General features: G+C 46.0%; 2 protein-coding genes across 2 annotated transcripts; both read left to right on the forward strand.

Moving 5' to 3' along the window:
- The first annotated feature begins 27,982 nt into the window (after positions 1-27,982).
- Positions 27,983-43,683, forward strand: LOC142790268 (kelch-like protein 25). The gene is made up of 5 exons (XM_075885228.1): positions 27,983-28,454; positions 37,459-37,665; positions 41,600-41,802; positions 43,125-43,291; positions 43,610-43,683. Exons 1-5 carry the CDS (start codon positions 28,221-28,223, stop codon positions 43,681-43,683), a joined length of 885 nt encoding a protein of 294 aa, XP_075741343.1. The 5' UTR covers positions 27,983-28,220.
- Positions 43,684-63,932: 20,249 nt separating this feature from the next.
- LOC142790279 (kelch-like protein 7) lies at positions 63,933-96,207 on the forward strand. The gene is made up of 4 exons (XM_075885229.1): positions 63,933-64,017; positions 80,789-80,980; positions 92,567-92,726; positions 96,087-96,207. Exons 1-3 carry the CDS (start codon positions 63,933-63,935, stop codon positions 92,713-92,715), a joined length of 426 nt encoding a protein of 141 aa, XP_075741344.1. The 3' UTR covers positions 92,716-92,726; positions 96,087-96,207.
- The last annotated feature ends 47,972 nt before the right edge of the window (positions 96,208-144,179 follow it).

A 144,179-nucleotide genomic window follows, 5' to 3' on the forward strand; every position in this document is an offset into this window, starting at 1 on the left:
TGGGTACTCCCTACAGTCCATCCTTGAGCCTTATCACGCTTGTCGGTACCCAGTAGTGTTCATACTACATCCACACAAATATATGCATACTCACACTCTTCAGGAGCATAGCCATGCTTTTATAGATTTGGGGGTGGGTGTTCAACCACATTTTATGTTTGTGTTTGTAATAGTGCACACACATATGAACATTAAAATCGGAAATTTTCAAGGAGTTGAAGGTGCGGTCTGAACCATCGCTACAATAGTGTACTGTGGCACGTGTTAGTGCATTGAATTTGTACTACAAAGAGCTGAGCAGGCTGGTAAAAATTTATTCTAAAAGGCCGTACACCACAAAGCAACTCAGGCTACGAAAATTACCCTTGACGAGGTCTGTGGATAATTTTTACCACCTGGTACTCGTTAATGAGAACTGATGTAAAGCCCTGGAAAAACGTAAAGTAGGGCCAACGATATCCCTCCAACTGCATCTCCTCTACTAGTAGTTGCAACTGTACCTCTAGGGTATTCACAAGGAAACTAAGACCTTTCCGCACAGTGGTGAAATCAGCTCATTTGTGGCGTTGTGAAATTGAAAGGTTGTAAAGGCCTCGCTTATGTAAGCAACTTGTGCCCCTTCCTTCTTTCGTTTTTTTTTAATTCCTGCACGCGCTGCGCTTGCTGTTTTAACATTCTTTGACCATTACTTGTTTTGGGTGCACTTACAAAAAATGCTGTTTAGGCCATGTGAAAACTGTGCTGCTGCTCACTAGGTTTGCATGACATATACCCGAATTTCATGAGTAAAGATACAATTTTTTCTAATACTTTCGCTGGTGCATCTTGTGTACACAAAACGCCCGCCATTCTGCAAGACCACGATTTCGATATTGTATTCTCAAGCGCGATAAACTAAGCATGACAGGATTCATGAAAAGATATCTAACTTTGTTATAAGAAAGAAGAGGGTGTAGTCAGCTATATATATATACTTGATGTTCAAGCAGTGCAGTGACCAAGGTGATTTTGGCCGCAATAAAAGCCACAATTTCCCAACAAACTATTGTATTGTTTCAAATCTTTCTTCTAAAGTAAAAGATAAAATCCACAAAACTGAGGATCTAAATATAGAAGGGCACCACAACATTTCATTGTAACATTGTAGTATGTGCAATATAAGTTACAGAAACATACCACTTTGCTATCATGAGTTTTGACTTGAAGCATCACCCTGGCATTACTCCAATCCTGCAGCAGCCGCAGCTTTCAGTCGCTTTTTTACATTTTGTATGCGCGAGTGCAGGTGTCATGCGTGTGGCGTAATCATTGTTTGTGTGTTCCTGCCAAGCCGCACAATGCCGCAGAGACAACACCAACGACCTGCTCCAAGGAGCTTTCAACACCACGCAAAAGGATTGCTCAGAGGCTTACAGCGGGTACCCCACGATCCTCCCAACTGAGGCAGAACTTTTGACAGTGCACCTGAGAATCCCGTCGAATAAATATTAGTCTCTTGCACCTCAGGACCGCTTTATTAGTTTGTACTGCTACTTCCGAGATATTCAATGCCGTGCGTGACTACAGATTTCCCAATCAACATACTCAGCGTGAGACATATGATGTTAACAATGTCGAAAATAGGAACATTTTATATGGGTCATTTCGCGCCAACTATCCCACCTAGGGTGCTCACCAAAAAATTTATTTCAATCAAATTGGTTCCGAAAATTGCACACATATAGGCATTAGCTCTAAAGTATTTCCGCGAGATATTTTGAGTGACAAAAAATTGTTTGCGCCCGTGACCACCATTTGAAATTTTCGAAATGGTTGAAAACCAGGGAAAAAAGTCCTGATGATTTGACCATTTCACGAGTTCTTTCAATACTTGCTTTTCTTAGCAATGTGCTTTCATTATAAAACAGTTGCTCTTGAAACTTGAAAATTTTCACACTTTAGAGCGTAGACAAACTGAGTAAATTGTAGTGTTTTCGAGAATTTTTTTACAAAACAGAATCATTGATTGAATACTTGATGTACTTTTATCAAACTTTACATAAACATACCATTTACTAATATATTTGTTTTGCCGGAGTGTCGCACATAAGCTCTAAAAAATAAATACCTGAACTTTGCAAAAACGCCAGTTTGGTCAAAGTTGAGAGGTTTGTAGCACACTAAGGTAGTCTTAGAAAAGTCAGGAGAAAAGCGCATACGATTGAGAATCATAGCGACTTTGTTCACGGAAAGTTCAATCGAAGTCATTTTTTTTAGTGGAGAAAAGACTGTTTTGAAATCAAGTCCCACCATCGCATTATTTTGCTATCGGGCGAATACAAGCCAACTGAATTTGTTGCATAAAATAGAGTGGCAGTGCATTTACAAAACATTGTTAAGGCCCTCCCTGTTAGTACTCTCTTTTGTATGCTACATATAGAGGTGATAAACAGTGCTAAATATATAACAATGCCAATGAAATATATGCCACAATGCTTCCAATAATGAATCGCGTTACATTTTTTGCATGTGGCTTTGAGAAACTATATGTCAAAAACATGTCAGAATGTTACCGTAGGATGGAGGCGTGAGCGTGGTCATTTGAAGCTGATTCATACAAAGCTCATCTGTGTATTCCGCATGCGGAATACATACATGGAATACATACCTCCCTCATCACTCAAGGTTCAGCACTCGTGTTCGTGTTAGCGCCCGCTCACATGTACGAGTACTCACTTTTACACGTTTATAGTCGTGCTTACAATAAGCTATACTCAAACACACTCATACTCACGCGTGATCACGCTTCTCTAAGCTCCCTCACGTCTACTCATGGTCACATATAAAGTCGCACATATAAACGCACGCACAACGTATCGTTGAATCCTATCACCCTTCCCCCCTCGAAAAAAATTGCGGCTGCGCCACCGCGGTCTAACTTTAACTGCGGTGTGATATTGCGGCACAGATAAGGCACACAACTCGGAACGGCTGCGCAGGACGGGGAGGTACAGAACGACGCTGACAATCACACGAAAGAAGGGTACAGATTACGTGCCACACGTCGACACTGCAGCAAGGCGCAATCAGACTCCAATGGGAACAAAGAGCATATACCACTCGCCGCAACGCAGCCGAATACGATTCCGCGAAAAAATATTTCTTTCCATATTTATTTACTGACATTCAACGGCCAAACATTTAGGATTATCGTCACTGCAGCTTGGTTCCCGAGTGCAATATCGAATAGCCAAGGCGTTCCACTGTTCGCACGGAGGGTCTAGATCACGAAGTTTGTACTTACTGCAATCACCAACATCCCTGCAAATCCCCGCAGTGTGGGCACGGGCATGATGCCGACGGATGTATCTACGGTTCCTTTCTCCCACGTTGTCGTCATTGTCGAAATTCACCAAGAAAGGACTGTGTTCTGGTGCCGAGCTCGTGACAACGTTTGCTCTTGTGCATCACAGGAGATCGCTACCGAAGAGTACAAACTCGTTACTTCACATACCTGTTTGCCACTCACAGAAGGAAAACAGAAGACGCTATGAAACGTGCTCGCTACGCACAGCAACCGCCTGACTCCAGTCAGTTTAAGCATAAACGCGCACATGGCGAACCAACAAGCCCGCCATACCGCTCGGCGGATTGAAATACACCTGGAGTTAGCCAACTTTTCCCGTTTAGCGGAGCTCTCCAGGCTCGAGAAAAGACCGACACACCATCGTCAAAACATCTGGGATTTTGCCGACTGTCCCATCACCTGCTAGCATAAAAAATAAATAAAACATTTTTTGCAACGTAAAGGCTCGCAAAAACACTAAATATGGCAATTTCTTGTTTGATATTAATTTTCCCAGACGGTGCGTCAACTAGCAAGTTTCAACGATTGCTTCAGCAGTATTGGTTAGAACTTGTTACTTCTAAATTTTTTTCTCTGCCTGCCACGGGAGCCATGGAGGAAGCGCTGCCGCTGCCTCCGAGCATGCCTCCCCTGTCACACTCTCTACTCTCTCGCATAGAGTTACTATATACTTTCTCGATTTCACCCCCTGATGCCGCTTTGCGACGCTCTACATCGCCCGCGCGCCGGCCTGTCGCGCTTGCTCTGTCGTCTGCTAAAAAGAATCACGAACGTTGTTCGGAGCGGTTCGGAACGCATTAAAGAGGTAGTAGTAATGTATAAATAGCAACAAAGCGAAATGAAGTTGAAAAGTGAGTCTTACCAGATATTTTGTTCCCTCCCCAGTCAACTTGCCACCAATATTTTTAAACCGTCTTTTGGTCACAGTGGCAGTTCTACGGTTTTTTTTCTGTTTGCTTGAAGGGTGCTGCTCTCCTGGCTTTTCATCTGTCACTATTCACTGCTGTTGCGTTCCATTCTGTACCTCTGGCCAGCAAAATAAAGCTGCAGGGGTGTCATTTCACGAGATACCAGCAAACATGGCGCTTCGTGGACGATGACTATGATTGATCGCGCGGAAGAGCCGGTGCCGAATGCCACGTCACAAACTACTCGGAAGTGTGTAGCCGACATTTCGCGGAAGCTGACTTTCATGAAAATGCAAAGAGGCGCATATGCTTATCCCCTGATGCAGTGACGAGTGTCGAAAGAGTTCCCAGTTGATTCCCGGCTAATGCCAGTTTAAACCATTTGGATTCCCAATAGCACATTTTCACCGTGGGTGTTTCCACATTACATGGCGTACATGAAGACTGAGCCTCTTTAGGAGAGAAGCAGCAGCAGCATACAAAAGAGGAAACCAGATTTCTCGGCGGACGCGCTGGGATTAGTTTGCCAAGTCCGAAAATGGAGTCGCGTCCTGCATCGTGGGGCCAGACGTTCATACGAACAGGTTTGAAGAAGTCAGTGTGCTCAATGTAGCAGAAAACAAGAAACTGCTTTTTCAAACAATATTCAAGACTTGCCTTCTGTGAGAGCAGACAGTAAATATTTTCAGTCCATAGGCTTCTTTGAGACAACAAATGCACAGCCAGCTAAAGAGTGACCAGGTGCGCGTGCCTCGAGGTCAGCCGACCGCAGGAGCTTAGCATCAGCTTTATTGGAGAAAAATAAATGGCGCGAGAAAGAAAGAGCATGAAAGCTATAAAATGAAAGTAAAGGCTACAGGCAACAACCGATGTCGCTAAAATAGAGCTGCAACGATTAGAGGAGGAATGCAATGTGAGTAAATTTCTTTAAGTCGATAGTGACTCGAATCAGCGAAGAAATAAAGCTAGAGTCATTACGGAAAAGGTGCTAAACTACAAGGCGAAAAAAAACCATAGTGGTGCTAAATTACTATAGTTTTCGTTATTCTGCGCAACTTCGACAAATTAGTACCAATACATAAGGCAGAGCTCTTCACACTCCCGTGTACAACTACGCTTCAAAAGTAGTTGAAAACTACTGCCGGAGAAATAGGTTTCAGTGAACTAGTGAAGCAAAGGCTGAAGGCTGAAATAGACAGCCTCGGAATGGAGCAAGCCAAAATGTGCAGCCTCGTCATAGATGAAATGACAACAACCAAAGAGATGTCCTCCTGGGAGGACACCTACACATGGGCGCTCTAAAGAAAGCCTTGTCCTACTTAGAAAGAATCGAACTATAGAACTGCCTTTGTGCTTCTAGATCTGTGGCCTTAAGACTAGGGGTGGAATTCCAATGAAATGCTTCTTCACCAGAGCATGCACTGGTGGACTGCTTGCTGAAACTACTAAAGACATCATCAGAACAGTTGGGATTCCACATAGCACGACTTGTGACTGATAATCATAAACTAAACGTCGCTGCAATAGACATATTGGCAGATGGGCAACCAAAAAACCAGGTATTTCACCCCATCGACACAAGCCGCAGTTCGTTTCTGGCATTCGATCACAGTCACCTTTAAAAAAATCATATCGCAGTTTCTAGCACCAGAATAGGGAAAAACAGGTGAAATTTTAGCAACTTACATAACGGACCTCTACGGGATGCAGCGGTGCTCGACTCTCAGGCCGGTACGTTTTCTTAACGTCTACACGTCTAACATCAATATATTGTCACGACGCAGACACAGCAGAAGTCGGATATAGGAGAGCTCACTTTAATTACACGCAAGGCACTCGTAAAAAGAATGGGGCAAGAACTTCGTCTTCCCTTCTTACAGCGCGAGCTCTTCTCTATCTATCTATCTATCTATCTATCTATCTATCTATCTATCTATCTATCTATCTATCTATCTATCTATCTATCTATCTATCTATCTATCTATCTATCTATCTATCTATCTATCTATCTATCTATCTATCTATCTATCTATCTATCTATCTATCTATCTATCTATCTATCTATCTATCTATCTATCTATCTATCTATCTGTCTGTCTGTCTGTCTGTCTGTCTGTCTGTCTGTCTGTCTGTCTGTCTGTCTGTCTGTCTGTCTGTCTGTCTGTCTGTCTGTCTATCTATCTATCTATCTATCTATCTATCTATCTATCTATCTATCTATCTATCTATCTATCTATCTATCTATCTATCTATCTATCTATCTATCTATCTATCTATCTATCTATCTATCTATCTATCTATCTATCTATCTATCTATCTATCTATCTATCTATCTATCTGAAATGCGTGTCATGAAATCATGAAATGCGTGTCATGTGAGAACATGACTACATGCCACATTCAAGGCACCAATACATTTGACGTTACGCGGTGCGCGTGCTCGCCGGCGTACATTTTGTTGCGTCACGCCGGCGTTGCGACGCCAGACGCCGGTACTGCCATATACTCGCAGGCGCGCACCACGCTGCGTTGCTTTGACGCATGCGTGTTTCAGCAAGTCAGGCGTCCATCCGTCGCGAAAAAAGGGAGACGCAGTGTTGTCTGGGTAATGCATCGGCACGAAGTGCAGCATGTCGCATTTCACGCCGGTTGCCGTCGGGGCGCACCGACGGACGCTGGTCCCGCCTGGCGTCAGACCATAGAGTGCTCGCGTTTTGCCAACGTAGCGTCGCTGAGCCCAGCATGCGCGCGGGTCAACGTTACATTGGAGTATACTGGTCCCTTCATGATGCGCTCGTGGCTGTTTTTCTAGCTCCACATTTCGTCATCCATTGACGTCGCGTAACACGTCGTCGTGTTGCGTAATGTCAATGGATGACAAAATATATGACTGGTGCAAAAATGATGATCCTGACACGCGTGTCATGTAAGAACATGACAACATACCACGCTCAAAGCGTGCTCGCGGCCGTTTCGCCAGCTCCAAATATACTAAATTTGGTATCACGTGACGTGAATATATGACGAAAGGGAATGACACATCCAAACATGATAATCATGACACGGAAGTAATGTACGGAATCACTTACCTCCACCTCGTAACGTTGTGCTGATTTCAAAGTGGCATATCGACCTTTCTCATTCGTGCTTCGCATATCATCGACTTCCACTGTACGTGGGATCTGCCAATTTATATACACGGCATTCTTTACCAAAGTGAGTGATCATTATGCCTCGATGCTCTCATGCCATGATCTTGGTATGGAACTTCCTGTCATCCCATCATGCCGTTATCGATTGCGCCCGCGAAGAACTTTTGCTCTCTCCATTGGGTGGCAACATTGAAGAGTATTTCTCAGTCGCTTCTAGTCGAGTGTTTGTGGTCACGGACACACCACCATTCCTCCTTTCTCATCCGCTTTTGTTTCCATCTTCTGCGCTCCGTTTTTCGAGAATACCGTTATTTTCACGCCGTCTAAGCTTGCTACTCGCCGTCACCACTTCCTTTTGCCCTGCTTACAATTCGACGGGGTGTCAGCGCACTTCATTTTTCCAACATGTTTCCGTGCCCAGTCAACCTGCACCACGATGAGTGCCTTGGTCATACTGACGACCTTGACCCAAGCTTTGTCTACCATAAGTCTGATGACTCCGCTCCTCTACAGGTTGACGCTGTGAACGTTGATGTTCTTCCTGCGCAGCCGTCACTTGACATACCATTTTTCTCGATGCATTGACCCCTACCTCCCACCCAACCAGCACACTCAGCTGCTCGTGTTCTTCGACCGCTTTCGTACGTAATTCGACCTTTCGAAACCATGAATAGCACCAATTCTCGCATGGCTACTGGCATAACAGGCACGCACGACCCATCCCGATAATTTCGGTGATAACAATTCTCTCTCGGACGACAAATGACGCAGGAAGACTTTGACGTCGACGCTTGGGTGTGCGTATTTCTCAAGATATTCGTCGGATTATATCAACGATTTCTGCGTCTTGTAGCTGTGTGGAGACTGGGGAGATGTCGCTGAAAGCTGTCAGATAGCGAGAAAGGTAGTCAGCTTCTTGACGGCGAGTGCCGATGCGATGGACAATAGAAAAGGGTTAATCTTGCAGTTTGAGAGCCCACCTGGCGAACTTATCATAGAGGCCTTTTTTTTTTGAAGGCAGCGAAGGGCGAAGCTGTCGGTAAAGACCGTGAAGCTTTTACCATAAACGTACGGACGAAGTTTTTCGACTGCCCAAACTACCGCCAAGCACTCAAGTTGAGAGGCGTGGTATCGGCTCTCTGGTTCACTCAGCCGGTGGCTAGCACAAGCGACCGGTCTCTCCTGCACGTCCACGTTAACTTGCAAGAGAACAGCTCCGAGGCCAAGACCACTGGCATCGGTGTGTAGAATCATCGAGACATTCTTGTCATAGTGTGCGAGCGTCGGTGGGGTTTGAAGGGCAGTCTTGAAGTCGCGGAAGGCAGCTTCTTGGTGAGGTTGCCATTTCCAGCGAACTTTCGTCAGTAACTTGTTGAGAAGTACCGCGCGAGAAGCGAAGTCAGAGACAGAGCGTCTGAAACACGAAGTGAAGCCCAAGAAACTTTTAAGCTCCTTAGCCGTGGGGGAGGTGAAATACAGACAATGGCTCGGAGCTTCGTGGGATCAGGGCTGATGCCTTTGGCGCTCACTATATATACGTGCCCCAAGTAACTAACTTCCGAAAAGCCGAAAAAGCACTGAGTAGGTTTAATGCAAAGACGAACGTCTTTAAGAGCACGCAAGACCATTTCCAAGCGCCTGTGGTGTTCGGGAAACGTGGAAGCAGAGATAATTATGTCGTCTCAATATACCAAAGCCATCGATCACTTGAGATGCCCAAGGACCTGGTCGAATCATTGCTAAAATGTTGCAGGAGTGTTGAAGAGACCAAATGGCAGGCGGTTAAATTGGTATAGGCCACCCGGAGTTATAAAGGTGGTTTTCTCAGCATCATTCGGGTGTAGTTCCACCTTCCAATAGCGAAAAAGAAGATCCAGCGTGGTAAAAAAAACGGGCACCATGCAGGTGGTCAGGGGTATCGTCAAGATGAGGGAGTGGATACACGTCAGGCTTGGTGACACTGTTAAACCGTCGATAGTCAACACAGAAACGGATCGTGCCGTCTTTCTTTCTCACAGTAACCACGGGAAACGACCACGGACTTGACGAGCGTGATATGATACCACGCTTAAGCATACCGTCCACTTGCTTAGTGATTTCTGCGCGTGCAGAGGCAGAGACTTGGCACGGGTGATGCTGAACAGGAACTTCGGAGCCGGTGTCGATTCTGTATTGCACCAAAGGAGTGTGGCCGAGCTTACTGGGTGACACCGCCACGCAGTCACGTGATCTCCGTTTGAAGTGCTCGAATCTCAGCTTTCTGTGACGGAGTCAAGTTGGGACTGAAGTTGAATTTGTTCAAATCTAAGGGCGATGCAGTTGGTGGCGAAGGTGCTACGGGCTGCTCCAATGCTACGACAGACGGTGCTTCAAGGTAGGTACAGGCACCGAGGACGATGCCTGACGACATGGACAGGATACTGTGACACAGGTTGAAGACAAGCACTGCAAAGGTTTTGCCGGAACAGCGATGGCGGGCCCATGGCATTGCGATTTCGCCTCCACGTGGGAACAAATGGTACTTTCTACAAGAATGCCCTTGTCAACAAAGGACTTGTAGGGGCTGTAAACAGAAACCTACGCAGCAGATAACAAGGGGATAGTAACTGAGGTAGCTGAATCTCATAATTGAAAAAAGGAATGGTTTTCCAATTTCAGGTTGTTCCCTTCTGTTTGGGCCCACGGCCATATTTGTGCCCGTTATTAGAATGCCGACTTTCGAAGAAAATTTATTAATCAGACTTTTCATCATGCGGTAGTTGTCAGTGAGCACGGAGCGCGCTTTGTCAACAGTTCTGTAAATAACACGTTTCAACGGGAAATATGACTGCCAAGAGCAATCTTTATTGGACGTTTCAACATTTGCTCGAATTGGTGTCGAAGCGGTATATGTCAGTTCAATGGTGCAATGAGTGTTGTTAAACTGCAAACTAATGCCAAACCCTGCGCACCATTCACAGCCTGAGATCACTGGCACACACAGGATTGAGACAACAAAGAACCACTGCCTCACTGTCTTCCCTAGCGCACACACAATCAACCGGACTTCGCTGAGGATAGGTAGAGTGGCTCCGTCTGCTAGGACGAGATGGGGTCGATCGACCTGCTCAGGGCTCACCAAAAATCTTCCAGACAAGAAACTCATCGCTAAAAAACTGAATGCAGCCCCTGTGTTCACTAGTGCTTCAACGTGCTGCGGCGGATCTCAAAGCTTCACCGGCAGAGTTGGCATCTTGGTGAAGGGGCCAAGTGAAAGAAGAGGGGCTTCAGCCATCAATTGGGATCCTGCCCTCGATGGCGCTCGGGCAACCCGACAAGGCTTTCCGGGACAAGCTGTCGACGTGAGCAGCGGGCTCTTGAATGTCGCAGTGACCTTGCCGGACGTGTTTGTTGCGTGAGGTAAAGCTGACATGATGACCGTCGCCAAATCTTGTTTCCAGCGCCGAGACCAGAGCTTCAGATTTCGAGCGGACGACTTGCGGGATGTACTCGAGGCATAGGTGTATCAGCAGGGGGGGGGGGCAAGGAGGGCGCAACCCCCCCCCCTGAGAAAAGTTGGGGGGGGGGCTGAGCTCCACCACTTTCGACAGTGGTCACTGTTGGCTACAAAATGGGGAAACCAACAACTAAAGCAAAATTTTCGTTAACCACTGTAATCACTCAATTGTATTGTTAGGAGAAAAAGAAAAATGTTACGAGGCAAAGGTGCAATGTAGTAATTATTTTCCAACATTTAAGAACAGGCAAATTCTTTGAAGGCTCTTTGCGACGCTTTCCGTCCTGTGCAATAGCACTGCAGAGAAGGCTAGCACTGGACAGGGGTCCTATACATTGTATCACTTGTTCATATTTTTATTCTGGTGTGACTTGCCGATGAAGTTCAAATGGGAACGAACAAACTTTTTATGAACTCGTCAAAGCACTTGCTGCTTCAGGAAAATCATTTTCTTTCATCAAAAAGGATTTCCATCACCGCTGCTCTGTCGAAGCTGCTGCAAGAGCAGATGACTGCGACTAATCTTTCTAAGTATTCCAGTTTTGCCGTACGGGAAGCGCCAAGAAAGGTTTCCGCTTTAATCTCAGATAATTCTGAACAGCCTTGGTTACGGCAACATGAATCGATGAAGCAGCTTGCAAAGAGGCGACGAATGAAGCAGTGGACTCGAGCTCAATGAGAAGCTGAAATAAGTCGATAGGAATTCTCAAAATATATTTGGTTCCTCAAGGAGTGCTTTACATTTAAAAACTGAAATTTTCGTGAGCTGTTTTTATCACTGAAGTTTCATTCAATGATCAAATATTTACCGTTGAGGAGGCTGCCATCCACATCATTGTATTTATGTGGCAAGTTGGGAGGTAACGCACAGCACATGTTGGTGCGTCAAAGAAATTCTCTCTCTCTCTCTCTCTCTCTCTCTCTCTCTATATATATATATATATATATATATATACCGGCTGACGAGTGTGGTAGCGTAGCCCCCCCCCCCCCCCACTCGCCAAAGAGTTGGTACGCCACTGAGAATGTCGAGGTATTTGACGGTGGCGCCACGCAGCTACACAACAAGCGTCAGAGCTTCATTTTAACTGTCCAGCCGTTTAGGGCAGCAACAGACTCAAACTGCACCAAAAATACTGCCCACGACGTGGTGCTATCGAAGGTAGGCAGTGGAAGTTGTGCTCCGAAAAACCGAGGCTGAGCTGACAGGGCAATATTTCGTTCGACCGCAGTAGAGACACGTTGCTGAAGGACAGACTTCTCCTCAATGACAGAGAGCCGCGCAGCTAGGTCGGCGATGACATCCACCGTCGGGGCATGTTGGGCGAGGGTGGCCTCAAGAAGTAGCAAGCGGGTAGCGAAGTGAGTTTTGAAATTTTGCATAAGGACTCGTCTGTCAGCCTCACCTTGTCAAACAAGGGCTTGCAGGCAGTCAGGTATAAGTTGACTGGTACTAGCGCTTGACTGTTGAGGGTGATTTGGCGTATCCTGGACCTCAAACTCCGACAGAAGAGGCTGATGGGGCACTGGTGGCGGAATGTGTGATGAGACTGGGGCTACCGCTGCTTGTGCCAACCTTTCCTGCGTAGTCAGGACAGGAGGTTCCAGGGCCGTCGACGACGTGTCGTTTTCTGTAGGGTGTATCTGTGAAGCACCGACAGTTGCTGTCATTGCGGCAGCCATACTCTTTGTAAACATGGGTTAATGTTGTCACCGCTGCCACCAAATGTAACGTACAAGGGCAACTTGCTCGAAGAAGTCAAGTAGATCCTTGACGATGTGGCGCATACACACACTGGGGGATCGGCCAAGAACCGATTGGTTTTCATAAATTTCTTCATTATTAGCAGGTTAAAATTGATCAATTTACGAGAAATAAAAGAAAGATGCAACAAGACAAATTTGATGGTTGAATTGTAAATAATCTGTAGTGTAATGTAATAAAGCATCGTATTTGATTTATTATGAATTTGGAAATTTCAGAATCTCTCGAACACTGATTTTAACACTTGAACGTCTTTGAACTTTTGACGAACTCCTGCAATGCGTCAACCCTCTTCCCGTTGCTGTGGCCTAGAGACAAAGCCCCGAAAGAAAACACATTTTGAGCATTTAAATCTATTCCGAAAAGGTGGCAAACGGCACCTAAAGTGTTTTTACGTAAGGCAGAGAATCTATTACAATAAATGAGGTAATGTTCAGTTGACTCATTTACTCCACAAACACGACAATGAGAGGAGGCTGCCAGACCAGCTCTGTGTAAGCATAAATTTAGCTGGGGAATTCGACAGCGCAGTGTAGTGATCGCGACTTTCGTTCCTCGCGTTTGACATATTTTATTATTCCAACGGTATAATAAGTGCTTGAATTTTGGTATGTCTGTTAGTGAAGGTGTATAAAATTCCTTTAACAGCATATTTCTTCTTAATCTAGCGCCTATCAAGAATTTCGATGCCGGTAATACTTCAATAACAGGCACGTTTAAAGATGACTTGGCCGGCGCATCTGCCATTTCATTCATACAAATGCCCTTATGTGTCCTGGAACCCAGACCAATTTGATCAGATTGAGATGCGAGGAAACTTATGCTTTGAAAGCCCTCTGAGCATGCAAGTTCTCATCTGCAGTAAGGGAGGCACATACTGATAGTGAATCCGTTAAAATTATTGTGGACCTTACTGAAGCAGTTATTTTACGGAGAGCTGAAATTTTCGCAAAAAATTTTGCTTCAAATATGGGCACAAAATCTGGAAGGCGAACTGAAGTGGGCCAATCTAGGGCTGGAGAAAAAAATATTAATTCCACATTTTTCTTCTCTTTGTGACGCATCAGCTGCTATGACTGCTTGTATTGGCGTATGTGCAAGGTAATCACTTAATATAGCTTCTAAACAACTGAGCTGCATCAATTCTGAATTTTTTGGAAATATATCATCAAACTGTAATTTAATAGCATTGTTAATGGTACTTATGAAGGGAACAACAATAATTTGAACGTTTAAATAGTCTAGAAAGCGCTGTATAACCAGAATTTGGAGTATACAAAATCTTGACCAGTATTTTCCAAAAAACAAGTCAGGACGCTCATTAAAACCTGTTTCTAAGCGCCTTACCGGCGGTTCATACAACCTGAGAAATGCCTGTGTAGCTACCAATTCCAAGCGGGTCACAAGTGAGGGAAGTCGAGCTTCCAGATACAAGATTTTTATTGAAACAAACTTAGGGAGACCTAAGCATAGTCTCAAGGCTTGTCTCTCTATGACTACCAGGGGATGTATCTTGTAGGCGGGTGCCCCTGCGTATAACAGACACCCGAACTCAAGCACCGGGCGAATATACATACACTGAGATAAGAGTACTTCTCCGCATACCAAACTGACTATTAGTGATTTTGCTTCATATTCCCACCGTATGACCTTCCTTTGCTGCAATGTACTCAATGCGTGTCTTCCAAGACATTGATTGGTCATAGATCACCCCCACATATTTCACATTCATTACTTTAGGGATAGGATAGTGAAAAGGGTCTTTGAGAGGAAATGTTAAAACAGAACATTTCTTGACATTTAAATACAGTTGTAAGCTGTCAAGCCACATTTCTACGGCAGATAGGTATCTCTGTAATATTTGAAATAGCTTATGAATGCCCTCTGCTGCTGAAAAAAAATGCGAAGTCGTGCGCATACACGTAAGTGTGGACGTCTAGTGCTGTGGTACAAAGCTAATGAGGATATTGAACAGCACCGGGAAAGGACGGCGCCTTGCGGTACACCTCTAGTTTGCACTTATTTGGAAGATGAGATGCCGATTTTGTAACAGTAAAACGTTTCATTGCGTAAAAGTTCTGCTATCCATGACTTTATATAGTTCGGGAAGTTGAGGTTGTGCAGCTGGTTGATTAACATTATATGCTCAACGCTGTCGTATGCTTATGCTATATCGAGAGTGACGAGCACAGCATATTTGCCTTCACGCTTAGCTAATTTTATGCGACTTTCAAGGTCTATATGGGCCTGCTATATGGAGCATCCGGATCAGAAGCCAATTTGGGATGGATTCAGAACTTCTCTCTCAATGATGAAATTTGTTATTCCTACTTTTAGGATTCTCTAAACTACTTTTTCAAAGTTTGAGGTTAACGCAATGGGCCTAATGTTATCCAAAACGTATCATTTACCCGGAACTTTCAGTATTGGTATTACCTTTGCGATTTTACACTCCAACGGGAGCCATGAATTACTTAAAGAATAGTTGATTATATCCAATAGGTATTGTTGGCACTCATTGCGCACCATTTTCAACATGAACGAGTTAACTCCGTCAGGGCCAGGAGCCGCTGGTGGCAAGTTAGCTAACACCTGCGACAATTCATACCTGGAAACTTCTGGGAAGTCCTCGTCCCTTAGCGCATGTGAAGGAAGTGGTGATAGTTAGCTGGACAAATGTTGCTCCAATCTCTTACCAATCTCTTTAATGAAGCTTTTATTTATTCAGCCGACAAAATGATAGAGTCTGCACTTATTGATTGCGGTATCATTTTCTTTTTACGTAGGAATCTAAATAGCGCTTTTTTTATTCTAGGATTTAGAAAGATAATCGAACTTCCGCCTTTCGTAATCTTCTTTTGACTTGGTAAGTGTACCTTTAAAAACACTTGCAGCGAACTGAAAGTCTTTCCAATTTTGCGGGCACTGAGTGTACAAAAGCTTTTTCCATGCTGCCTTCCTGCGCCTATAGTCTCTCGAGAAATCGTCATTCTACCAAGAAGAACTCGAGTTATGATTAGCTGACGACACCACGAATTCATATTTCTCACGGGAATTCTCTAATAAAGAGTACAAGCTTCGAGCCTTTGGCATCGTTCTATTATCTGACTAAGAAAACAGTAAAAAAAAGGAAGGAATCCTTAAATTTTGAGTAGTTCATATGCGTACCAGTAATAGAGATCGATGAAGCTGTCTGAATTTCTATTTCGAAAGTAATCGGTAAGTGGTCGCTGTTTGTTGGGCAATCGACGACTGAACAAGATGAAACGTTAAGGTTGGAGCTTGTAAAAGTTAAATCTAGCGCTTAAAGGGGTGGTGCTACCGAATTTCGAGGCTATTCGAAGCTTGTCGTGAATTTATTCTGTATACAAGGACTCTCCACACGAAAGGTTGGACCCTACAAACACGTACAATATATTTTTATTCACTTATAAAAGTGTAGCCGAATGCTCAATCTCGTGATCTAGGCCTATCGCTTGCTCAGCAGCACTGACGTGTCAGAATAGGAGAAGCAACGGCAGTTGTCGTGACATCACACCAGGTCTGTAGTGACGTGAGTGACCTCCCCCATCTCCTAAACGAGCGTACCCAACGTACCAGCAGTGCACCGGTTGCTGTATTACTCGCAGAATTTCGATCGCTTCTTGGCTAAGTGCTACGCGTCGAAACCTGCGAAGGTGTTCTGTTTTGCTGACGCTTGTGTGGCACCTGTGTGCGAGAGCAGACGAAATTCAGCACGATGCGCGTCACAGCCTTGAGTGATCACATGGCCAAGCCACCTATGTATCGACGTCACTGCCCAACTCCCCCGCAGGGGCGCCTGCGCAAGTAGGCGTTTGGTGTGTAGCGACACCACGGACCCGAGCTAACGGGGGAGTTTTGACTCCCTCCCATGCCTAGACGTGCGTCGCTTTGCCGTGTCCGGGGAAAAGGGGATCCTGGGGGTTGAGCCGACGCTGGGTGATTGGACCTTTAAGGCCCCCGGGCACAGGCAACACACCCCTTTGGCCCCGGCTTCACGCAGACGGCACCCCTGGGCTAACCCACCTAGAAAAAATCGGCAGTCACCTTTTCCTATCTCTCTCCCCAACAACTTCGTCTTTATCTCTCTCTTTTTTAGTCTGTCCTGTCTACTTCTCTCTTCTATTAACTTCCAATTTTCCTGGTGGCAAGGGTTAACCTTGTGTAATTACTCAACCTTGAGTAGTTATATTTGGCTACAGTGGCAATGTACGGCTGGCGTCTGCAGCCTTATGCTATTAAGTGCTTCAGCGTCCCCTGGTTGGACTCCATGGTGGGTGGTCGCCATTGCTGCTGAAAAAAAGTACACTACTATGGGAACACCTGCATTTCCCCGTCTCCTAGATCGTCTTCCGCTTAAGAGGGGACGCACCGATGAAATATCAATTTTCAGCCAACCCTGACAATGCTTTCCAAAATTCCATGTTGTGCACAGCGAAAATTCAACAAAACAACCCATAGCCATATCTCTATTTCTTGTTGCGAAATTTTTGACTGATGTCTTTGGCCCAGGATACAAGGTTACAAAGATGGCTAGCGGAGACCTTCTACTTGAGCTGCATGAAAAACATCACTCTGAAAAACTTGGCAGTCTCGTAGTATTTGGTGATATTTCAGTATTTGTTTCACCTCATAGATCAATGAACACCACACGCGCAGTTGTTTCAGGAGCAGACCTTCTTGAAATGTCTGAACAGGAACAGCTTGAAGGGTGGAAAGGGCAAAATGTCACGGATGTGAAACGAATCGTCATCAGACGCGGCAACAAAGAAATACCTACCAAACATTTATTACTCACTTTCACATATGCACACTGCCTTCATCTATAGACACAGGCTACATCAAACTCCCTGTCCGTCCCTACATTCCCAATCCAAGACGGTGTTATAAATGTCAACAATTTGGTCATGGCTCGCAGAACTGCCGGGGTCAGGAAACTTGTGCAAGATGTGGTAGCCACGGCCACCCATCTGATAACTGTGTTACTACGCCTCACTGCGTGAATTGTGACGGGGAACACGCCGCATATTCACGTTCGTGTCCTAACTGGAAAAAAGAAAAAGAAATTATCACTCTTAAAGTCAAAGAAAATATCACATTCAAAGAAGCAAGACGAAGAGTGTCGCCATTTTACGGCACAACATATGCTGATGCGGCGCGTCAGGGGGCAACGCCGCACCAGCCCTCGCCACCCCTTCGGCCAGCGCAGAGCGAGCCATCGGCTGCGGCGCCTGCCCCCAAGGCAGCAGTAGTTCATTCCACTCCGCTTCCAAGCAAATTGAGGCCGGCGACTCCAGGGTCCTCTGGTCTCAAGGCCTCACCTCACCAGGTGAGGCCTAAAATCCAAACCACCGGCTCGCATGTGCGGGCATCGAGTGCCTCTGAGAAGGCAATGGATACAACGGTACCCTTGGTAGCGAAAGAGCGGCGCGCCTCCTTGGAGCGCGCCAAGAAAAACAAAAAACCAATAACGGGGCCGGACAACCGTCCTGCATCCTGAAATAATGAGCTCACTCCAACACAGGATACTCTTTGTACACACAGCAGCATCTCTCTTGTTTAAATATGCAGACAGAAATATTACAGTGGAACAACCGAGGCCTTCTTCGAAACCTCGATGACTTACAAGAACTCCTCCATGAACACAATCCAAGAGTGCTGTGTGTATAAGAGACACACTTAAAACGAACAAACACAAACTTTTTACGTAACTACGTAATCTTCCGAAAGGATAGAGATGATGGCATGCCACCATCCGGTGGTGTAGCGGTTATAGTTAGTCAAGGTATAGCAGGCACACAATTACTCCTTAAATCTTCCCTCGAGGCGGTGGCTGTCCGAGCAGTTATTCTAAACAAACTTGTCACTGTCTGCTCTTTGTACATACCTCTGCACCACCGTCTTGAAAAATTTCAATTCTAGTCTTTAATAGACGAACTACCTGAACCTTATCTGGTCCTTGTGGACCTGAACGCACATAATAGTCTGTGGGGTGACTCTCGCTGTGATGCACGAGGTAGTCTCATTGAACAATTCCTCAATTCATCAGGTGCTTGTCTGTTGAATAGGAAAGACGCAACATACTATAACCTTGCCAACAAAACTTACTATTCCATAGACCTCAGTATCGCATCTCCTTCACTTGTACCATTACTTCAGTGGAAAGTCATAAGTAATCCATACGGAAGTGACCATTTCCCTTTAGTTTTGAGTACACCAATAATAAATGAATGTCCTCCACATGTTCCCAAATGGCTAGTAAACAAAGCCAACTGGGAACAATTTCAAAATCTTACTCACCTAAATTGGACTGACATATGCGGGTTAGGCATAGATAAAGCTGTGCAGTACTTCACGGCTTTTCTTACTGACGCAGCAACCAAGTGCATTCCACAAACATCTGGACTGCCCGGCAAACGACACGTTCCGTGGTGGAACACTGAGTGTCAGAATGCGCGAAAGGAACAGAACAGGGCATGGAGGTTGCTGCGGAACTCGCCGACAGCGGACAACCTTGAGAGCTTTAAGAAAATAAAATCTCGAGGCAGGAGAACGCGTCGGCAGGCCAGAAAAGAAAGCTGGCACAAGTTTTTATCAGGGATAAATTCATATACACAAGAGGCTAAAGTTTGGAACATGGTTTGTAGAGTAGCAGAAAGACAAGTACACTCACTCCCACTCGTAAACACACAGGGTGATAGCCTGGAAGATCAAGCAAACTTCCTCGGTGCACACTACGAGCAGGTGTCTAGCTCGTCACACTATACTGAAGCTTTCCAAAGATATAAAGCAAGGATACAAAAGCAGAAACTAGAATACAAGTGCACAAATCACGAGGCATACAACCAACCTTTCAACTTAGCTGAGCTACAAACATCACTAAACTGTTGCAGTAACTCTGCCCCAGGCTACGACCGTGTCACGTATGAAATGTTAAAAAACCTGCCGCTCAAAATGCGAAAAACTTTACTCTCTCTATACAATGCTATCTGGCTTTCGGGCACCATTCCTGCTTCCTGGAAAGAGGCTATTGTTATCCCTATTTTGAAACAGGGCAAGGAACCTTCCTCTCTTTCAAGTTATAGGCCCATTGCACTAACCAGCTGCCTTTGTAATTTTTTTGAAAAAATGATAAACCGCCGACTTTTATATTTCCTTGAAACACACAATCTGCTTCACCAATACCAATGTGGGTTTCGAGAGAGTAGATCCACCATCGACTATCTGGTGCGTATCGAGGCACAGATCCGAGACGCTTTCGTCTACAAACAATACTTCCTCTCTGTGTTTCTCGATATCGAGAAGGCCTACGACACAACATGGTGTTTTGGCATATTAAGAGACTTGTCTCACATGGGTGTGCGCGGTAGAATGCTTTCCATAATTGATAGTTACTTGTCCAATCGGAAATTCCGTGTCCGTGTGGGCAGTATTCTCTCCCAAACATTTGTGCAAGAAACGGGAGTACCCCAAGGTGGTGTACTTAGTTGTACACTTTTTATTATCAAAATGAATTCCTTGCACCTGTCCATCCCCCGCAACATGTTCTATTCCACATATGTCGATGACGTCTAGCTTGGCTTTAAGTCATGCAAGCTAGCAATGTGCGACCGGCAGGTTCAGTTAGGTTTGAACAAGGTCTCCAAATGGGCAGAGGAAAACGGATTCCGGCTGAACCCAGAAAAAACAGCACCTGTGTCTTGTTCTCCCGAAAGAGAGGCGTGCACTCAGAACCTGACATTGAACTGAACGATCAACGTCTGTCTGTCATGCGGAGCATAAATTTTTAGGCGTAATCTTGGACAACAAGGTGACCTTCGTACCGCACTTCAATTATTTAAAAACAAAATGTTTAAACGCCATGATTGTTATAAAAGTATTGTCACGTACTACGTGGTGTAGTGACAGGCAATGTCTGATGAACCTGTATAGAAGCCTCATTCGCACCCGCTTAGATTATGGGGCCATTGTTTATCAGTCTGCGACTAAAAGTGCTTTGAAGATGCTGGACTCCGTGCACCATTCGGGCATCCGCCTTTCTACGGGTGCTTTTCGCACCAGCCCCGTAGAAAGCCTTTACGTTGAGTCAAATGAGTGGTCGCTTTATCTGCAGAGAACTTACATGTCCTTCGTTCATTTTCTTAAAGTGAAAGCAGACAAGAAGCACCCCTCATACTCTACTAATATTGATTTGTCGAGCTCCATTCTGTTTGAAAACAGGCCTTCGATGAGGCAGCCCTTCTCAGTTCGCCTGAACGGTCTAGCTTAGAACACTGGAGTGTCACTTGAACACAGTTTAATGGCTCCTGTTGCATACCCGCCACCATGGCAGTGGCAGACTATAGATTGCGATGTGTCTTTCCTAGAAGGTACTAAACATGCCCATATTCGAACAGCGGAAGCTTACGCGATACTTGTGGCAGCTGAACACATCAAACAATTACAAATACAAAAAGCAGTAATTGATACAGACTCCCTCAGTGTGGTAACGCCTCTGCATAGTCTTAAAAAAAAACCCTGTCCTCGTCTCACTTTACTCCATTTTATTCATACTCTACACACTCAACTAACAAGTTGTAGTGTGCTGGGTGCCAGGGCACCGTGAGATTCAAGGCAACGTGATGGCCGATCAGCTTGCTGCATCCGTCCACGAAAGCACCACCACTACACCCTTATCAATTGCGCCCCTTGATCTTAAGCCGTCTCTCAAACAAAAGCTCAGGGACTACTGGCAGAGCAAGTGGTATAGACACACACAAAACAAGCTACACGTTATCAAGCCACACCTTGGCCAGTGGCCACCAGTATCAAAATCACATCTAACAGAGGTAACACTAACAAGACTCAGGATGGGACACACATACACGACACACACACATCTTTTGTCCGGTGGCGATCCACCATTGTGTGACAAATGTGGTGAGGCATTAACAGTTCTTCACATTTTAATCCAATGTAAACAACTAGAAACTCTAAGAAGACCACACTTTCCATTACCCTACCGACAACATATACCATTACACCCCGCAATGTTTGTCGGTAGGGAACCACTTTTCACCCACAAATCATTGCTAGCTTTTTTAGGAGATGTCAGTTTTTACCATGTAATATACCCAGGCATTGCGTAGCGTGACCTCTCAAGAGAGGTTGCTGCTGCAGGGACTAAATTTAAAAGCACTTGCCTCGCAGCCCTTGGACACAAGGGCGCTGATGAGGCACTTGTGCCAGTGCCAAATATTTTTACATGTTTTTATTATAAAAACCATTGTCACCCTTTTTACTATACATATCACGCCACTGTCATTATCTTAATACTTATGTTTTTACCCGCATTATCGTGAGGAATTTTAAGGCCCCTATACAGCCACGCAACATATCATTGTCCGCATCTCTACTCATCGAAATGGCGCTCTTTGGCCATCAATTGGCCCTTGCGCCACAAAGCGCCACGCATCATCATCATCACTGCCCAACTCTGCCCCGCGAAACCGAAACCGAAAATGGTCCACATAAGTAGAGTAATATTGAATCATATAGCGGAAGTACACGATTCTTGGTGCGTGCATCATGCTTCTTGGAGCTGACGGAAACGCTTACGGCAAAGAACACGCATGCCATAAATTTTGTGGCACCAACCCTTTAAGAATTATGACTGCATACGTATGTTGGTCTTCCTGAATTCTGACATGAAAATGATTATCTTGGACCCAATGCCACAACCGGCTGCCACACGTATCAGTTTTTGCTCCCGATGTAACAGAGTGGGAGTTGAAGTCACCTGCTAGTAAAATATTTCCTCCACACGTGGTTGTTAAGGTATCTAACGGCTGAATGTCATATACGCCTGAAGGAAAGTAAGCATTTACTTACTGATAAAACCGGCCCGGTCTGGAGAGTTAAGCCTACAACTAAAATTTCGCATGCCAGGGAAAGGAACTTCAACATCAGTTTGGCTTTGTGGCAATGTTTGTTCGAAATCATTGTCACTATTCCGCCACCTCTTGTTGGGCAGCCTAGTCTGAACAAACGGTAATTGTTAAAATGAATACTAGTATCAGGAGCAATCCAAGATTCTTGAAGTAAGGTTAAATGAGAATTTAGTTTATTACACAGGGAATGTAAATCAGTAAGAGCAGCAAATAGAGGACGAAAATTCTACTGAAGAACTCTCAGGGACGATATTTTGTGTAAGAATAGCTGCCGAGATAGCTTTCTCCAAATACTTTCTCCAAGTATTTCACTAGACGGAGTCTTTTTGGGATTTGACGGAAGGGAACTTGAAATGTCATGGTTCAACGGGGACCAGATGCGTTTTTATGCCCGATCATCAAGCTCGACGTCAGTAGACACATTTAGGTTTAACATTTGGTCTTGTTCAACGTTTGTGATGCACTCTGAGGAGTCCTGGATGTTATCCGCGTTATTCACCTCACCATTACATACGGCAGTAGCATCAATAGTAGTCGATATTTTAATGGGCTCAGGATTACCCAAAGCAGTTGGAATCAACAGCTCAGTAATTTGATTACTGAAATCTTGTGCTATGCATTGGGAGATGCTAGCTACCGATTTGTGCATAACTGTAGCCATAGCTGTTCCTACCGCAACCTCAACTGCCTGCACGATATTACTATCCTCACATCAATGACGTGCTGTAACGCCAGCATAGCCATGGCTCTCTTCTTAACAGCTGCAATGGCTTCTTTTCTAGAGCATTTCCTTTTGTCTAGGATTTCTAGAATTTGTACTTCTTCATGGCGCATCGGGCAATCTTCGAAAGCAGCTGCATGATGTCCACTGTACAAGCAACACAAGTAATCTTGCGCCTTTCAATCTTGATCTGAGTGGAGTTCACCACATCTACGACATCGTCCCACGGGTTTGCAGCGACGAGAGCTATGTCCAAACGTCCTGCAGTTCTGACATCGCAATGGGCGGGACGCTATTTGATCTACTCTAAATACCAATGCGACGCTTTAATTTCTGAAGGGCACGATGTACCTGCAAAAGTCGCAATCACTGACTGTGGGACGTCGTTGATTGTGAAGCAGTCGATTGCACCGGTAAACTGCGACCACACCTGCCACCGACAGCTTCTAGAGCATCTCCGCAGGGCTTAGTTGTGCGTCAACGCCACGCACAATGGCTTCAGTGCATGCGAGATGTTGCGGTATATACGCACTTACCGGGATAGAAGTAAAGGAAGAACACTTAGGAAGATCCTTTACACATTGCTGATCTGGTGTTCGGCATACAATGCCATCGTGACCAAACTGCCGCACGTCGATTATGCTCTGGGAGTTTGGGGTCATGGCATGGAGATGTTCTTGTGTCGCTTTATGGTTATTCAGGTTAATGAAATTTCCACCCAAAAGTACCAGAGTGTCGAAAATATTGCTCGCGCCACTGCTAAGAAACAAGTCAAGAGGTAAGTCATCATTGTGTAGCGAGGCCATTCACAGACAACGATCCTGACTTCACGATTCCTCGACGTCAGTGCAGCCTTAAGACCAGATCAAGAAAACAAAAATGATCCAGCATGAATTAATGAAAAACACGCCAAATACCAGGCAAAAATAAAAGCTATACAACACAACGCTCTCTTCATCGTTCTCTTTTGGTGGTCTACCCCTCGCTGTCTGTCTGTTCGTATGACGTCATCCTCGGGTGGGACTCCCTATCCCGCCATAATGCCATCATCAACTGCGCACGCGCGGAAGTTGAGTATTCACCCTTGTGTGACGTCCAATTACTTGACGCTTTTCACCAGCCGCCGAAATTGCTCATTCATGAAGGTACCGATATTCCACCTGGAAATTTCCGCTTGTTCCCGTTTCATGCAATGCGTACACTGGCGCTACAGTCTTTTTTTATGCATTGCAATATCTTCACGAGTCGTCGAGCTCTGCCGCTGCCTTTCGCAATGATTGACCTTGCCGCCGAAAGAAGCAATATGTTCGTACTAAATCCGCTTTCCGCACCAGTCGTTTTCCTTGCGGGGGAATGTCTCGGCCGCGAGCAGGATCTCGACCCTTCGTCTTCAGTTGATGCCTCGGATGACTACAGCGACCACCCAAAAACACTCTCGGCCCTCAAGGAGTCGTACAAGGATAGATTTTCCAGCGCCATCGCCGATACCCTCACTCCCACCAAACATGCCCACCTTCTTGATCTTCTACATGAGTTCCGGAATTATTTCGATATGTCGCAACCTCAACTGGGCCGAATGTCGCAAGTAAAACATCATGTTGACACCGGCCTACACTAGCCACTGCGTCAAAGATCATATCGTGTCTCCACTGAAGAGCACAGCGTACTCAACGATCAAGTCGAAGATATACATCTCTCACTGCAAAGAAGCACACACATGCAGAGCTGCTCATTTTGCTCCATTCCTCTTCCTTTCTTAGAAGTATAAGCTCAGAGAGATGTATACGCGAACAAACGACTAAACACTACTATGCTGCAACTGGAATTGTTTTATTAAACTCACAATCTCTCTCGCCAGCTGCTGCATGGAGCCGCTGCTTATGAGATTGACAGCAGGCCTACTTGAATTACATTTAAAAGGAGATGGCCTCAAGCCTGTTGACGTTATATAAAAAGCAGGCAATTTTGTGGCCCACAGAAAATCTGAAATGCCGAAAAACCAACGACAAAAAATATACCGTATTGATAATAGCTTATTCTCTAACTTCTACGTGATCGTGCAGAAGTGGCCATAACGTGATATGTCATTTTCGCGTCATTTGTTTTTTCGCGTAAAAAGCTGGTGCTGTATGCATGACAAAGACTCTTTACACAATATTCTCTAAAGGTTCCCCTCTAGCTGCTCAGTGGAGCTTTTTTGCCTGGTCTCCTCGCAACGCTGTTGTGTAATAAACTCAATTAAATCTAATATACAGCTAACGACAATTTAGAAAGGAAGTAATGAGGGATAGTTTAATGTTATAATCACCCACAATTTGTTCTTTCAAAGGAAAATTTCGTTTAGATCGTTTGCGTTGATGTATTTATGCAGGCACTTCGAGGAACGTTCAGAAACTTTCACGTTCACGTTCAGGCTTCCTTGTGCCCAGATGACCCACAAGCAACAAGTAGTTATTGCAGTTAACGACGTCTTGCGTCAGTCTATTTACTTGTTCCCCATGAATGATGATGACTTAGGGCTCTGCATAGGGGCTGAGTATTCCACCAACCTTTTGCCAGGTGCATCGCCATATGCACGTCAATCATGTAGATGTGGCAAAAAGGATCGCGATTTCATGAAGTGCCAATGTCAAGTATTTCATGCTCAAGACTCAGCCACCAAGACCGCACAGCTAAAAGAAGGACTGTACCAGACAGCAAGCCAGGACTTGAAAACAAAGAAACAACGGGACGCAAAGGCAAGTATCCACTCAGAGGCATAGGAACTTGTCAGTTCTCTGGGCGAGATTCGACAGCGTCTTAGCCATACGGTTGAGGCTCTCGGAGGTAAAATACCAGCAGAAAGTAAGCGCGAAAAGAACAAACAAGCCACCAAGCCAGCTGCTAAGCCATTCCAGAATAAGCGACACAAGCTGTGTCAAGAAACTCTAGCCACTGCGAGCAACATGAAAGGAGGAAGGGCATTACAGAGTGCAGCTGCCTTCTACCGTGACTGCTACGTCACCTATACTAAGCTTGAACTGACTGACCGTTCAACTAGTACAGATGCGCGGCCTAAGGTTCAGAAGGAGAAGGAGGTTGTTCGTAAACCGGAGATGAAGGCGGAAAAGGTGAAGCACCTTAAAGAATGTGAAATGTGCCGTGCTTTTAAAACGGGCTCAGGAGAAGCGAAAATGTCACTAGGCTTTGAACAAGGAACAACAGATCAAGGTCAGTGGTGACTATAATTTGAAGAAGGCACCACAGTTGTGCGAGAAGCGGCAGCAAAAGAGGTGGACGAAGTGGTATTCGAGCACTGAGAACGTCAAGCAACGTCAGATAGAGTGCCGCCAGACACGTGCACTGAGAACATCAAGCAATGTCAGATTGAGTGCCACCAGAAACGTCGGGACAACATCAAGGCACGCAAAACAGGCCAAGCTTTAGACCAAGATGAAGAGCCTCAAAAAGAAAAACGCCATTGTTCCGCAATTTGTGGATCATGTAGATGTTTTGGTGACTTCGAGACTATAAGACCAAAACACAAAAAACAGGGTGGAATTAGACGTAAAATATCAATCGAACATTTTACAAATAATGGCCCCGTATCTGCATGTTAATCTGCAAGTGTCGTCTAAAGACGATAGTATTGTGTGTGAAGAGAGTGAACAAAACACTTATTTGATGTTCTGCGCAAGAAAATCGGTGAATGGTTTTCTGGAAGCGCTGAGTTAGATTGCCTCGAGCGTGCAGCGGAGGCCAACGAACGCATCAAGTCACGTCACGCGTGAGACATGAGCGCCATCTGGCAGTTTTCTTGGAAAAGGAAGCGCGTGGCTCTGAGACGGGTGTGCACACCCGTCTCTGAGGTGATAAGGTGTAGAAAGTAAGGCGATGGTTAGGTGCCACCACCGTCTCGTCTTTGCAAAGCGTTGAAAACACTCGCCTTTTCGTGCAAGCGTTGCATGGTCAGCGCCGCATGATAAGCGCTACGGTCCTTAAAAGTACTTATGTATGACTTTTCTAGTAAAATATGCACATGCAGAATACGTACGTGTTGCTATGGTGCCCTAGACTTGCGCAATAATTGCTTTTTATTTGACAATTGCACAAGTATGAACGGTTAATCTTGAGCAACATTGGTGGACGCTGCGGATTGGGTCGACCGTTTCGAATAGCCGACGCCGTTTGGAGTGGACAAACAGACAAATGTACAGACAGACAGACAGACAGACAGACAGACAGACAGACAGACAGACAGACAGACAGACAGACAGACAGACCAAAATTTTTGAAAGAAGGGTCGGAAGTGAGCCCCGCCGTGGTGGTCTAGTGGCTAAAGTACTCAGCTGCCAACCAGCAGGTTGCGGGATCTAATCCCGGCTGTGGCGGCTGCATTTCCGACGGAGGCAGAAATGTAGAGCCGTGCGCTCGGATTTGGGCGCACGTTGAAAAACACCGGGTGGTCGAAATTTATGGAGCCCTCCACTACGGCATCTCTCAAAATCATATAGAGGTTTTGGGGCGTTAAACCCCACATATAACGCAATCAGATATGAGACTGCCCGTAATCTGGCAACCTTATGCTACAAGTGGATCTAGTCGGGACCCCGTTTTGTAGTTGTTCCGAGGCGCGCGCGTGCACCATGACTGTATGGATGCCATAGCTCACGTTTATTAATGTCGTTTTCGTCATATAATCGCCTTGTCTACGTCGCCGAGGCCTCACAATAATTAACTGGGGTGAGATAAACACAGTGAAAAAATCTTGTTCATGTCCACCTTCTCTTGTGGCTCATTGAAAACATCAAACTATCACTTTAATAATGCCATTCATGAAACAGCCTGCTTAGTGGCCTAATTCTTGCAGTGGATATTAGTCATTATTGCGGACAAGACAAAGATGTCTCGTCACCGTGGTAGCTCGATTCCGAAAGAAGTCGTGTCTACAGGTGACTGCGTAGTTCGCACGGCTGATGGCGGCGTCTTCACGGTGCACCGAGCGCTGCTCGCAGCGAGTAGTGCTTACTTCAAAGGCGCGTTGAGCGAGGATGCCCCTGTTCCCAGCGAGGTGCAGCTAGATAACGTCTCGGCAGCCGTGTTTGAAGAACTGCTTTGCTTCCTGTACACCGACAACGTGAGTGGCCACCCATGATGGCTAGGCCAGAATTTTGTGGCGGCGCCTTTTGTGCTGCTTCCGTAATCATTATCAACGCTGCGAGCTGGCCGTGGGATGTCGGTGATAACGCTAATTGTTGGGCGTATGTACGCAACGAGCCCACGTACGCATCATGGCATACGGATGAGAAGTGCCCATGCGCAGTACATAACGTATCTATTCCAGGAATGCCTGCGTACGATAAAATAAAAAAAGAAAAACGCTGCACGCAAACGTAACGACATGTAGCGCAAGCAACACGATACTCTCGCGATACCTCAAATAAAAAAGAGCCAGATTGCAAGATAGTGCAAATTGTAAAAAAAAGTTTGGTTTGACTTGTGTGCTAGTTGCCGTAACCACGGCTGCTACCACACCATGACGCAAAGAAGCACTCGAAAACTGTTTCATTAGACACTTTTAGTTGGGCGTACGTAACGAGCCCACGTACGCAGCACTGCCACGGGACAGAACTGTGCATGTGCAGTATATAACATATCGATTCCAGAGATAAGCGCGTATGCCCGAAACGAGGTGCTGTGTACGTAACGCAATGCTTACTACGTTACGTTCTCGCGAGACCTCGAAGAAACCGGAACGAGAGTATGATGTGGCAGCAGGGGCGTTCGACGCAGACCGCAACAGAGGACCAGATGCAAGGCATGTGTACTTTGCAATGAAAGACGACGTTGTCATACCAGGCAAGGCAAATTCAAGCGGCGCGTTAAACAATCCTAATGATTTAGAAGGCCTGGCGTCTCACGAAAATGCTCCAGAATCGTCTTCGATAGGTTGTGTGCGGAAACCTGTCTCTCTCTGCGGCCTCGACGAATGAACCCGTAAATAAAATGGCATTCAGTGCACCCAGCAACGATGCTAAAGATCTACACAGCGAACGTCACGGCCTGACTTGTACGTTCGTGGCCCCTCCCTGGCAGGAGGGTGTGTTTCGTGCACATCACATGTAGAGACCACGTTATTACTGGGACAGCGGTAGTAGGACCTATAGCATGTATACTTCTAACGTTGGTGGCGCTGATAAGCATCCTTGCATCTCGCGCACCATCTATCTATTTGAGTGAAACGCGTCAAGGTACGTTAAGCTAAAAGTGTTGTCGCACGATTCTCTTGCTGCGTATGCAATGTAATTTTCACAGTGCAGGCAGCTTCTCCGTACGCCCAACTAAAAGTGTCTTTTTTTTTATTCCTATTATACGTCCATAGATGAACGAGGTGCCTCCCGGTACGGAAGATACGGTAAACTGGAAGTGTTGTTGAATGCTTCGCTTGCAACATACGCAAGGTATCGTGCTGCGTACGTATTGTTGCATACGACCCACTACAAGTGCCCAATAGGAATATTTAGTTGTACGCACGCAACGGTATACGTACGCAGCACGATGCGTTGCGTAGGCTGTGAGCGAAGCACTCAATTGCACATTTAGTTCACCGTATTGGCCGTACCAAGATGCGCTTCGTTCAACTGGGCGTATCAAATTACAGCGTTAGAGTAGCGTCATCGCGTGGTAATTGCCACTCGCATACTCGCAAATGAATCATTTGACCCACCATTTTACAATCTGTGCCATCTTGTAATAGGGCTGCTATTTAATTCGAGATCTCTCGAGCATGTGAAGTAGCTAGCTCTACAACTCGGTCCATTTGCACGTGGTGTTTTTTTTCTTTTTTTTCGGGCATACGCAAGCACCCGTTCAATGCAGAGGCTGCGCATGCGCCTCACCCTCCCGTAACCAAGCCGCGTACGTAGGGTCTTTACGTACACGCAACTAAAAGAGTTTAGTACTAGCGTAACGCAACGTGAATCAAAGGGACACTAAGGAGAAGAACTATTTTTTACGTGTTAGGAAATTGTGATTTCATAATATACCGAGAACCCCCTTCCTCGTCTTATGGCGGCAGGATGCTGCGTGAGCTAAAAAACATTCAGGAATAAGTGTACCTACCATAAAAATGATTACGCCCGCCATATTTGACTTGCGCGATATTGGCACAGAACAGCATCGACACAGACATCGGAACAGAACAGTGCAGAATGGAATTATCATCTTGAGGCTATGAAACATTCAAGATGATCATTCAGCAGGTCTCCACTGGATGTTCCGACCCTTCTTTTTGCCAGAACCTCCTATGCAATGGCGTTGTGTATCGCTGAAGAATGATGCCTGGTGGTCTGGAATTTTCGCTAGTTATCGCATAGCGCCCGCGTGCTACCATTCTTCAAAACCTACGTGATGCTCCGACTGTGCGCCACCATGGGCGTTTCACGCACCTATGACTGTGTAAGGCAGCGGTTATTTTGGCCTGGACGACATCTGTAATGTCCCTTATCGAGTCCTCATGGCTCCTCCGAACCATCTAGACAAGGCCGTGCTACTCAAGCCTCACAAAATGAGCACTATGATGAGCGACACCGCGATGTCAACTATCATGCTGAATCTCTTCCCTACTCTGGACACCAAATCGCGAAGGCTCGTTCGAGAAGTTCTTCGATCGCTGTACAGCGCTTTAAAAAGTTATCCGCAAGGACACCTACGTGAACTACCTCCTCATTGCCGCACATCCTAACACGTCTTTGGCTACACAACCTACTGATGTCGTTCACGTGACACGCCTAAAATTCTGCCAGTCCAGAATTACAATGGAGGCACCATGACGGCGCTTTGTCTGCCTGTAATGGTGTCACGAGGCATGGTGATGTTACGAGGCATGATGAATGAGCCGCCGTCGCAGACAAAGTTACGAAAAAGCCAGTTCACCGCGCGAAATCCTGGCGGCTATTTGATACACAGTTGCTTGTAAATATTGTAAATACTGTTGATTGATGACTGATTGATTGATTGATTTGTGAGGTTTATAGCCCCAAAACCACCATATGATTATGAGAGACGCCGTTGTGAAGGGCTCCGAAAACTTCGACCACTTGGGGTTCTTTAACGTGCACCCAAATCTGAGCACACGGGCTCAAACATTTCCGCCTCCATCGGAAATGCAGCCGCCGCAGCCAGTATTCAATCCCGCGACCTGCGGGTCAGCAGCCGAATACCTTAGCCACTTGACCACCGCGGCGGGGCACTGTAAATACTGTTATGTGTCACCTATTGGAGGATGAAAAGGTGAAAGACTAGGTGGTTCCTGCTATTGTCATATTGATTGTTTCTACGCCGATGACTCTGACTGTGTAAATGCTGTAATTACAGTATTTTCCTGTCATCTCCCTATAACATATTTTGTGTAAAATCTGGGGTATATCCGAAGCACATCACGGAACTTCACATCGCAGTAAGCGTCTTCTTGGGCAGACCATCATGTCGACAATCAGCTTCATCGATCCATTCCCCAGTATTCCGAATACACCCATCCACGTTGTTCTGACCCACCTCCGAGAACCTGGCCCCTTCAGCGGGACTGATAAAGTGTACGTGGAAAAGAAGCTAACCAACTACGAGTGTGCCAGCAAAACCAACCGATGGAATCCAACTTTGATGCTCGCAAACGTCAGCTACTACCTCAGGGGTACGGCCAGAGTATGGTTGGACACGACCGAGGAGGATCTGACCAGTTGGGATGTATGTAGACAAAATGAAGGACCTTTTCAAAAATTCCACTGATCTCCAACTATAAGCCCAGAAGGAACTCGCGTGCTGTGTCCGAACCTCGACGGAGCCATACATGTTGCACATACAACATGTCTTACTTTTTGTCGACAATTTGACGGCCAAATATCTCAAGCTGACAAAGTCAGCCACATTCTTAAAGGAGCTTTTCATTTGCTGATGCCTTTTATTTGCGTGTGTACCGGACTGCTTCACCATTTATGACATCATCAGGTGCCGACGGTTTGAAGAAGCAAGGAGCCGACGTGTCATGCAGCAATTCGTTCGGCTCCCGAACACTGCCGCCCCATCAGTGTGCGAAGACGTTGCACTCTAGCCGCCGCCCAGTACCGAAGACTTTTTGCATTTTGTGCGACGAGAGATCGAGGCTGCAATCCCATCTGCTCTCGAGGCTCGTTCTCACGAGGAAGCCCACCCGACAGTGTCACTAATCTAGGCCGTCGTGCGCGAAGAACTGCCTAATGCAAAATTCCAGCCCATATGTGCCCGAAGTGGTTCCGCAGTCTGCCCTTTGTCATACTACCGCCCAACCGACTTACTCTAGGTACCGTGAACTGAACCACTGGCGCACAGGTGGTGACAGGCCGATATGTTTTAACTGCAACGGGGTAGGGTGCGTTCCTCGCTATTGTCTCTATCGTTGGCCATTGTCTCCTCGTGCACCTTACCGTTGAGACGACTTTCGACTCTCCCCTTTGCGCGCCCACGAGGACCCCCTGTACAATAAAATACCCTAACATCAACCCCACCTTATGACTATTCGCCATACCCACAGACCCAGCGGCGTTCTCGGTCACCTATCACCGTCGCTCCCCTTCACCTTTCCTCGATTGTCCCTCCTCGCAAAACTGACCAGTGCAGCTCCAGAAAGTGATGCTGCGTTTACCTATCGACCCGGAAATCTTCTGTTAATTCTTGAAACTCGACAAAACCTCTTAGACGTAGATGAAGATGGCGTGCCTGTTTCAGCGCTCATTGACAGAATTGCCGAATTACCGGTCATGAGCGCTCACCTTTTTCGGCGTCTCCGTAAAGTCCTTACGCCCGCTCATCACCTGTCGTTCGTGTAGCTGATGGCGGTACACCTACCGTCCTTGGAATGTGTGTACTGCGCGTGTGAGCTTCAATGAACACAAGACCTCATTCTCTTCGCTGTTCTCGACGAGTGTCCCCATTACCTCATCATCGGCCATGGCCTACGACTTTCTCAGCACGCATTCTGGCCTTATCAGCCATTATTCTGGTTTGTTATAGTTGGAGTTTCCTGCTATACCTTACCTCACTACCACGTAATGTCCACGTTTATGCGTCATTCAGTTAGTTCGCTTGCACCCAGGTATCGTTACTTCTTCTCATTTAACGCAGACCCACAGTATAAGCAGCTTGCACGAACGGCGGCGGCGCTATGCACTGTGGGTGGACAGCCTTTTTTTTGTCAGAGGCGGCTGGATAGTGCAGCAGCGCCGTCACGTTTGCGAACGTTGGCGTAGCTTGCAAGCGTGATCGAGTGCGAGTGCAACGCAAATCTAACTCTAAGGAGTGTCGTGCACGATGTCAGCGTCACTGGTGGACTGCAATGCTGTACCAAAAAACATTGAGCGTTGTGAAGAAGAGGCGAGAATTTGCTGAGTGGATCCATTCACGCTTCGTGCGGGCGACTGTGTAAGTGACGTGTACTTGCGGCCGTCCGCCGACAGCTCCGATGGTCGCGAATTTATTGTTCTGACAACGAGTTTTATTACGCGGGAGTAGTTCGTTGAGAAAGGCCTTCGAGGGCCGCAACTTGGTGGCGAGTGACTGGGTGTAGGAGCCATGGGTGAAGAAAGTTGCCGCCAACACCGTGATCGTCGTCACTCCAGTAAGACATGTTAAACTGAGGAGCGCTCTTCCAGCGCACGTGAGCCGTGCGCCACGTAGAATAACAGCACAGTGAGAGGCGATCAGATTTCGCCATTCCCTGCCATGCCTGTGCATTGCACGGCAATGAACTCGCCATCACTCTTGCCCATGACAAGACACCGAAGGGAGGCTTGTTAACGCACTGAGAGTGGTTAACATGGAAAGAAACAAACATTAGCACCTACGGCAAAAAACTAATTTGTACGTCTTGCTTGACGATGATCACGGTGTCGGCAGTGACTTTTTGCACCCAAGGCTCTCACACACAGCCACTCGTCACAAAGTTGTTGCCCTCAAGGGCGCTTTTCATGGTTTCAACTACTCCCGGGTAACCAAACTCGTCGTCGTAGCGAGAAATTCATGAATATCGGAGCTGTCGACGCGCGTCCACAAGTACACGCCGCTTACACGCGGGCGACTGTGTAGTCGCCCGTGCGAAGCGTGAATGGCTCCGCTCAGCAAATTCTCGTCTCTTCTTGGTACCGCTCAAGGTCTTCTCGGTACAGTGTTGAGGCCCAGTCTTCCAGTGACACTGACATTGTGACACTCCTCGGAATTAACTTTGCGTCACGCTCTCACTCGATTACACCTGCAAGCTACGCCAACACTCGCAAACATGACAGCAGTGCTGCACTTTTTGACCACCGCTGACAAAAGAATGGTTCCTTACCCAGAGTACATAGCGTCACCGCCGTTCGTGAAAGCTCCCTATATGATGGCGACTACCTTCGGACTGCTGGCAAATTGCTGTCGATAAAAATAATCGCGAGAGTACTGCCTTTATTACCCCGGATGGTCTATACTAGTCATGTCCTTTGGTCTATGCAACGTGCCAGTAACGTTTTAGCGCATGACAGATTCCTTCTTACGGGGTTTCAAGTGGTCCACATGCCTCTGCTACCTCGACGAGTTTGTACTTTTCTCACCCATGTTCACAAGTCACCTGGAACACTTTTCGGCTGTTTTGCAAGTCTTTTATTACCACTGGTATTCTTCAATTCTTCAAAATGCCACTTTGGCAGCCGAAAAATTACCGTACTCGGCCATCTTGTTTACGCTGTGGAATATACGACCTAATCCAGAAAAAAAGTGCCATTAATGATTTCTCTCTTCTTTCTCTCTTCAAAGGACGTTCGCTCGTTTTTTTTGGCCTGTACTCATATTTTCACCGCTTTGTTAAAGATTTTGTGGCGATTGCAGAGCTTCTCTCATTCCTGCTGAAGAAGGACGTCCCTTTCTTGTGGGGACCTGATCAAGCGCCGGCCTTTTCTCATCTCGTCAACCCATCACGTCACCGCATGTGTTGACCCATTTTGACGGCTCTGCACCTGCCGTAATACGTACCGGTGGCAGTGGTCGTGGTATTAGCACTGTTGTCGGCCAAAATGAACGTTGTCACGGCTGCGTCATTGCTTACCCAATCGCCTTTTCTCCGTAGCTTAGCGGGACTATTCTCCGGGCTGTCGGGAAATTTCGTCCATATCTTTACAGCCGACTCTTCACCGTTGTAAGGGACCACTACGCCCTATGCTGGTTGTCTGCTCTCAAGAATCCCGCTAGTCTATTTGGGCGTTGGGCCCTACGACTTCAAGAGTACCCGTTCACTGTCGTCTACAAGTCTCGCCGCTTGCATCAGGACGCTGACTGCCTCTCCCATCATCCAGCCGACCCGCAAGACTCTTCAGTGAACGATACCATCCCATAGCTCTCTATAACTGACTTATTTACCAGTTCTGCTCCGCAATGCCGTGACCCGGCTTTCCACAAGATCATTGACCACCTCAACTCACTGCCTCTTCATTCCTATCTTTAGCTCTTCGTGCCACGCTATGACACCTTGCTTCGTCATAATTTGATAGCTGATGGTCCTGACTTCTTACTAGTGATTACGGCGCACCCCCCTTTGACTTTTCTGGCACAGCAGCTTCACGACTTGCCGATGGCAGGACACTTCGGCGTTTCTTGCGCCTACGGTCACAAAGCCATTGGTTCTACTGGTGAGGAATGTATAGATAAGTACGCCGTTACGCGAGCTGCTGCGACGTTTTTCAGCAGCGGAAGAAGTCAACACTTCCGCCTGCTGGCCGTCTTCCATACCTCGATGTTTATTATGAGTCGTTTCATCGGGTCGGCCTCAACTTGCTTGGTCTGTTCCCTACGTCTGTCGCGGAAAATCGATGGATATCTGTTTTCACGGGCTATGCCACACGGTTTGCAATTATTCGCGCACTTCCCACCAGCTGCACAACCAACGTAGTGGTCTTTTCGCTTCATAACGTCATTCTTCAGCACCGAGCACTGTGACAGCTCTTAATATACTGTGACAGGCAGTGTCTTACTAGGGTTATATATGATATTTAATGTATCGCTCGACCAAGAATAGGCTCAATACGGCCCACCAGCTGCAGACGAATGGCTTGACGGAGTAGATAAACCGAACCATTACAGACATGATGGCAATGTACCTGTCCGCCGACCACCAGGATTGGGACGAAGCGTTGCCCTTTGTAACGCTCACCTATAACGGTCGGCTATTCGCTTCATTTTCTTTTGTTTTGCCAAAATCCAAGGTTGCCTATAGAAACGCTGGTGTCTTTTTTGTCGTACCCACCTAGTGAATACGCTAGTGAAGCCAACGCCGACCATGCACGTAAACTTGCGCGTGTTTGGCTAACTGACTCGCAAGCAGGACAGCAATCTCGTTACGACAGCCATCACCGAAACGCCCCGTTTCTCCCAAGATATCTTGTCCTCCTGTGGTCTTCCGCATGCCGTGTTGCGCTTTCTGAGAAGCTACTGTTCCCGCACACCGGACCGTACCCTGTGCGCTATAACGTAACCGACATCACGTATGAAATTGAACTACTGTCTTCGCCCTTCGTCTACTTAACCCCGCACCGACATCGTTCACGTGGTCCGTCTTATCGTACACCGGACTCCACCAACGCACGTGTATGGTGACCACTTCAACTACTGTCTATCTCTGACTGCACCACATCGGTACCTTCGCTGCTGGAGGGTAATGTTATGTGCCACTTCATAGAGGTCGGAATAGGGAAGGACGAGGTAGTTCCTGGTCTCGCCATCTTAGTTGTTTCTATCCCAATTACAGTGACTGGTAAATATCGTAATTACAACCTTGTTCTGTTTTCTCCCCGCAACAATTTACTCGCTTGTACATCTCTATAGCGTATTCCTGATTCCTGTCCTGTGACACTCTTACAGAAAAATAACTTGTTTCGCATTACTTCTTTTTTGCAAAACAATCGCCTTCACGGGAATTTATATGATGGGATCGGGGCTGGGTCTCTAGGAAACCCCTGTCTACGTGCCTGGTGGTAATAGCCCAGCTATTATGTTAATGAAATTCACAGCACATACTTGTCCGTGGCTTCCATTCAATAGGGTTTGTAAGGCGAGTGCACCTCATGTGAGCCTTTCCCCTGCAGATGTGCTTAGGCAGCGACAACGTGCTACAGGTGCTCGAGGCTGCTGACTACTTGATGATGGACGATGCGCGGGACAGGAGCCTGCGGTACCTGATCTGGGACATGCGCGTAGAGAACTGCCTCGGCTTCGCTGCGCTGTTGAAGCCCCACTACTCGCCTTTCTTTCAGGAGGCACTCTTTAGATTCATACGAGAGCACTTCGATGAGGTGAGCGGCAAGACAGCTTTTCTCCTGTAGCATTGGTTTAAAGTTAATCTCAGCTAGCGGGTCGCAATCGCGAAGTTTAGTCCATCTTCTTGTCCTTACATGATTAAAGCGTGCCGTGTCTTTTGTTATGGTTCATTGAAAGAGTAAGTTTTTCTATTTTATTTCTTAGTTCAATATTCGCAAAGAAGACGATTGATTTGAGCTTGCGCTTTTGAGAAATACAAAAACGTACGAGTCTTCTCAGTGTAGGAAAGACGTGCCAATTTGAGAGTCGTATTTGTTTGATGAAGAAAATATTGATGAGAACTAACAGGCAATGGGACATGGAACGTACGGGGGTTGTTATTAGAAGTAACTGTATTACAATTGTGAAGGAAAAGGTGTATGAAAAGATATCTTGCCACCAGCTGGCATCGAATCTGCGACCTTCGAATGACGCATCAGATACCCTATCTTCGACGCGTGCGGTGTCTTATTTTTGAGACGGTAACAGGAAATATGTGTGTGCTTCTACGTGATATCTGCAATGTTAAAAAACAGCATTGTAGAAGTTTGTGCTTTTTCCCGGGAAATATTGGGTGTAAGCTAAACAGGGTTCTCACATGTGCTAATTAGTGGCACTTACATAATTTCAACTAGTATGTTCAGCCTTCGCGCATTTCAATTTTAATAATAAACGAAAACATTCACAAGTGCCATTTTTGTACACTGATAAATGTTAAAACAAAATGCGTCTACCTTTTCTTTTACGCTGACGATTTTCTCCTCCTTTACCACGACAGTAAGTACCTTTGCAGAAAAATGCAATGCTCTAAAATAGCATATAATAATGAAAAGTTGATATCTAAATAAACTTAAAAAGACACATTCATATAAAAACACTAAACTTATTGTGAAACCAATCTTCAGCACCAGCACAAGCTGAGTCTACTATTGAAACACCCTGCGAATTTGCAGCCGTAGCTTTAATTCTCACTGCGGTATAGCCAAACCTTGAAGGTCACTTTCACTGTCTCACCCCTTGTTAAAAAGCGTTGATGCATATTCACCCTTAGATAGCCGCACGTTTTAGCGATAGACACTCCATAAATGTGCAATGTTTTATTGCTGAGTAAAATTTTCCAGGCTTTATATTTCAGAAAAAAAGGCGAACTTTTTGATGTGGCGGTATTTGATAAATATTATTTTTGTTGTTACATGAACATGATTTATTCAATTCCAACTGTACTTATCTCTCAAAAAAAGAAAAAGAGCTGTCACAAAACGTTATGGCAATGAGCAGCTTGACGTGTTTACAGCCTTTTTGAACTCGTAACCCCAAGCTAAAAAAACCACTAGTACGATTTCCCATAAAGAAAAATTATTCATTGTAATGAACAAGTATCAGAGCCATATATACAAAAATAAGCCCATCATGATTTTTTATCACTGAAAGGTTTTCGCGCACTCGAAATTTGGTGATAGCCACCTTTTATCCAGTCCTTTATCCACCTTTTATCCAGTCTCACCACGCACGCTTTCGCGATGTGGCTCCTCTATTATCTTCCGACTCTGAACTCGCAAGTGAATTCTCGCCTCACGAACAGACATTCAATGAATAATATTCTGATACGGCACTTGGGGAATAGTCTACATTAGAAGAATCGTCGCTCGACTCGCTAGCAGCAGAACAACGGGCTCGCCTTCGCGTAGCATAAGCGAACTGCGTGAGCGAGCACACGGCAAAAAACTGTATGGTTGCGCGCCCGTCCGGAAAGCGAAACGAGTGAAAGAGCAAAAACAATCCTTTGTCGTATCGCCAATGAGACGGGGTTTGTTTTTTAAGGTGTCCCCTCAACAGGAAACGCAGCCACTACGAAATCGTTTGTGTAATTCTGCGCCGCGAGGAAACAGGTGTAATCGCGCCCTGGGAAACAATAACCGAGAAAGGCGGTCACCTTTCGAAAAATTAAAAACCACATCATCATCAGCATTGCGGGTGCGAGAAGCAATAACCACCCGTTAGATCAACCCGAAACCAGCCGAACCGCGTGCACTCGTTCGGATGTGGAAGTGAGCGCCGGTGCGCCGCTTTGGAAAAACAAACAACAAAAAGCATCGGCGCAAAAATCCCGAAGTGTGCTAGCACAAGCATGCACTCGAGTGTACGCTCCTCCGCGCACACTCAAAGTGTTTCAGACTACATCAGCACAGTTTCCCCATGGATAAACATACTTACATAAAGAGCGGACACTGCCGTAGTGAACTGTGGCCCAGCTACTGCTCTGGTTTTAGCGCCACGAGTGGTTGATCAGACCCGATAATGTCTTTAGTATAAATGAAATAACAAAATTACTTTCTTTCCGACGCTGGGATTGAAGCCGTACATTCATGCTTCGAAAGGCCGTGTACTTAATATTAGACTACACACCCATGCTTCTTCATTGATTGATTTGTGGGGTTTACGTCCCAAAACCACCATATGAATATAAGAGACGCTGTAGTGGAGGGCTCCGGAAATTTCGACCACCTCGGGTTCTTTAACGTGCACCCAAACCTGAGTACACGGACCTACAACATTTCCGCCTCCATGGGAAATGCAGCCGCCACAGCCGAGATTCGATCCCGCGACCTGCGGGTCAGAAGCTGAGTACCTTAGCCACTAGACCACAGTGGCGGGGCAATTCTACAAAGGGAATACTTGTACAGCACATCTAAACCGCATGAATGTGCCTTTTTGTGTAAAACAATGCACAAAGACAACACTTTCTAGTCATAATTTACTGTTTTTTGTTGCATGGCATTATATGTCCCCAGCGGGACATGATGTAGAGCGGACATGGAAAATTGCACAAATCAATTATGTTTATTTCCAGAAAATGAATGCCAAACCTGGCTATTCATTGTCCTTGCGAGGAGGCCAGAAATGTCTTTAACAATGTGAAAACAAGGATGGGTCCGCCATCCAGTGGTTGGTCAGGCCCTTTCTTGCTATGCCGCGAAAAGGCTCCAGTGGCCACTCTTTATATAGTATATATCTCCTTGGTTTCCCCGTGAAGCGCTACAAGTTCTACCAAGCTATATTATTTTGGAGCAAAGTAATGCCTATTTATATACAGTGGGGAGCCAGGGGCCACCGCGCATGCGCAAACTCTGGCGTAATTTTTTTTCGGTGCCCTCCGCCGACGAGTGGCCACTGGTCCGGCGATCGAAATGGTTCTGTGGACACCTGTACATTAATGCAACTCGATACGGGCGCACTTTGATGCTAGCATGGTATTGCTAATGTTCTCGGTGTACAATTTGGTCACTCGTATTTCCTTGCAATATAGCGTAAGCCATAGAGTTCCGCTGCTCAGGTATAAAGTGACTGTTTTGAAAATTTGTGACAAACTATAGGCTAAAGCGTCAAACAAGAAAAAACGCACTTTTGTGAATGCTATAAACTTTTACCTTTATGCTACTTCGTGCACAGTTATTATTATTTCGCAACGTTGTTTCTTGAAATAGTGGCTGCAACGTATAGAAATAGCAAAGATTAGGAGAGTTAACTTTTGACGAATGGTGAGGGAGCAATTGAAAATTAGTGTCGATTAGACATTAAGCCACTACATTTTGGAAAAGGTGTTCTAGGTTCAAACACCACCGCTGAGAACAAAGCTCATTTAGTTGTTCATTTACTTCGTTGCGGCGTTGAATATTTTACTTCACAGAGAGCTGGACGGAGGGCTTTCGCGTTGAGGCGGCGCGGAAATACACATTGAAAAGCCTGAGAACCTTTCTTTCTGTATGAGGGATCAAAGGCGCCGGATTGTGGTTACAGCGATTACAGTTGGTTGGGGACAGTTATTCTTCGCAACAGGTTGTGACATTCGTCGAAAGATGTTTTGCGCGCAGGGCAAGCTTTTCAGTAGAAAGAGGAATGTAGCGATCAGTTGCTTCTGGTCTCGTGCAGGTTTGGCGCCACAGCGATGAATTCCCGCACGTGAGCACGGATCTTCTCATCGAGCTGCTCGAGTCGGACGAGCTGAACGTGTGGAATGAAGCCGACCTGCTGCGCGCGATCGACCGTTGGTATTCTTCAGCGAAGCACGAAGACGGGCCATCTGCGCTTCTACAGCTGCTCCGATGCGTTCGCATCGGTCACTGCAGTCAGTCGTGAGTTGCATAGCTCTGACAGTACTAACGGGAGTTGCGAAAGTATTTTCGCCGACGCTCAAAACACCATGCACATAAAATCTGCTTCGGAGCATAAAATGTACTAGTCGAAGAAGGTGGGCGCTGTGCGGACTCAACAAACTGAGTGTTTTCCGTCCCAACCTGATGGATCACACAGTAAATCAGGCTGGATGGCGAATCAACGAAGCTGAATATACGCAGTGCTCAAAATATACCAAATAGGTTGCTGATCGCAGAGTTGTATGCATGCAGCGTTCAGGAATTCACAATCTCTATTTTCGAAAATATATATTTTTTGTGTAGTTTTCCTGTGCTTCTGGAAATGCTCCAAAGTACACGAATTTTCAACTGAATTTTTGCGCCTTTATAGAACATACGAATAGGCACGATATGGCAACCTCGTTTTTATTTTTTATCTGCATGCGATGAACGTACTAATCACGAGTGTATATTAAGCGCCAAGCATGTCTGACCAATCCTCTACCACTCTAAATCTATCTATCTATCTATCTATCTATCTATCTATCTATCTATCTATCTATCTATCTATCTATCTATCTATCTATCTATCTATCTATCTATCTATCTATCTATCTATCTATCTATCTATCTATCTATCTATCTATCTATCTATCTATCTATCTATCTATCTATCTATCTATCTATCTATCTATCTATCTATCTATCTATCTATCTATCTATCTATCTATCTATCTATCTATCTACAATGGTTACCGCATTGTGATTTGGTTGATTGTGTATATTAATGAACAACACAGTCAGCACTCGGCATATATCAAAATTGGTATGGTGTGGTATACGAATATAAATGGCATGGTGAAATCATTATATGACTGTTGTATGGCATGATTTACATGACGCAGTATTACTGCATGAGTGGCTGTTTGATCAAACGGATTTAAGCTACCACTATTACGTCGTGGCATGCGTGTATGACGAAAACAAATGACACGTCATGCGCTGCATTAGCATACACGTAGATGTGCTGCACATAGGTTATTCCTTACTGATGATTTAGATTCGTTACAACAATTAAAGTGAAACAGTTGACAATGACGGAAGCAGCGTAGCATAGCGAGGTTTTTCGTGCGTCCTTTTTTTATTGATTCGTGAAAACCATTTGCTATACAGTGACCTTAGCGATTGCTGGGGGCAACCATCCATTCAAAAACGAAACTGCGTGTCTTTTTCTTATTACGGTCTTGCGATTTGATAGACTGTGACGCATGATGATCGGGGGCGACGATGAAGAACTCTACCATACAGCGGCCGTTACGCAGGAGCCTGGAGGAAATCCGACAGCGATGTCCCGACTTGGTCCGCACCGAGGCGTACGAAAGGGCTGTCGTCGTATCTCTGCGGCGGGGTCGCTGTCCTTGCAGGCGCCCTCGTCTGGCTCAGCCCGGTGCTCCTTCGTCTACGGGAGGACAGGCTGCTGGGCGAGTTGGTATGTTATCTTCAAACGATTGTTCAAGCAAAATGCAGAGCCTTTGTCCGTGCTTTTTTTTGTATGTGAACGTGCCTTTCACTCACCACAATACATCATCTAAAGAGAAGGTCATGACGTCAGGTAGGAAGTAATTGTTAACAAGGTTTATACTCCAAAATGCTGTTATTTCGCAGAAAAATGTTTTTCATAAGTAAGTTGCTACCGTGTCGGGACACTTCATAAATAGACCGTTGAAAGCAAAAAGTAACAGCTTTCATTATTGAGTGAATGTCCGTGAGTGAACCAAACAAGCAATGCTTCTTTGGTTCCAAACAGTTGTTGCAAACCCAGGCCCAACACGAAACAAACCCAACAAGCACCCGAACTTGAGCCCACGAAAGAAGCAATGACAACGATGGCGATATTATGTTTGAGGATGAAGTTTGCTTGCCGGGCACATATAGAGGCTTTGGGCATTGTCGAGAGAGCCTCCGGGCGGACTTAGTAAACCCGAAGGCTCGGGGAAGGTTGACACAACCTGACTGCACATGCAAAGCGTGTTGAGGAAAGGACGAGCCGCCGTGCCAATGGCGAAGCCCACCCGTCGACCTCTTTGGACGTCTGAAGAGCTTTTCACAGGGCTCAGTGCAAGGAGATTATCAATATGCTCGTTTGCAAGGAGATGCTGGAGTCAAAAGCAATCCATGAGGGTCTTGATTGCAAGTTCGTAATTTTTCTCCGCTGGACAAATGCCTTCGGCAGCTCGCTTCGCGCTCCCGGTCAAGTAGGCGAGGAGGTACTGAATTTTTTTGATGCACGGTAGCTCGGTATTGTTGTGGATGGTAGCGTAGAGATGGTCCCAAAAGGACTGTCATCCACAAAGTCTACCATCAAAAGTTGGTATCTGGAGCTTGGGCAGTTGAACCGCAAGCGGACAGTGCGCTCTCACCTGCCATGGTGCTTCGTCGGAGCTGGAAAGTTCTAGGTTGCTCGGCCCGGGTTCAGTGGGTCGCGTCTGCACTGTGGATTCCTTCTCACGTTCCTGCAGCCTGAACTTGACTTGTGACACGGCGTAAAAAATCTTTCCGTTGTACTCGTCTGCTGTTTTCACTTCAGGATCTAGGTTTTCTTCATTCGTTGACGCCAGAATCACCTCGTCGAGTCTTGATAGTCTCGCTTCTGTATCCTTCAGGAAGTCCATGTGGCCGGTAATCTGGAAGGCGTCTGGATTCGGTTGCTGCAGCAGGTCCGGTAACATTGCTAGGGCTCGAGTGACACCAGCTCTGATCAAGCCGCGCTTCTTCCGAAGATGGTCAGCGGTCGCCATGGTCGTGACGTTCAGAGCAGTCTCCGAAGGGGCGTATTCCCGGTTTTGTGCACCAAATGTTGAGGAAAGGACGAGCCAAGGTGCCCATGGCGAAGCCCACCCGTCGACCTCTTCTTTATTCCGAATGCCGGTCTTATCTCCTAATGATGATAGTGACCATCTTCATCGTTCACACAATATTTAACAAAGCGCATATAAAAAAGCTGCCGCGTAGGGTTGGGAGTGTGCAGGAACACCACTTTAAAGTCTTTTTAGGCTTCCAAGATGGCCCCGCCGCACTGGTATAGTGACTATGGTACTCGGCTGCTGACCCACAGGGGACGGCATCGAGTCCTGGCTGGGGCGGCGGTATTTTTGATGAAGGCCAAAATGTTGCGAGCCCATGTGCTCAGATTAGGGTGCACGGTAAAGAAGCGCAGAGGGTCAAAATTTCCGTAGCCCTCCACTACGGTGTCTCTCATATTCACATGGTGTTTTTCGGTCGTTAAATCGCACAGATCAAAGGCTTCTAACTTCATCCGCCAGTGCAATCTCAGCCTGCCTAGAACCTAGCATTGTTGTTTAGGGTCGCGAATGCCCGGTTATTGCAGTCGCGACAACATTCATCAGTCATATTTTCGTATAAGTTATCAAGCATGCTGTAATATTCTTTGGGCCTCATCTTGCAAATAATCAATATCGTGAGCCTGACTACACCCACTCTAGGGCAGACAGAGGACTATCCCGTGGGTAACTTGGCTGCGACCACGCTATTGCCGCAGCTTTCTTGATCTGATCCACGCACAAAATTTCTTCGCACATAAACATTCTCAAGATTGTCCACGTATCGGCGTCCAGGCCCACTTGCGGTTTCCGGGTTTATTCCATATGGCATTGGTGAAAGTTGTGGTCATGGTTGTTGATCCTCATCGGTCTTGTCCTGATGGGTACGCGTGAAATTTTGGGCGCGGTGCAGGTAAATAGCAACGGCAACGCTTTCTTCACTGGTGACGTCCTTAAGCATGGCGTTAAGCCAAAGGTCTCCTTTGGCTCACCACCTTGGACGGTGTCATGTGCGTTGCTTGTGGTCTGCCACGTTCTAGGTAAACGTTATCTATAGAAGCAGCACGTACGAATTTTTACGTTAAACATTAACGACCTTGGCCAAGTCAGCGATGTTTTCACTCAAGCACCTGGTCAGGCCGTTTTTCTGCATGTAGTAAACAGTTGTCTTGCGATGGTTTGACTTCGCCTCGATGTATCGCAGAATATCTTCAGTTAGCTATGCCGTCAGTGAACTTCCTCTCTCAGCCTAAGAGCGTGTGGAGCACCAAATATAATAATAATAATAATAATAATAATAATAATAATAATAATAATAATAATACTAATAATAATAATAATAATAATAGAAGAAGAAGCCGAAGTGTGCGAACGCTTCCACTAGGCTCCTGTCAACATTTTTGCGACGCCACTTTGGGATTTCAACGTTATATTAGTGCAACGACTTCCAGAAGACAAAAGGACTCTGCCGAAACAAGTTTGGCGCAGTGAGTGCTTGCTTCTTGCATTTTATTTTGCCTCCGCCATCGTCGCTCGCCCGCCGACAGCTAGCCCTGACGAGTGTCTTCTTTGCTCTAACGTGGCGCGTGCTTGCTCGCACGCCCCGTAGCCGCTCTGTCTCGCTGAGCGATGGAGTACCAAGTGACAGGGGAAGACATTGACCCTGAGGAAATCACGCCAGACCAAGGCTGGCAGACTGCCTCGTGTCGCCGAGCCCAAAATGAAGGATCCAAATGTGTGCCGTCATATAGCGCTGTGAAACGCAACGAGCAGAAGCCCCGCAACAAAGAAAATGTGAAGAACAAAATTGTTCGAGCAAGCCGAATGCCTCACCTACCAAAGAACGACATCCGCCTTATAATTAGGCCCAGAGGGGGTCTTAACATAGCTATGGTTGGCTTAACGACAATAGCTGAAGCCATTACAACTTCGGCAGGTATCAGACCATTGGAACAGCAAGCAGACACGCTCTGCCCCAACATTAAACAGAATATCTTAATAACAAGTATGCCGAAGAGAGAATATGCTAATCGCTACTTGCGCGTTAAAGAAATCCGCATCGCTGACAAGACCTATGAAGTTAGTGCCTACAAAGCGGCCACATTTTACATGCAAAGGCCTCATTCGAGGGATTCCTGTGCAAGACGGTTCGGCGGACATTGATGCGAAGATTGTCAACGACCGCAATCCACTAGCTTTGGCTGCCAAGCGCATCGGAAGTACCACCGCAGTGATCGTGGCCTTCGATGGACATCGTGTGCCCAATTTTGTGCGATACGGATCGGTGATACTTCAATGTACACTATACCGTTGTACACTATACCAATGTACACTATACACTATAACAGATAGATATTTGCTACGCCTGCGGTTGGCTCGACCATCGAGTAGACGTGTGCCCGAACCCTGGAGACGTTATCTGCAGAGGCTGCAGCCCGCCGAACCCCGAAAAAGAACACCGCTGCACATTAACATGCAAGCTTTGCGGCGGAGCCCACCTCACTGCCGACAGGGACTGCAAAAAACGCTACCACATTCCATACGTGGGGCGCCGACGACAATGGGAGCGAGCACACTCGACGCGACACAACAGTTACGAAGCAATGAACGAGTTAAACGCAACCACTGACGACGACCAGGCCTCGAAGCTTTCTACAGATGGTCGATCCGATGGCAGCCGATCCCGGTCCCGATACCGGAGTCGTCCCAGGAACCGTACCATGCGTGTATCGAGGTCCCGGAGCCACCCTCGGACCCATTCCCGCAGCGCGCGAAGTGGGATCCCAACCAGATCTATATCGCGAGCCTACTCCAGGTCCCGTTCTGGTTCACGTCATGGTTCCCGTTCAGGTTCCCGGCCCGGGTCACGCTCCGGCTCCCACTCTGGTTCCGGGCCTCATGCTGGTTCCAGGCCTCACCCCAGTCTCACCGGGGTCTCGCGTAAACGATTGCCTAGCCCATCGGCACCACCATCACCAAGCAACGCCAACAAGAATGAGCGGGGACCTCTCACTTGGGCGCACGCCGTCCGGGGAAAAGGAAACACTACATCACAGGTAGGGTCGGGTTCACTCCCAGAGCATGATACACACACCACATCTGAGATAGCGATCTTAAAGCACGAAAATGCGATGATGAAAGAAACAATACGCAAGCTCACAGTCACAATTGCCGAACTAAAAACTGACAGAAACGCACGCACTGCTACGCCCACAACCGACAACGACGACAATGCAGTCACCCCGTTGCAGCCGCAACCCGTAGGCGCCAGTAACGACGACGGCGAGAGCACACCCAAGAAACGCGCGGTCGCCCACGACCAGCCAGCTTTAAAGGCAGAGTTAGACGACATTAAGAGCACGCTATCGGTGATTATGAAAAGCCTTCGCTTTCTTGGCGAAAGCATGGCTCTCGTGCAGTCTACCCTCGCGGCACACGGTAATCAGTTGGGCCAAATGGAGCAATATCTCGTTCACGTCGTCGCCCCTGCTGTTGCTGCGGGTAAGCCGTTGTGGCAACGTACAGCCGTGCCCAGTCCACCACATCACGTGGCCCTTATGCACCCACCGGGTGCTCAGGCCGACTCCTAAATGCTTCAAGATGGCCAGGCCAATTGACGAGTTGCGAATCTGGCAGTGGAACTGCAGGAGCTTCACCCACAAGAAAGCCTTCCTGTAGCAATATCTCCGTAGCCAAGAAGCCAAACCTGACATCATGATATTACAAGAGACTTTAGTACCAACCGCCACGTTTTTCGGATACCAGTGGTTGCCCGGCCCCTCGGAAGGACGCGGTATCACCACCCTGGTCGCTAACAAGATTACCTGCACAGCGCACAGTCTCCATGTGCCCGAAATTGAACACGTTATGGTTGAAATTCTCCCTGGCAAGATATAACAACAAAGCGTGTACATGCTCAATGTATACAGTAGTCCCAGCCACCATAGACAAATGTTCACACGCTTGTTTCATAAAGCTGTCCGTCTCGCGGGGCCTAACCCGCTAGTGATTGCGGGCTTTGGATCTATGCTTCGTCAAGAATATCTTTCTTTCTTTCTTTCTTTCTTTATTTTACCCTCAGGGCTTTACAGCATTGTAGAGGGGAGGGGCAAAAAGCAAAACATACACTTAATAAGTCAGCCAACGCACAAAAAGTACAAAAGATTCAATAAGAAAACGAGCAAAAGCGAAACGGGCAAAAGCACAACAAACAAAAAAGAGGCAAAAGCGAAACGGGCAAAAAGCAAAACATACACGTAAGAAGCCAGCCAACGCACAAAAGGTGCAAAAGATTCAATAATAAGAAAACGACAAAAAAATGCGGTGTGAAATACAAGTTACGAATACAATGAGGTACTATCGCGTGCGCGACATGTAATGCATTTTACATGGAAGATGTCAAGGCCTGACGGAACGCGTCAGGTTCAGTAATACTGGCGGTTGATGTTGACAGAAGATTCCAGTCGCGACATGTGTTAGGAAGGAAAGACTGGGAAAAGGTGACGGTGTTACTTCGAGGGATATGCACTTTGTGGAGGTGATCTATGCGGGATGATATGAAAGATGCAGGCTGCAATAAGCGCGATTTTAGAACGCCGACGCCCGCTGGTCCAACCTCGCGGTAGATCTCGGTAGTGACAACTTCATATTGACCGTACACCTCCCCAGAGTAAGCAGGAAGACCAAGTCGTACACGTGGTTCGACTGGGACCTCCTTCGTAAGACCAACGCAGAACGACCTCCTCCCGATACGCCACCGAGCCTCGAGACGTGGATGGCCCAGCTCGAAGCTGATGTAAACAAGGCAACCAAAACTATCAGCACAGACCTTCCATCCGAAAAGATGGACAGTCGTCTCGCCCACCTACTTGAGGCCAAACAGTCTCTATTGGCCCGGTGGAAGGGCCAACGCCTTAATCGGAGGTTACGCAAACGCATATCTCAGCTGTTGAAGACCATGATGGATCACTGCCGCACCCTTTGAAAACAGCAGTATATATTTGTAACTCGATTGATGGTCAGGTTCGAAATGGTAAAATGTGGAACTTACTCAAACACCCCCTCAATGAAACCAACACCCGCACAAATCAGCGTCATTCGATAGTGAAGATACTTCATCAGTCTAAATGGACAGTGTCACCGGAAGATGTTGTCAAGAACCTCGTGGAAAAATATCTCCCGCTTCCCACGGGCCCTGTGACCCCTCACCCTGATTACTCTGGCCGCGACAACACCAACTTAGACGCCGACTTTTCTATTGAAGATGTGTGCTGAGCTCTCCATGAGCTCAATGGCCGCTCAGCCCCTGGCCCCGATGGCATCACCAATAAGCTCCTACGCAACCTGGACGATTTCTCCGTCGCTTACCTTACCGACACTATCAACAAAATATGAAAAAAAGGTGAGATACCCGATGCCTGGAAACTAGCTCACACAGTTCTAATACCCAAACCGAGAAAGGCACCGAGTCTAGATAACCTACGCCCCATATCTCTGACGTCGTGCGTGGGCAAAGTGGCTGAGCACGTCGTTTTCAACAGGGTTGGTTGATACCTCGAAGATAACGACTGCATCCCGCACCACATGATTGACTTCCGACCATGGTTACACACTCAAGACGCCATGTTACTCCTAAAGCATCAAGTTCTAGATGGCGGAAACACTCGGGACACCTGTGCGATACTCGGTCTCGATTTAAAAAAGGCCTTCGATACAATAACGCACTCGTCAATCTTAAAAGCGATCGCAGCCCTTGACCTATGTTTTCGATTTAGCCGCTCTTTTCTCACTCGACGCAGAGCCGTCCTCCGCGTAGGAGACCTAGTGTCGGAACAAGTGAAGCTCGGACAGCGGGGAACTCCTCAGGGATCCGTCCTCTCGCCCACGCTCTTAAACCTCGTGATGATCGGGCTTTCCGAACGACTTTCAAAAATCGACGGGCTAAATCACACTATCTAGGCTGATGATGTACCCATATGGTGCTCCACAGGGTCGAATGGCTTCATTCAGTCCGCTCTGAAAGAGGCTATCGACACCGCCGCGTCCTACATCGACCACACCAGTCTCAGGTGCTCACCCGCGAAGTCAGAGCTGTTGATATATTTGCCCAAACGCCGGGATGCCAAGCTCAAAGGGTGGAAACCTCCGGCGGAACGCAATGTCACCTTCCACACCAGAGATGGTCGTACTGTACCCAGGGTAAACACCATCAAGGTCCTCGGCATGATCATCGAGTCCCGCGAAATCAACACCCAAACAGTACACAAGCTCAGAACTAAGACTGAGAATGCCATACGACTCGTACGTAGAGTAGCCAACACGCACCATGACCTCAAAGAAGACAACCTGCTGCGTCTCGTACACGTGTTTGTTTTGTGCCATTTAGCTACGTTGCCGCTATACACAAATGGCTACGTGCTCAGCGCGATCAACTCAATGCTCTTATTCGCAAGGTGGTCAAACGACCCATTGGACTCCCTATGACTACTCCATCGTACGATTTCCTCAAGTTTGGCGTACATAACACGCTAGAAGAGATCGCCGAAGCTCAGGAACGCGTGCAATTGACCCAACTCACCACCACCAAGGTGGGCCACCATATTCTGCGTGAGCTCGGCTTCTTCTCCTCGAGGGCCAGGGACTCCCCAGAGTTGACTCTAATTCCCCGTGAAATCCGCGACCTTATCACGATCGCTCCCATTCCACGAAATGTACACCTCGAATACAACAGAGACAGGCGGCTTGCACAGGCGACCGCCATTCTCAAGCGCATAGACATGGAAGCGGACAACATCTCGTTCGTGGACGCCGCTGCCTATAACAACAACCAAGCCTTCGCCGCGGTACGCGGTATCATCCGCGCAGCCGACTTTCAACTCTGCCACAATCCTCACCCGAAACCCCGAAGTAGCGGAGCAAGTAGCTATAGCTATACTTATGCTCGACAGCAAAGGAATTGATCCACAGTGACTCCAGGCCGGCCATCAAAGCCTTCGAACGCGGAGTCATCTCCGACCAGCCGTTATGTATCCTGCGCAAAGCGGACCCGAGTGCCCTGAAGCACCACACTGTCATCTGGTTCTCCGCCCATCTCGGCCAGGTGCCGGGGGCCCTATCCAACCTCAACGAGATCGCCCATGATGCAGCTCGCGCACTTGCCGACCGCACTGCCACAGGGCAACTCCTTCTTGCTGGGTTAGATACCAATCGGGATGCACCAATTACGTACAATGAAATAACAAAGCACTTTTACTTGGAACTACGCATTTTTCCACCCCACATTCGAAGTTTATCCGACCGCAGGCATTAACCATACACCTATTACAGACACACACGTACCCAAACCTTGCCACGCTTCACGTTTTTATCCCTATGCATACCCTAGCGACACATGCCCATCATTTGGACACACAGCGTCACTCGCACACATGCACACACAGTCGGGAGGAGTGTAGAACAACTCCTCCCGACTCTACCTCAAACAAGTGGGAGAGGTCCCTCAGGAGCTCACTTCTCGCTGACGAGCAATGGGCCGTCCAGCAGGCCCACGAAGCGGCTGCCAGGTACTCTTTGTCGGTCCCTACATGGGAGACGCCCGCTACGCGCTAAACGCATCCTGCAGGACTGAATTGAAGTTTTTTCATTCCATTCAATAATAATAATAATAATAATAATAATAATAATAATAATAATAATAATAATAATAATAATAATAATAATAATAATATTAATATTAATAATATTAATAATACGAAGTGTTACTACCAGAAAAAACAATGGAAGCGCTGGTAGAGAAGGATAACGACTTGCTTTTAGTGTGATCGCCGACTCAGTGCCCATTAAAAACCCCTCTTAGGTTATCTTACCTCTCGTAACAATTCGGTGGCGGGTGCTGCGTAGGACGAACCCAAAGACGGGAGCTTCACTACAAGGACTTCGACGCAGCCGCCACCTCGCTGGACTTCCACCTTCGCCGATCGTAAGGGCACAAGAGCAGCCATCCAACGCTTCGCCATCCGATGGGTTCAGTGCCGTACTACAGAGTGCCATGAAACTTCGGCGGGATGTCAGGAGGAGACGTCCACGTGTGGCTCAAGAACTAGAAGCGGGTGACCAGGAGATATGGCTGGGACTGAAACGAACAGCTCAATCATGTTGTATTCTCGTTAACTAACACCGCCCTTATGTGGTACGAGAACAACGAGGACATGTTCACGACTTGGGAACGTTTTGTTGAAGAAGTGCAGAAGTGCTTCGGTGATTCTGACGCAAAGAAGAAACGCGCGGAGCAGACTTTGTCTCAGAGGGCACAGATTCTAGGAGACTCATGTACGACGTACATCGAAGAAATCTTGAAGCTGTGCAATATCTTGAACTCAAGGAAGTCTGAAGAAGACAAGGTTGGGCACGTTCTCAAGGGTATAGCCGAAGACGTGTACAATTTCCTAATTGGGAAACACTGCTTGAACTCCGTGACCGACGTGATAAAGCACTGCCGTACCTTTGAATCCCTCAAGATGCAATGAATATCTCCGAAATTTGGCCGCCTCTCCAACGTGCACTGTGGCTAGTGTTGAAACAGTGCCACCTAACAGCCTTGTTTTGACCATACGGCAGATCATCAGAGAAGAGCTGCTTCTATGTCAGCAGACCTATCATTGCCCCAGCGACTTTCAGGATGCGTACGAAAGCGAAACAGAACGTGTGCGCACTCCTGTTTCTCTTCCATCATGACAACCATCGATAAACGCAGCAGACACTTATGAATATCAAGGCACACGGCAGGCTGGATTCTCACGCCAACCACCTACGAACTACGAACGAAGTTTTCGCCCACCTGTTTACCCAACATCACCTGCCTACGGTGCCCCTGAAGGGCGGCACCACTATCCCATGCCTTGCGAGAGGAGTCGTTACTCTGAGCAGCTACGTGCCCCTCAACCAATTCCGGTGTGCACGTTTTTGTGCACCACTCATATCAGCGACAGTCTTGGTACATGTCTTAACAAGCTTTCAACCATCCGCTCTCCACGTCATGGAAACCACGCGCACCTACCGAGTCACGCTACCCCTCGCCGGCCTCTGATCGAAGTTTGACGCCACCACCAGCTCCATGGGCTCCACGATCGCAGCCGCCACGGCGACGTGCACGGACACCATCGCCGGAAAACTAGTCAGTGCGGCCAGTGGGGGTGAGGCCGCGATATCCCAGGCGCCATCTACAAGTATACCCCCGTCAGCGTTTATGTTGAAGAAAAAAGTTCATTTAGTTGTCGATGGAGTGGCTACTATGGCACTTGCGGATACAGGCGCGACAGTCTCAGTGATGAGTGTAAATTTTAAGAACCTGCTAGAACCTAAAGTGATGTTTTGCCTAAAACGCGGCAGGACATTCCGTGGGGTAAGTGGTGACGCGTTGTGTCCGGTGGGATATTGTATTGTGGACGTCTCGCTGTGTGGTAGAGTATTTGGCACAGAGTTTGCTGTTATTCAGTGGTCTACATATAACTTTATCTTAGGTATCGACTTCTTGTGTGTGTGGGGGGCAACTGTAGACTGCAGAAATGGGCACCTTTCCATGCACGGCACTTTCCCAATGGCGCTCTTGGAAAATTCTTGTCCGGATGAATGCATCTTTTTCGTCTCCGTGGACACAGTCGTTTCTGCATTTTCTGCTGTGTATGTTCCTGTGACTTGTTCCAGTAACAACTGTGGCACGTTTGACACCACGCTCTAACCGATTCCCTTAGCATGCCCGAAAAAGGACATCCTCATTCCCCGTTGTATAGTGTCAGTTGTTGATGGACGGAAAGGTGTGTGAACAATGAACAGTTTCATAGAGCCTGCAGTTTTTGCAGGCGGCATGAAACTTGCAGTATATAGACCCGAATCATCTGATTGCGCTTGCTGATGCTACTAGCCAAGATCAACATCTAGGCTCACAAGGTTCCCAGGATGCCCAATTGCTACAAATGGTCAGCAGGTCACTTGACCAAAGCGAACGTCATACACTGCTCGACGTTCTATCCGAGCACTCGAAAGTGTTCGATTTTTTTTCAAAAACAACTAAAGGCCCTTAATTACTGCGTCCCGGATACGTCATCAGATCCACACCAAGTCGGCGCATCGCATTAGGCAGAAACCTTACCGTGTGGCACCGTCGGAGCGCAAGATCATCGCCGAGCAAGTTCAAGAAATGCTGCAAAAAGGAATAATACAGGAATCGGCAAGTCCGTGGGCTGCTCCCGTCATTCTAGTCAGGAAGACGGATGATACGCGGAGATTTTGTGTTGACTACCACTGACTGAATTTTGTTACCAAAAAAGACGTCTATCCACTGCCGCGCATCGACGACGCTCTAGACAGGCTGCATTCCGCGTCCTACTTTTCATCTGTGGACCTGAGGTCAGATTAGAAGCAAATTCTGATGCAAGCAGCTGGCAAAGAAAAGACGGCATTCGGTATGACCGATGGACTCTACGAGTTCAACGTTATGCCATTCGGATTATGTATTGCTCCTGCAACATTCGAAATATTTATGGACTGTATATTTTGTTGTTTAAAATTGCATATATGCATGTGTACCCTTCACGATGTCTTAATTTTTGGACGTACGTTTGACGAGCACAACACTCTCCTAGACCTCGTGCTGAACTGCGCTGAAAAATCTGGCCTTGTATTGAATTAAAAAAAGTGCCACTTGGCGAGCGACAGACATTGGTATTGGGACATCTCGTTCCAAGACCAATGGCATTAGACCTGATTCACAGGTGGCATCCGATCCACAGATGGCATTAAGCCTGATCTACAAAAGACAGCGGCCGTTGAATCGTTCGAGCGTCCTAAATCTGTGAAAAAACTTCGTAGCTTCATCGGGCTCTGCTTGTATTTCCGCCGGTTCGTACCCAGGTTTACGGATGTCGTTTACACCCTGAAGAGCCTTCTACGCAAGAACAACCCGTTTCAATGGACCTCCGAGTGTGATGCCGCTTTTCACCAGCTCAGTGTTCGTTAACTTCACAGCCAATACTTCGGCACTTCAATCCTTCCTTGCCCACGGAAATTCACACAGACTCAAGTGGCATCGGTATCGGCGCCGTTCTCGTTCAGCGTTCTGGTAAAAAAGAACACGTCGTGGCGTACACAAGTCGTTCTTTAAGCAAGCCTGAACGCAACTACACAGTGACCAAACAGGAATGCCTAGCGGAAGTCTTAGCCGTGCAACGATTTCGCTCATACATCTATGGTCACCCGTTCACTATTGTCACAGATCACCATTCCCTGTGTTGGCTGGTCAACCTTCGTTACCCATCCGGCCGCCTTACATGATGGGCCATTCGTTTGCAACAATATGCCATAGCCATTTCATACAAGACTGGGCGTCTACATGCTGATGCGGCTTGCCTCTCCAGGATGCCGCTACCGACGACAGATTGTAAAGCCGATAACTTTGACCACCTTATAGCTTCTTAGGCGTCTGGTTTTCCTGATGTCGTGACTTTCGCTGCTGAGCAGCGTAATGACCCAAGCTTGAAAGCTCTCTTCCATGGAACAAGAAAGTCAATAAGCGAATACCTGTTCAGCGTCCGAAATGGTCTTCTTTGCCAGAGAAACTTGTCCACAACGGGCGCCTGCTTTCTGGTGATTGTTACTGCGTCCCTCCAAACGTCTGTTCTGCGTCCCACGCATGATGACCCCACCTCTGGTCATCTAAGAACCACACGATAACTTAGTCACACGAAAGAGCGGTTCTAATGGCCGAAAATGAGCAAGACAATTCAAAACTACGTGGCCAGCTGTACGCAGTGTAAGAGCCACAAGCGGCCCACTTCAGAACCAGCCGGTCACCTGCAACCCGTAAAGCCTCCCGGTTTCTCTTTTGAAAAGGTCGGCATTGATCTGGTGGGACCATTTCCACGCTCCTCAAAAGGTAATTGGTGGATAATTGTATGCACCGACTACCTGACGCGGTACTGCGAGACGGCTGCCCTATCCTCCGCCACGGCAGTCCAGAGTTCGGAGTTCCTGTTGCATTCAGTGACCCTCCGACACGGCCCACCTCGCGTGATAATAAGTGACCGTGGACGACAATTTACCGCTTATTTTGTGGAATTATTACTTCGCTTGTGTGCCTCCAAATTCCGACACTCAACTGCGTATCACCAACAAACTAACGGCCTAGATTGATAGATTTCTGGGTTTTAACGTCCCAAAACCACCATATCATTATGAGAGACGCCGTAGTGGAGGGCTCCGGAAATTTCGACCACCTGGGGTTCTTCAACGTGCACCCCAAGTTGAGCACACGGGCCTTCAACATTTCCGCCTCCATCGGAAATGCAGCCGCCGCAGCCGGGATTTTTTGAACCCGCGACCTGCGGGTCAGCAGCCGAGTACAAACTAATGGCCTCACCAAGCGCACAAACCAAACGTTCATCAACATGTTGTCAATGTACGTCACCTCCAAGCACAAAAACTGGGGTGAAGTATCACCATTCGTCACGTACGCCTTCAACACAGTGAAACACGAACTGACATGCGACAGCCCTTTCTATCTCCTCTACGCTCACGCACCTCGACCTACGCTGGCCGTTATCTTTCCTTTTGTCGTCCAAGTACGATTTAACAATTGTGGAAACTTTGTGTCGTGTGAAAGAGCCACGTCGACTTGCCTGCTTACGAACATTGGCAGCGCAAGAGTCTTCCAAAACTCGCTACGACAGCGAACACCGGCATGTAAACTATGCCCCCGGTAATATAGCGTGGGTGTGCACCCCAATACGCCGACGTGGCTTGAGCCAAAAGCTACTAGCACACAACACCGGTCCGTTCGTGATACTCTATCGTCTCAGCGAGGTCTATGAAATTGCACGTGTCACCACTAGTGCCGACGTTTATGCAAGACATCACAGTGTGACGACGCTTTCACAATGCTCCGTCGTTTGTTGACGTCGCCTCCCATACTCCACCACTACGACCCTACGGCCCCTACAGAGGTACACACGGATGCCAGTGGTGTCGGCCTTGGCGCTGTCCTTGCGCAGCGCAAACCAGGGTTCCCGGAATATGTCGTGGCGTATGCAAGCCGTACGCTTACTAATGCCGAGACTAATTAAACCGTCACCGAGAAGGAATGTTTGGCAATCGCCTGGGCCCTTACAAAGCTCCGACCTTATTAGTATGGTCGCCCATTTCATGTCGTCACCGACCATCATGAACTATGCTGTTGTCGTCATTGAAAGATCCCTCAGTCCGTCTCGCCTGGTGGGCACTTCGCCTGCAAGACTACGACATCCGCGTGCTGTACCGCAATGGAAGGCAACATGCTGACGCCGACGCCCTGTCAAGCTCTCCCTTGCCTGACGGCAATGCCCACAACTCAGCGTCTCACCTTGCCATTTCTTCCATTAGCGTTCATACCATTGCTCTGAACAGCGCAAGGATCAATGAATCGCCTCACTTGCTGGCTGATCCATTCACTCCATACACTCGCGCATTGCGCCTTCAAGCACACCATTTCGCCGTTCGCGACGACCTCCTCCACAGCCGCAATTACAACGGTGACGGCTGCCAGTGGCTACTAGTCATACCTCGCAGTATGCGCTCTGACATATGCGAGTTCTTTCATTCCGATCCGCAATGTGCGCACTACGGGGTATCGAAGACTTAACATCGCATTCGCCAACGGTACCTTTGGTGCGGCATGTACCGCTACGTGCAGAAATTCGTTCGCTCCTCCATAAATTGTCAGCGCCCAAAAGCTTCAACGCACCTGTCACCGGTAGGTCTGCAAATTCTACCTTGCCCTGCCAGGCCCTTTGGGCGCGTTGGCATCGATTTGTATGGGCCACTTCCACTGACGTCGGCATGTAACCGCTGGGCCATTTTTGCTGTGGACCACCTCACGCGATACGCCGAAACGGCCGCTCTCCCCGCGGCTACAGCGAGCGATGTGGCCTCCTTTCTACTCTAACTATTCATTTCGCGACACGGTCCATCCCAGGAACTGCTCAGTGACCGAGGCCGCGTCTTCCTGTCTGAAGTCATTGAAGCCATTCTTAAAGAGTGCAACGTTGTTCACCGCAAAACTGCTGCTTACCACCCGCAGACGAATGGCCTCACCGAACGCTTCAACCGTACGCTCGGCGATATGCTCTCCAAGTATGTCGCCGCCGATCACACAAATTGGGATTCCATTCTACTCTTCGTCACCTATGAATACCGCCCCTCAGAGCACCACTGGCTTTCCACCTTTCTTTTTATTATATGGAAGGCACCCGTCGCACACCATCGACACGATACTTTCGTACAAGGCAGATCCGTCTGAGTGGACGCCTATTTCTGCTACAGCCAAGCTTGCTGAAGAGTGACGAGAGCTTGCAAAGACGTTTACAGTGCACGATCAAGAGCGGCAAAAAAGCATTCGCGCTGACGCCAGCACTACTGCGCCCACGTTCCTCCCTGGAGCGCTCGTCTGGCTCTCGATCCTTACCACTGCAACTGGCCTATGTTCAAAACGATTGCCCGAATACGAAGGCTCCTACCGTGTCGTCAAACGCACTTTCCCTGTCAACTACTTGATTGAACCAATCGAACCATCTTCGTACATGCGCCATCGAGGACGCGACATTGTTAACGTGGAGTGCCTCAAGGCCTACCATGACCTGCTCATTGTAACCACCTGTTAGGTCGCCAGGCGGCTCCCTTTTCGTACTCGGGGTAGTTGTGGCAAAGCCTTCGAACAGTGGGTCGTCCACTCCAGTGCCTTTTAGTGGGTCGCCCTTCTGATAAGAAGAAGAGCAGCTCGTGCAGAGAGTCGGTTCCCGCATTGACTGTCGCTGTCGTGGATCATCAACGAGTGTCCAACAATAAACGTCTGAACAATATATATATATATATATATATATATATATATATATATATATATATATATATATATATATATATATTGGTTGGTATTTTCAATTAAGAAATTTACTAGCAGACGCTGCTTTCGTCGGCGTCGCAAGGTGAAAGAGAGAAAGATAAGTAGAAGAGGAGTCATTGCTGCGATTCCCTTATTTTTTTGGGGGGGGGCGGGGTATTTTCGATTGATATTTTGAAACACACTATAGTCTCCATGCTGTCTTAGTAACACGATAGTCAGTACATCCTATGTGAGCACTGCTGAAACCTACATGCGTCGATAGTGTACGTTATGACCACTCTATAAGCTGTAGATGACTGCTAGACGTAGCTGTATTGCTTTATATGAGTAGTGGGCATACAGTACAGTCAGATAATTTGAAAATAACACGAATTTAATAGTTGTTCTCGGTCGGGCCGTTATGTCTTCAATTTGTATCAATTAACTATGCGCGTTGACGGCTTAGCGGTTATGGTGTTGCGCTGCTATACTCAAAGGCGTTCGTTCAATTACACGCCACGGTTAACGCATTTCGCGGCCACGAAGTACAGGGAACAAATTGGTTTTCATATTTAAATATACGTTCAAACTCATAATGGTTGGAATCCCTTCGTCGTTTGCCTTAGCGGTCTGCTGCATATGCACATCGTGGTTCTGGCGCGCACAGCCATGAAATGGAATCTGATTTTTACGCTTGATCGAGAGCGTGCACGTTACAAGAGGCCCGATACAAAGTTTTAATTGCTGTGTTTACGTACCCTACTATTTCTTCACTGAATTATATGTGCAATATGTAAGGTGCGGAAGCCACTGGCTACACGACACGCATTCTTTCTTTTGAATCGTTTCTCTCCCTCCTAGATTCCTTGTTCTGCGTTCTGTGCGGTCGTTCACGTCAGGACCGCTGGCGGGCTCGTCTTCCCTACGAGATGCTCGTTGTCGTGGGAGGCTCTTTAGACGACGGGACACCGTGTTCCTCCGTCGAGGCGTACGACCCCAAGGCTGATCGCTGGATAGTGCACACCAACGATGCCGTCGTGCCCAGGCAAGCAACCGTGCCCGCATTTCACACAAACAATGTTGTCCTATAGATTGTTCCGTAAGTGAGAAAAAAATTTATGAAGTGGTGCCAAGCCTCAAGGAAGTGCAGAGTCGGGAAGCCTGCCCTGATTCTTTTTTTCCTCTCTTCCTGTTTTCAAGCACAGCCTTTATTCACTTTTCTGTGCGGCAAGTGGTGTTACAAAGAGCCCTCCTACCCACAGCTACACGCACCCACAAAATAATACGTAAAATCGGGCGCATTTTCTATCCTGGCCTGGGTATTAAGCTCGGGTCCTTGTGGTCTGCAAGCGAGTGCCTTGAACAGCAGGCTGCGCGCCCGTACTTGCCGAATGTCAAATAAACTTAAGCATAATAATACATTCCATCGACGATGAAAACATAACTGGTAAGCAATAGAATTGGTGTAGGCGCTTCGTTGCAATATTTTGTGATGATGTACTAAAAGTGAAATGCCAGACAACGCGTTCGGTCGATATCAGGAATGGCACATCTTAGGAACGTAGCTTTTTGCAGATATTTTAGTGTGGTATTTTTGAAGGGAGGAGTATTTCAAGCCTCTCACCTCATTTCACACGACTGAAGGTCAAGAAATGCAAGACCACAAAATATGTAACTAATGCGTTGTGCACGACCGCAGGGCATACCACGCTGTGGCGCTGATGGACACGCGGATCTATGTCGTGGGCGGCTGGCAGATGGACGATAAATTCCTGCGCTCACTGGACAGCTTCGACATTGTGACCGGAACCTGGGAGCACTGCACCCCCATGCACGTTACACGGGCGTTCGTCTGCGCTGCGGCTCTAGGCGGCCACTTGTACGCAATCGGTGGACACACCGGTACGCATAGGGCACGAGGCAGCACGTTTAGTGATTTTCACGGTTCCACCATCTCAGTGACCCACACCACGGGACGAAAGTCATAAATAAAAGTTTCGCCTGAAGGTGGTAAGGGTTTGTCCAAAACATGGGACACACTGTCTTTTTCAACTATTCTTTTGAATAGACGTTTATCCACCCTTCCCTCATACCTTGAAACATTCGAACCTTTATAGGGATGTGGAGCAGCTGACCGATAATGAAGTGTAACAGCTCATCTTACAGCCTATGCCTTTTGGCTGAGTGAGAAAACATTTCAGGTGCTGCGCTGAATCATTACACATAAATGTAATTGCTTATCATCCCCACGCACAACCTTTATTCTATTCGCATTGCACGCGTTGACTGTACACGCAATCGCCGCTTATAAGGGGTTTCAATTCTTCACGACTTCAAACAGCATTACCGGCAAGTGCTTTGGTGTAATTTGCTTCTGTTGGAAAGATGGTACTCAGCTAAAACTGTATTTTGCTTCCGCGAATGGTACGTGATTGCGTACTGTTTCACCTGAATCGTCTGGGCAGAAGCCGTGCCGTTCGGTTTAGCAGCCGAGCACTGTGACCGCTGTACAACCATTCCGGGGTGTACATTTCGCATTACCACTATGCAATTATGTCACGTGGCTACTCCACAACATAACAACTGTAGCCATAATATGCTCGTGTGTGCTCAAAATAATATATGCTGTGATACAGTTCACTTATGCTAACTTCGTACTTGTGCGTGCGTTAGTGGTTTTATGAGACTTGGAGACATTTTTGGAAAAGCAAGCGAAGTTAACAGTGCTAGAACTCTACGTGGGTTATCATCCTCTAGAAATATGCTGTCACTGTGCCATAATGATTGTAAAATCTTGCGTTGGAACGAACTTTTTCTAAACCGCAAATACGTGTGCTCACTCTCCAATAATTGTTTTTTAAAAGTATTTTTGAAGCTGCTACGCGTATATGCGTATGCTTCATACCATTTCCCAAATGAAACAGAAGAGAAGAAAAGGGCAAATGCGGTAACGGGGCTTGGGATAAGAAAGAAGGAGCTGTCAGCAGAAAAGAAGCGGGCCAAAAGTGTGAACGGAGTAACTAAAGTTTGAAATTATGAATGTCTGCTATTTTGAAGTTCGACTTTTGTAATTTTGAAGTTGAACACTAGCGGAACAAATTTAGCAATACAGTAGGTTAATGCATTGGCCAGTAGCCTTAGCAACTGACTTCTAAAAATATTGCCACGCACCTGGCGACGCAGGTCACATGCGGACATCCAGCGTGGAACGCTATTCACCGCAGCAAAACCAGTGGATTATGGTGTCACCTATGAGAAGAAGGCGAAGTGCGGCGGCTGCCTGTGTTTTTAGGGGCAAGTATGCCTTCTGTTGGTGGACTCACATACTACTCTTACAGCTGACATTGAAGCCGAGCAGATCTGAACAATCATCAACAGCTTGCGACCATAAATACGGAACTTGTAATTCGTCTGTTAAAATAGGTTGAAGGACGTCTAATTCATAATAATGTCTGTTGCGGTTTAGTGACCTAAAACCCGATTATAATTTCACACTTTCGTGGACTTGTCAGAATACTTTTAAACGCCTAAGTAAGGCAACCGTTTAATGCGCCGAACAGTGACGAGACAGCCATCAGTGGTTTTAGCAGCAGCACGAGCCACAGTCACAACAAACGTCTTCATCTTTCTTACAGCAATGACCGTATTAGTCACTACAATAACTACCCGGTGAAAAAAGAGCCATCATGGTGACCTATGGCACAGGCAGGACGAGTTGGTCGTAGGGAGGATTCAAAAGGTTGACGTGCACACTATTGCGCCCACTGCGCCGTTGATCTCTTGGTGGCTGAATAGGCTCAACAATCCAGTTGACTGGCGACGTCTGGCGCTGGACTCCGTAATGACCTTCATACTTGGGTACGAACTTTGAGGAAGGGCTCGGGGCCGCTGGTGGCACCTGAGACCACATCATTGTTTTCGGGGCGCATGACGAAGAAGATGAGCGTCGGTCATGAGAGTGCTTCTGGCGAGTCTGATTGTGCGTGGTAAGCAAACGTGCGAGCTGCCGACATGCTTCGATATAAGGGGCGGCTTCGACCAGAGTCGTTAATTCGGAAGGGTCTGGGTGGTGCGGAAGGATAGTGTGCGAGAACGAGGCAGGCTCCCGACCATAAAGAAGGAAGAACGGGCAGAATCCAGGTGTGGATTGAATGGCACTGTCGTAAGCTTGCGTAACGAATGCCAGTATGCGGTCGAAATTCGTGTGGCTACCGGAAACATGCAAGGAAATCATGCCATATAGCGTGCGATGAAATCGCTTTGTCTTCCGTTGGGTAATCTGTGGTGTTGTTTCGATGCACGATGTTGCACTCGCGCAGGTGGGCTTCTACAGCTTAGGATAAGGAGAAACGCCTGCAATCACTGAAAAGCTCGCACAGTGCACCATGCCGATGGACAAGATATTGCAGAACGAACAAGCCAACTCCACGCGCAGTGACCTCGGGAAGGGCCGGAGTTTCAGCGTAGCGCGTAAGATGGTCCATGGCTACGATGACCCGGCGATTTACATTTGATGCGTATGGTAAGGGCCGTACAAATCGATTCCGATGAAGCCGAAAGGTCGGGAAAGACAAGGCAGCGGGTGGAGTTTCTGTCATCGTGCGAGGAGAGCTCTTCCGGCGTTGGCGCAAAAAACATGAATGGACGTACTGCCGCATAAAGCGATACATTCCGCGCCTGTAGCATCGAATACGTAGGCGAGCGTACGTCTTCACAACACCATCATGGACGCATTGTGGATCTGCGTGGAAGGAAGCACAGACGTCAGAACTTAGGTGACGAGGGATTACCAGCAACCATTTTCGGCCATCAGATAAGTAGTTTTGCCGGTACCGAAGGCCATCACGAATTTCAAGATGGCGGGCAGTTTCTCGAAGTGAATGGTTTTCGATACGTGGATACATCTGATACAGGCGCAGTTCAGATTGGGTTGATGGATGTAATCCCGATGGTTCAGATGATCACGACGACACGTTGAAGTACTGGACTGCTTGCTCACTTGATGGCAAACTTTGGTTTATCTACATACTTACACTGATTTACATACAAAGGCCGGGGTGGCCAGCAAACCAACTGCACAGTAAGCACTGGCCTGTATTAATATTAACGTCGGCATAACTTGCCGAGCCCTTCGTATACTCACTCCACACATCGACACCAACTTCTCGATGTAGTATCAACTTTGGATCAGAGTCTGCGCTATAGACACGACCTCTGTCCCCGCGTCCTGATTTCGTTCTCGAGCGCCAAGCTCCCCTTCTCTCCATTTCTCTTCATTAAATACCTCCCGTATCATCTGAAATAGCCTCGTGTGACGAACCCTTACTCGATGCTCCACCAATAAAGCAAACTGCCCTATCCTCAGAGATGGGTCTCCGCCTCTGCGTTCCCACACTTTGCTATCTTCCGAGCATCGGCTACAAAGAACTCCGTCGTTTTAACGGCGTACAGCTTAAATTATATTTTTGTGCGACAACAAGCCTGCCTAGACGGCCGGTCGGCTGTCTGGCGTTAGTAGACACGATTCTGCCGTATATCCACACGTTTTGTTACAGTATGGCGTCACATTATCTTGTCGGGAGCCGTGTCGCGACAACGACCGCTTATTTCTCAGTATGGCTCACTGTGAGAGCGCTACCGCCGTGCGGGTGACTCCCCAGCCCAAGGTGTGGTGAACAAAGGCTCACGGCGTTCGACGACAAAGACGCGTTCCGAGAAGAAGGGCTTAGTCTGGTCTGGGCAGCCTTTTTTCATTAACTTCCCTTTTCGTCGAGCACCGTCTACGAACTGGCCATATTTCGCATGCCCCAAACATAACTTGTACTCTAGGAGAGACGCTATTCATAAATCTTGGCGTTGCTCAGAGGACATGTCAGCATGTTCAAGTGAAAAACATTCGCAGTTGGAAACAGACGTTGTAATATAATCGTGGGGAAGTGGTGAACGAGAAAGAGCGTCTGCGTCCGAGTGCTTGCTACCTGGCCGATAAACTACATGGATGTCGTAATTATAAAGACGTAGCGCTCAGCGAGCTGGGCAATAAGGTATACCTTTTAATGACGACAACCCACACAATGTGTGGTGATCAGTCACGACGTCGAATAGGCAGCCCTATATGTAAGGTCAGAATTTTGTGATTGCTGAAATGCTGGCAAGACATTCTTTTTCCGTGACTTAGTGGTTCTTTCTAGCTTTAGTGAGAGTACGACTAGTATAGAAAACTACATACTCATCAAAACCAGGTTTACGCTAGACAAGAATAGTGTCGAGGCCTACTCCACTAGCGTCTTTATTGATTTCCGCTGGAGCATCCGAACCAAAGTGGCGTAGAATGGGATTTGATGCCAGAAGATGGCGTAATGAGGCGTAAGGAGGCGAATGCTTCGCCTCATGTGGAAGATCACGCCTAGTAGCCTTGAGATGTCTTGGTTGTTCGCAAGTAGCTGTGCCAGGTGTGCGAATATGGTTGTGAGATTGCACACAAAACAGCGAAAATATTGTCACGGGGTCGTGACGTAGCTGAAGACAGGAGACTTTATGTTGGGATTTAACTGTTTTTTGGGCGAACCTGTGTCCGGTATACAGAAAGTTCGATTACAGTAGCAGTCTTGCACAGATAGCAGTGAACGGAGCGTCGGCCGTCGATCAACTACTCACAAGCGGCGAAGTGCGTCGGCATTTATACTCTTGCCATCGAATGTTCTAGCGTTATCGCTGGCGGTGGCGTAGGTTCCTGAACAATCTTTACAGTTCGCAGAGTGGGCGTGATCTTATCGAAATGATCTACTAAAGTCCGAAAGCTTCTCGAAAACTGCACGCGCGTCTTGCGCTAAGAATTATGTAGTGTTTTGGGGCGATAACAAAACTTGAAAATGGAAGGTGGCATTGCCCCCCTCTGAAAGAGGAATCGTCTCGATGTTTAACTAAAGATGCAGGTACAACAATAATGCAAGAAAGTACAATGAATAAATTACTATACAATATTAATACAAAAAACACTGTTGCAGTTTGTTAACGCGCATGAAACGGCTTGAGGCACGCGACATGGACGACTTCAGGCCGCGATCGGCGTCGCTGAGAGTTCGTGATGCCGTCGGGGACAACCTCGTAATCAAGTGGGCCGAGACATCGAGCCACCCTGTACGGTCCGAAGTAGCGTCGCAGAGGCTTTTCACTTAGTCCACGTTGGCGTATCGGCGTCCATACCCAAACACGTTCACCGGGCTGGTATTCCTCGAAGCGTCGTCGAAGATTGTAACGGCGGCTGTCGGTCGTTTGTTGATTCTTGATACGGAGACGCGCGAGTTGTCGGGCTTCTTAGGCGCGTAGAACGTACTCACTGACATCGAGGTTTTCTTTGTCGGTGATGTTGGGTAACATGGCATCGAGCGTCGTTGCCGGGCTCCTTCGATAGACCATTTTGTATGGAGATATCTGCGTCGTCTCCTGAACCGCCATGTTGTATGCGAAGGTCACGTACGGAAGAATGGCGTCCCGCGTCTTGTGTTCGACATCGACGTACATTATCAGCATGTCGGTGATTGTCTTGTTAAGCCGCTCGATGAGGCCGTTGGTCTGTGGGTGGTACGCTGTCGTCCGGCGGTGGTTTGTCTGGCTGTATGCCAAGATCGCTTGAGTTAGGTCGTCAGTAAATCCAGTTCCTCTGTCGGTGATAAGGACCTCCGGGGCACTGTTACGTATAGGACGATATTTTCGACTAAGAACTTACCTACCTCGGATGCACTGCCTTTGAGAAGGGCTTTTGTCTCGGTGTAGCGGGTGAGGTAGTCGGTAGCTACCACGATCCACTTGTTTCCGAAAGGCGACGTCGGGAACGGCCCCAGTAGGTCCATACCAATCTGCTGGAAAAGTCGGCAAGGTGATTCAATGGGCTGCAGAAGTCCCGCTGGCCTTGTCGGCGGTGTCTTGTGTCGCTGACAGTCCCGGCATGTCCTCACATAACGAGTGACATCGGTGGTAAGACGTGGCCAGTAGTACCTTTCTTGTATCATCGCGAGCGTGCGAGAAACACCGAGGTGCCCTGCCGTCGGATCGCCGTGCAGGGTCTGCAGGAGTTCTGGTCGCAGAGCTGAAGGCACCACATGGAGGTACTTGGCTCGGAGTGGTGACGTTTTGCTTTTGGAGAAGACCGTTTAGCAGGAAGAACGACGCAAATGTGCGCTTGAATACCTTCGGGACTCGGCGGTCCTGCCTCCGAGGTATTATATTAGGGCCTTAAGTTCCGGGTCGGCCCGCTGTCGTTCAGCAAATCGTCGGTAGTTATCGTTCCCAAAAAGTAGTCGTCATCCGGGTCGTTGGGTGGTGGTGGGTCGACAGGCGCACGAGAGAGACAGTCGGCGTTGGAGTGTTTCTTTCCGGACTTGTAAATGACAGTAATGTCATATTCTTGAAGTCTTAGGCTCCATTGTGCGAGGCGACCTAAAGGGTCCTTCAAGGTGGCTAACCAACACAAGGCGTGGTGGTTGCTCAGAACTTTGAAGGGCCTGCCGTAGAGGTAGGGGCGAAATTTCGACGTAGCCCAGATGATGGCGAGGCACTCCTTTTCTGTTGTGGAATAATTGGCTTCTGCTTTGAATAACGATCGGCTGGCGTAACTAATAACCCTTTCAAGTCCATGAGCCTTCTGCACAAGAATGGCGTCAAGACCTATGCTGCTTGCGTCAGTGTGTATTTCTGTCTCGGCGGATTCGCCGAAATGGGCAAGTAACGGAGGCGTCTTCAGGCGATGTTTAAGCTCCTGAAAAGCGTGTTCCTGCGGCGTTTCCCACTTGAACTCCACGTCGGCCTTGGTAAGATTCGTGAGACGATCGGCGATGCGGGCGAAGTTTTCCACAAACCGCCTATAATAGGCGCACAGGCCCAGAAATCGGCGTACAGCCTTCTTGTCAGTGGGCGCCAGGAAGTCGGCGATGGCGGCTGTTTTCCGTGTATCGGGACGAACTCCAGACTTGCTAATAACGTGCCCCAGAAACAAGAGCTCCTCGTACGCAAATCTGCACTTTTCTGGCTTCAGTGTGACTCCGGACGTCTTGCTGGCTTGAAGTACTGCTTCAAGGCGCCGAAGATGCTCGTCTAAACTCGAGGAAAACACGACGACGTGGTCCAAGTACACAAGGCAAGTCTGCCACTTCAATCCTGCCAGTACTGTATCCATAACGCGTTGAAAAGTTGCAGGCGCTGAGCAAAGACGGAAGGGCATCACCTTAAACTTGAAGAGGCCATCCGGTGTTATAAACGCCGTCTTCTCTTGGTCTCTTTCGTCGACTTCGTTTTGCCAATAGCCAGTCTTGAGTTCCATTGACGAAAAGTACTTGGCGTTATGGAGCCGATCAAGTTCGTCGTCTATTCGTGGGAGAGGATGCACGTCTTTTTTGTGATTTTGTTCAGGTGGCGATAATCGACGCAGAAACGTAGGGTCCCATCCTTTTTCTTCACTAACACCACGGGGGATGCCCATGGACTCTTGGACGGCTGGATGTTGTCATCCCGCAGCATTTCATCAACTTGTCTCTTCATGGCCTCACGTTCTCGCGTCGAAACCCTGTACAGACTCTGACGGAGTGGTCTGGCATTTTCTTCGGTTATGATGCAATGTTTCGTGATTGGGGTCTGCCGAATTTTCGATGACGACGAAAAGCAATCTTCGTATTGCAGGAGCAGGGCCTTGAGCTGTTCTTGCTTATAGTTCGGAAGTCTGAGATTGATTTGGAAAGCTATGAGAGGGGCTTGGTTTCTCTGAGCAGGTTTCGCAGAATCGCCGAGGGCGAAAGCGCTGGTGGCTTCGACAATTTCTTCGATGTATGAGACCGTTGTTCCTTTGTTCACATGTTTGTACTCATTGCTGAAATTCGTCAGCATAACCGTTGCTTTGCCTCCCCGCAGCTCTGCAATTCCTCTTGCGGCACAAATATTTCGGGTGACCAACAGATGCTGACTGCCTTCAACGACGCCTTCCAAGCCAGGTGATTTAGGAGCGCCGACTGAAATAATGACGCTTGAGCAAGGCGGAATGGTGACTTGTTCTTCCAGTACATTCAAGCATGGTTTCCGGACGGCGTGCGCGGCGGTTGTGCTTCTTCTGTGGATAACGTTATCGACTTTGTTTTTAGGTTGATGACAGCACCATGCAGGCATAAGAAGTCCATGCCAAGGATGACATCTCTCGAGTAACGCTGTAGGACTACGAAGTCTGTAGAATAAATACGACCGTTAATGGTGACTCTCGCTGTGCAGATTCCTGCAGGCGTTACGAGATGACCTCCGGCTATGCGGATTTCAGGGCCTTCCCAAGCGATTCTAACTTTTTTTAACTTCGCGGCGAACGACCCACTGATGACGGAGTAGTCAGCTCCAGTATCGACGAGAGCGGTCACGCTGTGGCCGTCGATAAGAACGTCGAGGTCGCTAGTTCGCCGTCTCGCATTACAGTTAGGGCGTGGCGTTGGCTCACGGCTGCATCGGCTTGTTCCGCTGCTTCCATGTTGCGTCGTCAGGTCACCTTTGATAAGTGAGGTTTCGCCTTCAGGGCTTCGCCTGGTTGTCGTTGTGTTCGGAAAGCTCCGTCACGGCGTCGTCGTCGTCGGAGGATCTTCGGTAGTTCGTCGCACAGCAACCGCACCTCCATCGGTTGCTGCCCTTAGTTTCCCGGATACGGGCTAAGAGACCAGCTCCGCGTTGGGCCAGAGTACTGCCGGTGGTGCGGTGACGTGCGGCGGCTGGGCGACGGTGAACGCGAAGGGCTTCATGGTGTCCACTGAGTTCCTGTCAGGTAGTCGGCGATGTCACGTGGCCGTTCTGCTGGCTGTGGGCGTGGTGCATTGACGGCGAAGCCACGCAGTCCCATCTGTCGGTACTGGCAAAGGCGGTATGTATGTCCAGCCTTGCCGCAGTGGTAGCAGAGCGGGCGGTGGTCAGCGGTGCGCCAGACGTCAGTCTTCCTCGGCGCACTGTGCTGGGCCGCTGGCAAATGGTATGACGTCAGTGGGGGTGGTGGCGGCGGTGGCGTCTGTCGAAAGAAGTGCAATGAGGCGGCGTTTTGGCGTGGACTGGGAGGAGCGGTGTGGCGCACTGCAGCGGCGTAGCTCATAGCTTCCGGCTCGGGCAGCGGTGCTTGGGGAATTCGAAGCGATTGCCGAACTTCTCGCACAATGTCGGTGATCGAATCCACTTGAGGCTGCGCCGAAGGCAACAGCTTGCGCAGCTCTTCCCGCACGATCGCTCGGATCGTTTCACGCAGGTCTTCGGAGTTACTGGCTTGAGCAGCAGCGTATTCTGGAGTCAGGCGACGATTATACCGTCGGGTGCGCATGTCCAGGGTCTTTTCGATAGTGGTCGCTTCGGCTACAAATTCTTGGACGGTGTTCAATGGATTTCTCTTCAGTCCCGCAAAGAGCTCCTGTTTGACCCCTCGCATGAGGAAACGAACTTTTTTCTCCTCAGGCATGCTGGGTCAATGTGACGGAATAGGTGGGTCATTTCTTCTGTGAAAATGGCGACATTATCAATTGGTAGCTGAACCCGGGTCTCTAATAAAGCAGCGGCCCTCTCTTTGCGAGCGACGCTCGCGAACGTTTGCAGGAATATGCCGCAGAAAGCATCCCACGTTCGGAGCATGGTTTCCCGATTTTCGAGCCAGGTCTTTGCGGTGTCTTCCAAATAGAAGAACATACGACGGAGCTTTTCGTCATGGTCCCAGCGGTTGAGGGCGGCCACACGGTCGTATGTTTATAGCCAGGACTCCGGGTTTTCGAACGATGACCCATGAAAAATTGGTGGTTCTCTGGGTTGATGCATGGCCATCGTGGGCTGCGACGCTGCGGTTGTCATTGTCGCTGCATTCGCGGTCATGGCCTTGGTCTTCCGCACCTTGTCTTGTAGAAGCCCGTACTCCGGTGGTAGCACTTGCTGTCGGCGGCTTGTTCGCTGCTCCTGATTGGCGTCGGTGTCTTCTCCGCGACGTGGGCTGGGTTCACGACTTGACGGGGGCGTCCGGTACATGAACGAAGCAGCGCTTCCACCAGATGTCACGGGGTCGCGACGTGGCCGAAGACAGGAGACTTTATGTTGGGATTTAACTGTTTTTTGTGCGAACCTGTACCCGGTAAACGGAAAGTTCGATTACACTAGCAGTCTTGCACAGATAGCAGTGAACGGAGCGTCGGCCGTCGATCAACTACTCACAAGCGGCGAAGTGCGTCGGCATTTATACTCTTGCCATCAAATGTTTTAGCGTTATCGCTGGCGGTTACGTAGGTTCCAGCATAATCTGTACAGTTCGCAGAGTGGGCGTGATCTTACCGAAATGATCTACTAAAGTCCGGAAGCTTCTCGAAAACTGCACGCGCGTTTTGTGCTGAGAATTGTGTAGTGTTTTGGGGCGATAACAAAACTTGAGAAACGGAACGTGGCATTATGATCAGAGGCCCATGAAGCTGCGGATTTATTTTAGTGTAGCCAGCCTGAGAAAGTCGGCGACAGAGCGGATCTTGGCTGCATCAGAACGGAAACCATGCTTTCTAACATGCCCTAATATGGTAAGCCGGTGGGCAGCGAAGTGAAATTTCTTCAAATTAGGCTAAGGTACAGCGTCTGTAATACAAGTCAGGACGCTTGCGAGGGGCTGAGGTGAAAGTCGAATTCTTAATTTGAGAAAACGGCACTGTAATCCAAAAAGCATAGGCATGTGTTCGATTTCAAGCCTCTGAGGATGTTGTTCATGAGGCGTTTAAAGGTGGCAGGCGCATCACAGAGGATGAACGACATCACCCTAAACTCGTGCAATCCGTCACGCGTTACAAACGCAGTCTTGCAGCGGTCGGCTTCTTTCATAGAGACTTGCCAGTAGCCCTTTTGAAGGTATAAAGAAGAAAATCATTCTGCTCCCAGCAGGCAATCGAGAGCGTCATTAATTTTGTGCAGCAGATAAATCCTTCCGCAGGATTTTACTAGGACGCCTATAATCAACGCATAATATAATGCTGCATCCTTTTTTCTTCACCACTACAACCGGAAAGGCACAAGGGCTGTTCGAAAGGTGTACTATGCCACGTTGAAGCACATCGTTCGCCTGATCATCAATAACACGGCGTTCAGCGTGAGAAATCCAATATGGGTGCTGGTGCAAAGGTTTATGGCTCCCGGTATCAATGTGGTGGACATTGGTAGACGTGCAACCCAAAGAACGTTCGCTATGGTCGAATGACATTTTGAAGTGATCGAACAGAGCAAGGAGTTGGGTATGCTGAGCAGCTGAAGTTCAGGGTCAGTCTAATAGGAGAATACCTCAATAGAGGAAGTGGGTGTGGTATCAGGACTAATGGTGTTTACGTAAGCTGATGGCAAATCATCAAGTAAGTGACTGGAGGAAACACAATCAATATCCTCGAGGTTACCGATGACTTCGCCACAGAATGAGATGGCTGGCAAAGGAAGCGGGCTGATGACATAGACGGAATCACGTCAGTATTTTATGGTGATAAATGCGAATCAGAGAAGGTAGCTTTTGCGAGTGCTGAAGGCTTCGGAGGGGATGAAGAGTGCGGCGACAAAGGGCACGTCGTCGCAGAAGAGTCGGACAAGAACGCAGGATAGAATAAGGATGTGAGTGTCCGTAGCGACGATGACTTGAGGTGATAACGGCTGAACAGAGGGTCTGTCAGACGTCGGCGCTTCACACAGGGCGTTCACACATCGTCGGCAACTTTATATAGTTCGGCACGTGCGCAGTGAACGACGGCACGACCAGTACAGAGAGAGTCCCAGCCTAAGATGATGCCTAGCCAACATGGAGAAAACACAACAAATTCGACTACATACTAAACATGCTGAAATACGAGTCGAGCTGTGCACGTCACAGAAGGTTGGATGTAGTGCGCAGTAGCCGTGCAGAGATAGACGTCAGAAAGCGGCAGCGTAAGCTTTTTAAACTTTTGGCACAGTTGACCACTGAGCACAGACACGGTATCACGAGTATCAATGAGCGCTTGCGCAGGTACACCATCAGCATGCGTGGGTTATTATTTCGTTATCGGGTAAAAATGGAGGCCTCGAAGCTTTAGATATGTGCGCAGCTCTTGCCTTGGGAACTGCGATGGTCAATTTGCCGCCTGGGGAGGAGGGGACGATCGAGGAAGCATCGGAGAAACAGAACGCTGCCTTGGCGAGGGCGACCGATTGCTGCCGAAGCCACGGCGACGTGGCAGCAGCAGATCCGGCGTAGGGTGGACCGAAGACGAATGTGGTGGCTCGGTACGATAGGAGCTGGAACTCACCTCACCAGCGTTTGGGTTCTAAACATGACGACGGCAGTAGCGTGCTACATGAGCAGGGATATGGCGGAAGCAGCAGATTGACCTGTTGTCCTGGGTGCAGCAATGGTTAGTTGACGGCGATGCGGGATGGTGAAAAGGAGGTGGGTGGGGACGGACAGGTGGACTCGCTGCGTAGAAGGAGTGGGGCTGTCGAGCAGTAACCGTGACGGGTGGTAGCGACGGCAACGATTGTCTTGTGGCATAAGCGTGAAATCAGAGGGGCGCAGATAGGCGAACAATGGCATGTGGGAGTCAGAGCGTCATATACTCCCTCTTGCATCACCTTGCAGAGCGTTGGGGTCAGCGTCTGCACTCTTGTCGGAACGTAGGGCACGAGAGACAATTGGCGCGCGACTTCATCTCGGACGAACTGCTGCATCAGCGTGGTCTGTTCGGCGGAAACAGCGCCAATGGTTAACGCAATTGTGGTGGTCGTGTCGAGGTTTTGAAGTAGCGTAGAAAGGCGCTCACTCCGCAGCACGTCGTAACTCTGACAGTGATGGATCAACTGAGCGCTAGTTCGGGCTTTTTTTTTTTGAACAGGCATGTGAAAGGCGTCGTCCTCGGTACATTTCATAATGGGCCATATTTTGTCAGTGTTGGACATTTCGGGATGGGCACGATGGCAGAAGTCCAGAACATTCTTAGTATATGAGGTAGAGGTCTCGCAAGCACCGCGCAAGCGCTTTTCGGCGCGGAGCTTGCGAACAGCTGGCCCACCGAAGACTTCCGCAAAACGTGTTTTAAAGGCTGACCAAGTGGAAATTTCGGGTTTGTGGTTAGTAAATCTCAGCTGCGCCACACCAGCGAAATAAAAATGAAGGTAGCCAAGCTTGTCTGTATCATCCCACTTATTGTGAGCGCTTGCTACTTCATACTCGGACAGCCAGTCTTCGTCGTATTGGTCGTCGGTCGCGTTGAAAATCACGGGACCTTCTTTTAGTGGCATTCCGGAACAGCTGAAAGATGAGGCTGGGGCTGCAGGTGACTGGGTTATGCCGTCAGGCATTGGCGATGCGGGGGGTTGAGGTAGAAGCCGGGAACAGATTTCAAGGTTGAGGAAACCAGCACTCTTCACCAAATGCAACAATACTTTTAGCCGCTCAGGTAAGACTACCGTTTATTGTGCTGAACGGCGACGAAACAGCCGTCAATAGTTTCAGCAGCCGCATGATTGCTTGCTTGCTTGTTCCTTTCTTTTGTGGCTCTCACCCACTAAGGGGGATTGGCCAAGAAGCCGGTGGTTAATGCAAGTCAATACCTATAGATTTTCTAGACAAGGGGAATATGATTACTGTGTTTTGACTGTGAAATTAATTTGGCGCAATGTAAAAAGAAAAGAAAAAAAGGGGGGCGAGAGAAATAATAGAATTTGTTGAATATCTGAGGTGGAATCGTTATATCAAATTCTCCTGAAAGTTGAATCATTGCAGTGTGTCAGCTAAATAATAAGTGGTAGTGTGGCTAGTAAAATTCGAGAGCTGATCGCTGTCTCAGCAAGGTAATCTTTTTGTGTTATTATGAATTCGCAGAGAGCCCCGCAGATGTTCCTGTCGCTGTGTCCCAATGAAGTGGCCCCAAGAGACAAAATATTGGGAGTGTTAAGTGATATTCGTAATTTTCTGAATAAAATTTCGAAGCAGTTTTTTCTTTAATTTTTGAAACGGTGACATGTGATAAGAAAATGGTCGATATGTTCAGGTTCGTTACAGCTTGAGCACAGAGGGGATGGCACCAGACCAGACCTGTTTAAGTAGAAATTAAGAGGTGGTACACGGCAACGTAATTTTGTTATTAAGACTTCAAATTTACGCCGCATGGGACACCCTTTATTATTCCATGTGAAGTGCAGGTGCTAGAAATCTGGATTCGGAACATGATTTTTGATGAGTCTTCAAGAAGGGAAAGTTTATTAAACCTCGCTTCTGTTACATAAGCTGTAGGAGGCATCATTGGCACAATCGGAAGATCAAGAGATGTTCGCGCAAGTGTGTCAGCCATCTCGTTTATAAATATACTACGATGGCCTGGCACCCATATCATTCGCACTAGACGAATGTTTGCTGGGATTAATGATTTAAAAGTATCTAGTACTGCTGATGTCGACGAGGATGATAAAAATGAACACATGGAATACGAGTCAGACACTATCACAGCTGTCGAATGAGTCGCAGGAAGTTTACGAATAGCTAGTATAACGGCCATTAATTCCACTTCAAATATTGGTGTATAATCTGGGAGGCGTAATGAAAATGACCAGAATAATGAGAGAGAAAAATACCCACACCTGCCTTCTCGCCACTCATAGATGCATCCGTTGCAATTACTATATTAGTACCTAATTGAGACAGGTGTTGTTCTAATAAACCAATCAAATATTTAGAGGGCAAGTGTTTAGCGTTCATGGGGAAGATATCGTCAAATTTTATTTGCACTTGGCCGATTGGTTTGACAGATGGTGTGATCTCGAATATATTAACATTTAAAGCATCTAGAAGTGTTTGAACAAATAGCACTTGGGGTTTATATACACGGGACCAATGCTCATTGATCCGCAGTCACAACAAACGTCTTCTCGTCTTCCCTCCCCCAACGCTTGCATTCGTCACTACAGACTATTAATATTCTTGAGGACTCCGGAAATTTTGACCACTTAGGGATCTTTAACGTGCAGCGGGCCTCCATCGTTTTCGCCTCCATCGAAAATGGGGCCGCGACACAGCCGAGATTTGACCCCGTGACCTGCGGGTGCAAGAGTCGAGCAATATAACCACATGGCCAGCGTAGTTGGTGACTTCTTGGCCATTCATTAAGCAGGCTTTAGCTCGAAAAGCGAGAACAGCTTGAACTGAACAAATGCAGATACACATCATTGCTTCTGCAGTATTGCATGTGTTGTTGCCACAGCAACTGTACCAGTCGAAGTCACGCTTACTTGATTGTGTCGAGAAGTAAAGCGATATAGTGCTTGAGCTTTGCGCACCACTAAGCCAATTTTTTCTGCACGCATTTCTGCAAAATTCATGTGAGAGACTGTCGCACTTGTATGCCTGCCTTCTGTCCACTCTATGCATTTCACGTGTATGCACGAGTATTTAGGTATTGCGATAAAAACGTGGATCTTTCACAATTATTTGATGACACAAGTGCACATAGACGGAGGTAGAGGAAGTTGGCTGATCTGCTCGCATGCGAACTCGTTGGGTTCATTTTTTTTAAAGCTGATTAGCTATGGTGACGAGTTGATGTGCGCAAAATTTATTTCAAACTGTCATTCTAATAGCCTTATGTTTGTTTGCGCCGCTTATGCCTTCGAATCAAGTCTGTTCATTTTGGTTTACTGACGTGTAAAAGATATATAGCGTGTCGGACTTCAGCACGGCTGTCATAGAACATAATAAACTCAGTAGTGACTTAAACCAAGTGATAAAGTTGTTGCTGATGTTTATATTCTTGATTCTTACTTTTATGTGATTATCACTTCTTGTGCAGACGAATGTGAATCTTGGCGCACTTGAACTCCTTTTATGTACTTAGACTTCCAGTTGCATTCCCGGCATGTGACATTGCAGCCTTTCCTTGTACAGACTGCCACTGCATCACTGCTTGTAGCACTTGTACCACTATTTGTGCCATAGCTTGAACGCATTAGCGAAACGCAGGTAATGGTAATTTGAGTGTGTTACAAATATCGAGCTTCCAGTCTACGGCCCCTCCCCTTTCTCCCCTTCGTGTTTTATGTCTTGACTGAAGCGATAGCCCCGTTTCCCCCTCTTCCCCCTTTTTGCTGAAGCTAGAAAAGAACCTTGCACGATGCAATAAACGTTCATATTTTGCCCTAGTCTCGCAAGAGCTGTACCGGCTGGTAGCTATTGGTGTGATTTCACCAGACCACCATTCTGATTGGTCCATTCCCATCGTGCCAATGCCTAAAAAAGTCTGAACGTTGAGAATTTGTGGCCACTTCGAAGCCACACTAAATGCAGCCTGTTCAGTTGAGCAGTACCCTCTCCCAGTAATTGAAGACATGTTTGCATCTATAAACGGAGGATATTAATTCAGCATTCTTGATCAGCGAGATCCCCATTGTCAAGTTACTTTGGATAAATCCTCAAGGAAGCTTTGTGTCATTAACACGCACAAAGGCTTGTTTTCTTATATTAGGATTCCCTTTGGAATATCCTTTGCTGCAGCTAAAAAAATAAATACAATACTGTCAGGTTTGCCAGGGTCCAGGCATACCATGAAGATGTACTGGTTTTGGAAACTCGTGGCGATTGGAGTCAACACCTGAAGAGTGTGTTGCAACGGTTCCGTGAACATGGAGTAAAGCTAAGGTATGATAAATGCAGTTTTCGACAACGTTGTGACACATATCTCGGCCATCGCATAGACAGAGAGGGCCTTTATCCCACAGAGAAAAAATTGGAAGCTATCATTCAGGCACCTCGCCCCCAGAACGTCACTGAGCGGCGTTCTTTTTTAGGAATGCGGACATTCTATGTTGAAGTTGTGCCTAATAAGTTCGCTCTACTTTGTCCGCTCAATAAATTTTTGGAGAAAGGAACAGTATGGCAGAGGGGGCGGCCACAAAAAGTGCTTTCTAGAAGGTAAAAGACAGCCTAATGCAAGTTCAGGTTCTTGTTCATTTTGACCGATCGAAAAAATTGAAGCTCGAATGTGATGTTTTCCCCTACGATGTAGGCGTGGCACTTTTAAACACGGTTAACGGCACGCACATAGGGGATAGGTCCCGTACACTGACAGCCGCCGAGAAAAATTACTCCCAGCTGGAAAGAGAGGCCCTGGCTTTGGTGTTTGGCGTCCCTAAATTTTGTTTTTACATTTTTGGTCACTAATTCACTCTCATGACGGACCACCAGCCCTTCGTGGGTTTGCTCCAGTCTGACCGCCCCACACCACCCCTGACTGTAGCATCTATTCAGCGCTGCGCGCTGTACTTGGGCGGCTACCGATACAAGCTGCGATACACGCCGGGAAAACAGTTGCTCAACTGAGCAGGCTGCCGCTAGAGTCTACGGAGGCTGATGACGTAGGTGTGCCACAAGAATATGTCCTCGCTCTGGAAAATTCTGGTGACGATGTTGTCACAACACGAAAGTTACAGCAGCTATCGGCCGCAGACACCACACTAACGGTGGTAACGAATTGCATATTGCAAGGCTGGGCCAAAAGAGCCTAAACATGTGGAGAAAACATTGCGGCCGTTTTTCGATCGTAAACTAGCTGTCCGTAGCTTATGGTCTAGTTTGTTGGGGGCATCGTGTAGTGATACCGGAAAAAGCGTGGGACCGACTTCTACAACTGTAACATGAGACCCACCTAGGCTCGTCAGCAATAAAAGAAGTGGCAAGGTCAAACTTTTGGTGGCCCCGACTAGACAACAATATTGAAGCGCTTTCAGCCGGCTGCACCAACTGTGTCTAAAACACCCCCATGCTGGTAGCAGCACCACCAGTGACCTGGCGGAGAACGAATGAAAACTAGTCGCGGATACATATAAATTTTGCCGGGCCCTTGCAGGAAAAATGATTATAGTGGTAGTACGCATACCAAGTGGATATAAACCTTGTGAGTCAAATATGCCACAACAACAAGCACAATCAGCTGTCTCCGCACCATGTTCAGCCAATTAGGTGTGCCACGAACCATTAAATTGTTTCGAATAATGGGACACAGTTTTCTTGCCAGGACTTTGCTATGTTCGTCGCGAAAAACACTACGCTTTCTCAACTAGTTAATTATTCAATGGCGTTTAAGGAACAACATTTTGCATCTCCAAACAGCGCCTTTTCAGCCACAGTCTAATAGAGTGGCAGAACATACAGTGCGTACAATAAAAGACGGACTTTGGAAGATGAGGGAGGGTAATCTGGAGGACAACCATGTGCGGGTCTTGTTGAACTACAGGAGAACACCACAGAAGACGTGAAAATCTCCGTCAGAATTTCTGCTAGGGCTCCAGTTACGATCTCGATTGAATGCTTGTTTTCCCTCAACTGTTGCACACTGGCCGCCGGCATTAGATGACCGGGTGGTCCCCATAGGAAGCAGTGTGTAGGCGCGAAACTACGGTGTTGGAGAAAAGTGGACGCCAGGGCGTGTGCAGTCTACTATAGGATCCCGAATGGGTCAAAACCCCTCAATCTTTAGTCAGGCGCCACGTTGACCAAGTGCGCCCTAGACAAGAATCGCTGTCTCCGATATCGCCGGGCTGAGCATCCATATCAGAGGCTAATATGTGCGTGCTGCCTAAACGATCGCGGGGCCCTCCACTACAAGCTACACCATGCTTCTCCCAGAAGTGATCACTACCGCAAGCCCCCACGACCATCCTGTGATTATGTCACCTGCACAAGTGATAACCCCAAGTGCGGAACCAGTGCTTTGGCGTTCTACCAGGCAACGAAAGCCAGCACAACGGTTCTGTTTTCAAGAAGAGAGACCCCCCTTCCTGTTTTCTGTCTCGGCTGAAGCGATAGCCCTGTTTCCATTCATTTTCTTTCTCTCCCCCATTTTTGGTGAAGTTACAAAAGAAGCTTGCGCGGCGCAATAAGGGTTCATATTTTGCCCTAGTCCCCTATTGTCTGTATCTGCTTGTCGGGGCAGAGCCGCCGGCTATCTAACAAGTTAAAAGTGAGAAGGCTTTCCTTAAGGGAGATTTGCGCGTCGGTGCCTAAACGCACGAAGGTATAGTTCTAGAATAGACTTGAGCGCAAATGGACGATACACAAGTAGAGGGGATAACTGTATACGAGGTGTCCATTTGCGCTCAAATATATGCGAGAATAAATCAACACGTCCAACAAAGCATTTTATTCAGTAATTCCCACGCGCAGTGCCTCTCTCACACAGCCTGTCTGTAAAACGTGCCGGGTCTGCGTTTGCAGGCAAGCTTTACGTGAGCGGTGGAAACTCGGGTGAGACCGTCCTCGCCAGCGTCGAGGAGTACACTGCTGAGCTTGACTCGTGGGCCCTCGTGACGCCAATGCCAGGTCCACGTTCGAACCACCGCATGGTGACGCATGGCGCGTGCATTTACGTCATCGGAGGGTACAGTGGACGCCGCCGACTCGACGATGGTGCGTAGCGTGTGTCGAGTTCACAGATGCTTTCGCGGTAGCAGCGAAAGCAAGTTTATATCATTGTGCTCACAAGCAGGATTGGTGCGTAGCACATGTGTGAATTATGACCGATGAGACTTGATTGAGCGTATACGGAATATTTAAACTATGCAAAACTTGCCGTACTAAATGCAAAGGCGTACCTTGGTATCTAGGTGAACGTTGTAGAGGCCGTATGGGTAGTGCGTCGTGAAATAGCAGACATTAGAAAAAATTCAGTGACGCTCAAGAGTCCTTCGAGCTTTTTTTTTGTTTTGCGGTAGGTGCATGCAAAAAAGAAGCATTTCACTACGCTTTCTCAACTAATTCATTCTTCAATGACGTCATATTTTTAGACCTTAAGTCGGCCGAAAATGTTTTAGAACGTGTTGAGATATTTTTCACATTGTTCATTCTACCAGGTTAAGCTATGTGCGCGACTTAGTACTGACTGAATAAAATAACTTAAAAAATTGAAACCATGAGAACTGACTAAAAGTGACCGAAAAGAACGGCAATATTAATCTCATTACAGACTGAAGTTTCTCGGCAGCTGCGTGGTAATTCTTTTACAATATTCGGTGCCGGCGCATGTGCTCTAAAGAGTGAAAATCGCCGTGAAAGCACTTCTCTGTCTACATGTTCCCTGTCCACATATGTTTGAACAGTCACATGTGTTTTATACAACCAGTTTATAGTTTCGTAACGATGGCTGTTAAGACCAAGATGTCTATTAGCGTTACCAGAAGCGGTAAGTTGATGTGTGGCGCTTGTGCTTTCGAGGATGGTAGCCCTGGCTAGTGCTACGTCGGGCAACTTCAGAGTTCGACGCCTAAGTATACAATTGTCTTTAGTCCAACGTGATGCCTGTATATCATAGGGGTATATATGTGCGTTTACAAAATAAGACAGCTCACACTGCAACTACAACTGAAACACTGACCAACATCAAGCCCGAATAAGGTGTTTTTCCAAAGCAGTCAGAGGCATGGCGTTGTTCTGTGGGAGGATACTTTACCGGCACGCAGAATACTTCGGTTTGATTCTTGCTGTGACTCTGATATTTAAGCGTCGGGTCTAGACTGCTGACGTTAGTTTCCTCTAATGATGTCGCGTTTAGAGTACCAATGTCAGTGCTCACCGTTCCTGGCTAGATGTAAACTGTTAGTTACCTGTGGGAAATACCCGAATACCATGACCACGGGTATGCGGGTACGGGCCACTCACGTATGGAGCAAAGTGTTTGAAGAAGTTCGCGAAGCTATTTTCATATTGTTCTCGCCATGAGCAGACATTCGCATTCGTCAGACTGTTTTACCCTCTATACTAATACTAATTTTCGTCTACCCTTAGGAAGTGATCATGAGAGGACCCAGAGATAGATAGATAGATAGATAGATAGATAGATAGATAGATAGATAGATAGATAGAATATCAGCTCAACATTAATCTGGAGTGCTGCCATAAGGCTTGTTTAAAAAACAGCATGGTTTTGGCTCGTAAAACCTCTGACATTATTGAGGCAAAGGCCTTAGATCAAGTCAAGTCGAGTCCATTTTCATTTAGAACATTCGCAAAGAACAATGTTGAAGGCTACCCTTCAAGAATTCTGTAAGTGTACAGCTCGACGAGACCAAGGGGCCGCGGCCAGGCAACAACAGCAGTCCACACGTGTGCAATATAAACAAGGCAGATAACACAAAAATGACCGCAGTTTCCCGAGTGGGAACACTGGTTAGCATGGGGAGCATATATGTTGAACTGCGATAAATGTGGTTTGTAATTTGCGACATGCGTGTGTGTTACGAGTGAACACGAGTGAACACGAGTGAACACGCTCGCATTGCATCTTGCTCATTGCTCGACGCCGACAATTGCGTTCTGCATCGCGAGCTCTTCTCAGCGCGGCTTTGTCCACGGATGAAGTGTCTTCGGAATTGCTTGCGGTTCCACCAACACATTGGCTGACGCTATTGGAAGGGACGTCAGTAAGTGCGTTTGCGGATTCGTTAGCATGCATTTTCACCGGCGACATCGGACGTGGAGCGACCGCACAAACCAACCGACGAAGGGCGGCGCGCCCCGACACTCGGCCTACACATGCGCGCGTTTGCATACAGCTGGCGCACGTAAAACTAAAGGTCGCGCGGTGCGCGGAGGGGAGAAGCGAGCGCAGCGCGCGCTGAGTTGAGAGGAGGAAGTGATGCACAGATGGCTGACGGAGGAGGAGGGGGGCTGCGGACAGTGACGGCGCATGACTAGCCCCTAGTATAACATGCTCCGCATGTAAAAACATGAAAGCAGACCGTTGGCCGAGCAATTACCCGCGTTTTAAGAGGAAAATCATGAGTTACCCTCCGTGCGGACACTCTTTTTAAGTCGTGTTTACACTACGCCGATACAACGCACACGATAAGCGGACGGCAGCTGCAAGAAGGATAATATTTCCAAAACTCCCAGTCATACTCGGCCGCCAACGACGGTGACGTTTCTAAAGGCAGCGCATGCTTATGGAGGGCACGCAGAAACTGGTCGGGGGGGGGGAGCACTGTCCAGCAACTGGCGTTTACCGAACAAGAGTGAACATGCGAAAAAAACAAAACCGTGTGTGCGCAGTCAGTGGGAAGATTTCCTAAGCATGCACACGTCTAAACTTATTAATACAATGTGGTGTAAACACAGTGTAAAGTTTGTCCACAAAATACTGTCTGTGATTATAATGTAAACCATCTATAGTCAACGAAATGTGAGCTGAAACCCACGTCACTGTTTTGTGGGACCATGGGATCAGATGTGCCCCTATTTCGATGTGACAGCAGTATAGGCTACTACGTCACAGAGCTGCAAGTTGGCGGGCTTTGCTCCCGTTTTGAATCACGCCCAATACTGGTCATACAGATGAGAGATTTCCATTCGTCCCTTTGTTTCATTGTATATGTCCAATGTCTATTGGGTGGTCGGTAACAACACGTGGACGCCATAGAGGTGCCATGCGTAATGTTCATGTCACAGCTCCTGAAACAATATCCAGACACTACACTTTTTATTAGTGTATGAATTCTGGACTGCGAGCGAGTGCCGTGGAGCTAGTGTGGCCGGAATCCTGAATGCAGTAGTCCTTACCAGGCCGTTTCAGTGGGGCAGGCTCAAGTAACACAACATTTTACGTAGGCGTTTTCTTTCCACGTTTTCTTCGCACTGGAATTTAAACTGATGGAAAACATCGTATCTCATATTCAAATGTCCGCCGAGGTGGAGCAGTGATTACCGTGCCCAGCCGCTAACCCAAAGGTGGCGAGTTGTATGCCGGCTGCGGTTGGGACATATCGATGAAAGCAAAATGCTACAGCATCTTCTAATGAGCAATGGGAAAATTGAGGGCACTTGAAGTACTTCACACCACACACTATGACGCTGCGTAGTGTGTTGTACTTGTATTTAGGCACTGTGTGGCATGTCGTACTTCCCATGTCCTCGCTTGTTTGCGCTGCCTATTTAGAAGATGCCTTGAAAATTCGAAGTTGCCCAAATGCCAATTCTTCTAATATCCTAGAGGCCCATGTGCAATGCGCCGTCAGTGCACGTTAAATAACTCCAGCTGGTGGAAATTTCTCTAGGCTTCCACTAAATCATCTCTCATAATTGTAATGAGGTTTTAGGACGCGTAATTAAACCACAGTTATTGTTATTATTCTTCAATCACCACTGCAGTGCTGAAAAACGGTGGGAACCTGTTGCAAGACTGGGAGATAATGGCCCCTTTGGGCACCGGTCGCAGCAGCTTCACGGTTGCGGACTTCAGAGGGGAGATTTACGTCATCGGTGGTGTCACCAGTACGTGTCTCTCATACCTGTTATTGGCTGAACTTAGGTGATCAGATAATTGTTATCTGGCGGCAAAAGCCCAGAAATCTGGTGAGTAAAGCGTTAATGAGAAAGTGACATCCACGAAATCACGCAAGTTTCCACATTCATAAGTGTGACCCTGAACTCCGAAAGTGATTTTGAAAATACTATAATATATTCCAAAAATACACAAGCAAGCATAAAAAATGAGAATGCAGGAAAGGGAACGATGAGATGTCCCTTAAGTGCAGCGATGTGGTGTGGTCGGCTAGGCCGAAGGCGAGAAGCTCTGAAGTGACTGATTCGACTTATCTGAAAACCTGATCAAGTCCATAGCTAATCAGTGAAAGTAGTCTTTTGTAAAACAGGAAACTACAGGAAGCTAATAAATTCCAACATATTACTACTGAACGCTCGCGGAGAAATTACGCAAGACCAGATTCAGTGTAAGTAAAGTGGAATAGTGTAACCCCAGCAATTCAGTTAGTGAACTGTGTTTCTACCAACATGTGCGCTAATACCCCGTGCCAGCGCGGTTGTGTTTTTTACGTATCGAGCCGATGCCTCTCGTTAGGAACTATATGCTTGCACTGGCTGCATTACTGCGAATTGTTAGTTTTCATGAATCTCACACTGACTTGTTATCGATAACAAATAGCAGAAGCCTTTCCTATATTGTAAGGACAATCTCCTAAGAATGGAGATTAAACTCTATAGTGAGTTCACGCGTTGCTTCATTAATGGAACTTGGTTTTATCGGTTTATCGTTTTATGAAATAAAGTAATATTGTCACGCCCGTTTTTTCATATATTCGAGTTTCACTCACTTAGGATAATAGCATCGCTCGCTACAGACCCCGCCGAATCGTCCGTGATGGTTCAGAATAGTTTAAGATCATTCTGTCACGATGAGGCCCAGGGCGTCTACAGTTAAGTTTTTAACTAACGATCTACAACAAACTTTCAAGGTACATCTCTTTGGAATAAGCTTGACTGCAACCTAACCAGTACAACACAGCCGAATACATTTCTAAAAAAGCTAACACACCACGGATCCGAGCTGACGGGGGAGGGGGGAGAGTTGACCCCCTCCCACGCCTAGCCGTATGTGGCTTTGCCTTGTCCGGGAAATAGGGAATGATGGTGGCTGAGCCGACGCCGGGTGATTGGACCTTTAAGGCCCCCGGCAGAGGCAACGAACCCTTTTGGCCCCGGCTTCACGTAGGCGGAACCCCTGGGCTGATCCACCTATGGGAAATCGGCAGTCGCCTTTTCTCGTCTCTCTCTCTCTCTACACCTTTGTCTTCGGTCTTCTCTTTTCTGCTTACTTTCAAATTTCCGGGCGGCAAGGGTTAACCCTGTGTAATCACTCAAGCTCGGGAAGTTATATATGGTTATAGCGGCGTGCATGGCTGGCGTCTTCAAGTGTTCTACCTTGCCGCGTCCCCTTGTTGGGCTCGGTGGTGGGTGGCCACCGTCGCCACCGAACATGTATGGCACACTTTTCCCCCCGACTCCCTGATCGCCGCCGCAAAAAGTGGCGCACCGAAGAACGGCTTGTACTTTTCAAACAAAAACAGTCCTTCCCTAAATATCATGTGTTTCATAGTCAGAAAGACACTGATACTGTCTGATCAATCTCAACCTTTCGTCTCCGAAACACTCATGGAGCAATTGGCCCAGGCTATAGCGTAACCAAGTTGGGAAGTGGTCACCTCCTTCTGGAGGTATGCGACAAGCACCAATATGACAATTTATCTGAACTCGTAGCATTTCGAGACGTTCCTGTTTCAGTGGACCCCCACAGGTCAACAAATATAGTGTGTGGTGTGGTCTCTAATAATGACTTTCTTCAACTGTCCGGAAGAGAATTTCGAAAGGTTGGCAAGACCAGAATGTATTCAAGGTCCAAAAAATAATTATATGACAAGACAAAAAGAAAACACTCTCAGAACACCTAATCATCACATTTGGTACCAGTGACTTACCTGATTCAATTGAAACTGGCTACTGCAAGCTCCGTGTCAGGCCTTATGTGCCAAACACTCGCAGATGTTTCAAGAGCTTGCGCTTTGGACATGAGTCAAAAACCTGCAGAGGGTGCATTACTTGCGCAAAATGTGCATCCAATGAGCACCCATCAGATACGTGTCCCTAAACAACATCATTCTATGTGAACTGTGAAAGAGACCGTACTGCATACTTGACATCGTGCCCAATCTGATAGAAACAAAAAGGAATCCTTGAGATTGAATTAAAATTCAATCTGTCCTGTACAGAAGCACGTAAACGATTCTCCCTCCATCAGTCCAGTTCCACCTGTGCCAATGTGATACGCCGGGTGCCGCGCCGCATCTTACCGTGCCCGCAAAAGTCGCACAGAGTGCGACTGCGGGTGCGCCACAAGTGCCCCCTGCTGGAACAGCCAGTACTGCTCCGCCACCTGACAAACAGGGCCAACAGACTCCCCAGTCTGCCAGACTCCGGGCCACTGTGAGGCGCGAAAGCACCGTGAATGTGTCTGTCGAGTAGGCACCATCTGCCACCTCACAATAGGTTATGGATACAAGTCACATTCCTCCAGTGCCCAAGACGCAGAGGGAGAGACGCAGCTCTTAGGAGCGCAAAAAAAAAGACCACGCATTGCAGGGCCTCCTAATGACCCCGTAACCCAAGACAGCATATTTTGTGGACACAGCACCACACAGCTTAAAAATGACACAAATATTATAGTGGAGCGTCAGAGCACTGCTTAAAACCTCGACGATATTCAACAATATTTATACGAACATACACTAAAAGTGCTATATGTACACGAGACACACTTGAAGCCGAAACACACAAACTTTCTACACCATTACGTTATGTTTTGAAAGGATCGGAATGATGCCGTTGCATCATCTGGTGGTGTAGTCATTGTTGTGGATCCTGGAACTGCCTGTACACATTTGCCACTTAAGACATCTCTTGAAGCAGTAGCCGCATGAGTCGTTATCTTGAAGAAAAAGGTCACAATTTGCTCTATTAATAAACCTCCTCAGCACTAGCTCATTAAACGAGAATTACAGGCGTTAATTGATGAACTTACAGAACCATATTTTCTTCTTGAAAATTTTAACACACATACCAGTCTGTGGGGTGACTCGTCATGTGATGCGCGTGTTCTACTGAGCGAAAAGTTTCTTTTTTCCTCTTGTCTCCTCAACAGGAAAAAGGCAACATATTATAGCCTCACCAACAACACCTACTCGTAAATCGACCTAAGCATTGTATCTCAATCGCTCCCTCCCCTACTCGTCTGGAAAATCATCAATATACCTTTAAGAAATGACCAGTACCCTGTAGTTCTGGGCTCAGCAGTACCAAAATAATTCCCTCTACAGGTTCCCAAATGACTGATAGAAAAAGCCGATTGAAACCAGTTCTACAACGTTGATAGCTCAAGTATGACTGACATATGCGGTTTTAGCCTATATGCAGCTGTACAATATTTTACTGCTTTTTTGTTGAAGCTGCAGCTAAGTGCATTCCGTAAACATCTGGACTGTGTGGAAATGGACGAGTCCTCAGGTGGAACAGTGAGTGCCGAAATGCGCGCAAATAACAAAAGAAACAAGGAAGCGTCTTCAAGACTCCCCAACTGCCGATAACCTTGTAAACTTTAAAAACATCAAGTCTCAAGGCAGGATAACGCGTTGACCGGCCAGGAGGGAGAGGTGGCAGAGGATTTTAGCTGGAATCAAGTCTCAATCACCTCAATCGTTAACCAGCTCTGAAGAGGCACTTGAGCATATTTAACCATGACCTATGTTTTTGTGTCTTTTGTATATGATGTATCTTTTTTGTTCTTGCTGCTTTACACCTGTGTGCAATGTTATGATCTTTGCCCCTCCTGCTGGGGTCCTTAAATGGGCCTGCAGTATTTTGTAAATAAATAATAATAAATAAATATACACATGCAGCGAGAGTATGGAGCATTGTCGGTAGGGTAGTAGTACGCGAACCACATTCTCGTCCTCTATTAAACATACAACGCAACGGTTTGGAAGACAAAGCGAATTCCCTCGATGCACGCTTCGAAGAGGTCTCCAGCTCATCCCATTACAGTCCAGCGTTCTAATGATACAAAGCAAGAATAGAAAACAGAAAATAGAGCGCAAATTCACAAAAAATGAGGCATACAAAGAGCATTTCCTCTTAGCTGAATTACAAGCATCTTTAAACAGCTGTAACGGAACCGCCCCAGGCTCCGACCGTATATTACACGAAATTCTCAAACGTCTGCCTCATGAAACCCAATAAGCTCTCTTTTCTTTGTATGATGCCGTTTGGTTTCCCGATGAGATCCCTTCCACCTGGAAAGAAGCAGGCATTATTCCGATTCTTAAACAGGGCAAGCCTTGCTCAGCATCAAGTTACAGGTCTATAGCATTGACGAGTTGCCTGTGCAAAGTCTTTGAGAAAATGATAAACAGGCGACTGATGCACTCCCTTGAAACAAACAGTCTGCTTGAACCATGCCAGTGCAAATTTCGAGAGGCTAAGTCTACTACTCACCACCTTGTTCGTATCGAGGCGCAAACTAGTGATGCTTTCAATCATAAACAATTTTTGTTGTTGGTGTTGATCGATATAGAGAAGGCCTATGACACTACGTGGCGCTTTGGCATACTGCAAGACTTGTCACATTTAGGTGTGTGGGGTAGAATGTTCGCATTATTTGAAAGCTACCTATCCAACCAGACATTCCCTATCCGAGTTAGCACTGTCTTATCCCAAATATTTGTCAAAAAAAGGAATGCCACAAGGATGTGTATTGCGTTGCACACTTCTCGAAGTGAAAATGAATTTCTTGCACTTGTCTCTGGCATGCAATATTTTTTACTGCAAATATGTCGAGGATGTATATGTTGGTTTCAAATCCTGCTGCATTTCAATTTGCGAATGTCAGGTTCTACTAGGTTTGAACAAGGCTTTTTTAATGGGCAGAAGAGAATGGCTTTAAACTCAACGCGCAAAAGAGCCTTTGCATCTTGTTCTGCCGAAAAAGGGGCCTCCATTCCAACCCCAACATTGACCTGCATGGTCCACGTCTGTCTGTAAAGACCGAGCATAAGTGTCTGGGCCTAATATTGGACACAAAACTAACCTTCATCCCATACATCAAGTATTTAAAAGACAGGCGCTTGAAAACCACGAATATCTTGCTAGCGCTGTCACGCACTACGTGGGGCAGTAACAGGAAATGTCTGAGGAATCTATGCAAAAGCATCGTACGCGCGTGTCTAGACTACGGTACTATAATCTTTCAATCTGTGACACCATCAGTCTTAAAAATTCTCGATTTTGTCCACAATCTAGGAATTCACCTCTCTACGGGTGCTTCTCGAACTAGCCCCGTAGGGAGTCTGTACGTAAAATAAATTGAATGATCGCTCCATCAGTAGAGCTGTTATATGACTTTTACATACTATCTCAAGGTTAACACAGAGGAGCAACATCCAACTGACTCCACAATTAATGATCTGTTCAATTGTACCTTGTTCAATAACCGTCCTTCTCTAAAACTTCCCTACACAATTCGTGTCGGGAGGCTCGCTGAGGAAACAGCTGTGCCACTTTTAGAACAACGTTTGATGGCTCCAGCAGTATATCCGCCACCGTGAAAATGGCAAGTTATAGACTGCGATGTACCTTTCGTGGAAGTCGCTAAACACGCGCCTACTGCACATATCCGCACGCACTTCCTCAAACTCCAACACAAGTAGACTTGTCCAAAATGTTTGGACAAGTGCTTCAAAGTTCACACAGATGCTTCAAAGTTCACACTGGTGTGTCCTATGCAGCTCTTGGCCCATCTTTCTCTAACTCACGTATTCTGCACTCCGAAACAAGCATCTTCACCGGAGACACTCACGCTGTATATGTGGTCGTCAAGCATATCAAGAAACTGCAACTACAACGCGCGGTAATATACCTACATTCGCTGGGCGTAGTAACGGCTTTGAAAACTCCACGAAAACATAAACATCCTGTCTTCGTGCAACTGTACTCTCTGTTATGCAAGATCTATGCTCTCAAACGACATGTTGAAGTGTGCTGGGTGCCAGGGCACCACAAGATCGCTGGAAACGTGTTTGCGCATCAGCCTGCCGCATCTGCTCAAGACAACGCTGCCACCAATACATCCATAGCTGTCCCTGCACTTCTTCTGAAACATTTCCCATGATCGGAGCTCAAAACGTGCTGACCGTGCCTATGGGATAAACAAACAGAAAACAAACTACATGTTATCAAACTGAGAATTGGAAATGGATCAACAGTATCTAGATCACGCTACACGCAAGTCACACTTACGAGACTACAGATAGGACACACACACTTGACACATTCATACCTTTTGGCTGGTGGTGATGCACCATTGTGTGGGAGAAGTGGAGAACCACTCGAGGTTCTCCACATTTTCGTCCAGTGCACTGATTTAGGTTCGCTCAGGAAAAACACTTTTTATTGCCTTACCGGATACAGATACCCTCGCACCCATCATTGTTCATCGGTAGAGAACCCATTTTCACACATATAAATCATTGCTGGCCTTTTTAACAGACGTACGTAGCTTTAACGTCATATACCGAGCGCGGCACGACCTCTGAAGAGAGGTCGCTGCCGCGGGAGCTACATCTCCAACATTGGCTGAGTAACACCTTTTGCCATTCACTCTCACTGTACATATTTCACGTCAATGCCGTGGTTTTAATGTTTCTATTTTTTTCCTCGCGTAAGCGCGAGTAATTTAGGCCAATTTACAACCACCTATCATAAACGTTGTTCGCATCACTTGTCCATTTATCTGGCGCTCTTTGACCATAAAATGGTCCTTGCGCCATAAAACACCATACATCATCATCACCCCTCGACAAATCTGCTGAGCCCTAAAAGTGTGTATGTTGTAATCAATACAAGTCCTATATTAAATAAACTTTCAAATTTTAAACAATTTTTAAACTGTCAACAGCTTTCGCAAACACCAGCAATAACGCTTGAATCTTCTACGTCGCAGGCATAAATACCAATGAGCATTGGCACAAATCAATTCAACGGATGGCTGAAAATCTGTTCGCCGCTATCAATGTAGAGAGTTTATAGCTTGAGCCAAGAATGGTAATTTTCCGGGCAGAAGTTCACGTGAATAAAAAGTTTCGTCTTCAAGCCACCGCCTGCTGCCTTTTTCAACGTCACGACCAGGGGAGGTCTGGTTGAGGTGATGCTTCGTTCATGACCCGGATGCACCGGCGAAGCGCTAACCCGGTGTAATGCCTCAGGGACATTATTATAAAATAAATGAAATGAATATAAGAACTGCGTAGTAAAAGGTTGGGTGCTAGCCATAAGGCGCTATAAATGTGATCAATAAGCAATAATTCTTGAAGATCGAAAAAATTACGATTGGGGACGAAATTTTCACTGCCGCATAAAAAAGCGTATCACCATTTTAAAAGTGCTGGAATCTTAGCAAAATGCACCATGTGCGCCAGCTATAGTAGCTGTCAGCATCTCGACACATTATAGGCCGTTACGATTGAAGTGGACGACTGTGTCCACTGCAGTGAAGGCTAGGCTAGAGAGTGGGAGGGTTGGGCGTTTTAATGACTGAGTGCACTCTGGGAATGCGCCTTTACATCCACTACAATACAAAACAGCTTGTATTCGACCGCGCAGGCCATGGCTTGACGGCGGAAGTACAGCACTACTCTTCAGGGTCAGACACTTGGCGCTCCGTGGTGGCTCCACTCACGCAGCCACTGGGCGCCATGGATGCTTGCGTGGTGGCCGGACTCCCCGTCGTACGGAGGCTGTCAGGTCGCTGACGAATTACTTGGTAAGTCACTTGTTACGTGGGCATTGTGACTACGCTGCCGCTTTTAGCGTGGTGCATAGTTCTGAAATTGCGAAAAAAAGTAGCCGCATCGGTTCACTTGGTCAATATTACAGGTTTAAGTACCTCTCTGGAACGGCATGTTTCTAAGTTTCCTCAAATGTTTGAGATCAGTATCGAAGTATTATTACGTTAATAACTACGTTTCTAAATACCTTGCGCTACGCGAACGGCAACAAAACAGCAAGATGAGAATGAGGTTCTACGACTGGCATGGCTAAGCGTTTTTTTTTCACCATTTGGGTTGGTCATGATTTGCTGCTTTAAAGCGCCAGGTGTGGACATAAAGGTAACTATAAATCAACAGGCACAACGAGGCCACGCATAGAAGTGAGTGTGTCGTGTTTTGTTTGGTTGTCTTTTTACCCTGCTAATGACGCTATCAAAACTTTTTCTGTGTTTTGCTTGGCCTCATTGTACGTAGATCATTGCACGCAGGGCTGTCGTTAACAAAAAACGTGCACAATTTACTGGCACTAAGTGGCAGTTTCAGTTTTATTTCTAGAGCAAATAGGTGGTTATTCCACTTGTTATTGTTGTAGCAGTTCACACCTGCTTTCTGTGATTCTTTTTTGTTTCCTTTTACTTGTACAATAGTGAATCTTCTTTTCGCAAAAGTGAAAGCCGTTGTTGCTGTCATTATTTATTTGCCATTTTTTTTTCGTGAAATGTACACCTTATCCCTTCTTGGCTCCGCTGTAGCGTGCAGCTATTTAATATTTCTATGTCTTTGCCTTTCTTCCTTTCTTGGATGTGTTGACATATTGTGACGTACGCTGAAAATAAATGCCCGTTGTACAACTCCGTTAGCCTGCGTGTACTACACCTTCGCCAAAGCTGAATGTTCTGGCAGCAACGCAACATCTTTTTTACTTTTTGGGGTACACTGTATACTTCCGACAATAACTATAGTTATTGCTGTCATCTCTTTTTTCCTTCGCACCTTCGCACAGCACTTTTTTTAAGCCACACCACACAGTGCAACGGGTGTCCAATCGGACAAAACTTTTGATTTGTGCTCATATCCTATTCCCCATACGTGACGGTGCCTGAACGCGGTTTTGGTAGCTCCTATTACGAACGTAGGTCGTCTCTGAAGTTCGAAACCCGTACCGCATTCATGGCTTCTACCAGCTTTTCATAGCGGTTGTCTATATGTATATGTAACGACCATAGGCGTGTCGGCGAAGGTAAGCAGGACGGTACTTGGATGAACAATTTTATTGAAACGGCGCCTGCCTCGTGTAAGACTTGTTCTGCAACTGTACAGCTCAAACATCCATTGACGTCCTTTGAAAGGAACCGGAATGGAACCGAAACTAGAGCGCTAAATTTTTTGACGTAAGCAAGGCTCTACAATGCATCTCCTACGAAAAAACGGCGGTAGAAGATGCATAAAGATTCAGCCGAAGGCGGAGAACAATTTAGACTTGAAAATAATGCAACACCGTAGACGCTCTGCATTTAAATTTAAGGTAATCAGCGTACTCCAAAAATGCCGGCGTTTTAACAATTTTCAAGACATTCATGTCGTATACCGGCAATCAATACATACCCACACACCTTTTTTCCCTACTCTACACCACATTCAGGAAGATATTTATGGATTGGTGGAGAGACCTACTTTCCTATAATCAACCTAGAGAACCAGCTGGCTTCAGTAAAAGTCTCTACGATAGATCGACCTCGTGCGATTAGTGCAATAATCCAGATTGCTTCGCTGTGCTAGGCAAAAAAAAAATCGCAAATCTGAGTGGCCGGTGGAAAGCGCAGTGTAGCGAGTAGCAAACATATGCAGCCGCCGTCTGAGTCGGTAATAAGGGAAAATGAAATTGGCCTGAGCACACCATAAGAGGGAGGCTACGGATGAAAGTAAGAAACTTGAGTAAGAAATTGGACATGGAGGCAGCTCGCACAGGACATGGTGGGCTGATGATTAAAAAGCGCACAAAAAACACGAAAACATAACAAAGTCCACTAATTGTGATGAGTATGTTCTGAATAGCCAAGTTTGCTACTTTTTTCATTAAAATGATGAAATATGAGAGTTTAGTGTAATTATGGTGGCACCGGCTGCTGTTTTTCTTTTAGTAGACAAGATATGTCGTATAAGACAAAGAATAAGGGCACAAAATGCAAGACAGTAGAACATACGACGTGATAGTATACAGCAGCCAAACGTCACAGGTCAGTTCAGATATGACTAATAGGTTTATAAGTACCCAAGTTCCACAACAAGGTCCGTTCACACTTAGACAAATCATTATACACATGAAACACGCAACCTAAATGTTACTCATTTCCTTTACCATGAAAGCGACATCGCATCCGTCACAATATTTTTGTAAAGTATTTGATTCTTTTAGGAACTTCGTCAAGGCGACAAACGCTCTTTTCTGAAGACCAGCAGTTGGCCATGGACCTAGTATTTCCGTCACTGTGAAAGGCCTCCCATCAAAAAGCTGCAAACTTGCTCACAGTACTTTTCTTTGTGTCTCATATTTCGGGCACTAGAGCAGCATTCGTCGTACATCTTTGTCGGGGTGGCTGCAGGAACACTTTGTGCTGGCGCACATTTCATCGTCTGTAGGAAGTGTCGCGTAAATGCTGTACCAAGCAATAGGCGGTGGACCATAGTTTCGAATTTCCCATTTTCTGTGAACCTTACGGAATGCTTAGTTTTATGCAAGAGTGCACTAAATAGGAGTCTAAACTTTTAGACTGTTTTTTCGAACCATTTGTCTTTGGTGACGCTACAGGTTATCTGTCTGAGGAGTAGAGGCATTTAAGTGCGTGAAATTGGCAGAATGATTCTCCCTTCGTTATTGTGGGCACATTTGCCGCGGCGTTCACTGCAGTGTTCTCTGGAATGCTGCAGTGACTTTGTAATCATTGAAATGCAATGACGTGGTTCTCTTGCTCCTGCATGTTTACTTTTAAGGTCTCATATAACAGGGAAGCCTTTAGAAAGAGTTTACATCGCTTTGCAGCGACGCTAGAGCGGCATGCGAATGGCTAAAAATTATATATTTTTGTGCCTCTTTTCCGGATGTTAGTTTGCTACTTTACTTCAATTAAAAAATGTGTTCATCCTGCAGAGAACATCATATTTGGTGATGATGGCAAATGCTATGTGGTACCTGAATTCATGCCAAACAAAACAATGAATGTGGACCCGCCTGGCTCTGGATAAAAAGAAGCAAGCGCAACATTCAATTGAAACTTAGTAAAATAAGTATGTGGAAATTTTCGACAGATGCTATTTTGCAATATGCGTCACCTAATAACACAATGCTCTTGCAGGCATAGAAAACGCGGGGCGACGGAAACCTTCCCGGACTTCGCGCGGCTGTGCACCTTGAACACTGCCTTGAAGACAATGTTTCTTTTACCCTAATTTTCACATAACACGAAAAGCACCAAGAAAAACAAACGTACTTTCAACGCAGGCGAATAAACTCGAAGTTCATTTCAATTCAATTTTATTTTGCAGTATGTACATGCCTATTGTTTGTGTTGTATTAAAAGGTACGTACACTCCATTTCACACCTTTAAGGGCGGAGTTTTCAATAAACCACCTATCTTCCACCTCTTATTCAGGCGAAATTTCTGTAAACGGATGTAATTTACGTAATTAAACTCTTTGTACACCCATTCGTCATTTTTAGCCATACTAGAGGTGTATGTTAGCAAACTACCCTGAAAGGTGTTTCCTTGAATGTTACACCTATCACATATGTATAACTTAGAACATCAATACATATCACATCTTAACTGATGCAATCAAACCGCATGCCAAAGGTCTGGTGAAAAGATTGATGTTTTAGCAATTGTTTTCATTTCACGTTTTATTAGCCAAAATATATCGTGTTGTATAATATATTTAATATACCACTGCCTAATTTAAATTTTTCAGACGATTTCTCACATTTTTAACGACTTGATTTATTGGTTGACTTTTGGGGGTTTTTACTAAAAAATATTTTGCTGCCGCTCTTGTCCTTTCATCCCTAATTCTCACAGAGACATCGGTAAAAGAGATTATGTTGAACTTAAACATAACATGAAATGATTACACACGGTTTTCTAGAAGCTATCGTGCGCACTTCATCATTGGAAGTCACACTATGTTTTTCGTGCCGGAGGTCCTGTTTTTTTTACAATGGGGTGCACATACTTCCTCACACTGAAGTATTTCTCAACAATCCACAAGTTGCTGATTTATTCAGTGAATTATATTTCGATCTATGAACATGGATCAGCTCAAATTGACTGTTTGCAGTGTTTGCGTTGTCATGAAACTAAGCATGTGTACAATTAGCTGGCTGAGCTTACTCTGATGCAGCTGCTGTGCACGCATGCCACGCCGCAGGAGAAGCTTGGCGCACATCCGCTAATCACGGGGGAACTCGTCCAATGCGACGCACCCCTCTGTGGACACTTACTGTTCTTTTTTATTTCCTTGATATGAACGCTTGCGCGTCGTATAATATACTTGTGAGCGATCGCAGACGACATTAGCGCACTGTACGCGTGCCACAAGGAGGGAGAGTAGTTAACTAATTGCAGCATTGTATTTGAGAGATCTTACTATGCCGTTGCAATGTACTCATAATCGCACATTCATATGATCACACGAAATTTAAGACTTGAAATAAAAGCAAGCGTCGTTCATACTTTGTCGGTAAAAAATAAAGCATGGTGCCCTTGTTCTTGCTGAACGGCAGTGTTATTTAAAAGAAGCTGAGAGTACAGCAGGGGTGTGGAAAATTTATGCATGGAAGGGGATAGAAAGAAGAAAGAAGGGAGCCTGACGCATCTGTATGTACATTTTTGCCTGTGGTTGCATATACGTTCGGATCCAAATCGGGAGCTTTTTTTTAATGTGGAGCATTTCTTAGCGAACTTAATGACATTGAACGTATCTATCTATCTATCTATCTATCTATCTATCTATCTATCTATCTATCTATCTATCTATCTATCTATCTATCTATCTATCTATCTATCTATCTATCTATCTATCTATCTATCTATCTATCTATCTATCTATCTATCTATCTATCTATCTATCTATCTATCTATCTATCTATCTATCTATCTATCTATCTATCTATCTATCTATCTATCTATCTATCTATCTATCTATCTATCTATCTATCTATCTATCTATCTATCCATCCATCCATCCATCCATCCATCCATCCATCCATCCATCCATCCATCCATCCATCCATCCATCCATCTATCTATCTATCTATCTATCTATCTATCTATCTATCTATCTATCTATCTATCTATCTATCTATCTATCTATCTATCTATCTATCTATCTATCTATCTATCTATCTATCTATCTATCTATCTATCTATCTATCTATCTATCTATCTATCTATCTATCTATCTATCAGCCTACGACTTTTAGCTCTCCTGGCCGTTCCCATAATGGTATCATACTAAACTTGGTAGGGCATAACATGTCTGTATGATTGATTGATTGATTGATTTGTGGGGTTTAACGTCCCAAAACCACCATTTGACTATGAGAGACGCCGTAGTGGAGGGCTCCGGAAATTTTGACCACCTGGGGTTCTTTAACGTGCACCCAAATCTGAGTACACGGGCCTACAACATTTCCGCCTCCATCGGAAATGCAGCCGCCGCAGCCGGGAATCGAACCCGCGACCTATGTCTGTATGATGAACACATTTGACTATTAATGACATGAAATCATTACATAGATGTCATGAATGTCATGATTTGCATTTCATTGTCCTGCAGCTCTTGCGGTGGTTTCATTCACGTGGCATGTTGCAAAGCAGGCATGGTATGACATGATTGCATGGCGAACACAAGCGACAGACCCTAACACGAAAATCATGACATGCGTGTCATGTAACAACATGACTACATGCCAGGGTCATGATGCGCCCTTGGCTGTTTCGCTATATAGCGTCACATATACCAAATTTGGAATTACGGTACGTGAATGGATGACGAAGGTATGTGACTGGTGCAAACATGACAATCATGAGATGCGTGTCATGTAACAACATGCCTACATGCCACGCTAATGATGCGCTAGCAGCCGTTTCGCCACTAGTAGCTTCACTTATACCAATTTTGGTATTACGGTACGTGAATTGATGACGAAGTATGACACTGGTGCAAACAAGAAAAACATGAGATGCGTGGCGTGCAACATGACTACATGCCACGCTCATGGTGCGTTCGCACCCGTTTCGCTAGCTTTAAATGTACTAAACTCGGCATCACGCGACGTGAACGGACGAAACAGGTAAATGACACATACAAACATGATAATCATGGAATGCGTGCCATGTAACAACTTGACTACATGCCACACGGATGATGCGCTCTCGGCAGTTTCGCTAGCTTCACACATGACAAATTTGGTAGTACGTCACGTCAATGAATGAGGAAGGTATGTGCCTGATGCAAACATGATAATCACTAGATGTGTGGGGTGTGTGAACATGACTAAATGCCACAGAGAAAGCGCCAATACATTTCGACGTGACGCGGTGCGCGTGCTCACCGGCGTTCAATTCGACGCGTCACTCCGGTGTTGCGACGCCAGGTGCCAGTCCTGCCATATACTCGCTGGTGCGCGCCACACTGCGTTGTTTTGACACATGCGCATTTCAGCGCGTCCAGCGTCCCTCCGTCACAAAAAGAGAGAGACGCAGTGTTATCAGGGTAACGCATCGGCACGAAATGCAGGCAGCACATCGCATTTCGCACTGGTGTTCGTCGGGCCGCACCGACGGACGCTGGTCGCGCCTGGCGTCAGACTATAGAGTGCTCACGTTTTGCTAACGTGGCGTCACTGTGCCCAGCGTGCGCGTGCGTCAACGCTACTTTGGAGTATACTGGGCCCTTCAAGATGCATTCGCGGCCGTTTTGCTGGCGCCACATATACCAAGGTTGGTGTCAAGTGACGTCAATGGACGACAAAAGTAGATGACTGGTCAAACATGATAATCCTCACACGCATGTCGTGTAAGAACACGACAACATACCCCGCTCAGAGCGTGCTCGCGGTCGTTTCGCTAGCTCCACATACACTAAATTTGGTATCACGTGATGGGAATAAATGACGAAGGTAAACGACACATCCAAACATAATAATCATGACAGGGAAGTCATGTACGTCATCATTTACCTCCACCTAGTAATGTTGTGCTGATTTTAAATTGACATATCAACCTTTCTAATTCGTGCTTCGCATGTCATCGATTCCCACTGAACGTGGGATCTGCTATTTTTTTTTTCAAAATATACCAAATTCTGACCTGAAAGTCGCTCAAATGACACTCAATTGGCTCATACATATTTTCCTCTTTCCTCTAAAACAGTTATATTAAAACATTAGTTATAATAATTATAGTTTTAGAAAAAAGTTGTTCGCATGTATACGTTAAGGCAGCGTTAGTTGGGCTTGGTTCGGTTCTAAATGTGGCCTTATTATTAAAAAAAAGCTCCTCAAACGAACATAAAGAAGGGGTTGAGATGTGTAAAATATGGAACAACCTCCCCGCCGCCCATCCCTAACTTTCTATATACATCTATGATGCACAAATATCAAATTAGGATTCCAAATTGTCGTAACAGTGCCACAATGACGCCTCACTCGGGAAAAGAAAAAAAAATGTGCATCACGAAGGCTACGCAATTGCCGCCTGCACATGTCAGTGGCAAAAAAAAAAAAGAATTTGAAGCTTTGCTACCAGGTAAATATGCTGTCAAGCATAAAATATTACACTATATCTTGGTGGCTTAACAAGGCTTAAAAACTAAATAATAAAATGGTGCTGGTATAAGTTTCGGTTTTGGTATCGAGGTTTAGTGGCAACTGGGCATCGCCATCGTCAACAGGCAGACTTCGAATAGGGTGGTAACATCAGGCCCCGCAAATTCTCAAGTTCAAGTGCTCACCTGTAGGGGGCGTAAAAATCAACCGCGGCGCGTTTCTGCTTCCAACACCCAGAGTGCATCTACTAACCTCTCTCCCCACTCGCGCTATTGCACTTTCTTGTGGAGGCGCCTTCGTCGAGGCCAAGTTTTATTTTAAAATGATCAAACACTACATGTTTGCGTACCGCTATCAAGTAGTTTACGTACCACTATCAAGTAGTTTTTCTTAAACATGTGCTGCGTCATCAACTTTTTTAATAGTTTTTGCTCCAGCTGACTCAATGTCAGTAGCAGCCTATAGACATCATTATCCTCATTTCAAAGTTTGCGGCAGCCAACGGTTGCGATGGCAGGTAACGGCTCGCGGTACGTTCGGATGTGTCTCGGACTGTTTCCTTTCGCTGTAAATATTTCGAGCCTCTGCCGACCGATACATTCTTTTTCATTCTGTTTATTTTGACTCGTTCAAATGCTTTCGCGAAGGGAATTCGAGTGACTTTCGGGGAACGAAGCAACCGTCGAAGCTTTCATTGGATGAACACCCGTTGCAAGCCCGGGTCGGTGAGTAGAAACCACTTCAGTTTTAAGTGTGAATACACTTTATAAGCGACCCCAAACCATCCACCGCCGTCGGCGGCGTCCGCAGTCTTCTCTCTATCTTTAAAAGAAAGAGGACTTGGCGGGCCGCAGCACGACGCTCTACTGAATAAGCCATGCACGCGACTGATATCGGTGTCAGTAACGCGCCTTATACCCCCTCCCCCTTCGCTCGCTGCAGCTGCACGCGCACCCCTCTCTCTCTCGTGCGCCCGCCTTCTCTCTCAGTCTCCCGTCGAGAGCGGGTCGTGAGGGGGAGTAAAGTTAAAATCCGTTGGCATTCGCCAGTGAGTTAGTAAACTCCCCCGTGTGATCAAATTGCGATTCCCAGGAACCATTACACCATAAAGGCACCATAGTGCGAATAATAAGTATAATAGTGCGAATTAATAAATACCCCTCATAGCATCACCCCGTGTATTTGCACTTAACCATGTTCACCCTCGGGGAAATGCTTGGGAGTTTTTTTAAGGATGGTTGCTTGCGGGGCTAGTTGGTTCATTTCAACATATGTAGTTTTTTTTTGCCAACGACTACGTAGGCGTCCCACGATGGCAGCGCATTGCAATATTAAATTTTAAAATTTTTAACGTCTCAGTCTGTCACCGGAAAAACGTGCGTTACATGCGGCGTGCATGGCTTCACGTGGGAACGAGTCGCTAACTCAATAGTTAATTCTGAAATTCTATCACCAGGTAACACCAACCAGGCCGTTGCGATAAAAGAAGGCAAATAAATCACTGTCGCATCGAATGTGTCTTCTTAGCTAGCCCATATATTAGTGCAAAAACCTACTAGTTAATGGTTTACTGCAGTCGCGTTTGAGAAACATCACATAATAATGGGTCTGGTTTTGCTATAGTGTGACAAAGGAAGCGTCACATAAATGAGAAATACTTCTTTTTCTGCCACAGCCTCCTGGCCCACCTGACATAGAAGCAAATGTGTACAATGGGCAAGGAACCTGCTACGTGACATAACTTGTGAAGAAGCAGCCCTGAATGATATACGTGTTATGAGGTACCACTACATATATGTATAAAATACTGCTGTTTACTAATTTACTGAGTTTCTTTGTTTACTTTGAAAAATTTCATGCATTGATTATGCATTGATTTCATGCATTGATATCTGGTGATGTTACTTGTTTTTCCAGACTGACATGCAATGACAGGATGACTACCCCCGAATGTCAACTCTGCAAGCACGTTGAAACATCTGAATGTCCACTACAACAGGTCATCTCTAACCTCATACATGTAATGCTGTATTTGTTAATGTATTACCGCGCATATCGTGGAGAGGTGCTTTAGATTGGCTACAAGCATTGCCTGCCTACCGTGGCATGGAATCTACACTTCAATAATGCTGAAACTGTAACACTATTAGTTATATTGTGTGGCGCTGCTGAGCTCAAGAACACACTGTTTGATCCCTGCCACTGTAGCCATATTTCGATGGGGGTTAAACGCTAAGACGCTTGTGTGCTTAAGGGTTTGTTCGATTCGCCTGCACCACATGATCCATTTTACAATGTGCTGCACCTCGCCATTCATTTCAGTGGCGCAGCGAAGGCATCTTCTAAATCGTGCCATTCATTTCAAAAAGCGCAGGAGAGGAACAGCACCAAAACTATTTCATGACTTTCCGGTACCTTCTGCTCTGACGGCGCTGGTTTGGTGCAGCCGTTCGGACAGCTAAACAAACAACACAGCATTAGACGTAGGTGCTGTACCCACCCCTATAAATGCGGCGTGTTTTGCCAAGATGTTTGCACCTCATTAAATTAATCGAACAAAAATAAGGATTCCACCTTGTCGGCACCTTGTAATTCACTTGTGATGCCGCACCGCACAACTCCTGCCGGACAAGTTCTGAACTTCTCGTGCACAGCTGTGAACAAGTTCGGATTGGTGCAGGTGAACATAACTGACCCTTAAAAGATGGAAGTTGGAAAATATGAAAAATATGTAGACATAAGGGGTCAAAGGAAATGTTTCGACAAGCAGTCTTGTCTCTTGTGAGCCTACATTGTCATTTGTTTGAACCCCTGGAAGTCAGAATCAACCTAATTTGCCCACTACTGTACAACTCACGATCACTTCATAGTTGGCATGTGAATTGTCGGAAATTATTAATCGCACTACATAATGAACCCACCCACAGTGATGGGCATTAACAGGCTTTCCGACATTTAGTTGTGCCTTGTGACAGTTTACCAACAACACCCAGAATTGTTTTGTCTCAATTAACTGTGTTTAGCTCATACAAGTTCACAAAAAGATGCATCAAAGCTCATAAGACTGCACTCAATTGCTTTAGCTTTGCACATATGTTCAATGGGCTCCTAAAATAATAAATCATAAAGGTGATGAGCAGTTGTAGCACAGCTTCCTCAAAGACGTGAATGCTGTCATGAGGAGCAAGGGTACTGTTTTTTTTTTTTGGCAGAAAACGTTCCAGATTTCTTTGTGCACATCTGCTTCTGTTTAAATTAAGTTGTCATAACTATAGTGTCTACCACTACGAAGTGAAATTCTGTGCACTACGGTCATGAAAAAAAAAAATCTAGGAACTCGCACAGGTAGTTGAAACATACATGATCTCCGCTTATCTACAGCCACACTGCAAGATAGTACGTATTTCAAGTCCTAACCTCTAAAAGTAGCAGGGAGAAAACAACTTCATTTTCAACCAAAAGTATACTCAAAAAGTAAACACAATAACAAGTGTGTAATAAATGTGACCTTTATTGATCCAGTATTCGGACAGATTCACATCATGTACCACCAATTGATTTCAGGAGTGCTTGCTTGTAAGAGAGTACTGAAGTTCTATGGATATGTCCATGCAAAAAAAGAGATTGTGCTCAGGGCTGAGCAGATAGTGTGATGTAAGAGTACCAACAAAGATGTACAGATAACAAACTTGTACAATGCATACCTGAAGCTTATTTTCTTAGAATTGGGCCTTTTCGATCTGTAAGCACACACCTCATAAGTCTCCCTTTAGCATACATGTTCGTTGCATACTCAGCAGACTGGTCATTACCTGCGACGAGGAATTCTAGCTGTGGTTACTTTGTAACTTAACTCTAACAATAAGTGTAGCAAGCCTGAAATATTTTAGGCCCATCCCCTAAATATATAATAACTATGATATGGGCTCACGGCTGAGTATTAAAACTAGTACCTACACTCTCGACACGACGCGACATTGCAGAATTGTGAAGTACTCAATGTAGCATTGCAGAGCGAGAAAGATTCAGAAATGCACGCATCCGCAATTGATTATTTAACAAATTTCGCAAAAAAATTGCCCTAACTGCGCGAGCTATCTATCGGCAATGTACAAGTTTCCTTTCCGATTCCACATTATGCATCCACTTAAAGATCAACACTACGGGGCAAGCGCCGCATCTGGCGGCAGAATCAGACCCTTGTCCTGAAGCCACGCTGTTAAACTCGAGCTTCGCAACACAATGAGAGCGACGTTCATTCAGCGACTTCGATGTTCAGTTATATGCATATGCTTGTTAGCTTTCAAGAGTCTTTACACATGGGTTGAAAGCTTTCGATATGTATGAGTGACTTGTTTTGTTCGGACCCGACCGTATACATTGATTGTACCGGCTTGGACACTCGCAATAAACGATACAAACCTTACTTGATTGACGTTGTTTTTGCCAGTCGAGGCCAGCTAGGTCCCCTGGCGATAATTACAGAGGCGAAACGCGATTGAAAAACGAAAAAAAAACCAGAGTAAGCGAGCAGCGCGAATCAGCCGCAACCCCCCCCCCCCCCCCACCTGCAAAAAAAAAAAAAAATACGCGTCTGTTTATTGATGATGAAAGTAATGCTAGTGCTATCTCGCCTTGCGGTATTGCAGTTCAGTACGCCACCGCTACGTACTTGCATGTTATTTTGATACAACAGCCCAGAGGTACAGTTTCCGTTCTCTAAGCTGGTAGGTGTTCTGTGGTAACATGTGTGCGTGTATGCTGCAGGCTAACGGTGGCGGAATGTTTTACTATTCACTTGCTTTGTCCTAGATGTGTACTTTTACGGCTTGCAAGGTTTAACTCGCGCTTACAGTAGATATAGTACGTGTCTCTACAATCTCTGCAATTGTGTACGTGTCACTGCAATCCGTGGCGCGTCGGCAGGTACTACAGAACAACTTCGGTGCAGTGGAGTGTGCGTCCTCTATCAACGGCTTTCGTTGAAGCTTGTGCACGCCGCAAGCTGAGTGTTTCCGATCAAGCATTCAAGGGAGTGTTCGCTGGGAGCTACATGGAGAATGCTTTTGGATTTCGGGCTATTGCTGAAAAGGTAAGCTTTCGTGCATGCGAACAACGAAGTGCAGAAGTGCGTGCCTGCCAACTCCCGATTTGCCCGCGATACTCGTAATTGCAGGAAGCGACCGTCCCTTGGCGCTGGTAGCTCCATGACCTTCGCTCGCGGTGTGCTTATCAGCAGCAATGTCTTAACAGTCGCAGCGTTCGTGAACCCTGCTGTGGCGCACAGTAAAAAAAAAAAAACGGGGGGGGGGGGGTAATGCCGTGCGCAGATAACCTTGGGGTATGCGGCAGCGGGTGAAAAAAAAAGGCGGGGGGGGGGGGTGGAAGGGATTGAGCGAGCCGAGGTGGGCGAAAGGGATGACATAATGATAATAAAAAACGAAACAGATCAACGAGAAAGGAGGCGCAAGTTGTCAGTTAGCGGGAATGCAGTGGACAAATGGGGCGCGTTTATTACGCGGGAGGAAAAAAAATACAGATTTCAACAATTGAAGTTAGGGTCGCGTTTACAATGCGAGTAAATACGCTATTTAAAGCAGCAATTCAAAAATATTTCAAATTTGTATCAGTACCCTTTTGATGCCTGTGCTTTGCAGCTACGTGACATGTTTTGTTAAAAATCGTGCAGCTAACCAAAAAAACTATATGTACCTTGTTTGGTCAGCAAGTTGTGCTTTTTTATGCCTTGTTAGGTTTGTTTATTTTTATACTTGTATATCATAGGTAATCAGGCTATAAAAATATTGATCTGCTTCGGTAAGTACTTGAACAGCCACACTCAATTGCACACTCATCCTATTGCATTTTCGCACCGTTGTAGTGCAGCACACAGTATAATGTAGAATAGAATATTCCTAAATATCTCGGTGTATGCTTTTGGCACTGTGGTTACATAAAAGCTTAGCAAAGTGTACCGACACACACCCACACAAAACTTTAACTTACACTGTTACAGCACAGATGATAATAGTGTAGGCATAGTAAGCCACTAATTAACTCGCTCACGAAAAACAAAATGAGGATGACGACACAGGTGGCTGCCGATGAAAAAAGGCAGACTTTACAGCACTTGCCTGTTTCATGTGTTTTGTCTGTGTGGGTTTCATCCTTACGAATGTAAACACGCTGATCCAGCTAATAAGCCCTCCATGCATATATTCCTGTTAGCATCTTCTGCAATAAGTTATGCATTTTTAAATTACACATATTTAATATCTAGCAGTTCAGAGGTTATTGAGCATCTATTTAGCTTTATTGCGATACGTTATCTGTTGCATTGGTGTTTTTATAAATTAAGAAAAATTTGAACTGCGAAAAAGCTGCTCATACACGCAATCGAAGCAGAATAAGATTAGCTTGTCTTATTGATTTTGAGAGTACTCAGCCTTACTCGTGGCCTAAAGTAATCATTTTGTTGACCAATAAGCGACCCGTGAAAGACATAATATAAAGATATTCAGTATTTCAAATTTATGTAACTGGAGAAGAAATTTAGAGGTGAGCTTCCAGAAATACACAGTGCTGTGTTTCCAGCAGCAGTTGTCAATGTATAAGTGCTTTTGATTTCAGATTGGGGCTTGCTTAATGCTTTACACTAGTTTCACGCAGTAGATTGTACATCTGTGATGTGTACATGTCTACAAAAGGATCCTTCAAAGTTAATAATAGTTATTGCTACTTTTCTGCCTGAATTGGTTTATTTAATTTTTTTGTGTCACTAATTGTAGTGGCCTATTGGTTAGGGTATTCTAGCTAAGCAAGAACTCTTGGTATAAATGTTGAAATTTGAGCTTACCGTTATATTTCAAACTGCTTGGTAGGTGCACAATTGAAGAGAGGAGCACTTTTTCATCACCATTTACATTTGCTAAGGTTTTCGATGAACCATGGTGTAGACTCAGCCATAGCACTTGCATTTGTACACTAATATGCACAGATGCTTGCAAACATAGAAGTGAATGGTGGGAAATGTGAAATGGGGAAGCTAGAGCTTTTTATTATAGGATACATCATAATGAGGCTCTGATTGTTCCCAGTATTTTTTAATGCTTAGTTGAATGTTGTGCATGTCTTTCATGCAGAATGTCGAAAGGACAGCACACTACGTCTTCTATGATGGACTGGGCACTGACGATGCAGTGCACTCTTCATCACATCCTGAAAGCAGCAGTACCGGGCTCACGACCTCACTCGAAGAGTTGCAGCAGTGGTGGACGCTACTCACAGGGTGCACCAAATAAATATCTAGTACATTTTATGAACATTCCTCTAATGAGAAAGGCTTCATCTCGAGCTATGTGACCTATATACCTATTTATTTTTTCAATGAGTATAAAATTGCCATAAGATTAACAGCAGTGGGTGTAGAAAACTGTGTTCAGATGCATAATGTTAACAGAATTGTATGATAAAGTGGAGACGGCCTTGATGTCTCTAACGTAAAAGGTTGATCCACTATTGGGTCATTTCACAACAAACATCCCAACTATTTTAGCGAACATCTCAAATGTATTTGAAAAAAAATTGTGCTGATTTACTGCATTGAGAACCATGAAATGGTACAATATTTCTCAGAGGAAAAAATTTTTGGTCACGTAGTTACCTTGAGAACTTACCGGAATGTCGTTTCAGTGTTGTTTGTGAAAAATTATTTCAAAGGTACTGCTTCTTGTTTCTACACCAAATTTTGTGTACATGTTAATTAAAAGTTCCTGTGTAAAGTGTTTGAAGCTCAGTAATATTAGTGCGATTTCCCTGGCACATATGCCTCAAAGACTTTAACAGAGTGCTTGATTGGGCTGGTTGGTGCTCCATGGTAGATGAACAAAGTGCTTAACAGTGCAAATGACAAGAGGGGATAGAAGAGACAAGAACAGAGTGCTGAGCTAACAACCAAAGTTTATTTAAAACCAACTGCAATATATTTGAAACAGAATCTGCACATAACCACGCAACATAAGCAGAGTTGCACATACGTGCACCACACGGCACACCTTATCAAGAATCAGTCATATCGGTGGACCCCAAATAACTAATTTCACAGCCGTGAAGAAAACTTGAGGGTACGCTAACACAGGAAGCACCGAGTTGTTGAATATGGAAGGCTTCACTAATTTCATGCTTGCGCCGATTTTTATTTTGCCCCATGATCAAACACTTGTGAAGAATTAACTGACAACCACACTTTTTACAATGGTTCGCCAAGTGGTTGGGAAGGGAGCCTTTTAGGGAGTTGACGTGCTCCCTCAACCGATCATTCATGCATCGCCCTGTTTGGCCAAAGTAACCGAGCCCACACGTAAAAATATCTTGTAGAGAATCTCTAAAATACACTCAACATGGTACGTAGCATGTTTCCTAGTGCATGCTTCTTTCTTAGGCCCTTCGCTGTTGACTCTCCGACATAGCCCAGTGAGCTTGTCGCGTGCGCAAAACACAACTCTTACACCTAATTCACCGGCGACCTTCTTTAGCCCTTGGGAAACCTTGTGTACGTAGGAAACAACAGCCAAGCTAGAATGAGGCTTGTTGAGTTTGCTGTTGCTTTGTTTCTTATCAGGCACTCTTAGTGACTTTATGAGAGTCTCGGCAATAGAAGTTAGCAGGGGATTTGGAAAGCCTGCTTGTTGAAGGTGGTGAACTCAGAGGGAAAACTGCATTCTATCTGGTGGTGACAAGAGCGAGTAAGAGCTGTTTTAGGCCGGAAAAAGCGATGGTTCACTTGATTAGTTTAGAATGGGCAGACGTAAAACGAAAGAAGGCGCTTTCTTGAGCGTGGCTCTACAGCAACAATTGGATTCGGCCAACTAACAGATCAGGCAACTGAAAAGCAATTCCAATTCGACTCCCTTGCGATGCACCAAGGAGATGGCATTTCTAGTAATAGATGTAGCATTATGTGATGTTTTATGCTTTCGCACGCATTACACAATGTTTAGCAAAGCGTTCTTTTCGTCACAACTTCTTGACGAAATTGAAATCTCCATGCACTAATTACGAGACGCTGTGCTGTGCTACAACTGCTGCCTGTTAGTGTGCCTTGCGCAAATGCGGAGACGATTCCAGGTTTGCGCCTAAGCATAACAAGTGCGCATTCTTTATTAGGAGGCAGGATCTCTGCAAAATGGCGAACATGTTGTTGCTAGTGAGCCTAATGTGGGAGGCACTAGAGATACATGCGAAAGCAGATATGGTCTGTTGAATGTCTGTAAGCATGCAAGCACTTTCATGCATGCTGTCACTTGAAGCCTTATGAGATACAACGGATTGCAAAGGACAGTGGCCACATCAGTACTCGTATTGGGAAATGTGTTAACCAGACTTGTCGAATGAGCGGTGTAGCAATTTAAAAAATTCTGTGTTCATGACTACGTAATGAGGTGGCCAAACAAACAAACTGGTGCTCACTAGGTGAGATATGTGTTATTGTTAGACCAATCTATGAAAACCTCCGTAATCATGATAGAAAGATAACGAAGTGGACTCCGTGTTCATATCGCGTAGGCTTCAAGATAGATTTGTTGCTGCAAAAATTTAATTATTTGGTGATTTCACTGCAGTGTAGGCAAACCAAAAGTGCTGCAAACCATTTACAGTTAAACGTTTCTCCAGCACCATGTCCTGTGCATACATGACATATTGGGAAAAATGAAAAGCCATGATAGAGAAACAAGGAGAAGCAATTCAGAAGTCAGTTTTTGGTTGAAAGAAACTTCATCATTACTCAAAAAAGATGCTGCCACATTAGAAAGAGAACAATTTATGTAACGTCAAACAAGTGAACTCATACATAATAAAAAAGTACAATTAACAAATGAACAGATATGTATGCATATAAACAATAAGTATAATTTATGTAATGTTAAAGAAATGAACAGATACATATTAACATTAAGAACAATTTATGTAATCTGGAAGAAATCAACGAACACACAATAGCAATATACAAAAAGACGTCCCGTCTTAGCGAAATGAAAGTGCACCCCCTGGACAATATGACACATTCAACAGTTAGCTAGAAATAGATATGTTGACACTCATCAAATACTCGGGGTTTGTACAGGTCCTTGAAATCCTTGAAAATTCTGGCATTCGAAAAATGCATATTCAAGGCCCTTGTAAGTCCTGGAAATTCTTGGCACCTTTGCAGATCCTTGAATTTCCTGAGCAGTACACTCTCGTATCGACATCGCGACCTCCTAAATGTGGTACATTGGTGTGTCAACCTGTCAAACTCCTCACTTCTGAAGCAGTAATGCAGCGTGGGTGCACATGATCCCTTTCTGCAAAAGTGCTTGTGAAATAAAGTTAGTTTGCGGTGAGGGTGAAGCAGTGAATGTGATAACAAGAAATTAGAATGTCACACGAAGAAGGGCAAGCAACACCGTATATGCAACATTGCCGCTCAAGTACACACACAAAAAAAGCGCACAGGACGAGTGCTGGTGAACGACAGTCACAGCTCGACGCTGGAAGCGTGCTCCTTAAACAAACCAAGAAAAGTGCTAGAAAAGAACACACATGGATCCACAGGAGGAGTGTAAATTAACCACTGTCACAGTTGTTACTTCTTGGTTGTTGAGCGACGTGCTGCGAGTGTCAACTGTGCACAAGCTGACACTCTTGATGGGGCAGTGCCATCAAATCTCAAAGCTATAGCAAGGACCATGTGGGTGCAAGAATATATTTTAAGTCACTTTCTAAGTGTATCTATATGCTCATTCTCCTAATCGAGGCCTATCACGAGCGCGTCCAACTCTGACGTAGCTCTATAGGAAGGGCAACGAAAGTTCTAGTGACGTCACATCAGATCTGTAGTCAGTTGAGTTACCTTCGGACTTCTGCCCCGTACATACCGGCAAAGCACAGCAGCTGCGGCAGATAGTGGCGAGTTTGTTTTGCAGGTGCTTGTGTGCCAAATGTGTGCGACAGCTTACCATACTCAGCATGACGCGTGCAAAGCTTTGTGGTCACGTGACTAGGTCAGCTACACTGCCACATGCCCAACTCGGTCCCCACAAACAGGAACTCAAAATTGTGCACTTTAAAACGACGACAAATTATATAGCAAGAATAAATGAATCTTAGTGTGTGTATCGCGCTTATTGGAGCTATAATTAAAGCTTGCAGCAAAGAGCGTGCAAGCCACAAATATTGTGGCACGATCCCTTTAAGTCCTGACTACACACGTGCGTTAAGGCCCATCAGGTAATACATATAATAGCTAGCGCGATAATGGTAAAAAGGAAGTTACAAAGATCAGTAACAAAGAACATTAAACAATTGAACAAATGTGGCATAGTCAATGAAAGTTACTTGCACAGGGTTGAGAAACACTTTTAACGCAATAAATAGTAAAGCAATGTACAAGTTCATAATACAGTATCTAAGTACGGTAAGCATAACGACCAAAAGCACCTGTCGACAGGCTGCGAAATGATACTTTGAGGTTACATGCGATAGAAATAATGAGAGTTCTTAACAAAATCACACGCTTTCGCTTCTGGTTATTTTCACAGGTTTGATTGCCGGATTTTTTCTTGAACAAAAAAGCCACATTGGATGTTGTACTCGAAGAAGGACAAAATTAGCTATGAAGGGCTCAAGGAGGCTCTACAAAGCTGCAGAGATCATTCCCCAGGAAATCGTTACCCGACTCCTCACTGTTTCCTTTTGCATGAAGACTTCATGAAAGCGACATGCTCAGATTAAGTATGATTTTCAGGCTCCAATATTGAAAGAAATCTTAGACAGTGCGTCATTGCACAGATGAGCCTTCACTTTTCCATTTCAAATGAAAATTTCGTAACCCATAATTTCGGCAGCTTCTCGAGTTTGGAAATATTTTTTTTGCAGTTGTCATAATGAGCTTAGGATACAATTTCTGTCACATTTTGTTTTACCATGTGACCACAGCAATTAGCGTCTTTAAAGTGTCGTTTAGTTTATATGCTTAGCGAACTAAAAGAAAACAGTTAGCAGGACATCAGCTTTCAACACTTTTCAAAACACTTCTTCATTTTATTCCACAATGCACACTTTCTTGAAATTTATTTTCATTCTACAGTTAATGTGGGCCACTATGACACATAACTGGTGCACAGTCATAACAGTTTACAGCTGAAAGGGGTGCGTTTAAAAAAAGTGATATTTAACACATCGATTACTTTTGCAGCCTGTCGACAAGTGCCGTAAGCGCGTTTGCTAAGAGCTGGTTTTGCTGCAGGAGCGCAACCCTCTCCCCACGCCGCTCCTCTTGTGCTGCATCAAACTCGCGCATTCTCTGCTGCAGCTCCAGCTCTCGAATGGCCAGGCACCTTTCTTCAATGCTTAGGCGCCTTTCTTCGAGGGCTGCCTCTCTTTCGCGCATTTCGGCCTCTAAGGCGAGCCACTTCTAAAAAAACTCAAAGTGGCGGTCAGCAGTTCGCCTCCTTTCTGAAATCACAGCATGTACGACATGTTTCTAGACATTGCAAATCACAAAAAGCAAGGAAACAAATTCCTGGAGCATTACACCATAATAAACATTTTATGCATTCTGCACCATGCGACCTGACATAATTTTCTTCCGCCACAAGTGGGCAGCAATGTACTGTGACATGTAACTCATATTGAGAGTACACTAGTTCGAAGAGTTAAACCATTTTGGTTGCACAATCAGCAGAACTGTATCATTGCACATGACATACAAGATAAGGCATACAACTCGCAGTACTTGATGCATTGCCAGCGATGCGAGCTGAAAGGAAGAGTAATTCTATTGGCGCGACTGGTAGCTTTGCCGCATTTGTTTAGCCTCGTAATGGCTACATTTTTTTTAACATTGCGGTTAACATTTCTTTCAACTTGCAGAAAATATGTTCAACTGGGCACATCTGTTGTGAGATATGTTTTGCCTCGCTTCAAAGAGAAATGCTGTAGTAGGGTATTGACTGTGTGATGTTCATTGCGCACTGCTTCGCCTTCGTGACCCTATGAAGCTCTGTACATGTTGTACGTTCCACTTCAAGCGGCGATGTCACCGAAGCTTTTAGTACAGCGTCCGTCACCCTTGTAAGTTTTATGCATCCATAGGTTGGCAGAACTATTGTACTTCAATAAGCAGAAAAATTTCCCTCTCAGGGCTTGCTTGGATTCGCACTCTCTACAAGTTTCTAAACGCTCACCTGGGCTCTGACTGATTAACCCTTACCCAGACTCCATCTCACTAGAATAAGCTCGTTGCATGCTCAAGGTCCCATCAGCTGACTAACTTATGCCCAAACTCAGCTTTTTTTTCTTTGACTACACCTAAATGGTCTCGAGGCCCACACTGAGTCCATCGGCTCATCAGCAAGTTTGCAAACCTATGTATATGTCACATGGTCTCACTGGGAGCCTTGCTTGTAGAGACGTCCTTACACAGAGGTTCGTGTTTGCTGTATGAGTTTTATGTACCATTTTTGTTGTGCTGTAGTGTGCTGTTCTGGCATTCTGAAATGATGTTTAGTCATGTTACATTTCAATGCTGTTTTGATGGTTCATGTACCTGTTGCCTCGGACTAATAAAAAATTTTATGTTCCGCAACAACTGCTCCCTATTTTTGTGTGGCAAATTGTTCAAGAAAGCGTATGCACATATTATTTTTCCCCGTGCCCGGCTGAGGAATGCTTCCATTAGGCAACAGTCGGATACAACCCTAAAAGTCCATAGAGGCCCAGGCCAGGTTATTGAAGCGTGGCAGGCAGTTGTTTGTGCAACTCAAGAAATAGTCATAAGACTGCACCTGACAGTGCTCAGCAATAAATAGTTCATCAGCCAATAGTACAATATCTATGTACAGAGAGTGCCCATTTAGACAGGCTTGTGTTCGTTCCCCTTTGACAAAAAAGTACGGCAGACTTTTAGGGTTGTATTCAGATGGAGTACTTTTTTCTTATTGCATGCTACTATAACAGAAAGCTTAAAGCCTTTTGCTTTCATTTTTTGTTGTTCGGCTCTTTTTTCTACCTTCATAATTAAAACACAGCCAGTGGAATTTCTTACTGCCGCAGTGGTTTCACCACACTTACCTCTGCGTGCCCATGCTGCACCTGAGGCAGCACCAGCATCAACTGCTGGACCCGTGCAGCTAGCTGTACCTTGGGAAGGGCTGCGCTCCTCCATGCGCCGTGAGGTTACGGGGGCCAGCACCTCGTACGGCTCTTCAGGGGCGAGGTAACCACTTCCACGCTTTCGAAAGCGTCTTTCACCCCTAAATGAAATGACAATTGCTCATGAAATTGCAGTTCACGTATTTACTAATTCATTGTGTCGCAAATGCTTCATGACATGCAAAGTCGTTAGAGGATAAAATATTCTTGAGTAGATCTACCACTGCACATTTCTCTTATGAAACTATGTTAAAGCAGTGTTAAAAACATCAAATGTACACAGCTGTGCGACCAATGAAATTGAAACATGCGCAAGCTACAGCTGAAGCTTGCGCATATTTCAACCTCTCTAGCAAAGGCAATGTGCAAACTGATTCAAGAATGCATGCCAGCTACCTACACACAGCACATGTCGTATATGGTGTACCAATAGATCATGTTCAATTATTTTTTCAACATTCAAATTCATTAAGCAAAGCATTCTCTTTTTAAGAGCTTTCAATAACTGTTAACAGGGAAATTATGGTGGCCAGTAAGGTGTTTCATTTCCAGGCACACCCTTTGCAATAATAGTATACCTTTCATTCAAATCATATCACCTTTCCTGCAGGAAAATGCTTCATATGGCACGACATATTCCATCAAGTATTACGAAAATTACTTCAACAATTTACTGCTTTCTTCTACTCTTTCCACCATGCACTGCGCTATGTTTATTCTGCCTTCTTACTGAGTAGGCATGCTAAGCACATCAAGTATGTAAACGGAGACCAAGCACGCCCCTCAAGCACGCTACGATAACGCACCAATCCATGCCCACATGCCAAGGTATGCCTGCGTTGATAAAGTGACATTTTCAGGCTTGCCTTCGAGTATTTATAATCAAAAAAAGAAAAATGGCATAGAAAGTTTTATTTTAAAAAAGAAGAGCCATTTTTGGTCACTGCTTGCGTCATTTTCACTGAGGTTGCACAATTGAAATTCCACAAACAGAGCAACGCCGACACTTTTTTTTTATTTAGTGTGCCTTTACTACGTAGCAGACGACACCTCGGGGCCACACCTCTCGAGCGCTACTATGTGTTGTGAGAACTTGGATGAATCCACCACAATTCTTTGATTTACTAATCATCATACTTACAGACACTCGGCTCTCTGACGCCGGTGGTCGCTGTGCCGTCCGTGGAGTCCTCTCGTAATGCGGCACACGCGGAGTCACGAACCCCTGTCGTGAGCCTTTGCTCGGCCCGCTCAACGCTGCCGGTTGTGGCTGCCGACAACGCAGGCATGAAGCTGCCGGCAACAGAGCCTGGCAGAGCGAAGTACTGCTGCACCCCGCCGCCCCAGGACGAATGTGGTAGGCATGTCCCCTGGCTACCTCAATAATTTCTTGATGAAGATGTTCCTTTTCCCCATATTGTTCATCCGTTCCTGATCTGCAAAAGTGGCACCTTTAGCTTTGACCCACCTAAACACCCTCGGAGTGCAACATGCTACTGAAAGTTACAGTGCATTTACTTTCTCAGGTTGGCGCAGTCTTCCCGAACAAACTACGCCAGGAGAAGGTCGTACCTCTCCCTCATGGCTCCAGTGTAAAATGTTCAGTGTAAAATGTGACCTTGTCGTCTTTACTTTGCAAAGACTCTCTGATAAAGCTGGCTGATGAAGCTGCAGCTTTCATTTTTTCAAGCTCTTCTTTCAGGCTGGAGATACATGCTTGCATCTAGGCAATTCCCCTTTCACAGCGCTTAGTGTGGCAGGTAGCTTCTGATAAAAATAAAAGAAAAAGTCATGTTTTTTTTTCATCACTACTTTTGCGCTTGCTTCTGAGCATATAAATGAAGCTGTAGCAAAAAGGAAATGATAGTAATTCCCAAAATAGCTCGTGTTCTTTTAACCCATTCGTCCTCGGCGGTCTCACTTGACAACACTGCACTACGTTTTCTCTAGTATCTCGGAAACGTAACCAATGCTACTCATTCTTGGGGGCATAGTTCTTCAATAATCCCCACTGCGATTGACCTGAATATTGTGGCATGTTTGTGGAGGTAGCAGCCACAAAGAAGAAGCGTGACCAAGGTCTTTCGTAAAGCCCGAAGCGCGTAAGCTGGGGCGGGTAAGCGCCATTTTCGGGACGACGTACCGAAGCTGTTTCAGTGAGCATTAGGCTGAAAAGACGTTGGTTTCCATTTTGTGTACACCATTGATTGGCAAGAAAAAAGAAGCAATTTTTATGTTTTCCAATCACTGGGCCCTAATAACCCAATTTGATGCCACGTTAGTTAATCCAAAAATACTTTTACCAGTGGCTGAATTTTTGTTTGTCGTCTTCTGAGGCCCTAACTAGGAGAAAAATGTGCACAAAAAGTGTATCAGACCAATATAAAAATCCAGGTCTGAAAAGGTCAAGCCATAACTACAAAACTGCACAAAAAAGCGACAAGAAAACAAAAAGGCACACACACAAGTGCACAAGCATATGCCTTCTCTGCTTCTTGTCGCTTTTTCGCGCAGTTCTGTAGCTATGAATTACAAACTCACTCAGCGTTCAGTACTTTTATGTTTTTTAAGGTAGGCAAACTTGAAATTCGCGTACCAAATGTCAAAGGGGTCGGCTTGATTTCTGCGTTCTGTGCTGGCGAGCCCCTTGTTGTGTCAGGTTCGTCACCATCGTCAGACTCGTCAGCGTGGTTCGGAATCCTATCATTTAGGGAAAGAAATGACAGGGCTTTTACAATTTCCAAAATTTATGCATAACACAAAACTGCATGCAAAGAAGAGAGCTCAGGCTGGTTTACCTGTGCGTTCTGAGCGTTCTTTAGAACGACGGTAGCGGGACTTGTTCGGCGAGGGAAACCCGTAACCCAGGCTAACCGACGGCGCCCAATCGGGGTCGCAGTTGTCAAATAGGTTCGAAGGTCGACCTGGGAGGTCTTGAGTACGAGGGTTTCAAGAAATTCTACGACGAGCACGAAAATATTACTGTACGGCAAATGCTCTCGGCGCCACCACATTTCGCCGCCTGACAATTTTGTGAGCGTGGCGCTCAGAAACTAAATAAATGAACCACTAGATTCCACAACCAGCAAAGTGGATTGATTCGTCGTAAAGTGTTTACGTACCTGACACGAAGTGGCGAGAACAATCGAAATAGTTGTCGGCATTAGCTTCTAGAATGCCGCGTCTGTTGATGCGCGTCCGCCACTCACGCCACGGCACTCCGACAGCTCCTTCGCCTTCCCGCACTCGTGTAAGCGCCCCTTTGGTATTTTGAAGTAACTGTAGTCTTTTGCATCTGTCGAGCGCTTCTTCACCTTTCTCTGGCTGTAACTATTGCAGCTTACATTTACACAATGTACCATTACGTCTCGAGGCCGTGCCCACGCTACGAAAAGCACTGCTCTGCCTCGGCCACCTCTGACAAAAATATGGCTGCTTACCCAGAATGCATAGCGTCGCCGCCGTTCATGCAAGCTTCCTATGGCGGCGAGTTCCGCCACAGTAGAGCACGCGAAAGAAGGGAGGCGGCACTTGAGAACCGCGCCGACTAATGACACAACGTAGGCGGCGACCGCGGAGCCGTCGCGAAACAGACCCATCGACGTAAACTAGCAGGCCGCCGTTCAGCTGTTCGTGAACGAAGGCGGAGCACTCCTGCTGCATCACAGCCAGCGGGGTGTGCGCCTTCGCTTTGGTGCCGCCAGTGCTCTTGGTGATCACCAGAGGGATGTGGTGGTTCGGTGGGATAGCCGGCCAGATGGGGTACTGCATGTCTGGCACAACCGTCAAGAGCTCAGTTGCCCGCTGCGCCATGGATAAGTGAGGTAGAGCGTATAGCCTGTTCACAAGGAGCTGCCCCTGCCGTGTGGTTTTAAGCCGCAGTACATGATTTTAACCCGAACCACGCCACCGACGTGACTACCGATCGAGGAGCAGCGTTCATGGCTGATTTTTAAAGCTACATGTGTATACCAAAAAAGCATGTATATGCGACCGATGGTATAGCGTCCTGTACAAACAAACAGTATTGCTCATATGCTCTGCAGCGGAATGCTGAATAACATCACAGCCTTGAAGAATAGCTTAAAAAGAAACCTGTTCGTGGTGAATGGGAGAAGTGACATATTAATCTCTTTTTTGGCATCTAGCATCCAATACTATGCTAAGTCAGAGTTAAATATGACAAAGACAGATAATAATAATACGACACATCCGGTTTGTTCAAATGTCTATAATGAAATGCAGAGGCATAAAGAAGAGGATAAATATGGTGCTACTGCATGTACATGCAACAAAGTGGAACCTCAATACTAATTACTTAAATTTAATTAGTTCTATGACTATGGAAATCACCAGCAATGCTTTTGCTGAATGATGTTACCCTCTTCATGAGATACAATGAAACACCACATTTGAAATATACAAGTTTTCTGTTTACTAAGTTGAGGCATTTGTTATTAGATCATTTGTAATGTGTTTGACAATCTGTGCAAATGCATAGCAATTGAAACAGCACCTGTTAAATCAGAGCAAAACTACTCTATTCATTACAGTGAAGTTCAATATGTTGTGACACCATCCTGACACGCTAAAGAAAATCTGAATAATTTGGGACAATCTTGACTTCAGAAGTATTTGAACTTCTAGACATTTAATGTTCAGGTATTAGCAGTTTGTTATAAAAGGAAAGAAAAAAAAGCTATATAAAAAGGAAAAAGAGAGCTTAGTATAACGTTGTTCGGAGGCCACCAAAAGAGCTTAGGACTTAGAAAAACAGTACACTTTTTTTGGTTTTAGCAAAGGGCAGTAAAACTTCATTACCAAAGACTAGCAAAGGCTTTTTTTACAAAAGATCTGTACATGGTGACAGACTCCCAATAGTCCTGTGATCAAGTGCTTCCAGCTTTTATTTACCTTCAAATAACTTGCTTAAAGTGCTGCAGCTGTTGTTTCGTACCTATTGAACACATATTTTAGACAAATACTATTACGCTGTGCTATAGTCAGTAGGCATGGAGTACCAGAGTGCTTTTTAAAAACTAATGGACCAGCTGTTGTGGATCATCTGAGCATGTTTTCACAAGCAAAAGTTTACGCAGACAAATTTTACAATAGTAGAATTGATTATGCAGTAAATCTGCCAAGCAGTTGTCTTTGAGCGGCAGTTAAAAATTGCAATATGGTAGTGCATGATCAAAGTGTCAAGGCCCTCCACTGCCCTGGTTCTTTACTAATGTTTGAGATGTGGTCTTTTATTAAATAATTTGCATTATAAAGTGGGAAAAAGCAAGAAGACCATAACTGATATTTTCGCCCAAAATAAATTACTGCTAGATCATGAAAAGAAGATGCACCGACTGAAATACGCCACACTTAACTGCACTGTGGAATGTACCGTAATGTTAACATTATTATCTGCCATAAACATATCAAACAACACCTTCACATACAATCAACACCTATACATAGCCTTCATAGAGTACGAGAAGGTGTATGACTCAGTCAAGACATCAGCAGTAATGCAGGCACTACTGAATCAGGGCATCGAAGAACGCTACATAAACACACTGGAAGAAATCTACAGTGGATGCACAGCCACCATAAAAAAAGCGCCAGAATTCCAATAAAGAAGAGTGTAAGGCAGATAGATACAATCTCCAGTACAATTCATCTCGTGCGCACAGGAGGTTTTCAGCACCCTAGCTTGGGAAGAGTTAGGAATAAGAGTTAATGGAAAGCATCTTTGTAACCTGCGATTCGCTGATGACATTGCCTCAATGAGTAACTTAGGAGATGAATTACAGCTCACGATTACAAAACTGAACATGAAAAACAGAAAAGTAGGTCTGAAAATGAATGTCCACAAAACTAAAGTAATGTGCTACAGTCTCGGCAGAAAACAGCATTTTTACGATAGGGGGAGAGACGCTGCAAGTTGTAAAGGAATATGTCTACTTAGGACAGGTAGGAGCTATGAAATCGAACCACGAGAGTGAAGTAACTAGAAAGATAAAGATGGGGTTGATCACATGCAGCAAGCATTCTCTAATCATGAATGGTAATCTGCCGCTAACCCTCAAGAGGAAGGTACAAGACAGCTGCATTTTGCCTGTACTTACCCACGGAGCAGAAACCTGGAGGCTTACAAAGAGGGTTGAGCTTAAATTGAGGATGACCCAGTGAGCGAAGGAAAGGAAAATGATAGGTGTAACTTTAAAAGACAAGAATAGAGCAGAGTGGGTCAGCGAACAAACCAGGGTTCAGTAAATCAGAGTTGTAATCAAGAATAGGAAATGGACATGGGCCGGGCACATTGCACGTAGGCAGGATAACCGCTGGTCATTAAGGGTAATTGACTGACTTCCCAGCGAAGGCAAACACACGAAGGGGAGACAGAAAGTTTGGTGGGTCCATGAGATTAAAAAGTTTGCAGGTATAACATGGCAACGAAAGGCACAAGACCGGGTGGATTGGCATATCATGGGAGATGCCTTTGCCCTGCAGTGGGCGTAGTCAGACTGATGATGATGACAGCTTCAATGTACGATGAGATTTATATTTAGGCGTTAAGCAAAAAGTGAGCATGCCAAAGTTGCGCTGAAGGCAAAGCACTCGCTTTTTACGCAGATCGCAATTTACAGGTGACCACTTGACACACCAATTATACAATATATGTATAATGCGGCGGCCCACTGTGGCTCATGTCAGCAGAACCCTAACAACAAAATTTGCCAAAAGCGTGACCAATAACCTTGTTTGCAAGACCGAACATGTACATGGGCTTCTTTGCAGACATTTTATAATTTCTAGAGGCTTGCCTAAGTATGATGCACTGTTTCTGCGTAATTTTGATGTAATTGGTAGACTGATGTTTTCTTGCATTGTCATGTAAGCAGCAGCCAAAAAAGTAGAGGCCACAAAAGTGTACAGCTGAATGGTTTAACTTGGTACAAGCCTTCACGTGTGATCACCGACAGGGGTATCGCAGTCAAAGCTTTTTTTCTCTCTATGCTACATGGACTACATGTGCGAGTAGTGGAAATAATGCGATATTCATACCGCCGGTATCACTTAGACACTTGTGATCGTGGTCAGGGCATCTGCGCCAAACTCGATGCTGTACAGCGCAGCAGGAAAGCCTTGTTCAGCGCGATCAAAATTTCTCGAGAAGTACCGGTATTAGTCACCGCTACACGATCCGGCTCAAATACAGTGCAGAGCGATGTAGAGGATGATGATGATGTTTGATGTTTTGTGGCGCAAGGGCCATTTCACGACCAAAGAGCGCCAGTTCATCCTACTGAAAATATGGACAATGATTGTGATAAGCGGCTGTATAAGGGCCGTAAAATTCCTCGTGGTAAGGCGGGTAAGAACATACAAGTAAAAAAATCATGACCATGCCGTGAAAGGTGCGTGTGGTGTGAAGAGATCACAAAAGTTGGTGATAATAAAAGACGACGGTGGATATGTATGGCATTAGCACAAGTGCCTCACTCGTTCATACCCTTGCGTCCAAGGGCCGTGAGGCAAGTGCTTTCTTGTGAAGCCACCACAGCAAAAACCTCTCTGGAGAGGTCATGCTACGGAATGCCCGGGTATATGATATGAAAACTATGAATTTCTTTTAAAAACTCTAACAATGATTTATGACTAAAAAGCGGTTCCCTACCGACGAACATTGCAGGGTGTAATGGTATATGTTGTCGGAAGGGTAATGAAAAATGTTGTTTTCTTAGAGTTTCTAAGTGTTTGCACTGGATTAGCATGTGAAGGACTGTTAATGTTTCACCACATTTGTGACACAATGGTGGATCGTCACCAGACAAAAGATAAGTGTGTGTCGCGTATGTGTGTCCTATCCTGAGTCTCGTTAGTATTATACCTGTATGACGCGATTTCGATACGGCCAGCCAATGACCAAGGTGTGGCTTAATAACGTGTAGTTTGTTTAGTGTGTGTGTATCCCACTTGCTCTGCCAGTATACCCTGAGGTTTCGTTTGAGAGACGGCTTAAGATCAAGGGCTGGGATTGATATGGGTGTAGGGGCAGTGCTTTTGTGGACGGATGCAGCGAGCTGATTCGCCCTCACGTTGCCTTGAATCTCACGGTGCCCTGGCACCCAGCACACTACAAAATTTTTGAGTGTGTAGAGTGTGCACAAACTGGAGTAAAGTGAGACAAGGACTGGGTTTTTGTGTTTTTTAAGAGTGTGCAGAGCCGTTACCACACTGAGAGAGTCCGTATAAATTACTGCTTTTTGTATTTGTAATTGCTTGATGTGTTTAGCCGCCACAAGTATCGCATAAGCTTCCGCTGTGAAGATACTTGTGTCTGGATGTAGAGGGCCAGCATCCGAAAAGGATGGGCTGACAGCAGCGTAGGACACAGAGGAGTTGGACTTGGAGACATCTGTAAAGAACTCAGGACGTGTGTATTTGTGTTGAAGTTCCAGAAAGTGTGTTCGGATATGGGCAATAGGCGCATGTTTTGTAACTTCTAGAAAAGACACATCGCAGTCTATAGTCTGCCATTGCCACGGTGGCGGGTATGCTACAGGAGCCATTAAACTGTGTTCAAGTGAGACTCCAGTTTCCTCAGCTAGACTCTTCAGGCGAACTGAGAAGGGCTGCCTCATCGAAGCCTGTTTTGAAACATAATTGAGCCCGACAGATCAATAATAGTAGAGTATGAGGGGTGCTTCTTGTATGCTTATACCTTAAGGAAATAAACAAAGGACATGTAAGTTCTCTGCAGATGAAGCGACCACTCATTTGACTCAACATAAAGGCTTCCTATGGGGCTGGTGCGAAAAGCACCCGTAGAAAGGCGGATTCCCAAATGGTGCACGGGGTCCAGCATCTTCAAAGCCCTTTGAGTCGCAGACTGATAAACAACGGCCCCATAATCTAAGCGGGTGCGAATGAGGCTTCTATATAGGTTCATGAGACATTGCCCATCACTACCCACCTAGTACGTGACAACACTTTTAAAACATTCATGGCTTTTAAACATTTTGTGTTTAGATACTTGATGTGCGGTACGAAGGTCAACTTGTTGTCCAAGATTAATGCTAAGAATTTATGCTCTATATTAACAGACAGACGTTGACCATTCAGTTCAATGTCGGGTTCTGAGTGCATGCCTCTCTTTCGGGAGAACAAGACACACGTGCTTTTTTGTGGGTTCAGTCGCAATCCGTTTTCCCCTGCCCATTTGGAGACCTTGTTTAAACCTAACTGAACCTGCCGATCACACATTACCAGATTGCAAGACCTAAAGCCAAGCTGGACGTCATCGACATATGTACAATAAAACATATTGCGAGGAATGGACAAGCGCAAGGAATTCATTTTGATGAGAAAAAGTGTGCAGCTAAGTACACCACCTTGTGGCACGCCTGTTTCCTGGACAAATAATTGGGAAAGAAGCGTGCCCACTCGGACACAGAATGTCCGGTTCGACATGTAATTTTCGATTATGTGAAACATTCTTCCGCACACGCCAAGGTGGGACAGGTCTCTTAGAAGTCCAAAACGCCATGTTGTATCATAAGTCTTTTCGATATCGAGGAATACAGAGAGAAAATTTTGTTTATGGACGAAGGCGTCCCTGATCTGTGCCTCAATACAAACAAGGTGGTCTGTGGTGCATCTACTTTCTCGAATTACGCACTGAAATGGGTCGAGCATATTGTTTGTTTCAAGGATATATACAAGTCGGCAGTTTATCATTTTTTTCGAAGATTTTGCACAAGCAGCTTGTAAGTGATATAGGCCTATATCTCGAAGGTAAAGAAGGGTCCTTGCCCTCTTTCAAAATGGGAATAATAATAGCCTCTTTCCAGGAGGTAGGGATAGTGCCAGAAAACCAGATAGCATAGTACAAACAAAGTAAGGTTTTTCGTGTTTCGGTTGGTAGGTTTTTTAACATTTCATACACCACACGGTCAGAACCTGGGGCAGAAGTACTGCAGGAGTTTAGAGACGTTCGCAGCTCAGCTAGACTGAAAGCTTGGTTATATGCCTCGTATCTAGTGCCTTTGTGTTCGAGTTTCTGCTTTTCTATTCTTGTTCTGTATTTTTGGAAAGTGTCAGTATAGTGGGATGAGCTGGACATCTGTTCGAAGTGTGCACCGAGGAAGTTTGCCTGATCTTCCAAGGTATCACCCTGAGTGTTTACGAGTGGAAGTGTGTGTACTTGTTTTCCTGCTATCCTACCGACCATGTTCCAGACTTTAGCCTCCTGTGTGTATGAATTAACCCCTGATAAAAACTTCTGCCAGCTTTCTCTTCTGGCCTGCCGACGCGTTCTCCTGCCTTGAGACTTTATTTTCTTGAAGGTTTCAAGATTTTCGGCTGTAGGTGAGTTCCGAAGCAGCCTCCAAGCTCTGTTTTGCTGTTTGAGTTCCACCAGAGTTCCACCATGGCACACATCGTTTTCCAGGGTGTCCATTTGTTTGTGGGATGCATTTTGTTGTAACATCAATCAAAAAGGCTGTGAAGTAGTTGACAGCAACATCAATGTTCAAAGCACATATGTCATTCCAACCTAGATGAGCAATAGTATAAAAGTGTTCCCAGTCGGCTGTGTTTATGAGCCACTTGGGAACACGTGGTGGACACTCAGTTACTGTCGTTGTGCTCAAAACTATGGGGAAGTGCTCACTTCCGTACAGATTACTGACGACTTTCCACTGGAGTAGAGGCACAAGAGATGGAGATACTATGCTTAGGTCTATGGAGGAGTAGGTGTTATTGGCGAGATTATAATAGGTTGGTTCTTTTCGATTTCGGAGACACGCGCTCGAGGAGAGAAGGACCTGTTCAATCAGTCGACCTCGCGCGTCATACCGAGAGTCATCCGATAGCCTGCTATGCGCATCAAAGTCTCCAAGGAGAACATAGGGCTCCGAAAGTTCATCAATTAAAGAGTGTAAATCACGTTTTTGCAGCTGATAGCTAGGAGGAATGTAAATAGTGCAGATTGTGATCAGTTTATCAAAAAGAACTGCTCGTATAGCCACTGCCTCAAGGGATGTCTGGAGTTGTAAGTGTGTGCATGCAATTCCTTGATTCACTATGATGGCAACACCTCCGAATGATGTCATGGCATCAACACGGTCCTTTCAGAAAATAACGTATTTACGAAAAAAATTTGTTTGTTTTGAATTAAGGGGTGTTTTTTGTACACACAGCACTTTTGGTGAGTGTTCGTGTAAGAGTTCTTGGATGTCGTCAAGGTTTCTGAGAAGCCCCTGACGTTCCATTGTATAATTTGAGTGTTCATGATGAATGTAAAATAGTGCTGTGTGTACGAAAAGCGAGTGGCTGTTTAACAGGTAGTTTGAGTTCACTTAACAGGGCCGTCACCAGGCCCTGTTATCTGCTTTTTTGTTTTCTTGGCGCGCTCCAAGGAGCCACGCTGCTCTTTTGGCACCAAGGGTACCGATGTATCCATTGCCTCCTCGGAGGCACTGGATGTCCGCACGTGCGGGCTGTTAGTACAAATTTCGGGCCTCGCCTGGTGAGGTGAGGCCTTGAGACCCGAGGACTCTGGAGTCTCTGGTCTCAGTTTGGGAGTAGGCCGTGTACCCTGGGCTACAGCCGCCTTGGGGGCAGGTGCCACAACCACCGGCTCGGTATGCGCGGGCCGAAGGTGTGGCGAGGGCTGGTGCGGCGGTGCCCTCTGACGCGCCGCGTCAGCGTATGTAGATCCATAGAATGGAGCGACTCTTCGCCGTGCTTCTTTAAATGTAATGTTCTCCTTCACCTTCAATGTTATTATTTCTTTTTCTGTTTTCCAGTATGTGCAGGAGCGTGAGTATGCGGCATGGTTTCCTTCACAGTTTACACAGTGTGGCGGTTGTTTGCTGTTCTCAGACACGTAGCCTAGAACTCCACATTGTGCACAAGTCTGGCGACCACGACAGGTTTTAGAGCCATGGCCATACTTCTGGCATTGGAAGCAACGACGAGGGTTTGGTATGTACGGCCTGATAGACTTCTTCGTGTACCCTGTTTGAATAGATTCCGGTAGTCTACTGGATGCAAACGTGAGTATTAAGTGTTTTGTCGGTGTTTCCTTATTATCTCTTCTGATGATGATTCTCTGTACATTAGTGACATTTTGGCTCTTCCACCCCTCCGAAAGTTTAGTCTCAGTCAAGTCAATTAAGTCCATGTCAGATACCACTCCGCGAGTTGTGTTCATTGATCTATGTGGTGTTATGGTTATTGGTATGCCACCGAAATCTGAAAGACAGTCTAGCTTTTCAAATTGTTCTTCGTCGCGGATTTCGAGGAGAAGGTCTCCACTAGCCATTTTGGTTACCTTGTATCCTGTGCCAAGAGTTTCGGTGAGACATCTAAAAACCAGGAAAGGAGAGACGGTCCTGGCTTGCTTTTCAGTTTTTTCACAGTGGATAACATGAAAGTGTGGATATGTTTCTTTTGGCTGGTTGAAAAAATTTATATTATCGGTGCGTACCCGCTTTAAGCCGGTACGATCAAACAGTAGGGGGAATGCTCTATGCATGCCTTTCTTATTTTTGTTCTGCAGCGTTGGCGGCCACCCACCAAAGAGCCCAACGAGGGGACGCTACAAGTTTACAGATGCTGAAAACTGCAGACGCCAGCCGTACAACGCCAGTATAACCCAATGCGCCTAGACCGAGGTAGGCTATTTGCAAAGGGTTAACCCTAGCCGCCAGGAAGTTTGGAAGTAAACGGAAGAGAGTAGAAGACAGGACAGATAACTAGTAAGCGATAAAGACGAAGATGTAGAGAGAGAGATAGGAAAAGGCGACTGCCGATTTCCCCTGGGTGGGTCAGCCCAGGGGTGCCGTCTACGTGAAGCCGGGGCCAAAGAGGTGTGTTGCCTCTGCCGGGGGGCCTTAACGGTACAATCACCCAGCGTCGGCTCAACCTCCAGGATCCCCTTTTTCCCGGACACGGCAAAGCCACGCACGGCTAGGCGTGGGAGGGAGTCGAAACCCCCCCCCCCCCGTTAGCTCGGGTCCGTGGTGTCGCTACACACCAAACGCCTGCTTCCGCAGGCGCCCCTGCGGGGCAGTGCAGCGCGACCGCATGCAGCAAGTCACGCGTGACGGCGTTCACTAAAGCGCGTCAGAGCGCACCGCGCATTCAGAACTAATGTCCATACAGAACAGTCAGCACTCAAGCATCACCATATTCGCAAGTAAAAATATCGCAATAATACAAACCGCCGCACAACAACGAAATAGAGGAAGCGCTGACACACACATAACACAGCCAGCAGCGCCTTTACATATTCGCACCGCTCCAGCCAGCGTGGGCGTACTGCTAGGGACTAAAATGCCTGGGGATGTTCGCGCAACATGGCACCTAGGCCGCGCGTGGTCGTGAGAAAAGCATCTGGCGGGGTGGCTACTCTTACTAGTTCGCGCCATGGCTCGCCGTGGCGCAGCAGTCACCTGTCTGGAATGGTGCTGGAATGTAATGTCGCAGCCTGGCTCTGATGAGTGGGTCTTCAAGTATCCAGTTGGTACTCTTGCACTTCTTGCTGTAGCTGAGGCAGGGTACGTCGGGCTTTTTTCATGAAAGCAGCTCGGCTTGATTCGTGAGCGGGGCATTCCCAGAGAATATGCCCCGTCGTTGCTGGCTTGTGACAGTAGTCACAGTTGGGGTCGGAATACTTGGTCGGGTGGATCTTGTGAAGGACCGGGATTGTCGTGAAAGTTCGTGTTTGCAACCTTCTGAGTGTGACCTCATAGAGGCGGATGGATCTTGGGGGTGGGGCATCGTGTTTTGTAGCTTCTTCTAATTTGGTTGTTAATTGCCGCTGACGTTGAACTTTCGCTCGGTGGTTGCCTTCACGGGTCTCATCTTGGGTCATCCTTGTGGCATTCTTCGAGCTCGCATCCCCGAGTCGTTCCTTGCTGTGATGCTGCAAGGCTCGTTGATGAACTGGCTCGTGTCCCGGTATATTTGTGTGTCCAGGAATCCAATGAACTCGTACCCGGACTGATCGTTGTTGAAGTTGGGCGGCATTGTGCAGGATGTGTCTGGTGTACGCTGGTAGCTTTCTTCTAGTTCGGAGTGTTTCAAGCACTTTCTGCGAATTCGTGAAGACGCGAATAGCTTTTGGTGATCCTGTTTGATTGCGATGGGCTAGAGCTTCCGAAATAGCATACTCTTCAGCTGGTTCGTGTAGTAAGCAGGACTGAGAAATAAAGAATGAGGATGCTTCCCCTGTTCTCGGGTTGAAAAATGCCCCTTAGTTGGAGCCTTCTAGAATGCATGAGGCATCTGTGTAGATTATATCTTCTTCGTTAGGTATACTTTTAAGGTGTTCAACATGCCGCTGAGCGTAGAATGCCCTTCGCTGATTGTCCGAGGCTTGGCTCATATGTTTTGGAAGCGGCCTATTGTATGTCACAGTAATATCTTCCAATGGTGGAATGGCGGGTAGAATTTGAGGTAGGTCTTGGTTGCTTAGACCTAGCTCATTTCTGATGACTCTTCCTGGGCGGATTAGCTTGAGGCGCTCATTTCGAGCTTGCAGTGCAGGCTCTACATAGTCACGTAATGGAAGAAGTAGACCTGGTGCGTAAAGGTCTTAGACTTTGGTGTATTTCGGTAGCCCTGTGGCGATGCGAATGCATGTTTTGTTGATGCATTCAAGTTTTTCAAGCTGAGTCACCGTCATTTGCAGGAAGGGTAGTCCATATAGAAGTTTTGAGTGGACGAGCGTTTGTGCGAGCTATTTATTTTAACCTTCGGATTGGCCCCAGGCGGCCAATTTGTCAACTTTCGCAGCACTCTTGTTGTCTGTTTCGTTGTGCACAGCGCTTTTTCTACCCATTGAGTGGACTTGGCGTTTTCTTAATATATAATGCCTAGTACCTCAATGTGCTCTTTGCGCTGTATGCTTGTGTTGCGAATAGTAAGTTGGATTTTATCGCGAATAAAGGGCTGCTTGCTGTGGTTTGTAGGTTTCAGAACGACTATAAATTCTGTCGTTTTTGGTGAAACCTGGAGACCTTGCCTGTAAAAGAGAGTGGTGATAACATCAATTGCCTTCTGGTGTTGCTGCTGTTGGGTAGAGATGTCTCGCGCGTTACACGAAATTGTGACATCGTCGGCATAGATTCCCGCCGAGATGGACTGGACTTCACTTGGAAGAAAGGCAAGAGGGCGCATTGTTATGTTAAACAGTGCTGGAGAAATAACGGCTTCCTGCGGAACTTCGATTCTGTTGGAGTATGATTGACTGGTGAAAGAGCTTATTTTTTATAGAAAAGGTCCTGTACATCATTATACAGCCTTCTACCAACAGGTAGCTCCAACAGCTCTCGTAGTATAGTATCATGGGGCACTGAATCAAAAGCCTTCTTCAAGTCAATACCTACAATAGTACTCGGTCAATAAGGTAAAGGGTTTTTAGCACGTCCTCGTATAGGCGCCGGAGTGTGTCTTGAGTAGACAGGTGGGGTATAAAGCCAGTTTGTGTCCAGTGATAGTGCTCCCCATTTTCTAGCATCCATTTGAGGCGCTTGTTTACCATTCGCTCCATCACCTTTCCGATTACTGAAGTTAACTAAATTGGCCGAAGGTTACTTGCATTCGTCGGAGGTTTGTTTGGTTTAGACAGTGGTATAACAATTGAATGTTTCCACCCTTTAGGGAGATTGCCATCTTCCCATTCTTGATTGATGATTGAAAAGGAGGGGTTAGTTGGTTCTCTGTCAGTTGCTGTAATTGTTTGTAGGTAACCATATGAGGGCCCGAAGCTGTTTTACAATTTGGCTCTTTTAGAGCTATTATAAGTTCTTGAATTGTAGAGGGAGCATCCATTATGTCGTTGCTTTCTTTTTCCTCTGGCCACTTCGGATGCTCCGGATGCCTTGCCGGTTGTAGAAAAAATGTGTTGGCGCACGTATCAGTGGTGGCTGGTGCTGAAAATGGGAAGCCAAACAGAGTTTTTCGGTAGCTGTTCGAGTTTCGCCCCGGCCTTACAATGATTTGGCAATGTTTCATAGCCTTTGATTATTTATCCGACCATGTAGCTGGTTGTAGCATTCCTGCCACAGTTGCCTACGTATCTTGCATGCGTACTTTGATGCTTGTCTCGTAAGAAGCTTAAGGTGGTAGGCCACCTTCAAAAGTCACTTTTTTTCGCAAAATAAATATTTAGGATTTTGTTTTTCTTGCACGCCCAAACATTCACATATATGTTGCAACAAAAATTATCCTCCTAGCGTCATTAGTTTGCGAGTTACAGCAAGTTTTCTATACTCCATGCTCAGTGTAGTCTTTTTATTTATTTATTTATTTATTTATTTCTATAGTCTATGCTCAGTTTTATATGCTGCGTTGTACTCTTTTTATTGTAAAAATGAATTTCTGACGTCTGTGCATCCTATGCAATGTAATTTACTCAACTTATGTTAACGTACAGAGAAGGTTAAAATCCTATTTCCCACTCCCTGGCATGTTGTGAGCTTCAGATGCAGCACAGTCTTGACAAAGTCGTCCACTGGGCCGAACAAAATGGGTTCAGACGGAAACCGCAAAAAGCACGTGCGTACTTTTTTTTAGGAAAGAAAGGCCTGCACCCCGATCTACACATTGTTATCAAGGGTCAAGGTCCGCCTGTCAAAACTAAGCATAATTTTTACGATTTATCTAAGACGCAAAGCTTAAATGATTACAGCATGTCAAGTGCTTCAAAAGCAAGTGTGGGGAAACAATGAACATTTGGAAAGTACTCTTATCAATCATGCAGGCTTCGGTGAGAGAAAATGTCTCGTGAACTACACGAAAGCCTGATACGCACACGCACGGACTAAGGACTGTTGTCTACTAGTGTGCCACAACAAGCGGCGCAAAGAATTTATTCCCTGTCCACCATCTAGGTGTCCACCTTTCCGCATGAGCCTTTAGAGCAAACCCCGTGGAAAGCCTTTATGTTGAATCAAACGAACGGTTGCTACAATACATAGATTGTACTTATCACATATCCATTTTTAAAGGTAAACCAAAATAATGAACTGCATGCATATTCCGAAATAAACGATCTATCCAGCTCTCTATGTTCCAAAACCATCCGGCAGTGAGAAAGCCTTTCTCACTCCGTGTAAGGGAACTGGTTGACAAAGTGTATGTTCCTGTACTTCAAAATAAACCAACGGCTTCCGAAAAACAGCTTCCATTATGACACTGGCAAGTTTTTGAATGTGACGTTTCTTTTGTCGATGTTACAAAGGATGCCCTTGGTACGCATATCCATGTATAATTTTAGGGGCGAAGCACCTTAAAGCAGCAGCCGTTCGTCCCTTGTAGTCGTAGTCGTAGTCGTGGTGTGTAACAAGTGTTACATTTTTGACCTGCAAGTTGGTGCCGGTGGGAGAATTCTCCTGTGCTTTGTTCAACAATAAAAAGCTCGCGGCGTGCGCGTTACCTAAAACCCGAACGCTCGTGTGTCTCATTCCCCATTACAAGCCATTGGCATGTACATTGAGCACTATCTGACAAGAAAGGGTTGCTACGTTATACCCACTAGGTGTAACCTCTTTAGGATTAGCGAGCGTTGAGCCGCAGTGCCATTAATACAATGAACTAGTATATACCATGAACTCGAGGTGGTTAAAGGTGGGAAGTAGATACGAAGCGCAAGCCGTAAGAAAGTAAAAGCCGAATTCTCCCGTCTCTCATTTCCCATTAGCAGACATTGGCATGTACATTGAGCACTATCTGACAGGAAAATGTTGCTACGTTGTACTCGCTGGGCGTAACCTCTTTGGTTTTAAAAAGGTTTAGCGAGCGTTAGGCCGCAGTGCCATGAATAAAGTGAACTAGTATATACCATGAACTCGAGGTGGTTAAAGGTGGGAAGTAGACCCGAAGCACAAGCCGTAGGAAAGTGTGCTTGTGCCACCTCTCGTTTGCCACCTCTCGGAATGTCCGCTGGATGGCGGCGCTTCTATATGGGGATTATATCCCAATTGAAAATCTTGGGTTGGTGGATGCTGGAATCGTTGGTGGATATGGTGGAAAGAGTAGTGGATATGGTGGAAATATTAGTGGATAGGGTCGAAACTGCAGTGGGCATAATTGCTGATGACGGCGAGAGTGGAAAAAATGATGGCTGATGGTGGTGGTGATGGCGAGCCAATAGTGCAGATGGTGGAAAGTGCCGGCTGATGACGGCTAGAGTGGAAAAAACGGTGGTAGATGGTGGTGGCTGTGGTGAGCCAATGGTGGTGGCGGCGGAAAATGCCAGCTCATGGTGGCGAGGCAAAAAAGGTTTATTAGAAGGCTTGGTGAGCAAGGTGGATGACGGTGGCATGATGGAAGCTTTGTGAATGACGGTGGCATGATGAAAAGCACATGGCAGCAAGTGAAATCACTTATTTGCAGTGTTTCGTTCTTCAATGCACAGAGATATATGTTTATGGTCAAAAAGAAGCAATGCTGCTGAATACGCAATTAAGAACGTTTTTTTATTCTTGCGTTGTCAGCCACGCTTCGATGTTTGTGGAGCATAAAATATGCGGCCGGGAATATGTTTTCATTTCGCGCACGTACTTACATCAGTTTGGCATCCGCGATGTGTTTCTTTGTTGCGATGTCTAGAAGACTAGAGTTGTGACTGTGAACTTGACAATAAAAGTTCTACATTGGCGCAACGCTGTCGACCAATAAATTGGCTCCATTTCACAATTGCCCCTTTCATTGTTAGAGCAGAACAAAGCGGTCACTTGATGTCGCCACGCTAGAAACGCAACTCGGTAATTCTTGCGCACTCTATTGTTTAAGTCATACCTTTAAGTTGACAAAGTTCGTGCTAATATGCATAAACTTTCACTTTCGACATGCGTCGATATGAGCACCAGCGAATTTTAATTACACCACTCTGTTCTGCCACCATGGTTTCCACCAAAGGTTAGTCATACGAACCGAGCCTGTGCAAGTGTCACCGCGGCACTTCTGGGTTTCAGAGTACACAATTTTGACGAGTAAAAATGGCAATAAAGCACAGCTTTGGTATCATTCAACTTAATTGAAGCCTTTTTTTTTATTGCATACGGTGCCAGTGCAAGAACCGACAAACATCGATGCGACGTGCTTGCACCACTTCCACCAAAGGTACGCCTCCCCTCACCGACAGCCACCGGTCGCCCTCGCTGGCACTTCACTGGCTCTTATGCGAGAGCATAGACACGTCATTTCATATGCTTACTTAGCCGATATATAGCATATTGTTTCTGGCACACTGCATTCGTTTTGGCCAAGCCGTTATGTAGTTGTTCTGAACGACAGAGCAACAGCGGTGCGCTGACATGACTGCGCTGCGCGTTGCGCGAAAAGCATCAAAATAATTGTGTGGGCGTATCTATCGAAGAACTTGTGCTGGCACGCCGATCTAAGTTGAGAAGTCATAACGTCTCTGTATCGGAGTACTACTGTCAGGCTACAAGAACAGCGCGCAAGATGCTGCACAATTATGCAATATCTTGCCTGGCCGACCCGCTTTTCAGCTTCGTTACGACAAGCTCGTTGTTAACCACAGAAACTATTGTTATGATGCCTCCGCGGGCATCGTTCGCGAGACTACTGCGCATTCTCGCAGTAATGGCAGCGAATTCCGTATCGAAAATGGGGCGCACTCAACTTCCGATCACAGCCATGACCTTCACGCACGTTTATTGCCTGATGCCGCACTTTTGTCACGTGCGCGAACATCTAATGCCTCCTCATAACAATCAGCAAGGGGAAGTGGCAGTATCGTATCACGTCCTGTTTCGGTGCTCTACACGAAAATCCGTAGTATGATGGGAAAGCGGGACGCTCTTCACGCTTTTATCGATTCTTGTGAAGCCGACGTGATTGCCGTGACCGAGACTTGGTTGAATGCTCATGTTTGCGATAACAAACTTTTTACTACTTCCAAATCGTTGAACATTTACCGCCGCGATAGAGATGGAAGACAAGGTGGTGGTACTTTGCTTGCCATTTCGAAGCGTTTCAAGTCCTTTCTTATAAACGTGACGTCTACATTGGAAGTGATATGGTGCGGGTTGGTCGTGAATAATAAAACGCTTGTTCTTGGCGTCTGTTACCACCCTCCAGATACAGACATCAGCTTTGTTCAGGAGTTTTACGATAACATTAATGAAATTACAATGCGGTACTATATTCTTTGATAACTATTCTCGGTGACTTCAACTATCCTACCATAATGTGGGCGTCATCGTTACCAGACGTCGTACCATTTTCTTCAAATGGCCAACGTTTTCTCGATACTTGCAACCTGTTCAATTTTACGCAGATGGTGAATAACCCAACTCGCGTCACCAATTCTTCATAGCACATTCTTGACTTGATTTTTACAACAATGCCCGACAACATTCATGCACTAAACTCACTTACTGGTCTCAGCGATCACGGTCTGCTACATTTTTACATACGCAACAGCGTGCCATATGCTACTAAGAAACGCAAGGTTATCTATAACTACAATGCTGCAAACTTTGAGGCAATCAACAACGAACTCTCTCGATTTTACGACACTTATTTACATGACTTTTATAATAGAACCGTGCAGGAAAACTGGAATCTGTTTGTTAACAAAATCTACGAACTTACTCGTACCTTTGTTCTCTTAAAGTCTATACCTGTGAGCTCTTGCTCACCCTGGTACAATACATACCTAAAGCGACTTTCTAACAAAAAGAAACGCTTGTTTCGTGCTGCGAAACTCCAGAGTACGGAGAAACGCTGGCGCTCCTACGAGAGTGCTGCGCGAGTTTACTCGTCAGCAGTTTGGGATGCTAAGGCTAACTTTCAATCTAACACTCTGCCATCAATGCTTGTCAGCAACCCTAGAAAGTTTTGGAAAACTATTACAAATACCAATGACAGTGAAATTGTACTTGCTGACTCGGACGGTTTTCCCGCATCTTCTGAGATGTGTGCAGCACGTCTGAACGAAAATTTTGTCCGGAACTTTTCAGTGTCGTCCACTTATGCTACCGTCTCTTTACCAGCGCGCAACTATCCATCAACGTCTGTTATAGTGACTGAGGCCCATGGAATTGTAAAACTAATTGAATCACTCAGAATATCCTCTGCTTGTGGTGCTGACAACATAAACGCAAGAATCCTTCAAGAAACTAAGCATGCCTCATCTATGTTCCTGTGTAAAATATTCCAACAGTCTTTGAATGAAGGTGTGGTGCCACGCGTTTGCAAAGAGGCAAAGGTGGTTCCGCTGCACAAATCAGGAAGCAAGCATTCTGTTACTAATTACCGACCTATTTCACTTACTTCTATACCATGCAAACTTTTGGAGAACATAATCTTCTCTAACTTGATCACCCTTCTAGAATCAAAATCGTTCTTTAGCACGTCACAGCATAGATTTAGGAAGTCATTCTCGTGTGAAACACAGTTGCTTTCTTTTACCCATTCGTTACATATCATTCTAGATTGGAGTTCACTGGTCGACTGCATTTTTTTAGACTTTTCGAAGGCTTTTGACAAGATTAATCATCACCTTCTACTATATAAGCTTAGGACTCTTAATATTGATGGCGGCATTCTTGCTTGGATCGAGTTTTTCTTAATTAATCGCTGGCAGTTCGTTGTTGCTAACAACTACAGCTCACCCTCTTCTCCCGTTACTTCTGGTGTGCCCCAGGGTTCTGTGTTGGGCCCTTTACTATTCCTTATTTATATTAACGATTTACCCGATGTTGTAACTTCTTCGATTCACCTTTTCGCCGACAACTGCGTTCTTTACCGAGAAATTTCATCTAACGCCGACGCTAGTTCTTTGCAAAGTGACATTAATAATATTGACAGCTGGTGTAGAACTTGGCACATGGACCTCAACACTAACAAATGTAAAGTTTTACGTATCTCACGAACTACCGCACCCCCTGCAAACTACATCTTAAATGACGTTGATCTAGAGTCTGTAACTTCGTATAAATACTTGGGGATTCATATAACATCTGACTTGAACTGGAAACATCATATTACCTATGTTATTAACAATGGCGACCGTATGCTAGGGTACCTACGACGCAACTTTAGCCGTGCCCCTCAAGCCGTGAAACTAACCATGTATAAAACACTAGTTCGTCCAAAACTTGAATATGCATGCTCCATTTGGGATCCTTTTTAGCTGAACTTGACTCACTCGCTTGAAATGGTACAGAATAACGCGGCACGCTTCATTCTACCTAACTACCATCGCACTAGCAGTGTTACGTCAATGAAACACAGCCTTTCACTACAGTCACTTGAATCACGTCGCAAAACATCTCGTCTCATACTTTTTCACAAGATATTCAATCATCCACTTTTGAAAGCTCAGTTAATTACCACTCCTGCCTAATACTCAGCTCGTTTAGATGATCAACATAAGGTACACGTCATTAGCTGCCACACCAACACTTTTCATCATTCCTTTGTCCCACGCACATCCAACGACTGGAACCACCTTCCCTCGGACATGGTTTCCATGTCAAATCATGACTTTTTTTCTTCCGCAATACAGGAGTACTTACGTGATGACGCGTGAAGTGTATATTGTACATTTATATTATTGTATTCTGTTTCCCCTACGTTTCTGATGATACTTACACATACATCCAGTGTATTGCCTAACATCAAATTTACATCTTTTGTAATATTTATCATTTTGTTGTCACTATGTTTCTCTTGTTCATAGTTTATTATTTTCTTGTACCCCACTCCCCTCTGTAAAGCTATGTCCGATTGAGGGTAAAATAAATGAAATGAAACGAAGTGAGCATAGAAGCGTCACAAAGCCTGAATTGATATCCCCCTTTAGAAGAAGCAAGAAACGGAGTGGCAACCGTTACAGGCAGCAGTTGTTCGTGTTTATCAAATGTGGAAATTTTAATAGCAGGTGCAGATCCCGTCCCTCTCAAGTAAACGACAAACAGAACTGAAGTTAAACAGTGACTTTGTGAGTTGACTACTTCTTTAACACCCACATCGCCATCTCTGGCGTGGTGCAGTGGTTAGTGTGCTAAGTTCAAAATATAGAGGTGGCAGGTTCGATTCCGCGCTATCGCGACTTTTTTACGGGTGCTTTCTACATTGTTTTTTATAGAAATATTTTTATTATTTCTTTAGTGGCAGCTCGCGACGGTAGTTCTGACACTCCTTCACGCTCCAGCATTGCCGCCTGGAACGTGCCATCCACCAACTGCTCCACCATACGCCACCATACACCATGTGCCACCAACATTTCCACCACCATAATCCACAAAAATGGTGGATGGTGGAATCCACCATTTCTATGGTGGATATTTTTTCGATAGGGATACCGACTTTTGAAGCACATCTCGAGCGTCTCTCGACTATTCTTTCTGCTTTTTACAAGGCCGGGCTTCAGTTAAACTCGTCGAAACGTCACTTCTGCAGCCACCAACTCACTGTCCTCGGTCACATTGTTGATTCTTCTGGTGTCCGTCCCGACCCTGAGACAATTCGCGCAAATATTTCCCTTTGCCGACCTCCGCAAATGATGTTCTGAGCTTCTGGGCCTCTGCACCTTCTTTCGCCGATTTGTGCAGAATTTCGTTCACGTCGCGCACCCACTAACAAAACTACTGAAGAAAGATGTAACTTTTGTGTGGGGACCTGAACAAGACAGAGCATTCGCTGAGCTGACCGCCAGACTTATGGCGCCACCGATTCTCGGCCACTTTGATATGTCTGCTCCAACCGAAGTGCGCAACGACGCAAGTGACCATGGAATCGGAGCAGTTTCGGAACAAAGACAGCTTGGCTGCAAGCGCGTCATTGCATTCGTTAGCCGTCTCTTGTCGCCAGCGGAACGAAATTACTGAAACTTTGAACGTGAATGCCTTGCGCTCTGGGCAGTGGGTAAATTTCGGCAATATTTGCATGGACGGCCATTCACAGTTGACACTGACCATCACGCCTTATGCTGGCTGTCGTCCTTAAAAGATCTTAGTAGACGTCTCGGCCGGTGGGCTATACGGCTACAAGAGTACTCATACACAGTAGTTTACAAATCGGGCCGCCACCTAGAAGATGCCGACTGCTTGTCGCGTCATCCAGTCGACCCACCGGACGTTTCTGAGAGGGGCGAGTATACTTGCGTGCTGGCACTTTCCGCCTTCGGCAACATCGGAGATGAGCAACGTCGTGATTCTCACTTGAAAGATATCATCCTTCGGCTGACTGGTCCCACAACTCCTCCGTCTCTCTATGTGTTCCTGCTCCGAGACGGCGTAGTACATCGCTACAGCGTGCATCCTGATGAATCTGAGCTGCTACTGGTCATACCACAACATATGCGTCATACTGTCCTCGCGCAGTTAAATGACATCCCAATGGCTGGTCACTTAAGAGTCCCAAGAACTTATGAGCATGTTCGACGTCGCTTCTTCTGACCTGGTATGTACCGATCCGTCTATGATTACGTCGCTTCTTGTAAATCTGTTAACACCGCAAAAAGCCAACAACCCTTCCAGCAGGACGCCTTCAGCCCATTCCGATATCATCGGAACCAATTTCTAGGGTAGGTATTGACCTACTTGGACCTTTTTTTTCGGTCAGTAGGAACAAGTGGATAGCAGTCGCCACGAACTACACCACTCGGTACGCCATCACGCTCTTCCTACCAGTTGGTACGCCCGTCCTACCTGTTGTGCAACCGACGTCGCCGACATTCTTTTAGAAGACGTCATACTACATGACGGCACCCCTCGACAACTACTTACCGATCAGGGTATCTACTTCCCATCCCAGGTTAGAGAAGACATATTGCATTATTGCGCTACAAGACACAAGTGCACAACAGCCTATCACCCTCCAACCAACGGGCTCACAGAACGGTTAAATTGAACTATCACAGAAATGCTCGCATTGTATGTTTCCACCGACCATCGTGACTGGTACACAGTCCTGCCATTTGTAACATTTGCCTATAATACGTACCGGCATGATACTGCAGCTTTCTCGCCTTTTTTTTTTATCATGTATGGACGAGAACCGACGCTACCTTTTGACACGCTCCTTCCTACCGTTACCAACACATCAGACTACACCCACGATATCATCTCTAGAGCTCTACAGGCCCAAGAAATTGCTCGCCTGCATCTCAGTGATTCTCAAGACCGCCAACGACTACTGTACGATGCCGGCCACCGCGATGTCAACTTCCAGAGTGGTGACACGGTCCTTCTCAGCACGCCATCACGGCGAGTTGGCCTGTGCGAAAAGCTGACTTCGCCATACTTGGGTCTGTACCGTGTCGTGTGCCAAGTTACCGACGGGACCTATGAAATTGAACCATTTCACAGCACCAGCGCCCGCTCGTGTTCTGACGTTGTGCACGTCTCTCAGCTGAAGCGATACCACTCAGACCAACCGAGTACCGAGACGGTGCCTTCGCCGCCGGGAGGTGATGCTACGCGGCGCCACTGTTAACTTGAAACTCGATAAGGAAAAAGACGATGTCGGAGCTGTCATGGAGACTGGGTCCCATCTTGCATGCCTACTTGTTAAATCAATAGAAGCATAGTTCTCCTATGCCTTTTCCCCGTAACAGTATTGTTAGCTTTTTTTTTCATTGAAAAATGTATTACTCCCTTAAAATGTACTTACAAGTCTGCGTTAGTAGTGCGCAATAAAGTGGCGCTGCCTGCGCATGACGTAATGATCATGTGCTCGTCCGTGTGTCTTGAGCAACTATTCTACGTGCTCATGAAACCGTACACGCAGTTTCCAGGTCGCTAATATTTTTGATTAACGTAGTTTTTTAGCAACAATTTGTCTGAGAAATTACGCGCAGTGACGTTTTCAGTGACTTGACTTCGCTCGCATATAGAGAGAGTAACGGCGACGGGAACACCCAATCATGACACAGGTACATGAACCTTGGGCGCAAACGCACAACGTTGTACATTAGAGGGTAGCTGTAAATAGTCACATCGTCTAATTATAACGGCTTCTTATTGTCTAAAATAGTTGTAAAGCTCAGAATAAACCTGTTTAAGCATAGTTACAAAAACTTGTGCGAAAGTAGAACGATGACACCATGCACACGTCGCTAGAAGAGCTACCAGCGTCTCTGTAGATTTTCAGCGTTGCTGCATAAAAAGATACTTCGGTGTTCAGAGCCCTTCAAATCGAAAAATACTGCTAGTAAAATGACTACGTGCTTGTGGGATTACCTTCTGCGGCTGCGAATTTTGCCAAATGTAAGCCTTTGGTCGCGCCGAAAAAAACTGGGTGAAAAAACTTAAGCTGTCGGTCCCTTTATTGACCAGAGTTCCATTCACTCTAAAGACACAAGTCTTGAAGAATTTTCGAGTGTTCGCTTCCATGGTTCGAAATGAGAGGGTTTGTTTTGTTGAAACCTTTTGCAAAAATGTTCGCGTGCCATCTCACAGCAATGAGCTGACTCGGATGTTAACCTTTCCTTGACATTTATTTAGCCATTTGTACAGAATTTGCGTAGTTCCATCGCTAAGGACAATATCCGCACACAACAAAAAGACGAGTGACGCACTTATCTTATCCGGGTGATTTATAACAATGTCGTGAAAAAAAAACTACATGGAGAGACTATCCGGTGATAGCCTGAATGAATTTGGAGATTTGAGGTAATGACTTGAGTGAAATGAAAGATGACAAATGACGTGATCGCTATTTTTGATAAAGAAACTGGTAACCGAAAAACAACAAAACGGCATATGGTGGGCGTTGATAGTTCATAATAAATAACTCATCTCCATACCGCTCGTCATGAAACCCATCTCGTGGGGAGGGCAGCCGAAGCGCAATTAAGGCTTGACTGACGCTTTTACGATGACGCGTCTTGATCACTAGCGGAAAATAAAGATAGCCATGTAGCTAGCTTCTGGAAATCTTGAGACGATGTAGTTTGTTTTTCAAAAAAGAAAGCAAGACAGAGACGCTGAAAACAAAAATCGTGCTTTGCTATATAAAAAAAAATTGTTTCCGTAGTCTGAAGGCTTATCTGATAAGCTTGGCAGTACAAGTTTTCGGTTTAGGAAGGCCTTAGCTAGCGAAAAAGTAGGCTACTTGCCGTATTCGTACCGCTTGATGGTAATAATCAAGTACTTCAGATTCACTCGGACAACGCTCCCTCCCCATAACATATCCCCGCCTCAGTGGCCTAGTGGCCAACGTACTCGGCTGCTGACCCGTAGCTCGTGAGATCGAATCCCGGCTGCGGCATATGCATTTTCAATGGAGACGAAAAGTCTATAGCCCCGTGTACTGGATGGTAATGAACCGCAGGAGGTTGAAATTTCCGGAGCCCTTCACTATGGCGTCTCGCATAATCATACGGTGGTTTTGGGAGGATGAATCGCACATATCAATCAATCATTGATATGTGGGGTTTAACGTTCCAAAACCACCATATGATTATGAGAGACGCCGTAGTGGAGGGCTCCGGAAATTTCGACCACCTGGGGTTCTTTAACGTGCACCCAAATCTGAGCACACGGGCCTACAACATTTCCTCCTCCATCGGAAATGCAGCCGCCGCAGCCGGGAATCGAACCCGCGACCTGCGGGTCAGCAGCCGAGTACCTTAGCCACTAGACCACCACAGTGGGGCACATATCAATCGATCAATCAATCAATCAATAAATCAATCCGCATAACATATTATCAAAATGTTCTCTTTTAGAACCCATGCTCTATGTTCAGAAATGTTTTGATTTTTGGTGTAAGCATCCGGCGTACGCGTATTTAACATTTGCCGGACACCTTCAGTGTTCATGTTAAAATACTCACCGGCGTGGCTCAGGGTAGAATACTAGGCTGGCGCGTAGCGGGCCTTGGTTTTAAAAAATGTTTAAATACAATATCTGAACCATCCCATGACGCATTTAACGGTGAATAAAGGAATCTGTGCAACAAAGCAGACCGAGAACTTCCGGCAGCGGCATAGAACAACTTTCGTCTACATGCAGTTTCTATTTTTTACTGGTGAAGCATGAGAGACTTTCTACAAGAGCGAACACACCTATTAAACGCGAAGCAATTCTTTGCTGGCAGCAAGTACTTTCAGTATCTATCTATCTATCTATCTATCTATCTATCTATCTATCTATCTATCTATCTATCTATCTATCTATCTATCTATCTATCTATCTATCTATCTATCTATCTATCTATCTATCTATCTATCTATCTATCTATCTATCTATCTATCTATCTATCTATCTATCTATCTATCTATCTATCTATCTATCTATCTATCTATCTATCTATCTATCTATCTATCTATCTATCTATCTATCTATCTATCTATCTATCTATCTATCTATCTATCTATCTATCTATCTATCTATCTATCTATCTATCTATCTATCTATCTGTATGTCTATCCGCTGCGTCAGGGTGTTCTCGTGATCACCCCCTTATCTGGCGTTAAACTGAAGTTACTATGGGAGAAGAAGTTGGTTTCACAAATATAACTCGACATGGCACATACCTGATACGGCACCTACCTACACGCGGGTACGTGCTACAGTTGATTGATAGTTTATATCTACCCAGGAATGGCGACAACAGGCATGAGTAATTTTAACACAAGAGCGGTAAAAAACTGACATCGACATCGTTGACCCCACGAATACAAATAGAGAATGTCAAGTTCACAGCAGCTATCAAACCGGCAGCATTCTGCGTTACAAGCAAGTATTCTACCATAGCTCCGCGCCAGGTCTTGGAAGTCATTTTGAAATAGACCCTAAAGCGCGCGTGAAACCTGGAGTGTGGTCGCAGTGCTGATTAACTAACTTTAATAATATTACATATGGGCTGCTACCATACAGCCGTATCGGCATGGTAACCTCACTTTTAGTTAAGCGCCATTCGCTGAAGTTGATTTATGTATCTTAATTCATGACTACCAACCTCACGAGCACCAGCGCTTCTTTGCAGCTAACGACTTCTGGTGTTGTTATTATCCGTGTTGGAGTTGGCATCACTACACAACTATAGATGTCTGGCTATACAAAACATATACGATGGTTCAACATATGTCTGTGCGTGCACTGGTACATCTCTAGTGCCAATTCGTGAAGTTTCGCTAATTTAACAAACTGCAAAGCAGTCACCCTTCATCTGCACCCATCGCATAACATTTATTCCCAAGGTACTTGTGATCCGCCGAATTTTTTCGTGTCCTTTTTTTTGCGCTGAGCATTCTTGATTACGGAGATATTAAAAATAGTTTCTCTCCAGCTTGCGTATGTTGGTGAATCACTTAAAAGGGCAAAATCTTTCAAACTCGAAGATCAGTGTCAAAAAAGTCTGCTCGCATTAGTCCACACAAACAATTCATTCCTGGAAAGGACAGATCAGTATTGATATGCATGTAAACTT

Source organism: Rhipicephalus microplus, chromosome 2, assembly GCF_043290135.1.
Source record: "Rhipicephalus microplus isolate Deutch F79 chromosome 2, USDA_Rmic, whole genome shotgun sequence".
Classification (NCBI taxonomy): Eukaryota; Metazoa; Arthropoda; class Arachnida; order Ixodida; family Ixodidae; genus Rhipicephalus; species Rhipicephalus microplus.

Bases quoted from the DNA above. Each gene is read 5' to 3' on its own strand.
- LOC142790279 (XM_075885229.1), top strand. From the start codon at position 63,933: ATGCCGATGGACAAGATATTGCAGAACGAACAAGCCAACTCCACGCGC. The intron at 64,018-80,788 runs GTAAGATGGTCC...CTGCGTTTGCAG, and splicing joins CCGGAGTTTCAGCGTAGCGC to GCAAGCTTTACGTGAGCGGT. The intron at 80,981-92,566 runs GTGCGTAGCGTG...TCGACCGCGCAG, and splicing joins ACGCCGCCGACTCGACGATG to GCCATGGCTTGACGGCGGAA.
- LOC142790268 (XM_075885228.1), top strand. From the start codon at position 28,221: ATGTCTCGTCACCGTGGTAGCTCGATTCCGAAAGAAGTCGTGTCTACA. The intron at 37,666-41,599 runs GTGAGCGGCAAG...GGTCTCGTGCAG, and splicing joins TACGAGAGCACTTCGATGAG to GTTTGGCGCCACAGCGATGA. The intron at 41,803-43,124 runs GTGAGTTGCATA...GCCGTTACGCAG, and splicing joins ATCGGTCACTGCAGTCAGTC to GAGCCTGGAGGAAATCCGAC.